The sequence below is a fragment of the Drosophila sulfurigaster genome, chromosome 3 (genome assembly GCF_023558435.1).
Source record: "Drosophila sulfurigaster albostrigata strain 15112-1811.04 chromosome 3, ASM2355843v2, whole genome shotgun sequence".
NCBI classification, from domain to species: domain Eukaryota; kingdom Metazoa; phylum Arthropoda; class Insecta; order Diptera; family Drosophilidae; genus Drosophila; species Drosophila sulfurigaster.
In genome coordinates this window covers 8,931,583-9,044,853 of record NC_084883.1, presented here as the reverse complement: position 1 = coordinate 9,044,853, position 113,271 = coordinate 8,931,583, and the positions used below count along the sequence as shown (strand labels likewise).

The following is a 113,271-nucleotide window of genomic DNA, read 5'->3' as shown; positions in this document are numbered from 1 at the left end:
TTTTGCACTTTTTTTTGGCTGCCTGCCTCTGGAAATTGTCAGCAATTAACCCGCGGGTCAGTCAGTCTCTAGTCTCTGGAGTCTTTGGCATTGCTTGCAGTCCTGTGATTTATGCCACAAAGTGCCTTAAAGTCAAACACAATCAACTCGGTAAAATTTATGGGACAGCACTGGGCAAGTCAGTCTCAGTCCTGCAAAAGAAACACGTATTGCTATCTGTGCCGCGAGAGCACATATTCATTCATATAATGGCCATTCACATGGTCCAATGTCACATTACTCAGCCTCCGGTTCATTCTCTTTTGCCGTTTTGTTTGTTTTGACGAACAGCTCTTCTATCCCTTAAAGATGCCAAGCTTGGCATGCACAGCACTACGTGCGATAAAAGGAAAGGAACCCTAGGACTTCGTCTACCTGAATGTAAGTAAACTCATTTGCATAGGTATGTCTAAGAGAGAGAGAGAGTTAGGGAAAGAAGTAAGGAAATTTCTAATGACAAGTAGAAACCCCTAGAATCTTAACTCTTTTTTCAAATTCTCGGATTTCAGTTTCAGTAAATATCAAATTGTATTTCTTAGAGGGGTCCCAAGACAAAATGAAGGATGATAATATTTATGGAATACAATATTGTCAGACGAAGAATTCTTATGTTTTTTTTATTAATTTGTTAAAAATAATAATTGATAATGATTGATGAGAAAATGTTGAACGACTGAAATTAAAAAATCTTGTTAGATCATCGTAAAAGGGTAACCCACTTCGGTTTTATGTGATTGATTTCTTTTAATTTAAAACTTGCAACGGTAATCATTATTTACGGTCACGGATTATAAAGAGGAACTACAATACTTGTATTTACAAAATAAAATATTGATAAACAATGAATATTCTAAATTAATGTATTTTTCGCTAAAGAATATAATTCGTATATGAACCTTGTTAGCCAGCATAAACAATGCATGCTGTCGTCGTACCGCTTCTCTTATCTCTGGGTGCATGGACATTAATGCTCAGCATGACACCCATGACAATAAATGCGCAGTTCCTTTCATCGTATCTCCATGTTTCTGCTACTTGTGTCAGTGATGAACGCAAAGAACGAACGGTGTGTCTCTTTTTTAATTTTAATCAGGTACTCACTTTTATAGGTTTGAGGTATGTCGCGTTCTAGGACCTGTTTTTATTACACATGTAAATGTTGAGTGCTATGATTGGCTGCTAACTGCTTTTTAGACGCCTTGGTTTTTAACATTTACAAGCATAACTTGTTCTTCATTGTTTTCACTGAATTAATGTGATTTTAATCTAGTTTTATTTGTGATTAAAGCTTAACGATTAATGAAAACAGGGAATAAACCCGATTCGAAATTCTGCGAAATGAAGTTTCATTTGAAAGTTGGCGTGAACTAATGTTTATGGATGAAATTTATAGTTGACAAAGCTAAGAACGTAAAAATAATACAATATGCTGTTAACGAGTTTTAAATTTACTTTATGGACTTTAAAGCATTTTTTTTTTATATATTCCTAATGTTGATTTGCATTTATTACTGAAGTTAATTTTGCAATTCAAAATGAGATCTAAGTTATGTTGTCGATGTCAAGTATTAAATAAATGTATTTCAATTTAATAAATAAAATTCAATTTAATTGAGAAAGCGGAAGAAAAAGTGAAGTACTCAATAAAAGTTATTATAAGTAATTGCTAGTAATAATATCAAATTGAAAGTGTATTTCGATGTAGTAACCGTTTTTTCCATAGTTTAAAACTTATTTCCTGCAGTAATTTCTCCAAGTGTAGGCAGTCGTGCTTGCCGTGCGAAACACAACGGAGCATGCACAGCAAAACGGGTAATAAGCAATAACAAACAACAACAACAGCGACGAGTTAACCCATTGAAGCCAACTACAACAACTGTTCCGACTACGACTGCGCTCAGCAGACAGCGACGGACGCGTCGCTGCTTTCTACGCTGACAGCAAGCGCCCAAGCTGCGACTGCGGCTCTGTTGAGTGTCGCACCTGGCGCTCAGTTGTGGGCAGCGCGGCCAGCTAACAACAACGGCAAACAAAACAGCACGCAAAGCGCGACGCGCGTTCAGCATTTTGTTTATTGTTTTTACGAGTCAGAACTTTTTTTCGTGGAGTTTTGCGAGAGAGTGAGAGCGCGAGAGAGATTGAGAGAGTTGAGAACACTGGAAGTGTTTGCGAGCGTGTGCTTGTGTGTGTGTGTAGGAGAGCGAGGGAGTGTATCTGTGAGATCAACAGCTAGCAGCAGCTAGCTGCAGCTTCTCGTTGCCTGGCTGCAACAGTTTCGATTCGTGCGCGTCGCTTGCAACATCAAATTTCGCTTGTTTTCTCGGATTTCGGATTTTGGATTTCGTTTTTCGGTTCTCGGAGTTCGGTTTCCGTTTCGATTACGATTTCGGTTTCGGTTTGTTGTGATTCATGTGTGTGGGAAAAAAATGCAACTGAAACTGTGTCTGTGCATTTGCTGTAAAACGTTTTGGCGCTTCTAATTTGCGGCAGCTGCTTTTGTTGTGCTTTTAAGAGCAGCCAACAGTGAAACAGGTGCGTCGATGCGTAAAAACAAACCTCAAAAAACACCCAACCAATATTTAATTGTAATGCACATAACAATCGAGAATAAAGTTCAATTAAAAGAAAATTCAAAGATGAGAATTAAATCATTAAAAATGCATTAGAAGTCTGATAACTCATCTCAGTCATGAAAATTCTTGGAGCCACAGTCGACAGACACCTGCAATGACTAGTGGAAATTTTTGCAGTGGATTCGTGGAAGATGCTCCGTAATGCGTTAATGCCAAGCTTCTCCTCATAGATCTGAAGCTGGAAACCGCTTCAAACTGCCTCATTGAGTTCTGCACTAAAAGCAAACCCACGCCATTCTCAAGTGTTGTGTTTTACGAGTATATCATGTGCCTTTTCGATCTTTATGACTTGACCGTAAAGCCAAAATCACAAACCAATAAATTTTTCGCTTAGTTTGGTTTCGATGGGAAATTTTGTTGATTCTCTTTAATTGCTATCAGACATTGAATTTGGCTTAAAAGAAATACCTGACTTAGACACCAACGCAGAAATTATACAAAAAAAAAATAATATTTGATTCTTTGTGTGGGTTGCATTTGCCTAGCCAACTATTGATTGAAAACCTTGTAGTGTTTAAATCTTTGCTAATCGCAGCCTCAACAAAATTCTTACCATAATTGTTCTAATTGTGAAATTGTTAACAAAGCTTAACAAGGTCATTTTTTTTAGAATTCCGATTTTCAAATAGAATTTACAATGTTATGTATATGTATTTAACGATAGATGATATTTGAAAAAGATTTTGTCAAGTTTATTTACTATATTTGTGAGATCCCACTGAATTCTATAGAGAACATAAACTTGCCAATTAGACAAGCTTCCAAAATTAGAATATTTTAGTTTGAATATATGTAAATTTTAATGTCGAAGAAATCTTGAAATATTTTCGAACATAGATAAATAAAGTTTTATGTTTAATTTGAAATTTGAATAAACATACATTTTCTTTTTAAAAAAAATATTAATTTAAAGGGATCATAAACGTTTATTATTTAAAGTATCATTTTGAATATAGTTTCGTGCATATATTTTATATAACTGTCAGTTGGTTGACTTTATGATATTCATGCTCACGTCTCGCTAGTCATGAAGTTCATAGCTTAAAGTAATTTATCTAATAGATACTTGAACTGCTCATCAAGCTGACATAAAACAAATGCTGCCTGCTCAGCATAACGAAACATGAGCAGCAAATAAACCACAACATTTATACATTGCAGTGAACTACGGCAACTCAGCAGCAGAATGTGGAGGCAAATGCAGTCAAGGCGCGCTTAATTAACATGCAACTGGCAACTGGCAACAAACAGACAAAAAACAACAGCAACAGCAACGACGACGACGACAAGCTAACGACAACAGCACGTCGAGAAGTGCAATCGAAGATATCAAAAGAAACAAAAGTTGCCGATAGGCAAAAACATCAGCAACAGCAACAGCAACAGCAACGACAACGTCGTCAAGCTGTCTAACTAAAGTTCGCCAATCAGTCAAACTAAAGATGCAATGTCCAATGTTGCAAAGACCTTGCCCTGCAGCTGTTAATTAAAGCGCACCCCAGCAACAATTGCAGCATCAGCAAACAGCAACATCGACAGTCACAGCAACAGCAACACAGCAGCAACAGCAACAGCAACTGCAACAGCAACATGTAAGTAGCTGCTTGGCATTTGACTTTCTTTCAGCAACTGTTGGTTGGTTGGTTGGTGACTTTCTAAGCCAGTTGCCAATTTGGTGCAATGGCAAGCGACGGTTTTGGCAACATGCAACAGCGACAACAGCGGGCAGCCAACTTGCAACTGGTTGTTGTTTATTGCCGCTTAGCTGTCAACAATTGTTTGCCGGGCAAGCTAAGGATGGCTTGCGACTGGGTCGCGTGTTTGACACAAATGCCGAGCATAGTTTTGAAGGCGGTTTGCACCAACTGCGCCTTATGGTCAAAACCAGCATTAAGTATCATTCACAAACACACACACACACACACACACATACAAAAGTATCGACAGCTTCCTGCGCTGATTGCATTTTAATATGCTGGCTGCCGCGTATCTCAGAGATACTTTAGCTGGCGAGGCAAATGTTGCATGTTTGCTTAAGTAGCCGACGGTATAAATCAGCAACAACAGCATCAAAATAATAAGCAAAATGCGGCACGCAAACAATTTCAAGCCAAAAGGTGCTTGACGGGGGCATGGATCGCGTGCCAATGGCAGACAAGGGGTCACAATGGGTTAACTTCGCACTTAATGTGCCCATAAAACTCATGAATTTTGCAAGCAACCCACAGCATAACAAATTCTTTGGATATCTTCTTAGAATACAAAGATTTGAATTATTTTGCGATGCTTATCGTTGCCAGAAAATGTCAGCAAATATTTCAAATTCTATAAAAATTCTTTATCTTTCGTATTATCTGGAAGTTGACTTTAAATTAACAGTAGAAGACTTGAATACCATTATATAATTTTGGGCTGGACAATAGATTAGTTTTGATGCGAAATATTTCATTATTTCCTTACATTTTTCATAAATTATTTAATATCTTAAATCTTTCACTGAATACTAATGATTTTTTTTATCTATACTATTTGCCATTTGTCGATTTGCAATGGTCAATCCATTTCGTATAGTGATTTATTTAATTTTATTTCAAAATCGAATAAAATTTGTATTTTAAAACTTGAATACCATTATAAAATTTGAGCTGGACAATAGATTATCTTTGGCATAGTATATTCATCATTACCTTACATTTTTCTTAAATTATTCAATATCTTAGATCTTTTACTGAATACTAATGATTTTTTATCTATAATATTTACTGGACTATAGATTAGATTTGATGCGAAATATTTCATTATTTTTATTTTTTATTTTTTTTTTTAAGTTATTCAATAAATAAGACCTTTCATTGTATGCTTAGTGATTCTTTATTTATATTATTTGTCAGTTGTTGATTTGCAATGGTGAATCAATTTTGCTCATTTATTTAATGTTAAATTCAAATTAAATTTGTGTTTTTTTATGTAGTTTTAAACGTATATTTTAAAACTTGAACACCATTATATAATTTGGGATGGTCAATAGATTAGTTTTGCTGCGGAATATTTATCATTCTTAACTGATTTAATAAGTAAATATTCATTATCTATAATACTTGATTTGCAATGGTTAATCAATTTGGATAATTTTGAATACTGATTTGTTTATCTTACTTTCAAATTGAAATTAATGTTAAATTTACAAAAAAATTTCATAATTGTAAATGTAGAGAAATTTAGCAAATTTTTATTTTCAGTTTCTTAAAACTATTCAACTTAAAAGCAAATCTACAGTCGATTGCGATATACTTTAGTATTTTATAGGTATATTAATTGGGTATATTGTATGCAGTAAATCACTTTTTTGTATGCTGTTGCCCACTGTCACTCACTTTTCTTCCTATTCAGTGGCGGCGGCTACTTTGATGATCTGTGGCTTTGGCTTCAGCTTCAGCTTCGGACTTTAGCAATGTGTTGGGGTATTGGTTTTTGTACTCGGTTATTTGGCAATTTGTCGATCGCACATTGCAAGTAAAAGAGCATTTTTTTCTTCTTTTTCATGAGCTTTGTTATGTGGCATAGTTTTCAAAAAGTATCTTTTATAAACGAAGTGGCTGGTGTTGCACATTGCCAGCGTGTCGCTCAGCTTTTAATAGGCTTAAAGTGGTTGAGCAATGCAGCAACAGCAGCAGCAGTTTTTCTGTCTGTTTGCTTGGCTGTTCGGATATCCATCAAACCATTCACAGGCCATTTGCCACGCCTATGAACAACTGTATTAAGAAACAACAATGAGAACAACAACAGCAACAGCAACAGCGATTGCTGACCCTCGAGCAGGAGTATTGCTTGATGTGAACTTGGCTAACAAAATAAACAAACACAAAATAATAAACAAGCAAGCCGCAGCTATAAATGTCCGACAGTGCAAAAAGGCCATAATAATAAACTTAAATAAACACACACAGACCAGAAGAAAAAAAACTACATTAAACATAATGTGAACAAATTTGTGCGCCAGTCAAGTTAATACAACAACAGCCACAGCAACAACATTTGCTGCAACAACTTTTTTAGCTGTTTTTGTGGCCACTCATTTTTTTTTTAATTTTTTGTTAGTGTCAGTCATTAGCCAAAATATGAACACCAAAGCCGAGTCATAGTACAACCACAGTAGTCCATTACAATGTTCAGAGAAAAACGTTTTTTTTTTAAATTTTCCATCATAAATTACACTTGGCGAAAAACCCAAGGATTTCCTCCAGCTAATTATGTTCTAATTGGAAAACAAAAATACTGAATTAAACAAAAAATACTACAAATTAAAAATAAATATACGTGAAATGAGTTTAAGTAATTCACAACATGGCGGCAAAATTATACATTTTGTTTTGTTTTTAAGTTATGTTAAGGTCTGTTATTTTAAACTTTACTTCAATTGGAAGTGTTAAAAAAGTTACCATATTTAACAAAAATGTTTATTTGCTATTTTTTGAAACATGTTATATTATTGTAAGACAATTTAATTATTTAATGTTGGTGATTTTTTAGGTGTTCTCAAATAAACTTCAGATTTAACTTAACATTAAAAATGATACTATATTATACCAAATAGGAGCATTGTATATAATATTATTGGATACTTTACAATTCATTTATTTTATGTTGGTGACTTTTTGGGGTTTGTAAATTAAATTTAGGATTGTATGACCTTTTAGTAATGTAAACAGAGTTAGTTATTTACGAGGGTGTTAATTATGTCTTTAAATTTGTGCTTTTCTTCTATTGAAAACATAAAAAATTGTACTATTTTATACTGTTGTTTATTTATTTATTTTTTTTTTTTGAGAAGCATGATACATAATATTATTGTACACTTTACAATTTATTAATTTGATTTTGGTAACTATTGGATTTTATCAACTTTATCAACTTCAGATTGTAAGAGTCGTAGTAATTCACTTTATGGTCAGAAATTCATTTTATTTTTTTTAGATTTTGTTAAGTAATTTTAAAATTTTTACAAAATTTCTTATTTATTATTAAGGTAGCGTGATTCAACTTAATTTATTTATTTTTATTTATTTTGTAAGGCAATTTAATTGAATGTAGACTACTATTAAATGATAATTCTTATATATTATCCCTTTTTTTTGTTTGCTATTTTCACGAGTAGTTGCCAAATGTTTTTGAATTCATGGTTATATAGGTAAATACATTAATTATCGGATGACCAAATGCTAATGCATTTTCAAATACCATTCTTCACACAGTTAAGCTTAGACGTATTTACATAAATGCACACGTTTTTCTAATCAATTATGTGAAATTTTAACCAAGCTTAAACGCATAATATCTCAGCAAACGAAATTCGTAGTCGAACAACAATAGAAACTAAGTTGCACAAGTCGTGTCAAAAAAGTGCTTTGAAAGCATTATTTTTGTTATTATTTTCTGTGTTCTCTGCCTCTCTACGAGCTTTGTTTGTCGTGTTTTGTTTTCATCTGTGTTCGTTGTAGCATTGTTTGAGCGATTTGTTTGAATTTCGCCGGCGCCGACCGGCGACGATTGAAAACTTGGGAAGATGTCTCGCCAATGCCTTCTGCCCCATTGGGTCTCGAAGTTTTTTATCTCCGTCTTTCGGGCTCTGTGTGGCATTTTATCCAGTCACGCTGCAAGATGTTCTTGGTTCTCCCTTCAGCCCCGACGATGATGTCGATGCTTGGTTTTGGGTCTGGGCTCTGTTATTATGCCAAAGCCGGTTCCATCATCAGTTTCATTGTTGAAGAATATGTTTTCCCTTGCTTTGCAGTTTGCCTCGGTAATCGGAGCTTTTGATTTATGCAGTTGCCAACCGAAACTGTTGCAGTTGTTCTTTTTAAAGAGTATTTTTCCGAGTCAATATGTTTATTATATAAACAAAGAAATTTAAAATTTAAGGTATATAAAATTTGGAATAATGAAATTTAAACAAATATGTTAGAAGATTTAAAAGTTTTTCATAGTATTTATGTTCTTTATGTTTCTTATTAAAAAGTATTTTTCAGTTCAAGTGCTTACTATATAGTTAAAGAATTAATAAATAAATACAAATTCATTTGGATTGTATAAAATTCGCAATAATTAAATTTAAACAAATATGTTAGAAGATTTAAAAGTTTTTCATAGTATTTAAGTTCTTTATGTTTCTTTTTAAAGAGTATTTTTCAGTTCAAGTCCTTATTATATAAACAAAGAATAAATACATAAATACAAAATCGATTGAATTATATAAAATTTGCAATAATTAAATTTGAACAAATAAGTTAGAAGATTTAAAAGTTCTTCTTAGAATATGAATATATATTTGTTGCAGTGTATTTTATGTAAAGTATTTGCTTATTATACAAAAAAAAAATAAATTACAAAATCGTTTGAGTTATATAAAAGTTGCGCAAATTGAATTTTAACGAATTAGATAGAGGATTTAAAAGTTCTGCATAGAATACGAACTTATTACAGTGTTTCATTTTTAATAGATTTTGACTATACAAAGAAAAAGAAAACTTAAAAATCCTTTGAGTAAAATAAACTGTAAAGTAATTACATTTTATTGAATTATTTTTATTTTTAAAGGCTTGACATAGTAAAAATGAATTCTAAGAAGTTATTCTTATCATCAGAATTATTCATATTTCAGAGCATTGCAAAGTCCCGCATATTATATAATTTCGTTTTTCCATTTAACTGGCTGATTGCATTTTGTATATTTATAAGATGCGAAATGCATTTGAGTTTAAATGGATGCAGCACTTGCTGAATTCTGATACATTGTGGGAAAGTTGCTAAGTGGCAGTTTCAGATTTTTTTGGGCAGCTGCTGATGCGAGTAAATCTGAAAAGATGGCGATTATATATTCATATCGAAACTCATTTCGTATGCAACAGTTGTTATGCGATATTTTTGGTTTTACGCTAATACGATTTCGCAGCACAATTTTTGCAAAGTACTCGGTCGGTAATTGAAGACGAGTTTTTGGATGAATGAAATGAGCAGCCTTGGAGACAACTTCCGTTGTTGCCAATTGTGTTAGCTACTTGTTGACTCATTGTCTATTGTCTGGATGTGTCGGAATGCCACTCCGGCATCAGCTTAATGTCCAATTATAATTTGTACAACGGCAAACGGCAAATGTTGCCACTTCAGCGTAGCCCATTGAAGGTTGCTTGGTTGGTTTGGCCCATTGTACGTTCGTAATCGTAATGGCATAATTATAATGCTTTGGGCCAATTGAAATTTGCAGGCGTGATCTTAAGTGTTGAACAAAAATTGTTTCATAGTTTTGCCTGTGGCTTTTTTTTTTTGGTTGTGGTCAAGTGACCGATGATTATATTTAAGTACCTGTCTGCACTTTGATGTTTATGGATGCTGTCGACCAACAATAGAGTGCCAAAAGAATCCGTTAAAGGGTTTTGAAAATGATATACGCCTATTTCAAGTGTCGATCAGTAGGATTGTTCCATATAATTTGGATTGTAAATTGTCTTGATATTTGATACACTGACATAATCCCTTTGTCCTAAGCCACTGCTTGAAACGAGTTTTCAGTTTTTTATGGGCTTACTGTGAACTGTCAACAGTATTCAAGACGATCGCAACTCATTATTTACACATCACATAGTTGCTATTTTTGGGCTATCGAATTTCAGTTTCGTGTTGAAGTTCTCTCGGGGTGCCTCGTTTGCATATGACACAAATACGATCTCAGATCCCCACAGTCAAAGCCAATTTCAAAGCGAAACTATTTCTCTTATGAGTAAAGACGACTGGCGTTAGAATTGTTTACAAGTCGTCACCAATCCGGCTTGGCCTCCAAATATTTGCATATATTTTTGTCGTTTTTAGAAGTGTTCCACCTGCTTGACAAACTTGGAACCGAGTTGTGGACAATTGCGCAGCAACAAATCATCAATTTCAAACTCGGAAATTGTTTCAAGTTATTTTTCGTGTTTTCGTTTCTGTTTATGCGCTCACGACTGGCTCATAAAAAGTGGGCAGAAAGCACAAAAAATAAATTAAAAGCCAACAAAAAGCATTTTTTTGCATTAGTCGCTGTTGTTGTTGTTGTTGCTATTGTTGTAGGCAATGTCGATGTCTGCTTTGGCCTTTCAATGAAATCTGCGACTTACTTTCTCCAGCGTGCATTTGAAATTTGAAATTCAATTACGAAACTTAATACGCCCAGGTCTTAAAAGTCGCTTCAACTTATCGCTGGCGGGTAATCAATGCAATAGCGTAAATGTTTATTAATTGGCGGCAAAACGGGCAAAGCGAAGCGTATTGTACACTCAATTGGCGTACCCAACCTCTGACATACCCAGTATTATTCACAATAGAGATGTCGAATCTTTTAAGAACTAGTTCCAACGAACGATTCACTGAACTGAACGAATGAATAGTTTACAGTTCAGATCGTTCATTTAGGTCCTTTGTTCGTTTTGTTTGAGTGCCACTCTCATTTGATTAAATTGTAGTCAGTTTCTATCAGCATGACATTTGATCACATATAATATGTTAATATACATTTTTAGTCCAAAATTAAATTCTTAAAACAATAAGTAAAATATAAAATAAATATTGAAAACAAATATTGAATTGAAATAATATGAATTTCCTTATAAGAACAACAATGGAATAGCAACGAACTAATTGAACGCAAACTAAACTCATTCACAAACTGAGATCATTCACAAAGTTCAGTAGATTTTAGTACCATTTTCGTTCGTTTAAATCATTAGTTTTTTAGATCAGTTGAATCTCTTTCTCGCGTCGTTTCATAGATCGTTCATTCTTTTAAGTCGTTCGTTTGTTTAGTACTTTTGAGTCTCATTATCACTGGATTCAATTTTAGTCAGTTTGCCTTAGCATGTTCTTTGATTACATACTATATAATATTACTTTGGTATAAATTTTAAGCTTAAAATTAATAATATTTTCAATAAAATATATAATTTTTAAAACTATATATTATAGATAATGAAAATTATCAAAATTCGAATAATAATGAACGAGAAACGAACTAAATTAATTCAAACTGAACTGATTCAAATAATACTGAAAATTACTAAAGTAATCACTTATGGAACTAAATGTACGAGCGAACTAAATGAACTTTATGAACGAATAGTTCGTTCTCTTCGTGTTGAACTACTGAGCTATTTCACAAAAATTAACTACAATAAATAAGTAGTAGAGTAGTTTTAAAGAGAGTTCTAAAAATATTGACATAAACTTCTCTAATTGATATATTGTCAGTTTTTATTGCCGAATTTCAGTTAAAGTTAAATTTTAGTAGCTTGGACGTAAACATCAAAAAACCCAAAAGTATTTATAACTACACTTTGAGTCGATCAATTATGCCCAAATGACATTTGCTGTCTGAATTATCTCAGTCAAACTTCTTCCTCTTTAATTGATTTGCTAACCACTTGCACATGCTTGTCATACCCTATAAATCAGCTGGCAATGGGTATACAGATGTGCTGAGATGTGTGTAGAGCTAAAAAGCGAAAGGAAATAGCTAACAAATGCAATTGGGATGCGGCGTCATCGCATCAACAACATTGGCAGATGCAAATTGCGCATACGCCCCAAGGCACAAAGCGTTAGCCAAATGTCGACTGAGTTTTCATATACATACGAGTGCATATATACGCGAGTAACATTCAGCTGTCGGCTTTGTTGTTGTTAGCTGTAATCAGCCACTACTTAGCAAAATGCTTGTGCAATGATGCAATGTGCGGGAACTTGTCTCCGATTTACAATCCGAGATACGTGCGATCGGACATTGAGATAGCTGACAAATTACGGCGTGAGTTGAGCTTAACAGATCTCAGCTACGCTGAGCTGGCAAAAATAGAGTCCAACGACTGTGGGTGGGCAGGTCAAGCGTTGATCATGACTGGGATGATAATAGCTCGAGTTTGTTGCTCACCTTTGCCAGCGCCAGGCTGCGTCATGTCCAGCCGCCGATTGCAATCTCGCTTGAATACTATATTTATGCCTAGGTTCACCCCTCCCCGCCTCCTCCCTGCCAGAGCAGTCAGCCAACGACTATATCATAATTTACGAGCCGAACAAACGGCGTCAGACGTCAGGCTTCAGTGTATTCTGTTTTCGATTATGCGCCTCGTGGCATTTGGCAGGCATAATGTATTTTGTTTTTCTTTTTTTTTTTTCTGTAAAGAGCGTTTTTTGTTTTTTGCCGGCCTTGATGGCAAGCGCCTTTGGCGTTTGTATCTTGTATCTTGTATCTCGCTGGCCGCCGTTTTTTTGCTGACCACATGGGGGCGGCAGCAGGAAATTTGTTAGCCTGTCATAAAGTGCGCCGAATCGCATAAATTATGTTTGCAACGGGCTACGATCGTTCGTTTATCGTTTATCGATCGTGGTGGTGGCATGCAAACTATGGAAAGAAAACCAGCGAGCGAAAGTGTCGAATGTTGTTCTAGGAAACATTTTCAACAGCCGACGCCTCGCGGCAAAAGCAATTTCTTTTAATTAATTTTCAACAACTCTGTAAACCGCTCCGACGTCGTCTACAGAGTGTAGAGTGGAGAGTGTAGAGTGTAGAGTCTAGACATAACTCGACAGCACGATATTCTTCACACGCCAACGCAGGCACCGTGTGACAGGTGCTGATTGAAATGACCCCAAAAAAACGGGACGTCACTAAAAATGGAAATGGGAATGGGAATGTCTTTCACACTTGTCTTGCCTCTTGCGACTGTTTGTAAACTATCAAAAAAGGCTGGTAAGCATTTTTTTAAAAAATACACAACTTTCTTTAGAGAACTCAATCAAATTAAATACTTAAACAGGAAAAAGCAATTATCTGCGCAGTGTCAACGATTGGATACTCTTGTAAACAGATTCATTAAACTTCACTTGACAATAAAACACAGCATGTCAATTTGTTGTCAATTAGTAAGAGCAGCACTCTAAATCCATAATATTTAGCTGATCTCTTTTGATCTTCTTGAAGACAACTTAGTCCATAAACGATTGTAGTTCACTTTATTTGTTTATTGTTTACATGTTTTTGATTTGTTTTCGTTAATGTTTGGCACTGTTTGTAATTTGTCTAAGAGAATAAGTCTTTTATGTAATCAACCATGTCGTCCTGTAAAAAACAAACACATCGAAAGCTTAAAGTTTGTTTCAAATTGCAATTAATATTCATCAGACTTACAAATTTATCGGTAATATCGTCCCACAAATTGGCGTGGGACTCAGCCACAGTGAGTGCCAAAAGTAAAGCTGCACATGTGAATATTTTGTTGTTCATCTTGGGTCTTGGTTTTTATGATTTGCTCTGATTTGAAGATGCTTCGGTTGCTGCTGGAATTCTCTGACTGTCATCTTATCTGCCGTGTGCATAATAATAAATAGCTCAACAAAAGCTGCTGCTCCGAAGATAAGACGTAATTTGTCAAAAAAATAGAATACAAAGAGGGAGAACTTATACAATTTGTAAATACTCTGTAGCATAATATACTCTTAGAAGATAAGTTTCTTAGAATTTGGAATATTAATTCGACTTGCAGGGTATTCAATAGTCGAGTTGGCCTAGATTATTCAGTGCGTTTATTAATGAAGTAAACAAAATAATATCATCAACTGCCTTGAATATGTTTATGTACATATATTTAGAGTACTTACTCATATATATATATATTTACTCAGCACAAGATTCTGTCTCGCAAAGCAGATTACCGCAGTGAGGATTATCCGACTGCAGAATACTCTTACTGATTAAGTAATTGATGATAAGCGACAGAAAGAGTCAAGGTTTATTCATAAGATTCCTAAGAAATTAATCAGTTGTTCTTAGTTCGTTTGAACTGCAGGTAAACCAAAGTTGTTTAATTGATAGAGAGTGAGTTTATTATATGCTAAGTATTTATATAGAAGACAATCCGGAAATACTGCTAAGTGGCAGAGATCAGCTCAGAAGTTCTGTTAAAAACTCTCTTATTCACTTACTACCGACACAGTAGTTCGACACTCAGCGGGGTCTCTGAAAAAACCACTTGTAATGAACGTGAAAAAATATAAAATACAAATGACAATCGTTAAAAAAAAAACAAAAACAACTGAGCAGTTGAGTAAACGATCGACTGAGCAACTGAGCAACGCCGGCGGTCAAGCTGGCACATAAAAAATAATGATTTCCAACCAAGGCGGCAATAATTTAAACAATACAAAATTACATTAGCTACAACACATCAATAAAACATTTTCATTGATCTCAACTCGAACACTGAGATTGGACATTGTAGATTGTAAATTGTAGATTAGAGACGCCTCGGGCACCGGCTCTTGGGAGGCTATCCTAGGATAGAAATCGATTGGGTGTGACGCATAAATAATTGCAGGCATTCATTTAAACTTTTATGTACGTATCTTTGGGCAATGAGAGATATCTACGTGTATGTGCAGAATTATTTTTTGTCTAACGCATAATTAAAAGCCGTGAAGTCCGCAGGCAAAACTTGTTTATGAAATCATTGATACCAAAAATACGATATGAGACGACGGCGAGTTCAAACCGGCTCAGTTCTCAGCTCCAATAAGTTGAGGCTAATTTGTATCTACGCCTTGGCCTCGAGGGCCGTGACAATTTATACCAAATAGAATAAATATTACTGCCAAAAGTCATGAGGCATGAAATTTTGTCGTTAGCTCATTAACAGTTTGCCGAACTGACTAAATATTATTCAATATTTTTATACGTGCTTCTTTAGAAACACATTTACATAATTTATAAACAAATACATAAATCAATCGGCTTCCCAGATAGTGCACACTTCTGTCTCTAATAATGAAATTAAAATTAATTTCATGGCTTGTCACTTGAGCTAGTTGGAGTTCAACACACGCTTGCATCATCATCATCATCATCGTCGTATGGTAATCAGCTATCAACTGGAATTCGTCTCCTACTTATAAGGCGGCAATTGTGTAAATACTATTTCCACATAATCAACTATTGATAATTACTGCTGCAGGCAAACATTTAATTTGACTTGCAATTCAATTAACTATTTCATTAACTGACTTTTTAACAACGTGCTGCTGATGGTGTCATCGAATACTGTTTTCTATTGTTGTTTGCATTAACGGGTAGATCGATAGTTAATATTTTTATTGTAGTGTTTCGAGAGAACAAAGATGCTTTGAATGTCGTTCGAATTATGAATATATTATGACTAATACTTTTTCCATGATCTTAATATAAAATTAAATTTTCAAGCATATCACGACAATTTTTTCAAATAGGATTTTTATTAATTTTTTTATATTATGCTTCTAATTTCACGGTAAGATATTCTAGAGTAAAATATCGATACAATCTCCAGTTTTATATTGGTTTCTAATCCTAAAAAGTTTAACCAATAAAATAAGAGCCTTTTCAAAATTTTGCAATTTTATATTAACAATCTCAAAATTTATTCCGTCTATTTATTATTTTTTATTTAACAAGCGTAATTTTGAATCTATATTCGCGAATTTTGGTAACTAAAGTCTTATGATTCCTAGTTGCGAGCAGATTAAAAATGTATAAGTTATATATTTTTTTATTTAAGAATTTTTTTTTGTATGGGTACAATCTGGTATCTTTTCTACTCTCTGGTATATTGGTATTTTGAATGTAGTATATCAATGTATAACAATATACCAAGTAAAGCCTTTGGTACATCTTAGTATTTATGCGGTGTACTTATTTGGCATATTTTAAAAATTATACTGCTTTTATTCAAATTGGATAGCATGTATTTCACAGTCGAGCAAACTCGATCATAGCTATTTACTTGGTCAGCATTGAGATAGTCACATCAACATTGATTTTAAATTAATTTATGCTAAGCTTAAATGTCATACAAACTTTGGAAATGTCTTCCTATTGTGAGTTTCCAAAGTGAAATTTAATTTGATAATAAAATTGTTTTGCTTTTGAACCCATTTGGGTTCTATTCCAAAGTCGAGTTACCAAGTTTTGATTGTATTATTTTCTATTATACTCTTGAAATATACTTTATGAATTCATCATTCCAACTTCTGCTGTCAGTTTAGATTCAGTACTTCAGCTTGTCAAATCCGAGAGTGTTCGAATTTGAATCCATTTTTTTTTATTAGCCGCTGTGGCTATTAATTATTTTTAGATCCACGTCGCATATAACCTATATTCATTTGTTTTTAGTGCATTCGCCCACTTGTATGTCGCGCTGAACGTATTTTGGTCTCTCGAACATCGTGTAAACCTCAATTGCGCTCTCGTTATTGTTGTTTCTGTGCATGTCGGAACAAACAGACATCGAGTGCATAGTACGGACAGACTGCATGACATGCAGTTTGACGCATTGTAATGACTTGAAGTGTTTAGGAGTTATCTTATCGCCGCATAGAGTGTGTGTTGTTGTTATTTTGGGGCAACAACAGATTTTCTGTGTGGAGCTTGTTTACAATGTGGGCAGCTGCACTCGAGTATTGAACCTTTGCGTAGCTTGTTTATGTACTATGGTCAAGTGTTGGGCGCGAGCTGTTCTCTAATGACTTTGCTAATAAAAATTCTAATGTTCGTAATTACATTTCTATATTTTTTTTGTTCATTAATTAACTATTGATCATTGCAATGCATTGCTCGTAACATCAAAGCTCACTCCGGTAGACGGCGACACCTTTTTGGCTACATCAATCATTTTTTTCAAGGGGTTGCAGCCGCTGCTGTTCCCAGCTAAATTAATCGCAGTTCTCACACACTCACACATTAGTCTATCTATATGTGTGTGCTGCACAAACAACAATCCAATAGATACTACGCTCGAGTCGAGCTGTAAGCTATCGCTTATCGGGCATGACGCTTGTTTGGGTGTTCCAACAAGTTACGATGCCGCCTAACAAACTGGCAACTGGTTTGCTGCTGTCGATTGTGTTGTGTTGGACGCTTGTATTTATTAATTATCGTATCGATAGCTCTCTCATTTCTGAGCTTTGCTTAAGGCCGAAAAAAATAAAAAATAGCTCGTGGTATTGTCTGTTTTTTTGTTCTGCCTGAGATTTCATTGGCGCTCTTTTGTGGCCGTCAGCAAACAACAAATGAAAACAAAAACAAACACACATGTATAGCGTACACCTCACACTTACACACACACACTTGCACACTCACGCACACAAATGCACATTTACAGAGCATAAAGTTCAGCGGGAACTGGTAAAGTTTTTCTCTGTTCAGTTCGATTCGAGCGATTTTCGAGCGCGGAGCGTTCACGTTTCGTTCGGTTCCGTTCCGTTCAAGCGAGTGCAGTCAGTCGGTGAATAAGTAACAAATAAATAACAAAAAGAGTATAAATTTTTAGATTGGTTTTAGCCAAGTGAAGTGCGGCTGACTCAGCCAAATGTAACAAGAAACAGAAAAAGTATTTCTCAAGCCCCAAACGAATCGATAATGGCGTGAAGTTTCGTTGCCAATCAAATATCAGAATTAATTTCGGCATAGAACTGCCATTTGGCTAAATATAGCATATGCCAATTAATTAAACACACTGCCTAGTGTCAGCTAATAAAGCCATTCGGAAATTACGTATGCAGCATGAGTGTGAGTCTCAGTGATATCGGAATCGGTAGAATCGGGGGAAATGGAAATGGAAGTGGTCTACCCGGCGATTTGCTCAGCTACGATGAGTCAAAGTTTGCCCAAAAGATAACACACCTGACACCCACGGAACAGGAAGCCGTTAAGCGATTTTGGAGGTAAAGATAAGCAAACCAAGCAGCCGATAGCTGATCTCTCAAAGAGTTGCCTCAAAGAGTGTTGAAAATGTTAATTAATTGGGCGCAGTTGAGAAGCTGATCACAGATTACACCTAGTGTAAAGTTGTGTAGGTGTTTCAGAGGTGCGAAAGCAGTGCCAAGTGTCGAGTGTCGAACAAAGAAAAGTAAAAACTTTTGCAAATAATAAATAAATAATTCATACATATCGACAAATTGTCTCAAATTAATTGGCAAAAAGCATTAATAGGCAAAAACCTGTTTGTTTATTTTTAAGTCTTAAGCCGAAAACAAAGTGATATATCGTTTGTTTCAATATATTTGAGATTTATGCAGATTGAAAGAGTTTCAAAAACTCATTAAGCAATCAAGCATAAAATTAAATGAATTTGTATGCGATTAAAAACGCTAGAAAAACCCGTGAGAGGAAAACGCCAGCAAAACGCGCCGTGTGTCCAAGTGTTTGTTTTGCTATTGACAACTGTTCAAATAGAACTTATTTATCAGATTTATAAATAAATCAATGCATTCGAGTTGCCGATGGCACTCGCAACGCAGAATGCGACAAATATGCGCGACGCAGTTTGTTGCGTGGATACCAAAAGGTGCACGCAGATACGCAGATACAAAAGTATCTCAGCTGCAGAGATACTTTAGTGTGCTTAGCTCCACACACTTGCGTTGTCACAGGAAAATTATAATAAAATATATCAAGCTGTCAGCATTTTGAGTTCTAGTCGCGGCCCCTTTTGTTGTCATTGTTGTTGCCTCCACTCCGCTCTGTTCATTTCTGTTCTGTTGTTGTCGTCGGTATTTTGAAACATCTTTGAAACTATGCGCGCCACAAAATCCACAATAATCTGTTTGCCATGCCATAAAGCACAAGGGTCCCAGGCACTGCACTGCACTCATTAGTGAACTTAGCCTCCTTGCCTGCTTCCTCTCGCCCCTTTCGTAGTGACAATGTTTTCCCGGAAAATCGTACACGCGTGGTGCATTTCTCATTTTCATTTTCATTTGTTTTACTTGCACGCAACGGAAGCTGCAATTATTTATGATTTGTTTTTTGTTTTGTTTTTCGAATTCATTTCGAATTTGATTCGGAGTCCTTAACCTGATGCAATTAGTCCCAAAAATGGCGATGATGGAGAAACTCTGCCAACGGTCCGTGCATTTTCCCATCTTATTAGATTAATTGCTTGTCATGTTTTCCACGCACAAGACACAACAACAACAACGACAACAACAGCTTACAGCAACAACATTGTGGCTGATTTAAAATAAAATAAACAAATCATATTGAAAGCTGTCTTGCAATTTGCTGCCATATTTTTCATGTTGCGTTTCTTTCGATTCCAAAATTTATGTAAAATGAAAATTTATGCGTCAACTGATTTATGCGGTTTTCCGTGTCGCATGCATGACAAACCCTCCTCTCCACCTCCTCCTCTCTTCACTGCTTGCCTTCTAATACTATTATTTTTGAACCCCTTGCACCCTCTCGAGTCGTGCCTCTCTCGAGTTGATCGTCTGCGTCTGCAGAGTTGCATCCATGTGAAACGAGCGGCGGCGTCGCTTATTTTTGGAGTGCAGACCAAATTAATATGTGTGTTTATGATTATGATACACGAATCGTTATGCTTACACATAAATATTTTCATGCATCTGCAACAACTTTGTCAAGAAATCGGTAAAGCGTGGACCAAGAAATACTACATACATACATAGATATGTATATATGTCGCATATACTATATAGTATGCTACATGCTGTATTTTATTCTAAATTTATGCACACAACATCTTTAAGATGATCGTTATTTTTGGACAAGTTGATATTATCGGCTCCTCGGCCAATTAGTATTTCGGCGCTGCCAATACTCTACCAAAAGTTCGCACAACTATTGCACACATTTTGTAACAGTCAAAAACACGGATGATTTATTTGGGAGAATGTTTCGATTAAGCTTAATATATTCTTATACCATTAACTTCAGTCAGTTAATATTAATTTTATTTTAATTTAATAGTTTTAATACTTCCATTATACATTAATGATCTAATTAAATATTGAACTATACATTAATTAATTTATTATATTTTATATTTTTCTAATATATGAGGATTGCAAAGCTTTCTGCTAAAAAGAATAATGGATTCAGTTTCTCAATACATTTTTTTTGTTACTTTTAATACATAGAAAATTTCTTTATGAGAATTCTTCGATTAAGTTTAAAATATTCTTATACCATTAGATGGTGTTAATTTAGTTTTATTTTAATATAATATATAATATTGATCCTAATCCATCATACATTTATGAGAATATATTTATTATGAAATATGGCCAAATTCTTGTATTAAATTATTATATATGTATATATTTCTTTTTATATTTGGGGATAGCATATATTATAGCTAAAAAATATAAAGGATTAAGTTATTAAATACTTATTTTTTGTTTTGGAGCTGTTCATTATCTGTTAATTTCTATTCACTACACAACACTTAAACTTTGTTATTCTTACGCAATACTCAACACTTCAATTCAGTACTCATTACGAAATACGAAATAGTCAACTCTTCACTTATTACACAGCACTTCAAATTAAATAAAATCGATAACAGAACGAACAAATTAAGGAAACGATATCAAAGCGCCACTTGCCTTGATCGTTGCTAAATGCCATACTATAAAATAGAACAAAAATAATCAAATTTGTACAAAATTTGTAAAACAGAAATAAATGAAATTATCACCCTTCTACAATATATTTTTAAGAAGTTAATTTGTTACCCTTTTATATTTTTAATTCTCTTTACATATTTGCCATTATCATAACCACTTTTCTTTCGCTTTTTTGCATTTGCAGGTCGCTTGTTTTGCGGAGTCAACGCGCCTTCATTGAGGAAAATGGTACGTACTCGTATAGCTGCCATTCGTGGGTTTTTTATTTAGCTATAAAATCGTGGCTTATGCCCACATGCCACTGAATCGGATGTGGGTCAACTCGACGCCCGCACAGACATCGCATCGAGTTGACTTTAACTCTGGCTCTTTGGTCTTGTTTGGTCTATGGCAACACCCACCTTTTAAGAAATATCTTTGACTTTGCAAATTTGTCGCAGCGGCGTCTCACAGCAATTTACGATGCTTTGCTGTTGTTGCAATTGCATTTTCAACGCACTTTCCATTGTCCAGACCCGTTGCCCACATGTGGAAAATTCAGCTGCTTTATGCAAATGCTTTTTGAGACTTGGCTGTCACTTATGTTGCGTCGTTAACGCCCCCCAAACAAAAATATAACATTTGCAATTTCAAATATTTGAACACTTGTGATTTTTAATTAAGCTTGAAAGCTAAAGCCGGTTTCTGGCTTAGACATTTGGCGCACATCGATGTAAATACTTTTTTTTTTGGGCCAATTTATAACAGCGGATATGAGTTGACACTTTTAGTTTTTGGGGCGTGGGCGTGGCCAGTTTGTTGGCGTTAATTGAAGCAATTAAGTGCGAAATGTAAATGCCAAGACTTCAACTTCAACATGCTAAGTCCAAAGATTGGACTTATTAGCCACACGCATTTTATAGTTTTAATATTATTTTTTTTTATTATGCTTTATGTGTAAAATTTATGATGACGCAAAGGTAATCATAATAAAGTTACAGTAAGAGCGAAGAGAACAGTCTTTCATTAATTGGGTAATCAAATGCGTAGAAAATGCCATAAATTGGACCACAGTGAATCGTTCCACGGGGAGCACTTTAAAGGAAATCAAAGTGAAATGTGAAGACAAGGCGAAGAAAACTCACGGAAGAGATGTGTAATTAAGCAAAAATAGCTACGTGCACTATTAAAGTCGAGACTCTATTTATTTCACTATACAATTTGGCTTTTGGGACCTGTAGTCAAACATTAGCTTAGAGAAATGTTGATGTCTTTAATTTCTTTGAAAAAAAAATAACCAAAGCGATAAAGCTTTGTTAGTCTGACTGTCTTTGTGACAAAGTTATTGTTTTCACAACATTTCAAGTAGATCTAATTTGTGTTAGACTTTAACATTTTTTTTTTTTTTTTTTTTGAGGACTTTGCTTTTATTTATTGAATCTTCTCTAGATTTTGAGACTAACAATAAGTTTACGAATCTTAACATTAAAATTTAGCTAACAGTGTGTTAAAACTGCATTCTGGTTGCGCGTCCCTCAGGTCGGTCGCTGGGTAGGTAAGTCATTACGACGAAGACGTGATTGGTTGCTCAACCTTGTTAGACCTCTCGCCAGGTGGTTAGGGTGCAACAGTAGCTTGGTAAAGTACTTTTCCTTCTGTTCTGCGATCACTTCTTTGACTGGTAGGATGTTTAAGTCGCGTTGTATGTTTTCGTTGCGAACGTACCACGGTGCCCCGGTGATGGTTCTCAAGATCTTCGACTGAGCTCGCTGGACTATGTCAATATTACTATTGCTGGCACTCCCCCATAATTGGGAGCCGTACATCCATATAGGTTTTAGTACCGAGTTATACAGCAGGACTTTATATTCAAGGCTAAGGGGAGACCGAGCGTTGATAAGCCAATGAAGGCTGCTGGCTTTTAGCTTTAGGTGTGTTCTTTTGGCTTCAATGTGCCGGCGCCATGTGAGTCTTCTGTCGAGGTGTACTCCTAGATATGTCACTTCGTTTGCTTGCGGGAGTGGAGTGTTGTTTAACGTTAGCGGCGGGCAGTTTTGTCTGTTCAGGGTGAATGTAACGTGCTTGCATTTTTGTTCGTTCACTCTAATTCGCCAATCTGATAGCCATTTTTCAACATCGACCATATGAAGAGCTAGCTGCGCAGTTGCTTGCCTCGGGCATTTTGAGCGGCTAAGAATAGCTGTATCATCAGCAAACGTAGATGTTGTTATTCGTGTGCTTGTCGGGATGTCTGCTGTGTAGAGGACGTATAGTGTTGGCCCTAGCACACTACCTTGAGGAACTCCAGCTCCAACAGTGAAAACATCAGATATAGCAGAGTTGCATCTCACAACAAATTTTCTGTCGTAAAGGTAAGACTCTAAAAGCTTATGGGTGTTGCTGGGGAGCATTGTCTTGATCTTGTACATTAGACCTTCTAGCCAGACTCTGTCAAATGCTTGAGAGACATCTAAAAATATGGCAGTACAGTACTCTCGTTTTTCGAACGCGTTCCGAATTTCTGATGTTATCCGGTTGACCTGCTCAATTGTTCCGTGCTTTTCACGAAACCCAAATTGATGTGACGGGATTCCTTCCTGGAGTCTTAGGTACGTGTTTATCCGAATCAAAACGCATTTTTCAAAGAGTTTAGATAAGCATGAAAGTAGGCTTATAGGTCTATACGACGTGGGGACTGTGTGGTCTTTTCCCGGCTTTGCTATCATTATTATAATTGACTTCTTCCATCTCATTGGATAGTAGCCAAGTTTTGCGATGGTGTTGAAAAGCTGGGTGATAGTGCAAACGGCGCAATATGGGAGCTCGATGATCATTTTGGGAGTTATGAGGTCGCATCCCGGGGATTTTTCGGATTCAGTTGATTTTTGATGATGCTAACGATTTCATTTGGGCGAAATTCGATTGGCTCACGTTGAAGCTGAGGCTCATTTGATAAAGTCGGCAGAGTAAACGCACTCGTGGCAGGATTTGGTTGGAATACATTTTTAAGGTGGTTGGCAAACGTGCTGGCTCTGTCTGCATCGCTACGCGCCCAGCCTCCTGTGGGATTTCTTATAGGCATCACGGCTTCTTTCGGTGAGCTCAGAGTAGGGTGAGCTCTCCATAGTGAGTTTTTCGTACTAGAAGTACACAATTGCTCTATGTAGTGGCGTTGGACATATGCTTCTTCTTGCTGTAGAGCTTTAGTAAGTTCACGTGAGGCATGTCTTAAACGTTGCTTAGAAGATGGCGATCTGTGGAATTGCCACTCTCGACGTAAGCGTCGCTTTTCGAGGACGAGCTGCTCGATTTGTAGATTTGTCTTCTTTCGATTGCTTTGTGTATTTATGGTTTGAGGTGTTGAAGCTTGGGCTGCAGAGACAAGTACAGACTCCAGTGAATTAACAAAGCTGTCTACGTCGGCTTCATTATTGAGATGGGGACTTAGCTCAATGTGTGAGCTTATATACTTTCTGTACTTAATCCAATTAGTTTTCTGTGAGGTCAATTTTAGTGATTGTTCCAATGTTCCTGGATGCCGGAGTAGAATAAACAGTATAGGCGAGTGGTCAGATGAAAGATCCGAAAGGCATTCGGCGCTTATCAGATTTTTGGAATGTTTTTGGTAATCGCAAAGTCTATTAAATCGGGCAGTTTCTTTGGGTCTGCCGGCCAGTATGTTGGTGTGCCAGGAGATACATAGTCGAGCTTGTTCTTGGCGTTGATAATGGCATTGTAGAGCTGCTTTCCTTTTGGAGTCACGAGACGAGATCCCCAGTGTGTGTGCTTGGCATTGTAGTCTCCTGCTGCTATGAAGTGGTCTCCTAGTGAGTTGAAAAACTGCATAAACTCATCTTCAGCTATAGTGAAGCGAGGGGGCAGTATACGGCGGCTAGTGTAAGTTCGTTGCCGGTATTTAGTTTTATATTTATAGATGTGGCCTGTAGGTAGTTTTTAGCAAATTTGTTATGATAGTAGTGCTTAATACGGCTTCTGATTAGAATTCCAGTCCCACCATGTGCTTTACCGTCTGGATGATTTGTTCCGTAGAAAGTATATCCTCGAAGATGAAAATTGTATTTGTTTGTAAGGTGTGTTTCTGAAAGCAGCATTACGTCGATTTGATTGTCGAGTAGGAATTGAGCTAACTCAAGTTTATGCTGTGAAACGCCGTTAGCGTTCCACGTAGAGATCCGTAGGGGAGTCATTATTTGGATTGTTGTGAAACCAGCATTTCAATCAATAGATTTTGGTTTCGCATTAAATCTTGCATAGTTGTGCGCATAAATGACATAAATTCTGTAAGGCTTTGTTGTAAGCTGCATATCATAGCTTCGAAGTTGCTTTTTGACTGCTCCGGCGATTGATGTTGCTGAGCCATGTTTGGTTCTTGGTATGCTGATTGCAGAAATGAACTTTTTGAGGCAGGGATAGCCGGTCCTGATTTTAAAGCGCTTGCGTATGTCACACTTTTGTCAGAGTTAATAGGTCCTAGTGAGGATCTGGCTGCAGTCGAGACTTTAACATGTCTAGAAAAAAACTAACAGTGTGTAACATTTTAAAACTAGAATTTGGTTAACTAAATTCTAGAGAACTGAAAATATGTTTTAGTTGTTTAAATATATTTTTTAATTTTTTAAATTTGGAAGGTATTCAAGCCATTTTGATGGATCCAAATATAATAATGCTGGACTTAGTGTATATTTTGCTTCCTTTACGACTATCTCAACTCAACATTTGCTTATATGTGAAAAATGTTTTAAAAATTCTCAAAAAATGAATCAATGAAAACTTTTAACATTTTATTGCCCATTTTTTGAATTGTAGTATTTTATAAGCTTAAACAAATACCGGTATACCAAATATGCTTCATGTTAGTGAAATTTCGAATACATTTTACCGAGTCCACAATATGGTTTTAACTTATGTTTCGACATGACTTGAGCACACTCAACTTTAGCTTTCTCACATATAATTTAATTTTGCATATCTTTATGTACATATCTATTATTCCAAATAATGTATAGCATAAAATGTAGAGTATTAAATTTGCAAGGCAATGATTGTACAATTTCTTTCGGTTTCATGCCGTATGTTTTTCAATTCTCGCAGTTGTCATTTTGGTCGTGTCAGGCAATTAGATTGAACAGACGCTGCACGTGTTTAGCATAATTATATTTTTGCACTTTACGGTAATTTGTTGTTGAGATTTCTGTAGATGTTGTTTTGGCTGCATTCGCTGTTGCGGCGGCTATTGCACCGTTAACTTCATTAGCTGCAGCTGCAACTACCGCCTACCCGTTGCAGCTTCAACCCAATCTCCCTCGTGTGTGCAACATTGTACACACGGATTGGACAACAAGTTTTCATTTTATAATACCCACTAGTTAAACGGTAAATGGGTATGATAATTTTGGGTGAACTGAAAATAGAAGACGGAGACATAAACTAAAGAATATTTTAATTTAAATCAGCACTATTATATTTATTTAGTCACATAAGTATTTTGTTTTCATTCAAATTGGATAGTTTATATCTCATTTTTTTGTTGACAGTTTAAGAACCTATATATAAATAGGTATAATATGCTAATAAGAAAGTTCAATCAATTTAAAAGTACATTAAAAGTCGTTCACAAACGTCTTTTTTTACATTGTTTTTTACATTAATCCGAGGGTATCAGGAAGTAGTCCAAATTCTCATACACTGAACTGACTTATTTCTCTTTTGACTCTGGCTTCAAATTCATTCACAAGCCGGCTTCATTTCGTATGCTGGGCAGCTTCTTCGTCTTCGTTTTCGACTTGGTCTTGGTCGCGTCTCGGCCAAGCCGCCCACACTGAAAATTTAGTCATTACTAGCGGACGCTGATCATGATGAAGTTGTTGGTAATAATGAGGATACGATGTGGTTGGTTTTTTCAGGGGGTATGCCATGAATACTTTACGCTGTTAACCATTAAGACCGCAACATCGATTCCCAAGTCTGACTCAGTGAAAGAGTCAGTTCAGCAGTCTGGACTATACTCGTAATTTAGGTTTACTTGTAGCTCGCTTTGCTGCCTGTCCACTGGGCTAATTTCTTAATTTTTATGTGCGCTGTGTGCGCGATTTATGTCAGTGTGCAAATAAATAGGCACCTTTTATGGTGCCTTCGGGATTGGGTAAATTAAGTTGTACAGTTTTGGGCCAACATCTGTGATGTTTCAATGCGAGTCGTGGGCAACGGAATGGGTTAAAAGCTAATGATTATTCATTGCGGTAAGATGACTAAATTGATACATATTGGAATTGATATTTGCGGGCTACGAAAATAAAAGATTTAAAAAAAAACTACTCTTGAAAATGTTTTCGCGTCATTGAGTGGACATTGCTTTCTCCGACGGATAAAAATAGCTTGAGGATTGGTGTCCATTACAATTAACGTAGAGTAATTTTAAGGGTTTCAAGTAATTCTTTTCAGCATATATTTCGAATAATAACTTATTGGTTACAAATGTGCAAACATTGTCATGTTTTGCTTAGAAATACGTAAGAAAGCTACAGTCGGCCATACTCTCTGGCCATACAAAAAAATACAAAGAATTGCTTATTTTTCTAAAAATATACAGAAAAAATTCTAAAATATAATAAAAGTCTGTACTAAATATATTGATACTATTACATTCAACATATATTTAATAGTTAAAAATATACCAAATTATCAACCAAAGCATTTCAAAAGAATATACCAACAAATATGACTGAAGGCTAAAAAAAATACCGATATACTATTACATTCAAAATATATTGTAGAGTACAAAATATACCATTCAAATAATATACAGAGAAAATACTGAAATGTACATGTATCATACAGTTCAAATTATACCGAATTGCTAATCAAAGTATGTTATATCCACATAATATTCCAACAAAATACTACAATAAAATACTACTACTACAAACCAAAGCATCTAAGACTACAGTTTTTGTCATATAAAGTATTTTTCAATTATTGATAGTTAGGTGAAATACATGAAGTAAGATTAGAACTTTGATTCGGCCTAATAAAGCACATGTCTAATTAATTTAATTGTGTAACTGTTGAGATTACATTAATTTTACCCAAGTTTATTAGGCACTTATCATTTCCTGTGCCTCTTGTTACATGCCTACACTCTTGTATGTTCTTGCAAGCACTATAGTGCACTTAACTCTTACTATTACCTTAAATAAAGCTGCAGATTGACTTCAGTCAAAAGCATTAGAAATTGCAGCAACAAGCATTTAGACAAGACACAGACAAGCACTTAGCCTGACACTCACTTGGCTACCAATTAGGCGACATTAGACAGACCGCATTCTTAGACGCCCACAAAGCAACGCCCATAACACATGCCAAACTGAATAAACAGCTGTGATTATGCGTGTGCGTGTGTGAGTATGTGAGAGTGTTTGTGGGTGGGTGTTTTGGTGTCCAACATTACAGTGTGGATAATTAAGCCGGCAAGCAACGTCATTAAGAGCACGCCCCCGTAATCGGCCATGGTCATGACTGCTGTTAATTACAACGACAACAGTCTGCTGACTAGCTCATCAATATGCGGTTAATCGGCCTGGCTAACATTGCGGTGCTTGACACACAACACGTATACGCCGCATAGTGCAGCCAACACTTTCACAAGCACACGCCCACAAGCAACACGTTTGCTTTTTATGAATGAATCGAATCGTGCATTGAAAGTGAAACCGTGAAGTGGTTTTATTTAAACAAACTTCACATGTAGATGGCGCTACACATGAGACCAAGCAGAAAAGCTTCCTCCATTTCACGCTGCATTCGTATCTGGGCGTTGTTTTAACCGCTTTTCTAACGATAAGAGCCCTAAATGCTGCGTATCTTATCGCCCATTTAGCGGCTTGATGATGAGCTCAACAACAATTTCGATTCTTTTGCCATCGTCCAGTTGGGCTGAGGACGCGCCCGTCAAATGGTCGGCTGAAGAGAAAAACGCGTAGCTTGCACATTACAAACGCGTATTTCTCATTATCGATTAAAGTTTTTTAATGGGCCAATGCCAAACGCATGCTAGAAAATGCTTTGGAATTTGTTGTGGTTGGTGGTGCTCTGGCTATGGTATGAAACGAGGCGGCAACCACGTACTCTGCATAGAATTTGCAGCACAAGTGAGTGAAAGTCGCTTATTTTTATGCTTTGTAGATACAAATATTCATACAAAGTGCTTTCAATGATATTCTGCTGATTGTGGTTTGAGGAACTCATTTGTATTATCAAAATATTAAATTATATTTTGGATAGTTTGATTGAAATGCTGCCAAAGATAGCTGTGACTAATTAGATATAAAATTTACTGACTAAAGGTCGCATGTACTTAAATATCATGGTAACAAGTGTTATGAGACAAAGTAGATTCAAATTAGAACTCGTGTTCTAAATAAATCATATAAAATTATGAATTAGGAATTTGTAAAAAAGTCATAGTTAATTTAAATTACAACTTTCTTTTTCGTATAAAGTTTCTTAATAAATAATACTGCAAGGTAATGTTCTATAAAATTCAGAGTTGAGTTTTTCCAAAAACAATTTGCAATTGAAAATATCTAAATATTATTTATCTTTTTCATAAGAAGACCCAGTTTCTCAGTTGAAAATATCTAAATAATATTTATCTTTTTCATACGAAGACCCAGTTTCTATATAAATAATGCTTCAAATGAAAATTATATAAAATCTTTCTAAAATAAAAGCAACAAAGTTTCCGAGTGAATCGGATGCCGGGTGCCTTATCTAAATTAAGCCAAATTAGTTATTATATGACGCAATTAAATATATAAATATGGCCAGCAAATCACACACAATTATCTCACGGATACGTTCTGAGAAATGCGCTTAGCTTGTCGTTGGTGCTGCTGCTGCTGCTCAAATTACCAAAAGCCGAAACATGTTTTGGCCAACGCAGGTGTGGCACCGACTGCCAAATGCTGCTTGCCACGCACAAAAACTAAGCCAGACGTTGCCACAACAAAGCAGAAAAGAGAGAAATATGCTGGTTGGCTTTATTGTTTGGGTCTGGCCAATACCAAGAAGCGAAAGCAGATGAACTCAAGACGACGTGACCTTGATAGTGACATTTAGATATACGACTTGTCTGCAGTCGAGATACATTTAACATGCTCATCCGGTCTCCCTTCTCTCTCTCTTTTTTTCCCTCTGTAGCTCGTCAAATGCCGGGCAATAACAATGGCACCCCAAGCTCATCATCGTTGACCGGCTCGGTGCGCAGCTGCAACTGCTGTCCTTATGGCTACCACATCGATCTGGATTTCGTGCGCTACTGCGAGGCCTTGGCCAATGCCAAGCCCAGCGAGAAGGAATTGCAGCGTCGCGATCGCCGACGATCACGCAAATCGATGGAGTTTATGCTGGGCTTTGAGAGTCTCTTCGGTGGCGATTGGCAGGCGGAGAATCGAGTGCAGCCCAATTTAGCCGAGGTAAGTCATAATATTCCGCTTTGATCTGAGTGTGTGTGTGTGTGTGGAAAGATGAAAGTGTAGCTCACTTCACGCTCGATTAACCTGTCACCTGTTTACATCTCCCTGGCAGGCGGCACATGAAAGCGAACCGGATTCGCCACACCAACTCCCGGCGGTCGGGCAATCGCCCAGCTATCGGCCACGCTCGTCGTCGGTGCCACGCTTCACCTATGGCGGCCTCGCTCCACGTGCCGAGTCACCCTATGGCACAGCCTCCTCCACTTGCTCTTCGCTGCGTGGCGGCATCGAGAGCGACGCTGGCGTCTATCAGCCGCACAAGTATACCAACGGATTCAGCCATGCCCGTCCAGCCAACAGTCCGCCGGAGACACGCGCCTTTCTCCACGAAGCACTGGATGAGGTCTGCAGCGACTTTGAACGAACACTGGAACGTGCTTCGTCCAAGCGACGCAAGGCTGGCGCCTACAGCTACAGCAATGGCAGCTCACTCTCCATGGATCGCAACAACAACAGCCTAAGCTTGAGCTTGAGCCTCAGCAATGGCCACGGTTCGCCGAGGGAGTCGAAGGGAAACAGCACTTGGGATCGCTACTTTGATGTGCCAGGTGAGTGAGAAACTGTCCGATGTACCAGAAATAGATAAGGAAATACACTTGCCTATGTTTGCCTCGTTGCTGTATGATTCACTGTCTGCAGACGACTTCACTTCACTTTTCTGCCAGATACTTTTGCTTTCAGTTTTCAGTCTTTTTTTCGCTTTTTGTTGCTTAGCAATTAGCGACGCCGCAGCACATGTGACACTTTTACGCACGAAAGTGTGAAAAATTTTGCACAACTGTTGGAAGTTGTTGAATGCTGAATGCTGCACAGTGGAGCCAATTGAATAAGAATCTATTAGAATCACATAAAGCAAAGGAAGTGTAATGTTTACTTAGTAATTCGGCCCACTGTAAAACTGACAACATTACGCATGAAGCTGTCAACTTGGCACACAAGTTGTTAGATCAAAGAAACATTTAAATGCGGCTCTAAAAACTCACAGTTTACGGTCACAGTTGCTCGTAATTCAATTTTCCGCCTGAACTAAAGAAAATAAAATAAAAACTCGAATTGCAGGGCAATCAAAACACATTAAGCTGGACAGAAAACCATAGATACAGATACAAAGCTGCAGATGCAGATACTTCGGGATACTTCACGCCGATACACGCAGATACAATCTTTTGCTTTTGCTGTTGCTGTTGCTTGGCATTTCAAACTCAATTGGAGTTTAGAGGCGGCGTGGCAGCAACTTCAAGGCAATTTCAGGCATTTTTATCTTAAATCAATTTTGAAATGCGCATTTGGCGCTCAATTTGCATGCAAATACAGCTCATGTTGTCGTTTTTTATTCGCTCTTTTGCTGTGGGGCTGCTGGCCCGTTTTTCTTGTATTTGTTTATGCCATAAATTTGCCATAAAGTGTGCAAAAAGCAATGCAAGAAATCCATGCAAATAAACAAATCAAATTGTCGCTGTTCTTTTTTTGGTATTTCGCCTGCGGACAATTCAGCTGGGCAGGAGGGAGCATAGAATTGGCATTGATTAATGATTACTGTGAATACATACATACATACATTTATGAGAGCCCGTACTTTTGTGTCTATTTGAACTCGTAATGGATGGCTTTAAAATTGCCTTTAATCAAATTGAATATTGCCAACAGAAATGTGCGCCAAAACAACACAAAAGTCTTTTCTCAATTGACGCTGACAGATGAAAAGAGCCCAGAAATCTATCTAACAATAGACAAATGCCAAATGCGTGTGCACAGATAATAAGTATTTGAACAACCTTGAGGCCTAAAAGCAACTCTTGGATCTAGACTGGCGCCAACAGAAGACACTTACAAATTTGCTTAGATAATTATAATCTTACAACTAGTTTGAATAGAATTCTCGTTTAAAACGCAGTAATAACAGTTTTTATGCACTTAAATTTAATATCGAGTACAAGCTCATTTTAAGCTAGTTAGCAATTAATTCGAATTTGATCGATTAGCAACAGTTATGTGATTGATCGAATGTACTTAAATGTTGCCTAATAGAAACAAGTTTCGTCATCGTCGTCGTCGTCGACAATTGCATAGGAAGTTGCTTTAACACACGAATTTTCAAATCGAAATTACTCTGCAAATAGCTAATGAAATACTGCTGATATTTGCTTGTAAAGTGATTGAACAAATTTTGGTGAAGATCCACCTTGAAATACATTTTGAACGCCGGCCTCGCACTTGTGGCTGCAGCTAAAAATATTACAGAATCGGTTTGGGTTCGCTTTGGGTTTTCTTTCTTTGGCGTCATCATAACAATCAACAATACTCGTATCATTTAATAATGTGCATTTAGCTTATCTACGAAACTGTTGTCTAGTTTTTCTGTTGCTTTTCGTTTACATTCTGTTGTTGTTGTTTAGATTGTTTAATTAGTATTTACTGAGCGAACGACGACCTTATCGCTGGGGCTCTCTCTCAGCTCTCGAGCTCCCAATATTGCTGCTATATATTTGCTGCTGTTTTTTTTTATTTTTATTTTTTGTTGTGTTTTCAGCGTTGTTTTTGTTGTTGCTTCTTGTTAGTAATACATAACATTTGTGTGTTGTGCTGTGCTGGTTTTGCACAAGAGCTGTTAAATAATAACAAAATAGCTGCTGCTAAATGATTTCAGTTTTTTGTTGGTGGCCGCTACTCGAAAATCTCAACGCAGTTTGTCGGCGACTTTCGAACGAAAAGCATAAAATGTGTCGAGCAGCGAAATAAAAGCAATTAAATTAGCGAAATGCTTAAAATTAAAATAAGTAAACGAGAATGATGACGAATTGCAAATCGACTAAAATAATAATTAAATGAATAATAAAAACAACTATCGAAATGCTCGCTGAAAGTAACGACAAGCAAACGAAATTAAATCGAAATAAAATTTGATTAAATGCCAAGGAAACGCGATCGAGATCATCAAAATAATTCGTCATAAAAAATCGATCAGAATTATATAAAATTTAATTAATACTAAAAAAGAACACGCGCACATAATAAAAAAGAAAAAGTTAAAAAAACGCACGTGTTTTCTCAAATTAGAAATTGAAAATCAAATAGGAAAATAATTTAAACGAAATTCAAATTTGTTGACAGCGAAACATAAAAAAGAAATACATCTATACTATATAGAAAAAGAATAAATATACCGAATCTATGAATAATATTATATATGCGTTCTCAATGCCAGTCTTTACGGCCTTAAAGAGAATCAAACAAGAGTTCATGCTGAGTGAGTTTGTGCCCGAGTAATTTTGTGCAGCACTGTAAATGATAACGCGTGACGCTGACGTGACGTTTTTTTTATTGTGATTGTCTAACAAATCAAATCAATTAAATATTGTTTATTACTCACATAGAAAATGCCTTAATTAACACAACAATAAAAGGCAAAAATATCATTATTATTAATATTTTTTTCTGGCTTTACTAAAGTGCAATGTCTACCGCCTTGAACGCTGATTACGCTATTGCTAATAACAATAATGATGCTGAATTGTGCAATTATCTAACTAAAAATCAATAACAAAATCGTTTGCAACCATGTTTGCCACATCCAACGATACTTTGCCGCTGCGACGCCACAAGGAGTCGACCACATCGAGGAAGATCAAAATGAAAGCGGAATCGCGGCAAAGTCCACCAAAAAGCTGGTGGCATGATTGTAGGTTCATCATCAGCTAAAGCACCAGCTAGCTAGCTACTAACTGTATTCAATTTTCATTTTGCTAATTTTCTAGCTCATAAAAACTGATTAATTATAGTTGAGACTTTTGTGCCGGTCAATGCTACCAAACACGCGACTTTGCTATTCGTGCTCTTCTGCTTTTCAGCTTTTCTGCTTCTGCTCTTTTTTGCCTGCTTTGCCTTGACCATCTTTTCAACAGCTCAGCCAACTTGGCACCGCCGCAAGCACACACACAACAAAAGAAATACAAAATAGAAATCTTTTGCTTTTTTCATTTGCCGTTTCTTTTAGTTTTTATTTAATTTCGTTCGTCGACAGTTCAGTGCACAGTTGGTTTACATAGAAATTAAGTAATAACAGCAAATGGAGCAGCATCAGAGACAAAGTGTAAAGAAACAAAATAATGCTACAAAAAACAACAAAATAATCTTGGCAGCCGGCATAGGCGATGAGTAACAACACTCAGTGCACACTGCTTGCGATAATTGTGCGTATACGTGATTTTATTAGCGCAACGTTTAATATCAACTGTAAAAGCAGATCGTGCGTATACGTGATTAAATAACAAATGCAAAGAGAGTAGTTGACCTTTTAATGTGTAACATATGTCAAACATTTGTAATACGTATTACACTATATTTTGCAATTATAAAAACTGTGTTTTTATGGCATTTCAAGATATCTAAAATTGAATTAGAAAACTAGAGAACTTCAAAGAAAAGAAAAGACATTAAATGTGTGACACTTATATGTATTTATGAACTTTTAAATTGCTTTATATTTGTCATTCAAAGAAGATAACCTTTTAATGTTCATATTAAGCATTTTTCAAATGTCTTCCTTTTATCATATGAATAGAAAACTAGATAATTTCTACAAAATTTAAAGAGAAATTATAAGTTCTGTATGTTTTATATATATTGTATTGTCAACGCTGTAGTAAATTCGATGATTTAATTAAAATGAGTAGTTGACCTTCAAGAGTAACTTTTTTCAAATGTTTGTAATGCGCATTATTATATTATTTGCTTTTTTAATCTATGGAATATTTAGTAGTATATCTTTATACCAGTTATAGCTTGATAGGTATACTTTCGTATTTTTGTGGTTCTTACTTGATTTAATTAAATTTTGTTTTTTAATATATTGCATTTTCAAGTCTTTTAAACTTGATAATTTCTTATAATGAAATTAGCTTGCATTTGTGATAAGCATTCTTTTAACTATAAAGCTTGCATTTTTCTTTATTGTATTCTTAAGGCAAATAGTCGAAATTTGTCTTACGCATTAATATTTTTTAATATTAAATTTATATTGTTTAAAAATTAGAGAATTTCTAGCAAATTTTAGGAAATCTTATTTATTGAAAGATTAACTGCTGTCTTTTAATATTTTTTTTTATTGTTTTATCCAATTATTTGTTCGTTTCTATATAATGTATTTCAAGACCTTTAATATAGAAATTAGATATTTTCTAGTTGACATTTGTGATAGGTATTATTTTTTTAATTTTCCTGTATTTTTCTCTATTGTATTTTCAAGGTGTCTATTATAGGATTAGAAAACTAGATAATTTATAACGCCATTGAACATGTGCTGCACTTTTGTGCTATTCATGGTCAGATAGATAGCTGTTACAATGTGCGCTCTTCAGTTGATATCATGTGGGTAATGCCGTTGCCCCAACGCGCACATATAAATAAATTCGTATAAATAAATGAGTGCTATATATTATGAGTATGTAATGTAGGCAAAATCAATATTGAATAATAATAACAGCGTCGTCGCCAGTCGACGTCGCCGGCTTATCTACAGTCGACGCCATGCAGAGGGCACAACAAAAGGACGGAGGCAATTCTATTTTGTTATTTTTTTTTTGTTGTGTAGTATTTCAGTTTTGCCTTTGTCGTATTTTCATTTTTTCTACGCTTCACAGTTTTTGTTTGGCTCGCAAATTATGCGCAGTGTGACACAGTTTTCGGCTAATAGTTAGATAGCGTATCGTATATATACTACTATCATATTTTTTATCACCAACAAAAGAAATCAAATCAAAATGCTTCGAGCTGTTGGAGCTTCAGTAGGCAAATGCACGAGCTTATGGCAAGTCTGCAAATAAAAATAGTTTTGAGCAAGGCAATTGACAGAGCAAGTAACCAAGTGAAGACCCTCAAATAAATTCATATTTTCTATATTAATTTGTATTATTTTCCATTTATTTTTTAGACTCCTGCATGGCGGGCAATCGCTCGCCGCGGTCGAGCACGCCGCGTCTCTTTCAGCGCTCCAATACGCTTCCGTTGCAGCAGCGTCCGAGTCCCGCCGAGGTGCAGTACGAGAGCTATGTGCAGGCCACGGTGGCAGCCAATGCCAAGTCGCCAGTGGAACAGCTGGAGCAGCATCAGGCGAAGGCCACGCCACCTCCGCCACCTCCACGACGCCATCACTTGACCGCAACTCCCAAGGCGGAGCAGGCGAATGGAAGTCCGCTGCAGTCGCCAGTCAGCTCCGAGGCGGGACAGACGACGGCGGATGCACAAGCTCTGTGCCAGATACGCGAGCAGATGGCTCTGAGCCTCAAGCGGCTTAAGGACTTGGAGGAGCAGGTCAAGATCATACCCGACATGGAGGTGAGTCTGTCTATTCAAAGTGTATTAAGATCTGGGTAAACTTTTGTTCTCAATTTTAGCTGGAACTCAATTCGTTGCGTGCGGAGAAGCAGCGCTTGCTGCGTCGCAACGAGGATTTGCTGCGAGGACAACGACAGACGCCTTCGCCACCGAGTCCGGGTATCAAGAATGCCTCTCCGGTGCAGTTTACGCCGCAACGGATCAGTCCCGTCTCCCTGGAGAGTCTGGGCGCACGCATGCGCAGCAATTCCGTCTCGCCCAGCATTATACGACGCGATGTTGCCACACAGGCGGCCAGCAAGGTGATTGCCACACGAGATGTTGCAGTTGGCGTGCAGTTGGCCACTCGCCATGTGGGCACCCAGCAAGCGGAAGCCATCTACTCCCAGCTGGAGCTAAAGCAAAAGATTGAGCGAGCTCTCGGGGACGCCCAGCAGCAGCGACTGCGTCAGCTGATCTCGGTGGGCACACAGATGTATGTGCCACAGCGGGATCAGAGGGACACGGGCGTGCAGACAGTGCCACAGCGTGCGGTGCTCAAGCACAATGTGGGAATTTCAGCCAAGCCGCAGACACGGGAGAACTTCACCAGTTGCAAGCCGGATGTGCGCAGCGTAGGCAGTTCCGAGCATCGGATCAACGATGTGCTCTGCGAGAAGTGTGCGGTGGTCAAGCGCAGCGTTGGCAGCGGCACCGACGAGCCCATGGAGAAGCCAAAGCCAGTGCCACAGTTGCCAGGACGCAGCAATACCTTCAGTCTGGGCGAGCACGAGCAGCTCGCTATTCAGCGCAAGGCTGTTGGCTGCCAGACAGCGATGGCCACAGTGCACACAGCTGCCAGTCAAACGATAACCACAACAGTGCGCTCTACGGGAGCCCAGGTGACTCCGGAGCATCAGCAGGTTGCCACGCAGTGTGGCGTGGACACAAGCAGCCGGCAAACGGACACCAAGGGACTGCAGCGTCTGACGCGAAGCACGATTAAGGCGGAGCAGTTGATGGCGCCGTTGTCACGTCCACAAACGCGCCACACGGGCAGCAATACTGAACCGGAACCGGCACCAGAAGTGGTGGCTAAGCCAAAGCAGCGTACGGCGCATTCGGCTTGCAACACGGAGCAGGTGCATAAACGCGACGTCGGCTGTGGCGACATTGTCAAGCCACACATCTCTATCGCCTGTGCGGCCAACTACTGTGATTCCTGTAAAGAGGCCATCCAGGTGCTGGCCAGGGACTTCTCAAAGGCCGACATCCCAGTGGAGCCAGCAGCTGTCAAAGCTACGCCCACAATTCGTCGCTCCAGTTCAGCGGATTCGCGCATACCACGCCCCAAACATCTCACTAGTCCCAGTCCCGTGCGAAAGCAGTTCCAGCGCCAAAACACTTACACGGTGCCAACGACTCCAGCGACCCCGAAGAGTCCGAAGGCAGAACGAAAGACTCGTCTGAGGTGAGTTTATATGTATACCCGCTAGCCATAGGATGGAACGCTGTACATTTGTGTTGATAGGAAATATATGTTGAAGGTAGATGAAGCTAAGTCCGTCTGTCTTTCCATATGAATACCTAGATCTCAGAGACTATACGAGATGCGAAATCGAAGCACTTTTTATATCAACATACGAGATATACATTTCAGTATATGTCAGTATTTTCGGATATACTTATTTAGTATAGTTAGATGATAATACCTAACTGTTTTGCTTTTATTGAAAACGATATATAATACTAAATATAAATTGTAGGGGTTATATTTAAAGTGTTCAAAAGTTTGTTGAGTGACAATTTTAAATTTAATAGGATAGATGTAAATGTAACATAGATGTCTGAAAATTAGATATAAATACTTATGTATATATGAGCTTGCATAGATTTTGAAGTATCACTAATGCTTAGATAATCGAATTGAACATTCTTAACTTCAGTTTTGTTATTAGACAAATTTTAAAAAATAATATTATAATGCGGGGATAGATATTGTCATAAATTGATGAAGAATTCGCAAAGTTAGATAGGTTAGGTAGGACCGGCTGCCCCTGTACGGGGCAAAGCATAGACCAGTGGAGGTCCGTAGCTGTACCGGCAAAGTTAGATAAAATAAAGATTTTTTATTTTATAAAGATTTCAATAATATTTATGAAAATTATTTGCTAGTTTGCTGAATTCTCTCATTACATTCATTAATTTTATGCGCTCATATTCGTTTATTTTATATATAAAACATGAAAAGATAATTGGGTTTTAAAAAATATAAAATATATAGAACTTTCAAAGATAATAAGTTGGATAGTTAAATGCGAATATCTCTAAATTGTAATCAAGCATAAGTTCATTCGAATTTCTATAAACGCGTAACCACTGTGCCGTCGAGCATAACAAAGCGCGAAAGCTTTCAAGCGTATGCTTTTTAGCCAAGACACAAACCAGCCGCTGGGCCATGACATTTGCGTGCCATGCGCAAAGTGGCTGCCCTCGGTTACAAGTCCGAATCGGAGTGTGAGTCCGAATGCCGACCCAGTCACATTGACCTTCAGCTTCAGCTTCATCGTTAGCCACAGTTTTCGTTTTAGCTTTGGCGCGTTTGCAGCTGCTCTCGCTTCCTTTGTCGCCTTTTGTTGTTTTTTGTTTGTTGTTTGTTATTTGGATTTTCGTTTTCCCCCCAAAATGGTCTTTTCGATGTTTTCCGGCCTGAGCAGCTTCACCTGCTATCCTCTCGTGATCAGCGGCTGCTCCGCGCTGCTCTTAACGTGGGTTCAATGGGAATAATAACTTTTTCCCCATTTACTAAACAAATCAATGCTTGTATTTCTTACAGCTCACTGCAGGAAAAGCCGCCAGTTTTGGTGCTCGATGCCACAACCGAATCACAGAGCTTCATCAAACAACCGTCCAGCAAACCAATTGCAACGTCCCAAGATTTGGATTTTACCCAGCTTGGCGACGATGAGTTGATTGTGCGTGAAGAGAAACGTGTGAGCATCAGCTGGTCACGTGATGCTTCGCCAGCGCCGCTGATGAGCTCCTCGGCCACGACAACGGCCAGCACGAAGTCCGCCTCGCCAGAACAAGCGCTGACCGCGTCCAGTGACTCCAATGTAGAGCGTGAAATCTCACAAGGGGCACGCAAAAAGTCAAGCACTCCTCTCAAGTCTAGTCAAAGCGAGGGGTCCCAGGTGACTGTCATCGAGAGGCGGCCGCAGAAGGAGCCAGTTGAGGCCGTCAAGGCAGAGGAGGAGGAGGCTAAGGAGGAGGTGAAACTGAAGGACGAGCGACCTCCAACAAAGGCTCAGCTACATCAGCTGGCCCAGGCACCCTCAGAGCCCAGACAAAAGTGAGTAATGGCCTTCTGTAATTGTTTGCAAATATTTGCTTTATAAATTATGTTGTGTTGTGTGTGCTAGGACGGAACTGCACAAGGAGATGAAGGATGCCCTAAAAGTCATCAACGATTCGCTGCTCAAGAAGCTGGGCTCTAAGCCCTTCTCCTCGTTCAGTCTGAAGGCATCGAAGGCAACCATTGGAGAGCATTGGTTCCGCATTTCTAGCACTGGCAATTCAAATCCACACGAGGTTGAGGATTATCTGGACCACTTTGAATCGTTGTCGGTGCCACTGCTGGAATACTGTGTGAATCTCTCCGATAGCAATGTGAGTTAGCGTCACAGATAACAAAATGTCAGTGTATATTAATGTTTTCATTAATCATTTATAGGGCAACACGGCCATGCATTATGCGGTGTCTCATGGCAACTTTGACGTCGTATCCATACTGCTGGATTCCAAGGTTTGCAACGTAAACCAAATGAATAACGCTGGATACTCGTGCGTCATGCTCGTATCGTTGGCCAAGCTGAAGCAAGCGGCTCATCGAACGGTCGTCGAGCGACTGTTCCAGATGGCCGATGTCAACATACGAGCCAAGAAGGTAGGTACGAGTCAGCTAGCTGACTTCAGCATTGGATAATTACCTAATTTCCCTACTAACCATTCCTTTTTAATCCTTTTGCAGCACTGCCAAACCGCACTGATGCTCGCTGTGTCGCATGGTAATGGGGACATGGTCTCCATGCTGCTCGATGCCGGTGCAGATATCAATATTCAGGATGAGGATGGCAGCACGGCGTTGATGTGTGCGGCGGAACATGGACGCGTGGATATTGTGAAGCATTTGTTATCGCAACAGGATTGCGATTCCCTCATCCAGGATGTGGTTAGTATAATGAGTCACTTTGCCTACCCAACATGATAATTAATTCTCGTACTTTACAGGATGGCAGCACAGCCTTTAAGATTGCATGGCAGGCAGGACATCGGGACGTGGGTCTGATGCTCTACGTGCATGAACAAATGCTCCGGAGCAAGCTGCCCAATCGTGGTGATCCCATACGCAAATCTCTCCCGCTGCCGCTGCGCCCCAAGCCAGCAAAGTGAAGCGAAGCGAAGCCATTTTTTGTATTAGCGGCCAAAATGTCGAACAAAACATTAGTCTTTAAGCAATTTGAAATTAGCATTTCGTAGCGCAGCGTAGTTGAGCACATAGCAAAAGCATTCCATATCCGAACGTTTTGTTAATACGATACAATACTTAATTTAGTTGGTGATTAATCCCAGACACACACACATAAAAGGCGCTCAAAAGCAACCAGATATTTCAACTTGTATACTTATTTGTAAATTTGTTTTTTTCTATTTATTCTACATTTAATGTCTAAGGCTAAAAAGCTCACAATTTATCATTTAAGTTTAAAGTTTAGGTTTGTCAACATGCAAATATTAATTCTTAATACAATTAATATATTCATTTGTCCATCTAAGTGTGTACAAATTAAAATACTAATCAAAATACTATTAAACTAGCCTGGGCTACATGAAGTAGCAGCCATAAATAACATATATTGTTTAGGGAACGAGTAGTAGAACCATATCAGCAAAACGACAATGCAAATACGACATAATTAACCACTAATTAAATACAAACAATTGTAAAGCAAATAATAATAGTAATAAATGAGTAATTCAATTATTTTTGCAGAGCTACTTACAATACAAATGGTCGATAAATATTTAAATAATGGATTTATAGCTCCATGAAGAACACAATTGGAGCGCAGAAGTATATACAGTTTTTGTATGTGTAATTGTAATTAATGAAACATTATACATATATGTATTAATTATACTATAAACTATTTTAAAGAATTTTAAATAAATACAATTTATGTTAAAGCGTTTAAATACAATTGTAAATTAATCTATTTCATATTATTATCATGGTAAATATTTAAATGTTGTTATTACATTTATTTGACTTTCACGTTGATTTTAATAACTTTTTAAATTGTGGATTCGTTTTTATGATTACCAGTTTTATAACTTCAATTCATTTTTAGATTTTGTTATATTTGTACTATTGATTTAAATTTGCTTCTTTATTGCTTTTAAATTTATTGCATAGATTTCAAATTAAGTTTCTCTTCTCTTTCTGTTTTTTAATATCTTTAAATTATTTTATATATTGTTAGGGCCTGTAATACCACTTTGTTCACATTTTAAATTCATTATTCGTACACTGTAACACAACCGATGTTAAAGAGCTCGCTCCTCCAGTCCAGGCTCGACCACGCCCAGAGGTGTCAACTGCAGCGCAATTCCATCGTCAATGTTGACCAGAGGTCGCTTCGAGTTTAAGGTGAACTCAAACTCTAGGATAAGCAGCGAGAGTGCCAAGCGTAGCTGAAGCTGCGCAAATTGCAGTCCAATGCAATTTCGGGCTCCGGCTCCAAAGCCAAACCAAGTGCTCTGCACCTGTAACGAGTCTCGGGGACTGCCCCAACGGTCGGGATTGAAGCGCTCTGGCTCCGGATAATACTCGGGATCGTTGTGTATGGCATGGGTGGGAATAATCAGAAAGAGTTCCTTGAACAGCGTATACTTCAGATGATCTGGCACCGCATAGTCCTCGAGGACACGTCGTTGTATGTACGGTGTAATGGGATGCATACGCAGGGTTTCGTTTATGACATGACCCATTAGTGTCAGGGATTGAATGCACTCGTAACTGAGATTGTTATTATGCTTTGTCATCACCTCCTTGAGTTCCTGCCTCACCTGCGACTGCACTTCGGTGTTGACGGCCAACTCGTAGAGCGCATAGGACAATGTGTTGGCTGTCTGCTCATATCCTGCCTTCAGGAAGACAAATGCATGGGCGGCGAGCTCATGCTGCAGATGGGCATTTAACTCCTTGTCTGCCTCGTATTCGTGTGTGGTTAATTCGAGAGCTTTGATGTCCAGCAACAGCTGTAAATAGTCCTGACAGCGCACTCCGGACGCTTCACGTTGTGCCACAATGTCCTCGAGCAACGTGAGGAAATAAACTTCCGCCTCTTTCGGTGTGAGGCGTAAGCGCAATCGGCGACAGAAATTGGGAAACCGAATCATAATTAGATTGAGCAAATAGCCATGCTTGCGTGTGCTCAACACCAGTTCAGTCATCTCCTCAAATTTCTCCAGTGGATACTTTTTTCTGTGTTCGGCATTCAGACCAAAGACACAGCTGGCCAAGGCTGCGATAACATAGCGTCGCATTAACTTCTGTATATGCAGCGTGGAGTGTTGTTGCTTCATCAGCGTGGTACTGACCACCAAGAGCAGCTGCTCGGCCTCCTCGTATAGACTGCCATAGAGCCAGGCCATGCGATCGCGCTCAAAGCTAGGATCCAGCTTTTGTCGCATCTCCTTCCAGCTGTTGCCACGCAAGCCATACAGATCACCCGACAATGGATCCGTTTTCTGATTGCAGTAAATGCCGCGATCATTGAAATTCCAGAAATCCTTAACCATAATCTGACGAATTAGCTCCCGATCAAGGATCAATGCTCGGGGCTGCAACAAGGCGTAGAAGCCACAGAAGGGACCGCTGCCCTTGAACTTGTTGTAGATGGCCGTGTAATGGGCCGATTTCATGGCATCGGTGCTTAAGCTCTGCGTGACTAGTTGCTTCATGATGGGCCACAATTTTTTGGGGCGCTCATGCGGTATGCCGAGATAGCGCCAATAGTCACGCTGATAACGGACTGCCACAATCAAAAGTAGCAGAAAGCAGAGCACGATAATGCCCAGAATCATGAAAATTATCCACATATTTTGCATTTTGATGGCAGTTACAAAATCGGGCTATAATTATGGAAGCGAATGCGAAAACAACCGACACATGTGTATACTAAGTATGTAAGCGGGTTATTCACAATTTTTTCGGCCAGTGAGTGATTCTTTATGCCCGGAAATTATTCGTAGTCACTCACTCGCACTCACACTCATACACTTGCACTCGTATTCGTATTCGTATTTGTAGTCGCACTCGTTAGCAGTGATCTAATGTCGAACCGCGGTCGCGTTCTCAGCGACAAGTTGAATCTGTTACGTTCATTACCAACCCGTGTTGTTCGACTGACTGCAATTGAGAAATACATATTTACGACACGCTCCAAACAGTCGTGTTGCCGCGTCTCGTCGCGTCTCCTCGCGTCTCATTGGGAGCTTTTCATATATTGCTGGCTGGAGTGCGCTACACTAAAGTTATTGCTGCTTATGGATTGAGTTGGCTTCAACTGCTAACCGGCTTAAGTGTGGGCGTTCGTCTGAGGCCAGGTTGAATAGTCATAAGTAGTTGAATATCCGTCTGAGTCGCATGTGTAGGATGAATCAACAATGTGAATGCGAATACGAATGCTTGCGAGTATAATCAAAAATAATCCAATTGGAGCGTCTCATTTAAGTTAAACTCATTGTAGGGTATTTTGCTAAGCTTACATAGCCGACCTTCTTATAGTATATAACAAACTCATACAATTTAAAGTTCATTTTCGTTTGTTATCAGCTTTTATTTTCATTAGTTTTTTTTTGGTGTAGATAAAAAAGCAGTTGAAATTCCTATTTTACTCTCGTTGAGGTGGGGTTATCTCAATATGGGCCATAAAGAAGTTGCACTGTGCAAAAAAAATTAGTGTGCTCTGTGACTAAATGAACACACACATTTTTAACGTTTATCGAAGTTCGCTAACATATTATTTAATTGTGCACCTTTAATGTATTAAAACCTAAAATATTTCAAAAATTCCCAATGACAATCCAATTCAACTTATTCTCCTAAGTCCATTTAATCTCGATTAATTTGATAAAATAGTCGGAGCTTTTTCTTTCCATGCATTTGTTTTGTAAAGCCGCTGATTTTCACGTCTAATTAGCGGTCTAATGCTACAACAACAATAACGACGTCAACAATACAAAACTCACACACAAAAACGTAAAAAACCAAACAAAACACAGTCACATAAATAAACAAAATAAAAGCTGTTAAACTTTTTCTGTACTAAGTGCTTATATTGTTGTTATTGTTACAGCCAATATCCGTGCTCGAAATCTAATCAACTGCCATATAATGATATCAATAAGAAAGCTTTAGTTGGGTATGCTCGACTCTGCGAAACGTATTAATCACAGTTTTTTATTGTTGTTGATTCACTTAAGTCATAAAATTGCAATTTTATTTAAATATTTAACATCTTCTACGTCTACATTAAAAAATTAATTTATAATTTATAAACATTTTTAATACTTAAAATTTTATTTTTATTTTTTGTTACCCTGTGTTGCAAACTTGCAACTCATTAAATGAAATGGTAATTTAAATTGGTGGATAAAAGGTAAAATGTTGACCTTCCACCATATAACACTAAGCTACATAAACAAGTTTAACTTTGACCAATGTGTATATAGATAAGTTATAATTTAAATACTAATAATTCTAACTTTCTTAGAATATATATTTTGTTTGAAAGTGTAAATTTTATATTGCGCTCAGCTGATCAGCTGTTTATAAAAAACATGTTTGTCATAGTGACTTTGTTTGTGCCTGCTCATGTTTAAAAGAATGAATATTTGGCAGAAAGCTTTCAGTATATTCGTGAATTTCTCCACTTGCACATGAAACCCGTAGACCAGTGAAAGACAAAGATGGATATTGGAATTATACTTCTGAGTGCAGTCCTCGGACTGATTGCTTATGTGTTCTATTTAATGCGTATAAATTTGAAGCATTGGCAGAATCTGGGAATACCATGTGAGGAGCCTCATCTGCTGATGGGAAATTTGGAAGGCGCTCGGGTGAAACGTTCATTTCCAGAGGTCTGGCTGCGCTATTATGCCAAGTTCAAGGGAACGGGACCTTTTGCTGGCTTCTACTGGTTCCGAACTCCAGCTGCATTCGTGTTGGAACCCTTTTTGGCGAAGCATATTTTAATCAAGGATTTCAATAAGTTCACCGATCGAGGATTCTTCCATAACCCCGAGGACGATCCATTGTCGGGGCAGCTTTTTCTTTTGGATGGCCACAAGTGGAAATCCATGAGAAATAAACTCTCATCAACATTTACGTCTGGTAAAATGAAATTCATGTTTCCCACAGTCGTGAAAGTCGGCGAAGAATTCGTTAAAGTCTTTAACGATACGGTTACAAAGAATTCAGTAATTGAAGTGAGGGATCTCTTGGCTCGGTTCACAACGGATGTGATTGGAACTTGTGCTTTCGGTATTGAGTGCAGTAGTCTTAAGAACCCAGATACAGAGTTTCGATTGATGGGACGTCGAGTCATAACCGAGCAGCGTCATGGCTTGCTGGGAATTATAATTAGAAATTGCTTTCCAAAATTCGCACAACGCATACGCATGAAAATGACTCCAGCAGATATCGAGGAATTCTTTATGCGTATCGTAAAAGAAAATGTTTCGTACAGAGAGGAAAATAATATAAGGCGCAATGATTTCATGGATCAGCTGATTGACTTGAAAAATAATCACTTGTTGAAATCTGAGACGGGCGAGAGCATGAATTTGACCATAGAAGAGGTTGCTGCGCAAGCATTTGTCTTCTTTACCGCTGGATTTGAAACCTCTTCAACGACAATGGGATTCGCGTTATATGAACTAGCTCAGCGGCAGGACATTCAGGATCGAGTGAGGGAAGAGATTAATGAAGTTCTAGCCAATCATAATGGAGAGTTAACCTACGAGGCTCTAAAGGAGATGACCTATCTAAATCAGATTATTTCGGGTAATGACGAGTCAATGTAATCTAAGGCGTAAAACTATATACATAATATTATTGTTCCAATTTTAGAAACTCTTCGTCTGTGGACTGTTTTGCCTGTGTTGAATCGCGAATGCCTGGAAGACTTTGTTGTACCAGGCTATCCGAATTATGTTATCAAAAAGGGGATGGCAGTTATAATTCCCGCTGGTGCGATGCATCGTGACGAGGCGCTGTATCCCAATCCTAACGAATTTAATCCGGACAACTTCGAGCCTGAGCGAGTGAAGAACCGTGACTCTGTGGAGTGGCTGCCTTTTGGTGATGGACCCCGGAACTGTATTGGAATGCGATTTGGAGAAATGCAGGCTCGCATTGGTCTAGTGAAGATTCTAACGAAGTTCAGATTCTTGGTATGTGACCAAACGCCTATCCCCATTAAATATGATATTAAGAGTTTTCTGGTGTCAAGTGCTTCGGGTATCCATCTAAAGGTGGAGAAAGTGTGAAAGGCTGCAAACTCTATTGTAATTATATATAGAAATAAAAATATCATAAAAATTTATTTTTCGAAGTATTTTAGAATTTCTTTTGCATTCAATGTAATGACCTTAACCCTACGAAAGTGAATTGGCCTAGGTCGGGACCGAGTACTCTCTCTCTTTTCCTGAACTGAGGATGACTCATAACAATGTTGCTTTCGAGCATGACAAAACTAAATGCTTAATATTTTCGCTCACACAAATTTCTGGCTGATAAAAATTTTGTTATATAGCCCAGTCGGCTTATTGCAAAAAAAACAGGGTGATTGAACTGACATTGAATGTATGCATAAAATTCTCCAATTTTGAATACAACAAGTAAGAAAGCTACAGTCGAGTGTACTCGACTGTGAGATACCCGCTACCCATTTTGAATAAAAGAAATATATTTTGCGGTATTATTCTCAAAATATACCAAATATACTGCAAATATACTAAAAATATACCAAATGGTATATGTGGTATATCGATATAGTACCGCATTCAAAATATACCATAGACGGCTCAATATACCAGATTGTCAGCAAAAGCAACTAAGACCCCTAGTAAGTAGGCGTTTTTGCCCAAACAAAAGTATTTGTTTAATAACTTCAACAATTTTTATCTGATCGCAACCAAATTTTCAGGAATCATAACTACTATAGTTATTATTATATTTACCGCAACTCTAGCTTTAAAATTACGCTTGTTATTGATTTGCGGGGGCGGAGGTGGGCGTGGCAAGAATTTGAAACAAACTTGATCTGCGTGCAAACATAACAAATGCTGTCGAAAAAATTATAGCTCTATCTCTCGTAGTCTCTGAGATCTAGGTGTTCATACGGACAGACGGACAGACACACAGATACACAGACGGACAGACGGACATGGCTCTAGCCATGACGATCTAGTCTCGGCTGTTGACGCTGATCAAGAATATATATACTTTATAGGGTCGGAGATGCCTCCTTCTACATGTTACATACATTTTCTGTCTGCATAAAGTTATAATACCCTTCTACCCTATGGGTAGCGGGTATAAAAAGTAAGAAAGTTACATTCGAGTGTGCATCCGCGTTTAATACATCTAATGTAAAAGCGGAACAGTGCGGCAATATCGTTAAAATATACCAAATTAATATACCAAAATGAATATGTAGTATATCGACATATGTACTACTATACTCAAAGTTATAATGAGCTATAATACGCGTTTACCTTATGAGTGGCGGGTATACAAATAAAATCGAATTTTTTATAAAAATGTTTATAATTTCGAAATTTTCGTCCATTTTACAATATTATTTTCTTTAATTCACCCTGTCGCATACTTTGTGCTTATCATAAGTGCTCCAATTGCTAATCGTATAGCTGATATAAACATAGTTTGTTATTCTGCCGACAAGCAAGAACGAGCAATCTGCCTATAAAACAGGTAGAATTTGGTGGAAATTCACAGTAGCTTGCCGAGCTCGGAGATTTACAGTCAGAGCTCAGTGTTTCTTTTGGAGTGAACATGGGAGTGGGGTTGGTGCTACTTACAGCTCTGCTGGGGCTGCTTGGGTACGTCTTTCACTGCATGCGAAACAGGATGCAGTACTGGCAGAAGCTGGGGATACCGTGCGAAGAGCCTCATATTCTATTGGGCAACATGAAAGAAGCTCGTACCACACTTTCCGCCCACGAAGTTTTCTTGAAGTATTACAATAAATTCCGAGGCATGGGACCATTTGTTGGTTTCTATTTTTTCCATCGCCCGGCAGTTCTGGTTATGGATCTATTTTTAGTGAAGCAAATATTGATTAAGGAATTCAACATCTTCACGGATCGCGGCTTCTTTAGCAACCCTGAGGAAGATCCCCTTTCTGGTCGTTTGGCGCTACTCGACGGACACAAGTGGAGGAGCATGAGGCATAAACTAACATCGACATTTACCTCTGGCAAAATTAAGTTGATGTTTCCCACAGTTGTCAAAGTGAGTCATGAATTTGTCGATGTTTTCGGTGAAATGACGGCAAAGTCATCGATTGTGGAGGTCAAGGAGTTGCTAGCACGGTTTACCACAGATGTTATTGGAACTTGTGCCTTTGGCATTGACTGCAACAGTCTCAAAGATCCCGAGGCTGAGTTTAGGGTTATGGGACGGCGTGCGTTAAGTGAAATGCGACATGGTCGCCTTGGAATGGCATTCTTAACTAGTTATCCTGATTTGGCTCGACGATTGCACATGAAGATGACACCAGATCACATTGAAAACTTCTTTTTGCGCATTGTGAAGGAGACGGTTAAATTTAGGGAGGAGAATGGAATACGGCGCAATGATTTTATGGATCAGTTGATTGACTTGAAGAACAACAATCTATTAAAGTCAGAGACTGGAGAGAGTATGAATTTAACCATTGAAGAAGTGACTGCTCAGGCATATCTGTTCTTTAATGCTGGCTTCGAAACCTCTTCCACCACAATGGGATTTGCCCTGTACGAGTTGGCTCAACATTCCGATATACAACAGCGAATGAGAGATGAGGTGAACAAGGTGTTGTCAGCAAATAATGGAGAGCTAACTTATGAAGCGCTAAAGGATATGGTTTACGTAAATCAAGTCATATCAGGTATATACTTGTTATTTGAAATGTCTCTGCTTGTTATTCATTTCGAATATTTTATCACAGAAATTCTTCGTCTTTACACTGTACTTCCAATACTGAGTCGTCAGGCTCTTGAGGACTACGTTGTGCCCGGCTATCCGAAATATGTCATCAAGAAGGGCATGCCTGTGATAATTCCCGCTGGTGCCATGCATCGGGATGAGAAATTGTATCCTAATCCAAATCAATTCAATCCAGACAACTTCGAACCAGAGCGAGTGAAGAACCGTGATTCTGTGGAGTGGTTGCCATTTGGTGATGGACCTCGCAACTGCATTGGAATGCGATTTGGAGAAATGCAGGCTCGCATTGGTCTAGCCATGCTTGTCAAGAATTTTAAATTCAGCGTGTGTGCTAAGACTCCTATACCGATGAAGTACAATAAGTCGAGCTTCTTGTTAAACAGTGAATCTGGTATCTTCTTGCACGTGGAGCGCATTTAATGGATGTCTTGTCTTCAAGACTATACTCAATAGCTAAAGTTATTGTTTTATTTAGTTCTTGACAGTCGTTGTTGCAATGGTTTTGTATTTCTTTAACAAGCTTTTTATCTTATTCTGGTTCAGAAATTTGTTAAATGCAAACTGGATCAATAAAAATTATTATCACATTCTCCAACTTATTTAACTCTGATATACTTTCGCTTAAAAATCTTTTATAGGTATGATATGCAATTACCACAATAAAGCTAATAGCAAACCACAAAAAATGGTTGATTACTGACATTTTAAGAATTTTATCAATCTGGTTAAGGGCTAATTATATCGTTATACTTAAGTAATTCTTAATTCTGCAATATTAAAGCAACGATCAAAGCTTATTGAAGACAAACATACTATTATATTGATTATGCATTTTAAAATTTACTTGAATGTTTTAAGAAATTGACAACGAAAAAGTAGTAAAAAGTATTAAGTTGAGTACATGAATTTTTTCAATTAAAAATACATTAATATTTAGACAAAACTATTATGTTGTTAAAACTATTGAAAATCTGCAACTATAATAATATAAAATGATAGTTACTTTTAAAAGATACAAATTCTTTTGTTTTAGATCTTGAATATTTCCAGAATGCACACGAAAGATACGGGCAGAAACGGATTTTTTTTTTTAAGTTTGATATAACTAAAAGTATTTACGCACATAATATGTACATTTGTATTTCTATAACTTATTATGTTGAAGCTTGAACAGTTTTATATGAATTAAAAAAAGAAAGAAGTGCAGATATATGTATGTATGTAGCACTACACATTCTTAAATTATCTGGTTTCATAAATGAATTTTACTAATTAATCTTTTTGTTTTCAAAACTTAATTCTATACGAGTGTTTTTTTCATCTAATAAATTTGTGTTACGAAAATTAAATAAACAACAAAGCTTTAAAAGCGCCATAAAGCTGAATTAGCGGCATCTATTGCTCATAGCAACAGTCAAGTTAGAAATTGCATCAGATAGATAGATTTCGTTGAGTTTTTATACCCGCTACCCATAGGGTAGAAGGGTATTATAACTTTGTGCCGGCAGGAAATGTATGTAACAGGTAGAAGGAGGCATCTCCGACCCTATAAAGTATATATATTCTTGATCAGCGTCAACAGCCGAGACGATCTAGCCATGTCCGTCTGTCCTTCCGTCCGTATGAAACACTGGATCTCAGAGACTATAAGAGATAGAGCTATCATTTTTTTTCGACAGCATTTGTTATGTTTGCACGCAGATCAAGTTTGTTTCAAATTTTTGCCACGCCCATTTCCGCCCCCGAAAATCTAAAAAATCGAGTAACAAGCGTAGAGTTACGAATTTTGGTATATACAATAATTACTGTAGTAGTTATGATTCCTGAAAATTTGGTTGCGATCAGATAAAAATTGTGGAAGTTATTAAAGAAATACTTTTGTATGGGCAAAAACGCCTACTTACTAGGGGTCTGAGTTGCTTTGGCTGACAATCTGGTATATTGCGCCGTCGATGGTATATTTTGAATGGTGTACTATATCGATATACCAAACATACCATTTGGTATAATTTTAGTATTTTTTAATATTTTCGGTATATTTTGAAAATGATACCACAATATTTTGCCTTTATTAAAAATGGGTAGCGGGTATCTCACATTCGAGCACACTCGACTGTAACTTTCTTACTTGTTTTTTTTTCATAAAGTTCTGGTATGCGCCAGCTGACGTTTAGTGGGTATAATTTTTATTCACTTAATTTATTTAATTTAATTTAGTTATTGTCTGACAAAAGTGTATGATACTAAGAAGTAGAATTAATCAATATTTCATTAACAACTTAAGATAATTAAATTAGAAAACTATGTTGTGAAAAAAAATGCATAGACTTTACCGTTTCAATTGTGTGTTGATATATTAGGCAGTGAATGAATACTAATTTTGTCGGACAGTGTAATTTTTATAATCCTCTCAGCTGATCAGCTGTTTATAAAAACAAGTAAGAAAGCTACAGTCGAGTGTACTCGACTGTGAGATACCCGCTACCCATTTTAAATAAAAGCAATATATTTTGCGGTATATTTCTCAAAATATACCAAATGTACTACAAAAATACTAAAAATATACCAAATGGTATATGTGGTATATCGATATAGTACCGCATTCAAAATATACCATAGACGGCACAATATACCAGATTGTCAGACAAAGTAACTAAGGCCCTTAGTAATAAGTAGGCCATACAAAAGTATTTCCTTAATAACTTCGACAATTTTTATCTGATTGCGACCAAATTTTCAGGAATCATAACTACTATAGTAATTATTGTATATACCTATTACTGTATATCTAGCTTTAAAATTACGCTTGTTATTTGATTTTTTTGATTTGCGTGGGCGGAAGTGGGCGTGGCAAAAATTTGAAACAAACACGATCTGCGTGCAAACATAACAAATGTTGTCGAAAAAATTAGAGCTTTATCTCTTATAGTCTCTGCGATCTAGGTGTTCATACGGTCGGACGGACAGACACACAGACGGACAGACGGACATGGCTAGATCATCTCGACTGTTGACGCTGATCAAGAATATATATACTTTATAGGGTCGAAGATGCCTCCTTCTACCTGTTACATACATTTCCTGCCGGCACAAAGTTATAATACCCTTCTACCCTATGGGTAGCGGGTATAATAAAAAACATGTTTGTCATAGTGACTTTGTTTGTACTTGCGCATGTTTAAAAGAATAAACATTTGGCACAAAGCTTTCAGTACATTCGTTAATTTCTCCACTTGCGCATGAAACCCGTAGACCAGTAAAAGACAAAGATGGATATTGGAATTATACTTCTGAGTGCAGTCCTCGGACTGATTGCTTATGTGATTTATTTAATGCGTAGCAGTTTGAAGCATTGGCAGAATCTGGGAATACCATGTGAGGAGCCTCATCTGCTGATGGGAAACTTGGAAGGCGCTCGGGTGAAACGTTCATTTCCAGAGGTCTGGCTGCGTTATTATGCCAAGTTCAAGGGAACGGGACCTTTTGCTGGCTTCTACTGGTTCCGAACTCCAGCTGCATTCGTGTTGGAACCCTTTTTGGCGAAGCATATTTTAATCAAGGATTTCAATAAGTTCACCGATCGAGGATTCTTCCATAACCCCGAGGACGATCCATTGTCGGGGCAGCTTTTCCTTTTGGATGGCCACAAGTGGAAATCCATGAGAAATAAACTCTCATCTACGTTTACGTCTGGTAAAATGAAATTCATGTTTCCCACAGTCGTGAAAGTCGGTGAAGAATTCGTTAAAGTCTTTAACGATACGGTTACAAAGAATTCTGTAATTGAAGTGAGAGATCTCTTGGCTCGGTTCACAACGGATGTGATTGGAACTTGTGCTTTCGGTATTGAGTGCAGTAGTCTCAAGAACCCAGATACAGAGTTTCGATTGATGGGACGTCGAGTCATAACCGAGCAGCGTCATGGCTTGCTGGGAATTATAATAAGGAATTGCTTTCCAAAATTCGCACAACGCATACGCATGAAAATGACTCCAGCAGATATCGAGGAATTCTTTATGCGTATCGTAAAAGAAAATGTTTCGTACAGAGAGGAAAATAATATAAGGCGCAATGATTTCATGGATCAGCTGATTGACTTGAAAAATAATCACTTGTTGAAATCTGAGACGGGCGAGAGCATGAATTTGACCATAGAAGAGGTTGCTGCGCAAGCATTTGTCTTCTTTACCGCTGGATTTGAAACCTCTTCAACGACAATGGGATTCGCGTTATATGAACTAGCTCAGCGGCAGGACATTCAGGATCGAGTGAGGGAAGAGATTAATGAAGTTCTAGCCAATCATAATGGAGAGTTAACCTACGAGGCTCTAAAGGAGATGACCTATCTAAATCAGATTATTTCGGGTAATGACGAGTTAATGTAATCTAAGACGTAAAACTGAATATAATACATATTATTATTGTGCCATCTTTAGAAACTCTTCGTCTGTGGACTGTTTTGCCTGTGTTGAATCGCGAATGCCTGGAAGACTTTGTTGTACCAGGCTATCCGAATTATGTTATCAAAAAGGGGATGGCAGTTATAATTCCCGCTGGAGCGATGCATCGTGACGAGGCGCTCTATCCCAATCCGAACGATTTTAATCCGGACAACTTCGAGCCTGAGCGAGTGAAGAACCGTGACTCTGTGGAGTGGCTGCCTTTTGGTGATGGACCTCGTAACTGCATTGGAATGCGATTTGGAGAAATGCAGGCTCGCATTGGTCTAGTGAAGATCCTAACGAAGTTCAGATTCTTGGTATGTGGGCAAACGCCTATCCCCATTAAATATGATATTAAGAGTTTTCTGGTGTCAAGTGCTTCGGGTATCCATCTAAAGGTGGAGAAAGTGTGAAAGACTACAAACTCTATTGTAATTATGTATAGAAATAAAAATTACGTAAAAATTTATTTTTCGAAGTATTTTAGAATTTTTTCGCATTCAATGTAATGAATACCCAACCTAGACCGTAGAAAAGTGAATTGGGCTAGGTCGGGACCGAGTACTCTCCCTTCCCTGAACTGAGGATGACTCATAATTTTGTTGCTTTCGAGCATGACAAAACTAAATGCTTGTTTTTTGTCCAGTAATGTTTTTCGCTCACACCTGTTACTGCTTTCACACAAATTTCTGGCTGATAACAATTTTGTTATATAGCCCAGTCGACTGATTGCAAAATAAACAGGGTGATTGAACTGACATTGAATGTATGCGTAAATTTCACTAATTTAGTATATAAAAAGTAAGAAAGTTACAATCGAGTGTGCATCCGCATTTAATACATGTAATGTAAAAGCAGAACAGTGCGGCATTACCGTTAAAATATACCAAATTAACATACCAAAATGAATAGTATTAGTATATCGATATATGTACTACTACACTCCATATTATAATGCGTTATAATACGCTTCTAACTTATGAGTGGCGGGTATACAAATAAAATCGAATTTTTTATAAAAACGTTCGAAATTTTCGGTCATTTTAAAACATTGTTTTATGTAATTCACCCTGTCGCATACTTTATGTTTGCCAGGCATTGCCAAAATTAGCTTTCTTATCATAAGTGCTCCGATTGCTAATCGTAGAGCTGATATAAACAATGTTTGTCATTCTGGCGACAAGCAAGAACGAGCAATCTGCCTTTAAAACAGCTACAATTTTATAGAAATTCTCAGTAGCTTGCGGAGCTCGGAGATTTACAGTAAGAGCTCAGTGTTTCTTTTGGAGTGACCATGGGAGTAGGGTTGGTGCTACTCACAGCCCTGCTGGGGCTGCTTGGGTACGTCTTTCACCGCATGCGGAACAGGATGCAGTACTGGCAGAAGCTGGGGATACCGTGCGATGAGCCTCATCTTCTATTGGGCAACATGAAAGAAGCTCGTACTACACTTGCCGTCAACGAAGTTTTCTTGAAGTATTACAACAAATTCCGGGGTATGGGACCATTTGTTGGCTTCTATTTTTTCAATCGTCCGGCAGTGTTGATAATGGAGCCATTTTTAGTGAAGCAAATATTGATTAAAGAATTCAACAACTTCACGGATCGCGGCTTCTTTAACAACCCTGAGGATGATCCCCTTTCTGGTCGTTTGGTGCTACTCGACGGACACAAGTGGAGGAGCATGAGGCATAAGCTATCATCGACATTTACCTCTGGCAAAATTAAGTTTATGTTTCCCACAGTTGTCAAAGTGAGTCATGAATTTGTCGATGTTTTCGGTGATATGACGGCAAAGTCATCGATTGTGGAGGTCAAGGAGTTGCTAGCACGATTTACCACAGATGTTATTGGAACTTGTGCCTTTGGCATTGACTGCAGCAGTCTCAAAGATCCCGAGGCTGAGTTTAGGGTTATGGGACGGCGTGCGTTGAGTGAAATGCGACATGGTCGCCTTGGAATGGCATTCCTATCAAGTTTTCCTGATTTGGCTCGACGATTGCACATGAAGATGACACCAGATCACATTGAAAAGTTCTTTTTGCGCATAGTAAAGGAGACGGTTACCTTTAGAGAGGAGAACGGCATACGGCGCAATGATTTTATGGATCAGTTGATTGATTTAAAGAATAACAATCTATTAAAGTCAGAGACTGGAGAGAGTATGAATTTAACCATTGAAGAAGTGACTGCTCAGGCATATCTCTTCTTTAATGCTGGCTTCGAAACCTCTTCCACTACAATGGGATTTGCCCTGTACGAGTTGGCTCAACATTCCGATATACAACAGCGAATGAGGGATGAGGTGAACAAAGTGTTGTCAGCGAATAATGGAGAGCTAACTTATGAAGGACTAAAGGATATGGTTTATGTTAATCAGGTCATATCAGGTATATACTTGTAATTTAAAATGTCTCTTCTTGATATTCATTTCGAATATTTTATCATAGAAACTCTTCGTCTTTACACTGTGCTGCCAATACTTAATCGTCAGGCTCTTGAGGACTACGTTGTGCCCGGCTATCCGAAATATGTCATCAAGAAGGGCATGCCGGTGTTAATTCCCGCTGGTGCCATGCATCGGGATGAGAAGTTGTATCCCAATCCGAATACATTTAATCCAGACAACTTCGAACCTGAGCGAGTGAAGAACCGTGATTCTGTGGAGTGGTTGCCATTTGGTGATGGACCCCGGAACTGCATTGGAATGCGATTTGGAGAAATGCAGGCTCGCATTGGTCTAGCTATGCTTGTCAAGAATTTTAAATTCAGCGTGTGTGCTAAGACTCCTATACCGATGAAGTACAATAAGTCGAGCTTCTTGTTAAACAGTGAATCTGGTATCTTCTTGCACGTGGAGCGCATTTAATGGATGTCTTGTCTTCAAGACTATACTCAATAGCTAAAGTAATTGTTTTATTTAGTTCTTGACAGTCGTTGTTGCAATGGTTTTGTATTTCTTTAACGAGATTTTTATCTTATTCTGGTTCAGAAATTTGTTAAATGCAAACAGGATCAATAAAAATTCTTATCACATTCTCCAGCCAAATTAATTCTGTTATACTTTCGCTTAAAAATCTTGTATAGGTATGATATGCAATTACCACAATAAAGCTAATAGCGAACCACAAAAAATGGTTGATTACTGACATTTTAAGAATTTCATCAATATGGGTTAGGGCTAATTTTATCGTTAGACTCAAGTAATTTTTAACTCTACAATATTAAAGCAACGATCAAAGCTTATCGAAGACAAACATTCTATTGTATTGATTATGCATTTTAAAATTTACTTAAATGTTTTAAGAATTTGTAATAAAAAGAATTAAGTTAAGTACATGAACTTTTTCAATTAAAAGTACATTTATATTTTGCCAAAAATATTATGTTGTTATTGAAAATCTGTAACTATAATAATATAAAATAATAGTTACTTGTAAAAGATACAAATTCTTTGAATCTTGAAAAAGGGTGTTTGCCAATATTTCATGTATGCACACGAAAGATGCGGGCAGAAACGGAAATTTTTTTTTAAAGTTTGTTATAACTAAATTTATTTACGCACATAATATGTACATTTTTATAACCGCTACCTATAGGGTAGAAGGGTATTATAATTTTGTGCCGGCAGGAAATGTATGTAACAGGTAGAAGGAGGCATCTCCGACCCTATAAAGTATATATATTCTTGATCAGCGTCAACTGCCGAGACGATCTAGCCATGTCCGTCTGTCCGTCTGTCCGTCTGTGTGTCTGTCCGTATGAACACCTAAATCTCAGAGACTATAAGAGATAGAGCAATAATTTTTTTCGACAGCATTTGTTATGTTTGCACGCAGATCAAGTTTGTTTCAAATTTTTGCCACGCCCCCTTCCGACCCCGCAATTTAAAAAAAAACGAATAGCAAGGGTTATTTTAAAGCTAGAGCTGCGAGCTTTTGGTATATACAATAACAACTATATAACATAAGTTGTGATTCCTGAAAATTCGAAAGGTATTAAATAAATACTTTAGTATGGGCAAAAACGCCTTCTTACAGGGGGTCTGAGTTGCTTTATCCGACAATCTGGTATATTGTGCCGTCTATGGTATATTTTGAATGTGGTACCATATCGATATACCAAATATACCACTCGGTATATTTTTTAGTATTTTTACAGTATTTTTGGTATATATTTAAAAATAATACCGCAATATTTTGCTTTTATTCAAAATGGGTAGCAGGTATCTCACAGTCGAGCACACTCGACTGTAACTTTCTTACTTCTTTTATGTATAACTTGTTATGTTCAAGCTTGAACAGTTTTATATGAATAAAAAAGCGAAAGAAATGCAGATATATGTATGTATGTAGTACTACACATTCTTAAATTATCTGGTTTCATATATGAATTTTATTAATAAATCTTTTTTTTTTAAAACTTAATTCAGCACGAGTGTTTTTTTTCTCTTATAAATTTGCGTTACGAAAATTAAATAAACAGCAAAGCTTCTAAAGCGCCATGAAGCTGAATTAGCGCCATCTATTGTTCATAGCAACAATCAAGTTAGAAATTGCATCAGATAGATAGATTTCGTTTAGTTTGTTATTTTTATTTATTATAATGTGAATATTGGACAAAGGGTGTCACATTAGTCAATAACTGTTCAAATTACGTTTGCTATATTTATACTACTTAAACTTGTAGATTTGCTTCTAAGTAATCGGCATGTTGCGATGTAGAAATTACTATCAGAGTGACATTGCAAGCTTTAACTGCCTTTAAAATAACTGCGCTCATCGGAGAGGCTCTCAGTAGTCAACAGCGGTTCATTGACATCGCACACGGGTTGTGCTGCGTTTTCTTTGCTTGAATTTGTTTGATATATATTATAATAATAGAACTAGTTGTCGAAGACCCAATATTATGGGAATCGGAATTTTGTTAATCACAGTGTTGATAGCCCTGCTTGGCTATCTTTTTATAAGACTTCGACGCAGCCAGCAGTACTGGCAAAACCTGGGCATACCATGTGAATCACCACATCCAATATTGGGTAACTTGAAAGGCGTCCACACTACGCGCTCGTTCACTGAGATCTGGCTGGAATATTATTCTAAATTTCGAGGAACAGGACCTTTTGCTGGCTTTTATTGGTTCCTGCGTCCAGCAGTTTTCATATTGGAGCCGTTCTTGGTGAAACACATTCTTATTAAGGATTTCAATAAGTTCACGGATCGAGGATTCTTTCACAACCCCGAGGATGATCCATTGTCTGGGCAGCTCTTTCTTCTGGATGGCCACAAATGGAAGTCGATGAGAAATAAACTTTCGTCCACATTTACTTCCGGAAAAATTAAACACATGTTTCCCTTGGTCGTGAAAGTTAGTGATGAATTCATTGATGTTTTCGGCGATATGGTTACGAAATCCGAGGTTGTTGAAGTAAGGGAACTTTTGGCACGATTCACTACAGATGTTATTGGAACTTGTGCCTTTGGCATTGAGTGCAGCAGTCTCAAGGATCCTGAAGCGGAGTTTCGCGTTATGGGCAGAAAGTCTTTAACAGATTTACGCCATAATATATTGGGCATCATGATGTTAAACAGTTTCCCCAAATTTTCGAGACGTATACATATGAAAATGACTCCCGAACACATTGAGAAATTTTTCTTGCGGATTGTGAAAGAAACAATCGCAATTAGGGAGCAAAACAATATTAGACGCAATGATTTCATGGATCAATTGATTGACCTGAAGAACAATCGCTTAATGAAATCAGAGACTGGGGAGAGTATGAGTTTGACAGTAGAAGAAATTACAGCGCAGGCTTTTGTATTCTTCAGTGCTGGATTTGAAACGTCATCGACTACGATGGGATTTGCATTATACGAACTGGCTCAGCGTCAGGACATCCAGGATAGATTACGTAAGGAGTGCATCGAGGTACTGGCAAAACATGACGGAGAGTTGACCTATGAGAGTCTGAAGGAAATGGGATACCTCTGTCAGGTTATATCAGGTAAGTTCTACTTGATTGACAAGAAATCGGTTATTTATTATCAGAATGGCGTTCTTTCGCTTTAGAAACTCTTCGTCTGTGGACTGTGCTTCCTATACTTAACCGCGAATGCCTTGAGGATTTTGTTGTGCCCGGCTATCCGAATTATGTCATAAAGAAGGGCATGCCGGTATTAATTCCCGCTGGTGCCATGCATCGCGATGAGAAGTTGTATCCTAACCCGAATGAATTCAATCCAGACAACTTCGAACCAGAGCGCGTTAAGAACCGTGACTCTGTGGAGTGGTTGCCATTTGGGGATGGACCCCGCAACTGCATTGGAATGCGATTTGGAGAAATGCAGGCTCGCATTGGTCTTTCCAAGCTCATAACGAAGTTTAAATTCTCTGTGTGTGATCAGACAACTATACCCATTAAATATGATGTAAAGAGCTTCCTAATTTCAAGTGCTTCGGGCATCTATTTGAAAGTGGAGAGAATTTAATAAATGTGTTTACGAAGTGTATAAATGTGAATGTAATAGCTTTGTGCTGCACACGCAATTATGTTTGGCCTAATGCTATTCAAGCGATGCTTGGGTTATGGATCATTGGTCAACTGTTCAACAATAAAATGTATATAGATAAAGTTGTACTTAAAATATTATAGTATATGACACTGCTTAAAGAATTTTAATTTGTTTATGCTTTGAATACATATGTATATGTCGAAAGCTCACTCACGCTCTTTGCAAATGATAATTGAGCACAGAGAGAGCAGAATTAAAGCTTTATAAATCTCTCTCTCTCTCTCGCTCTCTTTCTCTCTCTCGCATATATGTAGAGCGATAATTGATACATTGCTACGTCTAACCAGTTGACTACATTGTCAACTGGTTTGACATTGTTGTTTGTATTCTTTTTATGGCTGTGTGCTTGAAGAACATTTGAGCTATAGCATATATTGATAAATACACCCTTTTAATAAATAGTATTATGAATTGGCACTGAAAGTCGAAGTATTTCAACTCAATTGCACTTTTCTCACTGCAGCAAATGTTCACTTTGTCTAGACATTTTTTACAATTTGAAATAGATATTTTATTGCAGTGCTTCCACCCGCAGCTTGAACCCGCCCTTTGTGTGCAGTAGAAATGAATGATTCTCGAATTGCATTCGCTGTGGCGTTTCGTCAGCGAAACTGAAGCGAAAATTACGCAACAATGCGATGAGACCCACAGCGACTTTGATGCGGCCAAATCGCATCCCAATACAAATGCGAGGTCCTTGACCAAATGGAATAAAGGCACAGCTGGGACGCTGTTGGATGGCCTCGTCACTGAAACGTTCTGGCTGAAACTTCTCTGGCTCCGGATAGTACTCGGGATCGTGATGTATGGAATAGACGGGAATGATGAGCTGTGCCCCAGCTGGCAGATAATGATGCTGATGACCAGGCACTTCATATCGAGCATTGGTGCGGCGTAAATGCTCCGTGGCAACGGGATACATACGAAGCGTCTCTGCAAAGTATTTTTTTTTTAAATATTTGCAATTCGTAAAGAGTTTTTAATGCTTACCAGAAATGACCTGTTCAAGATACTTCATTTTCTGCAATGCTTCGTAGGTGAGCTCACCGTGTTCGCCATGCTGAGCAATTGCCTCCTCAATCTCCTCACGCAGCTGGCTTTGTATATGCTCGTCGCGTGCTAGCTCATATAGAGCCAAGCTTAAAGCTGTGGCTGTTGTCTCAAATCCAGCCACAAGAAACACGTACATCTGCGCGGCAATCTCATTGAGAGTCAATCCCTCCTCCGTGTTTCCCGCCTCGTACTTTTGTTTCATTTCCAGCATAATTCCCACGAAATCATTGCACTTAATGTTGTGTTCTTCCCTGTACTTGATGGTGTCCTTCACCAGGCCCATGTAAAAGGCCTCCACATCAGCAGGCGTGCGCTTGAGATGCAGCTTTAGACTGAGCTTGGGGAAGAACAAGCAAAAAATGTAATCATAGCGCTTCTTCAGCATGGCATTGAGACCCATTTGCACAAAGGGTGCCTTCGGATCCCGCAGCCCGTTGCACTCTAGTCCAAATATCGCAGTTCCTATCGTATCCGATGTATAGCAGGCCAGCAGCTTGGTAACCTCTAAGGAAGCAGCTGCTCCACCACAGCGCTCCCTTAGCACTTTGACTAGTTCCTGAGCCGTTCGGGTGACTGCTGGAAACATTAGTTTCATTTTGGCTCCACTGAAAATGGGAGTCATTCGTGGTCTCAGGCTGTGCCACTTGGGACCATCAACAGCGAAGAGGTGGGCGGACAAAGGATCATCCTGCTCATTGTAGAAAAGTCCTCGACTGTCGAAATTCGTAAAGTCTTTAATGAGTACACGTTTCAATAGCTCCATATCCGTTATGATGTAAATGGGTGTCATGAGGAAGTATGCTCCCACATAAGGTCCCAAGTGCTTATACTTCAGATATAGCCTTTGCATTATCTGCGAGGTATGTTGGGTTACTCGCCAGCCCCACATGTTGCCCACTATTGGCAGGGGCGGCTCGTGGGCAATGCCACGACGCTTCAGATAGGAGAAACGCCACTTCATCCATATGTAGAAACTGATACAGACACCCGCGGCTAGGTAAATCGAGACGAACATTTTACTTCAACAAATTAACCGAAACTGTTTGGCAGTTGTCTTAGCGCAAACACATTTATAGTCCATCGTGTAGTCCGTTGACCAGGTCAGGACATCAATTAAAATATGGTTTTTTTGGTATTTTTTTATAATAAACAAGTTAGAAAGCTGCACATTTTAGCTATAGTAGACCCTTCACTTTTATTTTTTATTAGGAGAACCATAAACAAATTGTAACTTGCGTTCAAATAAATGATGTAAAGATTAAGATATTCTTACTCACACAAATGGTCGACATGTAAATAAACTCAAGTTGAAAAAAACAAAAAAGTATCTAAGGTACAAGTAGTAGAATCTATGATGTAGGCTTTACTATTAAGGAGTTTCGCAAATATTATGGAATTGGTAGGAGATACTACAAAGATTTAATATATCTTTTATCTTTGACATAAGTAGCTCCTCAGTTCAGAGTGTTGATATATACGGACCAACAGATTTAGAATACATACAATCATGTGCTCGGAGATGTAACAGACTCGTTTTTATATGTTTAAATTAAAGGGTCTAAAAAAATTCAGCGCGTGTATTTAGACGTCTCACTTATGGTACCTTAGACTAATAACGACTATTAAAATGTACCTAATATGCATTGAGAGCACTAATTATGAGCTTGTGGGTCAACATAATTGTTTGGAACTTATGGAAATTATTAAAGTTAAACGACAATACTTTGAACCTTCCCGCGACAACTATCTTACTGCTTTAGTTTTATTAAATGATAGGTGTTTTAAATATATGACCCTTCCTATAATGTTTAAAATATCAAATATATGTATACAAAATATAATTATATAAATTGTTATATATTTATAAAGTATTGCAGTTGTAATTTGAATACAACTGCATCTCAAATTCTATAAATGCTTGCTATTACTAATTAATTCCAATGCGAATAGGCATTGTTAATTATTTTTTATTTTTTCGCACATTTCAAATATGAACTCAAATAATGTTTAATGTTATGTTGTTTTGTTTATTCGTTCACGCTTAATAATTTATACAAATTTTCAAGTTAATCTTAAGGATTAACCTATAGGCAAGTAGACAAGTTTCGTCTTACAAAATGTAATAGAGTCAACTAGTTAGTTTAATTCTCTAGCTTATGCAGCTTATATAGGTTCGCATACGAACATAGAGTTCAATGGTCTCGGGGGTTGATTTTGATCAAGGGTCGTACATTATTAGTCTTTCAAATAATTTCTATTCTGTGGAGAAAATACTTGAGCAGACTCAATAAATCAATAAATATATTATTCACATTAATATATAGTGTTTTATAGCGTCATTAGTAGTAAAACAAAAAAAAACCATATTTTCCAGCAAAGATAAATAAAGGTTTATTTCAGTTTTAGTTTTTTATAATAACTTTTTTGGGTCAAGATTAACAATATTTTTGGTTTTAATTTGTGAGTGTAATAATAATATTATTCCGTTAAAAATCTAAAGTTTTAACTTATACGATTATTAATTTAAATGAAAGGCATAAAACTTTAAATACTAAAAGATAAAAACATATAGTGCAATCAAGTTTCTAAAAAAATGTTGTTTTATAAATGTAGATGTCAATTATATCTTTTCGACCTTAAGATGAATGCCATTTTCAGCAGACAACAATATGTTTTTTTTAACAAATTTAATAGGTACTTGTGTACTTGGTGAAACAGAAAACTTAAAGTCCTTAATTAGATGGCCGAGACCTACGCAGGTCTGCATAAGACCAAAGCGCGAGCCAATACAGTTCCGAGGACCATCTCCAAAGGGCAGCCAAGTGCAAGATGGCCGCGCCTGGATCGCAGATTCCGTGAAGCGTTCTGGCTTGAACTTCTCTGGTTCCGGATAGATGTCGGGATCATAGTGAATGCCCAGGGCAGGAATAACCACAACACTGTCTTTTTCAATGTAATATTTGGGATCATCAGGCGAATAGTCCGAGTTTGCCTTCCTCGTTAGATGAGCCAACACGGGATACTTGCGGAGGGTTTCTGTACAAGAGTGATTATTAATACTAATAATAATTTAAATAATTAGTTGAACTACTTACCCATGACAACCTGCTCTAAGAGTTCCATTTCTTTGATATTATCATAGTTAAATTCATTGTTGTGTTTAGCCAGCACTTCTTTGATTTGCGCTCTAAGCTGGTCCTGTATATCCTGATGTTGTGCTAGTTCGTAGAGGGCAAAGCCCATAGTTGTGGAGCTCGTTTCAAAGCCGGCGACAAAGAATATGAAAGCCTGGGCAGCTAATTCTTCAAACGACAGACCATCCTCAGTATTTCCCTCCTGATGCTTCTGATACATTTCGATGAGCATGTCCATGAAATCATTGCGTTTCTCCTTCGACTTCAAGCGATAGTCAATTGTTTCTCTGACAATGCGAGTATAGAAATCGTTAACGTCTTCGGGTGTGACCTTCAGATGGAGGCGACGCGCCAGTTTCGGAAATCCGAATATAATGAAATCCAAGAGACCATAATAGCGAGTCTCAGTCACCGCACGTTTGCCCATCTCTACGAAATCTGCATTCGCACCACGTTGGCTATTGCAATTGAGACCAAAGGCACAAGTTCCAATTACATCGGCAGTGTAGCGACCGACCAAATCGGTGATTTCCAGCTCCTTGGCCGATGGCAACTTCTCGTTGAATACCTTGGACATTTCCTCTGCCACTTTCAACACAATAGGCAACATGTGCTTCATCTTTCCCGACGTGAAGGTGGGCGAAAGCTTGTGCCGTAGATGACGCCATTTTTGACCTTCAATGGTGACTAAAGTTGCCGACAGGGGATCGTCTTCTTCATTGTAGAATATACCGCGATTCTCAAAGTTATTAAAGTCTTTGATTAACACGCGTTTGGCGAGCTCCAGATCGGTGACGACAACAGTCTTCGTAAAAAAGAAATAGAGGCCAGCGAATGGACTGCCGCTATTCTTGTACTTCAAATAATAATCTTTGAAGATCACACTAATCTGTCGTTTCGATGGCCAGTCTCCCATGTTACCCTTAAGAAACGTTGGCTCATCGTGCGGGATTCCACGACGACCCCAGTAAGTGTACCGATTACGGGCTGCGTAATATAGCAGCCCAAGAATAATACCAATTAACGCTATAATCAACATTTCACGCCCCGTTGCAGACTGAGTTTATTTCAGACTCAGCACTCGATATTTATACTCCGAAGCTTTCATGAAAGCTTTTATTTATTAGAGGTACAATCAATAAGATAGTAATGAATATCGAATATGGGGAGTGCTCACAAATATTTGTAACTTGTATTCTAATAGTACATTTTCAATTCCAATATTGTTTAAATAGAAAAAAAAATTTGCTACAGTCGAGTGTGCTCGACTGTGAGTTATCCGATATAGTTCCACACTAAAAATATACCATATGTTAAATGGCACAATATACCAGATTGTCAGCCAAAGCAACTAAGTAGGCGTTTTTGCCCATACAAAAGTATTTCTTGAATAACTTCGATATCTGATCGCAATTAAATTTTCAAGAATCACAATTAGTACAGTTGTTATTGTATTACCAAAACTCGTAGTTCCAGTTCTAAAATTATGCTTGTTATTCGATTTTTGTTGATTTGCGGGGGCGGGAGTGGGCGTGGCAAAAATTTGAAACAAACTTGATCTGCGTGCAAACATAACAAATGCTGTCGAATAAAAATTATAGCTCTATCTATTATAAACTCTGAGATTCAGTGTTTCATACGGAGAGACGGACAGACGGACATGGCTAGATCATCTCGGCTGTTGACGCTAATCAAGAATATATATACTTTATATGGTCGGAGATGCCTCCTTCTGGTACATACATTTTCTGCCGGCACAAACTTATAATACCCTTCTACCCTATGGGTAGCGGGTATAACTATTTTGAATTTTAACTCTCAGGCTTACATTATCTTATCTGAGGAAAGTTTAAATTAGTCAAAGCTTTTGCAATATAGCACCCAAAATGTGAAATGTTTCCTCATATCAAATACTCTGAGTCTTTTATTTATGTTGATACGGGTAAGAATACTTAGCTACGATGATGGAACGAATATATATATATGCGGATAATCGGAAATGTTGAAAAAAAATTTGTTTTTAACATGAATATAAAATTAACAATTGAACTTAAGTAAACAAAAATCTCACGTATACTTTACAGATTGATGATTTCATTCATTTTGTTTATTGAACACAGCACTAACTGGCTAATACGGATAAGTAATTCATTTTCTTGAGTTTTTCTTACATATGTATTTTCTCCTATTTTCTAATCTCTTCAACTTTCAGATAGATTCCAGTGGCCGGCGCGAGCAATATGTTGTGCTTGACAAACTCCATTTTGGACTCTGTGCGTGGACAGACACTGAACTCAAAGCGTCGCAGCAATTGAACCAAGGCAATGATCGTCTGCATCTTGCCAAATCGCATACCAATACAATTGCGGGGACCATCTCCAAAGGGCAACCACGAGGCAGTGGGACGTTGTCGCATATTTTCGATGGTAAAACGCTCGGGGATAAACTTTTCCGGTTCTGGATACAGATCTGGATCGTGGTGTATGGCATACACGGGGATAAGTACCATCTGACCAGGTTCAATACAGAAATGTCGAATTCCCATCGCTGGATAGCAATTGCGTGAAACGCGGGAAATGTGAGGCAAGACGGGATACTTGCGTAAGGTCTCTAAAAGAGTGATAGATTCGGACTTTTGACTTACTACATCTTGTAGTCAGAAATTACCTGCTATGACCAGCTCCTGCACGACTTCGTAAGTGAATTCTCTGCCTTTTGTCTCAATTTCAGTTTTATTTTTTTTTAAATAACATTTTTGGGTCAAGAGTGACTAAAAATAATTGCTTTTAAAAAAATTCTAAAATCTTACTTTATACGATTATTAAATAAAACGAATGAATAATAGTTGAAATACTAAAATGTGAAAGCATAACATATATTGTAGTTGAGTTTGTTTTTTTACAAATGCGGATGTTAATTATATCTTTTCGACCTTAAGATGAATGCCATTTTCAGCAGACAACAATACGTTTTTCTTTACAAATTTAATAGGTACTTGTGTGGTTGGTGAAACAGAAAACTTAAAGTCCTTAATCAGATGGCCCAGACCTACACAAGTCTGCATTAGGCCAAAGCGCGAGCCAATACAGTTCCGAGGACCATCGCCAAAGGGCAGCCAAGTACAAGATGGCCGCGCCTGGATCGCAGATTCCGTGAAGCGTTCTGGCTTGAACTTCTCTGGTTCTGGATAGATGTCTGGATCATAGTGAATGCCCAGTGCAGGAATAACCACAAGACTATCTTTTTCAATGTAATATTTGGGATCATCAAGCGAATAATTCGAGGTTGCCTTTCTCGTTAGATTAGCCAACACGGGGTACTTGCGAAGGGTCTCTGTACATAGAGTGATTATTAATATTAATAAAAATTTAATAAATTAGTTGAACTACTTACCCATAACGACCTGCTCTAAGAGTTCCATTTCTTTAATATTATCATAGCTGAATTCATTATTGTGTTTAGCCAGCACTTCTTTGATTTGCGCTCTAAGCTTGTCCTGTATATCCTGATGTTGTGCTAGTTCGTAGAGAGCAAAGCCCATAGTTGTGGAGCTCGTTTCAAATCCGGCGACGAAGAATATGAAAGCCTGGGCAGCTAATTCTTCAAACGACAGACCATCCTCAGTATTTCCCTCCTGATGCTTCTGATACATTTCGATGAGCATGTCCATGAAATCATTGCGTTTCTCCTTCGTCTTCAGGCGATAGTCGATTGTTTCTCTGACAATTCGAGTATAGAAATCGCTAACCTCTTCGGTTGTGATTTTCAGATGGAGGCGACGCGACAGTTTCGGAAATCCGAATATAAAGAAATCCAAGAGACCATAATAGCGACGCTCAGTCACCGCACGTTTGCCTATGTCTACGAAATCGGCATTTGCACCGCGTTGGCTATTGCAATTGAGACCAAAGGCACAAGTGCCAATTACATCGGCAGTGTAGCGACCGACCAAATCGGTGATTTCCAACTCCTTGGCTGATGGCAACTTCTCGTTGAATACCTTGGACATTTCTTCGGCCACTCTCAATACAATGGGCAACATGTGCTTCATCTTGCCCGATGTGAAGGTGGGCGAAAGCTTGTGCCGTAGATGACGCCATTTTTGACCTTCAATACTAAACAAAGTTGCCGACAGGGGATCGTCTTCTTCATTGTAGAATATACCGCGATCCTCGAAGTTATTAAAGTCTTTGATTAACACGCGTTTGGTCAGCTCCAGATCGGTGACGACAATAGTCTTCGTAAAAAAGAAATAGAGGCCAGCGAATGGACTGCCGCTATTCTTGTACTTCAAATAATAATCTTTGAAAATCACACTAAGCTGACGTTTCGATGACCAATCTCCCATGTTTCCCTTGGGAAATGTGGGCTCATCGTGCGGAATTCCACGACGAACCCAGTAAGTATACCGATTACGAACTGCATAATATAGCAGCCCGAGAATAATACCAATTAACGCTGTAATCAACATTTCACGCCCCGTTGCAGACTGAGTTTATTTCAGGCTCAGCACTCGATATTTATAGTCCATAGCTCTTACTCTCTTGAAAGCTTTTATTTATAAGAGCGGTAATCAATAAGATAGTAATGAATATCGAATATGGGGGAGTGCTCACAAATATTTGTAACTTGCATTCTAATAATATATATAATTTCAATATTTTTTTAATTGTTTAAATTTAAAATATACCATAGACGGCACAATATACCAAATTGTCAGCCAAAGCAACTAAGACCTCTAGTAAGTGGGCGTTTTTGTCCATACCAAAGTATTTATTGAATAACTTCGATTAATTTTATCTGATCGCAATTAAATTTTCAAGAATCACAATTAATATAGTTATTATTGTATATACCAAAATTCGCAGCTCTAGCTCTAAAATTACGCTTGTTATTCGATTTTTGCTGATTTGCGCGAACGGAAGTGAGCGTGGCAAAAATTTGAAACAAACTTGATCTGCGTGCAAACATAACAAATGCTGTCGAAAAAAAAATATAGTTCTATATCTTATAGTCTCTGAGATCCAATATTTCTTTCGGAGAGACGGACAGACGGACATGGCTAGATCGTCGCGGCTGTTGACGCTGATCAACAATATATTTACATTTTGGGGTCGGAAATGACTCCTTCTGTTATATACATTTCCTACAGGCACAAAATTATAATACCCTTCTACTCTATGGGTAGCGTGTATAACAATTCTGAACCTTAACTCTTGGGTTTACAGTATCTTATCTGAGGAAAGTTTAAATTAGTCTAAGCTTTCGCAATGTAGCACTCAAAATGTGAAATGCTTCCCCATATCAAATACTCCGAGTATTTTCTTTACTTTGATACATGTAAGAATACTTAGAGACGATGATGGGTTTTTCTTACATATGTCTTAAATATTTGTACTCCTATTTTCAACTCTCAGATACACAAACTTTGTTTTAGATTCTGTGCGTGGGCATACACTGAACTAAAAATGTCGTAGCAATTAAACCAAGGCAATGATCGTCTGCATCTTGCCAAATCGCATTCCAATACAATTGCGGGGACCATCTCCAAAGGGCAACCACGAGGCAGTGGGACGTTATCGCATATTTTTGATGATAAAACGCTCGGGGATAAACTTTTCCGGTTCTGGATACAGATCTGGATCGTGGTGTATGGCATACACGGGGATAAGTACCATCTGACCAGTTTCAATATAGAAATGTCGATTTCCCATCGCTGGATAGCAATTGCGTGAAACGCGGGAAATGTGTGGCAAGACGGAATACTTGCGTAAGGTCTCTGAAAGAGTGATAGATTCGGTCTTTTGACTTATCACATCTTGTGGTCAGAAATTACCTGCTATGACCAGCTCCTGCACGACTTCGTAAGTGAATTCTCTGCCTTTTGTCTCAATTTCAGTTTTATTTTTTTTTAAATAACATTTTTGGGTCAAGAGTGACTAACAATATTTTCTTTTAAAAAAATTCTAAAATCTTACTTTAAACGATTATTAAATAAAACGAATGAATAATAGTTGAAATACTAAAATGTTAAAACATAACATATATTGTAGTTGAGTTTGTTTTTTTTTACAAATGCGGATGTTAATTAAATCTTTTCGACCTTAAGATGAATGCCATTCTCAGCACATAACAATATGTTTTTCTTCACAAATGTAATGGGTATTTGAGTGGTTGGTGAAACAGAAAACTTAAAGTCCTTAATCAGATGGCCCAGACCTACACAAGTCTGCATTAGGCCAAAGCGCGAGCCAATACAGTTCCGAGGACCATCGCCAAAGGGCAGCCAAGTGCAAGATGGCCGCGCCTGGATCGCAGATTCCGTGAAGCGTTCTGGCTTGAACTCCTCTGGTTCTGGATAGATGTCTGGATCATAGTGAATGCCCAGTGCAGGAATAACCACAACACTGTCTTTTTCAATGTAATATTTGGGATCATCAGGCGAATAGTCCGAGTTTGCCTTCCTCGTTAAATGAGCCAACACGGGATACTTGCGGAGGGTTTCTGTACATAGAGTGATTATTAATATTAATAAAAATTTAATAAATTAGTTGAACTACTTACCCATAACGACCTGCTCTAAGAGTTCCATTTCTTTAATATTATCATAGCTGAATTCATTATTGTGTTTAGCCAGCACTTCTTTGATTTGCGCTCTAAGCTTGTCCTGTATATCCTGATGTTGTGCTAGTTCGTAGAGGGCAAAGCCCATAGTTGTGGAGCTCGTTTCAAATCCGGCGACGAAGAATATGAAAGCCTGGGCAGCTAATTCTTCAAACGACAGACCATCCTCAGTATTTCCCTCCTGATGCTTCTGATACATTTCGATGAGCATGTCCATGAAATCATTGCGTTTCTCCTTCGTCTTCAGGCGATAGTCGATTGTTTCTCTGACAATGCGAGTATAGAAATCGTCAACCTCTTCGGTTGTGATTTTCAGATGGAGGCGTCGCGACAATTTCGGAAACCCGAATATAAAGAAATCCAACAGACCATAATAGCGACGCTCAGTCACCGCACGTTTGCCTATGTCTACGAAATCGGCATTCGCACCACGTTGGCTATTGCAATTGAGACCAAAGGCACAAGTGCCAATTACATCGGCAGTGTAGCGACCGACCAAATCGGTGATTTCCAACTCCTTGGCTGATGGCAACTTCTCGTTGAATACCTTGGACATTTCTTCGGCCACTCTCAATACAATGGGCAACATGTGCTTCATCTTGCCCGATGTGAAGGTGGGCGAAAGCTTGTGCCGTAGATGACGCCATTTTTGACCTTCAATACTAAACAAAGTTGCCGACAGGGGATCGTCTTCTTCATTATAGAATATACCGCGATTCTCAAAGTTATTAAAGTCTTTGATTAACACGCGTTTGGCCAGTTCCAGATCGGTGACGACAATAGTCTTCGTAAAAAAGAAATAGAGGCCAGCAAATGGACTGCCGCTATTCTTGTACTTCAAATAATAATCTTTGAAAATCACACCAATCTGACGTTTCGATGGCCAGTCTCCCATGTTACCCTTGAGAAACGTTGGCTCATCGTGCGGGATTCCACGACGACCCCAGTAAGTGTACCGATTACGGGCTGCGTAATATAGCAGCCCGAGAATAATACCAATTAACGCTATGATCAACATTTCACGCCCTGTTGAAGACTGAGTTTATTTCAGGCTCAGCACTTGATATTTATACTCCAAAGCTCTCTCGCTCTCTTGAAAGCTTTTATTTGTGAGAGCGGCAATCAATAAGATAGTTATGTATATCTTATATGGGGGAGTGCTCACAAATATTTGTAGCTTGTATTCTAATATAACATGTAATTTAAACATTGTTTTAATTGAAACATTTTCAATTAAAACTGTTCTGAACCTTCACTCTTGGACTAACATTATCTTATCTCGAACACAATTTAGATTAGACTAAGCTGTCGTAATATTGCACTCAAAACGTGAAATGCTTCCCCATATCAAATACTCCCAGTATTTTCACTTTGACTCAGGTTATACAGTTCTTTATTTTGATACGGATAAGAATACTTAGGTATGATGATGGCACGATGGAGCGAAATTTTTAAATATTTAAAATATGCAGATAATTGGAAATTATGATAAAATTAGCAATCAACTTAAAGAAACAAATATCTCACTAATACTTCACAGATTGATGATATCATTCATTTTGTTTATTGAACACAATTATGAAAGCAGTAGCTGGCAGAGGTCGTAGCAAATACGGATAAGTACATTCATTTTTGTTGAGTTTTTCTTAAATATTTGTTATTTTCTAATCTCTTCAACTTTTAGATAGATTCCAGTGGCCGGCGCGAGCAATATGTTGTGCTTGACAAACTCTATTTTTGACTCTGTGCGTGGACAGACACTGAACTCAAAGCGTCGCAGCAATTGAACCAAGGCAATGATCGTCTGCATCTTGCCAAATCGCATACCAATACAATTGCGGGGACCATCTCCAAAGGGCAACCACGAGGCAGTGGGACGTTGTCGCATATTTTCGATGGTAAAACGCTCGGGGATAAACTTTTCCGGTTCTGGATACAGATCTGGATCGTGGTGTATGGCATACACGGGGATAAGTACCATCTGACCAGGTTCAATATAGAAATGTCGATTTCCCATCGCCGGATAGCAATTTCGTGAAATGCGGGAAATGTGTGGCAAGACGGGATACTTGCGTAAGGTCTCTGAAAGACTGATAGATTCGGTCTCATGACTTACAAAATCTTGAGGTCAGAACTCACCTGCTATGACCAGCTCCATGTAGCGCAGCTCCTGCACGACTTCGTAAGTGAATACTCCGCCTTTTGCCTCAATAGTTTCTTCGATTTCTTGGCGCAGCTTCTGTTGGATTTGTGGTTGCTTTGCTAGTTCGAAGAGCGCGAATCCCAGAGTGGATGCCGAAGTATCGAAGCCGGCGGCAAAGAAGATAAACGCTTGAGCGGTCATCTCCTCCAGCGTGAGCTCACCTCGGTGCTTCATCTCAATGAGCAGATTCATGAAATCGGGGCGAATAATGGTTTTCACCTCACGCTCCTTGACAGTATCCCGCACAATGCGCATGTAAAAGTTGGTGATATCCTTGTGGATTTGACAGAGCCGCAGACGTCGTGCCAAGTTGGGAAAACTCTCAATGAAGCCATCAATTAGTTTATTGTGTCGCCGATCCGTGAACGCTCGTCGTCCCATTACAGCAAACTCGGCATGGGGATTGCGCAGTCCATTGCAATCGATGCCAAAGACACAGCGACCAATCACATCCGTCGTGTATCTGCCCATCAGATCACTAATCTCCAGAATACCACAGATGGCATTCTCTGCTTGCTCGGCACAGACTTGAGCCAGTTCCTCGCCGACGGCGCACACGGTGGGAAACATATACTTCATCTTGCCGGAGCTGAAAGTCGGAGACATCTTCTGACGCAGAGGCCGCCACTTGGGACCATCGATGCGAAAGAGATGCCCGGTGAGTGGATCATCGCGTTCATTGTGATACATGCCACGGTCTTCAAAGTTGGCAAAGTCTCGGATCAACACTTGTTTGGCCATCTCCACATCGAGCACCAACACCACAGGGCGCATCATCATGTAGAAGCCCACGAAGGGTGCTCCAGTGATCTTGAAGCGTTCATACAATGGCGTCAGAATATCTTTGAAATGTCGCGTCTTGCGGAATCCTTTCATGTTGCCCATCGGGAAACTTGGTCGCTCGTGGCTGATGCATCGACGTGACCAATAGCTAAGCCTGGTTCGCACATACCAGAAACCGATGGCAAGCGAAATTAATAGCAGCGCAATCACATCAAGCATTTCTCGCGTTTCATTTGCAACTGTTCAGTCTCTTCAGTCGAGCCTATGAAGCTCTTCTTAATCAGCTGCGGTACAAAGTGCACTTTCTGAATTCGCAATGCAACAAGAGGAAGGTTGTCGACTTTCAGATACTCATTAATTGGAAATAATAATAATCATTGTTTAAACTTATGAAAATTAAATTAAATTACGTTATACCTTTCCTTAAATTATAGGGTAGAATGAACAAAATGTAATATTAATTAAGTATGTACAAATATACTCATTATGAATTTGTGAATTTTGTAGAATCATGTACATATTTGACTAAAATAATATTATATTATTATCATTTAAACAGCATCTCAATTTATCTTTCTTGAATTATTAATTTACAGAGTAAAGTTAGTTTTTGTCATGTTGTTGTTAATGTGATTTTTTTTGTAGTTCGTTAAATAATATGTGCGTTTTTGGATCACTTTTCTTCTAAAGGTGGGATACAAAGTTTATCATATAATGATTATTAATTAATTAATATAATGAAAATTAATGTTTACTATATACTTGAAGCTTTAAACTGAGTACTTACTGTCTTAAACATCAGTTCATTCTACCTTGTTTTGAAATGTTGATTTACAGGGTAGCATGAACAACCAGTGCAGATAACCTCGCCAATACATATGCACATTGTTGTCTTTACTAGCCCCCTAGAAGATCAACAAGTGACATTGAAATTCACATATAGATTCAAGTTTGTTTGACATACAAAGAGAGAAATAATTTGAGAGGGAGAGTGAGATTGGGAGAGAACAGAAGAGAGAATAAAATACGCTTTGAACCTGAAGAACGTCAAATATAACTGTATCGCGTTAGAAGTTGACGCTGATAAAGAAGTGAAGACTTTTAAAGTGCGATTGCAATATTAATGCAAAGTTTCCTTTTGCAATGCGATGATTATCATTGACATTTACATAATTTTTAACTAGTCTAAATGTGAAATAAATATTCAACAACAATAATTATTTACAAATATCACATTTATTTTCAAATTACAAAGAAGGGTATACAACATTTACATATACGTTCACAATATTATTATTGTTGATCAACGCTAACAAACAGAATGAGAACACAGAGAATGACATAGACAGAGAGAATCTGAGAATAATTTCAGATATAAACAGACGGCGATAATAACAATTTGAGCTTTCAATTTATAAGCTTATTTCAAGCTTTTTTACTTGTGATGTTGATTTTTTTGAGTGCGTAGTTTTGAGTAGGTTAGGCATGAACAGTTTTTATTGCTGCTATTAAATTGTTTATCTTTAACCAGCGAACCCGACCTATAGTAACAATTCAGTAAAACACACTCGCTAATTACGATTAGATGCCATCAGAGACGCTTCATTTTTAGGTGAATGCCTGACTCGGTAGCAATGAGAAAATTGCGTTTAAAGAATTGTAGTGGAATTTGAGTTTGTGGGGTGACGTCAAAATGATAATGACGCAGCAACATTACAATGCCAATTTTAACTTGTAGCAAGCCAAATCTTTCGCCAATGCAAATGCGGGGTCCATGTCCGAAGGGTAAATAAGCGAATGGATGACGTGTTTTGATAGCATCGGGGTCAAAACGCTTTGGATCGAAACGTTCGGGATCGGGATAAAGTTTTGGATCGTGGTGGATGCTGTGCACTGGTATCATTATTCTCGTTTCTGGTTCTAGAATAAGATCGCTATCCGGTACTTTGTAGCTGCTGGTCGTGCGTCGTAGAATGTGTGGCAAAATGGGATATTTGCGCAATGTTTCGTCGACCACCTGACTGAGGTAAGTCATCTCCTGCAAGCATTCGTAGCTAAGTTGTTGATTGTATCGCTCCAATGTGGCGTTAATCTCCAGACGCAGTTGCTGCTGGATTTCGGGATTAAGTGCCAACTCGTACAGGCAAAAGGACATCGTGGTCGAGGAGGTATCGAATCCAGCCAGGAAAAATACCATTGCCTGGGCCGCAATTTGCTCAAAACTAAGCCCAGCCTCACTGGCTAGCTCCATGAGCAGTTGGATAAGATCATTGCGTTTAATGTGCTCGCGCTTCCGATACTCTAGGGTCTGACGCACGGTTTCTATGAAGAAGCTGCTTACCTCGGGCCGAAAGAGACGCAGACGCAAGCGACGAGCCAGACTCGGCTGAGCAAACATAAACGCCTGGACAAAGGTGTTGTGATGTGGTTTCTCAGTCACCAAACGACCCATTTGGCGGAACTCTGAATTGGGATTTGAGAGACTGTTGCATTCCAGTCCAAAGGCGCAGCTGCCGATGACATCGGTAGTGAATCTAGCACAAAGATCCTTTGCCTCGAATTCACCCAGCGACTGCTCTGCTGTGCGTGACAGTTGTTCGCCCACTTTTACGATTGTGGGAAACATGAATTTCATTTTACCCGAACTAAATACCGGTGTGAGGTGTTGTCGTAGCCAACGCCACTGTTCCCCATCCAAAAATAGCAGATTTCCAGTTAGAGGATCATCGCGCACATTGTGAAAAAGTCCACGATCCGCAAAAGACTTAAAGTCTGTGATCATGATCCTCCGAATCAGATCCAGATCCATCACAAAGAGCGCCTTGCTAAAGAATGTAAAATAGCCACAGAAACGTTCCTGAGTACTGAACTGGCGATAGATGCGTTGATTGATATCCGTCCAGTGCAGAGTTCGTGCGAAGCCTCGCATATTACCAAAGCCAAAGATGGGCTTTTCACCTGCTACCCCGCGCCGGCGCCAATAGCCATAGAACTGATGCAGCCAGACATAGACAAGGCCAATAAAGATAACTAGTAATATTAGTAGCGTCAACATGGTGATTTCAGCTGGTTGTTCACATTGAAACTGACAACCGTTTTTTTTTTTTACGTAAACATTTAGAACAGTGAAAGCTTTCTGTATGCATTTGTCTCACATGCTCTCGCCTTTTTTTGCTCTCGCTCTCTTATTACTTTTCCCAACCCCCCCACCCTTTCCAAATACATATGTACTACGAGGTAAACCGGTGGTAAAATTATTAATGCATTAACAATTCCATTTATGTAATTATATTTGTATGTGTGTACAAATATAGGAATATCTGATAGCAACAGCAATTTAATACCGTGTTGTATACTCATTGTATTTAATTGCTTTACAATTTCGAAGTATTTTCACAGTCTCAGGTCATTTACAAATCATTGATTAGATATTTACTAACGACATATTTTAAATCAAACTTGTGTAAGTCATAATCGCTAATTTTATTTTATATTGTGAAGTGCATCTTTATTTTGTCTACGTAAATTATTAAGAATATAATTACCGATATGTGTAAATTATCCATGCTTTTGTCTGGCTAGAAACTGATTTCCATGGCCAGCACTTAATACACAGTATTTTCTAGTCAAACAATCAGAGCTTTGACAGCTCAATTGTATTTTTAGTTGAAATTTGTTTACTCATTTGCATTTTCTCAAACCGCCAAGGTATTCTCAGCAATTATAATGACTTGTTTCCAATACTAAATTTTCGATTTAATTAAATTTAATTTGGAATATAAATTTTTGGAACGACTTTCTTTTCAATAATATTACTGTTTTTTTTTTTGGCAATTTGTTGAAGAATATTTTCTAGTAGTAAAGCTAACTCAATTATGAAGCATATTATTTTATAGTGTTTTTGTTATTGTGGTCCGATTAAGATTAAAACAAATTTATTACATGTTTGATATGAGAGCTAAATTCATTTTAGACATTTGTTTATTATTATGCTATTTACGTTCTATTATCATGCACCTTTTTATACGTCACTGATAATAAAAGTGTTCCTAAATATAGAATTGAACTTTAAAGAAACCATGATGAAATTGTATTAACATAAATAATCATAGGTGGAATTCCCACTTAGTTTACCATTTGTTTGCTAATTAGTGTTCGCCAAACAAAACGAAAATGTCAGAATGACATTGCAAATTTGTCTTGCTAGAATTACACATTGATGTAGCGCGTATTATTAAATGAGTAATGCACTGGGATATCTGCCGTTAATAACTACATCTTTAATATTTTTAATTTTTCTACAAATATAATATCAAAATAACACAAAGGACAATTTTAGGAGATATACAATGCATGAGAAGAGAGTTTATTTTCTTCAAATTTGTTCCACCTTTAGATGAACGCCATGTTTACTACTTAATGTGAAGCTGCGAGTTTCAAGGATCAACGGTATTTCGGTGCGATCAGATACGCCAAACTTAAAGTGACGCAATAGCGAGATCAGACCAATCTTGGCCTGCATTTTGCCAAATCGTTCACCAATGCAGTTGCGAGGTCCATCTCCAAATGGCAAGTAGGCATATGGATGACGCGCCTTGATAGCTTCTGGTTCGAAACGCGAAGGATCAAAACGATCGGGATCGGGATAATATTCGGGATCACGATGAATGTTGTGCACAGGAATTAGGAGTGTTGTTCCTTTCTCGATGATTTTATCAGTGCCAGGCACCTTATAGTCCTCACCTGCCACACGTAAAAGATGAGGCAGGATCGAGTGTTTTCGTAGGGTTTCTAAAGTAATAAATAAGATTACAATTTTAATTGAATATATGTGCTTATAACTCTTACCTAAAAGTACTTGTTCCAAATAAGTCATTTGGTTCATGGCTTCGTAAGTAAGTTCTCCGTTGGACACATCTTTCAGAACATTTTCAATCTCATCGCGTAAACGCTGTTGAATATCTTGTTGTAGAGCCAATTCATAAAGGCAGAAGGCCATGGTGCTGGAGGATGTTTCGAATCCGGCAATAAAGAAAACAAAACACTGTGCTGCCATCTGCTCCAGCGATAATCCTTTTGAGAGATCAATTCCATTTCCTCGACGAGCTTCTTCCTGATTTTCTGCACGCAATTGGATAAGCTGATCGAGGAAATCGTTCCGCTTAATATTATTTTTAAGTCGATAATCAACTGTCGATCGAACAGCGTTTATGAAAAAATTGTGGAGATCATCGGGCAAAGCCTTTAATCTCATTTTTTTAGCGAGATTTCCATTTGTGAATATGAAGCTTTGAACCAACTGATTATGACGCGGCTTTTCGAACAACATACGACCTTTAGAGCGGAATTCAGCATTGGGATCTGCCAAACTGTTGCATTCTAAGCCAAATGCACAAGTACCAATAACATCTGTGGTGAACCGGGCACAAAGTTCCTTAATTTCCACATCTCCTCCATCTGTTTTTGCTGCACTTGCATATTTACCCATTGTGCTGGTCAAATGCTCACTGACCTGAACGACACTACCAAACATGTGCTTCATCTTGCCGGAGGTGAAAACAGGCGTCAACTTGTGCCTCATGGCTTTCCATTCTTCGCCCTCGAGAGTGAACAAATGTCCGGTTAGAGGCTCGTCACGAACGTTGTTGAAAACTCCACGATCCTGGAAGTTCTTAAAATCCTTAATGAGAACTTGTTTGACAAGATCAAGATCGATTATGAAAGCGACTCGTTTGAAAAACATGAACATTCCCGCGAACGGCGCAGTGCCTTTGAATTTTTTATAAAGTCTGCCATTAATATCACGAAAGTGATATTTCCTGCCAAGGCCTTTCATATTCCCAATAAACGGAAGAGGGCGCTCAAATGGCACTCCACGATGATTCCAATAGTTGAAAGAATTCTGGTAGAACTTGTACAATAAGGCTATTGCCACACCCAGCAGGGCAAGCGTTAACAAAACCATTTCGAAAAATTAACAAAACACAGTTCTCGCTGCTTTATGTCGTAATCCACCAAATTGGTACTGAGCGTATAGATGAACTTCATTCGCTTATATTCAGAACTGTTGAAAAAGCTTTTAAAGAGAGCGGAAGCTTTTTAAGACGATTGCGTGAGAAAAGTTGTTTTTGCTCGCTCACTGTGATAGTGTAATATCTAAATTAAAGTAGTCGAATAATATAGTCCCTTTATTTTATTTAAAATAATTAATTATTATAAATTAATATTAACTAAAATTATATTATTAAGATTTTAACTGAAAAATAAAATATTTAGTTCATAGAAAGGTGTTCATAGAAAGGTGCTAAAACGTAGATTAGTATATCATCATTGTTGATTGCAAGCAAGACTGATGACTCAGATACTGTACTGAATCTGCTTATGAAATTGTTTGTGAATGTTCTGTAATTTTTAACATATAAATCGATAACGTCATGCTCGATAATTTTGTGACCAGGGGTAGAATGATATCCAGGCAAAAGATGGCATCTCTGATCCCATGAAGTACATATGTATATACAAGTATATATTCTTGATGAGCAACACGCGGTACGATATAGCCAAGCCCGTTGTCCGTATGAACAATTATATTTCAGAGATTGATATGAAGCTCAAATGTTTTTTTAACACATGTGGTGTTGATCAGATCGATTATTGCAGTTATGCAAAAATATAGAAGAAATTTAAGAAATAATTTGCTAGACAACTGGGAGAATTAGAAGTCGAGTGTGCTAAACTGAGAGATACCCACTAAAAATTTTCATGTTATGTTTGTTATGTTGAACGCAGATGAAGTTTGTTTTAAATTAATTTACGCCCACTTTCGTCCCGCGAAATCGTCAAAAATCGAATAACAAGCGTAGTTTTTAAACTAGAGTAGTGAATTTCGGTACATACAATAATAACTATGATCTTTATGATTCCAAGTTGGCTTACGATCAGATTAAAAATGTAGACGTTATTTAAGAAATTATTTTGTAAAGGAAAAACTACTACTTACTAGACTTAGTAGCTTTGTCTGATAATATCGTATATTTTGTACTCTTTTGTATATTTTAGTATTTTTGGGTATTTTAATACCGCACTGTTTTGATATTGTTCAACATGGGTAGCGGGTAGCTTTCAAACTTGTTTTAATATACAATTTTTTCTCTATTAACTTTAACAATATTAATCCGATCGCAATCAAATTTTAATGATATATACTCTAATTAAGAATGTGTGCATTACAAAATGCGACTCTAGCTTAAAAATTACGCATGCTATTCAATTTTGTTTTCGATTTGCGAAGACGGAAGTGGGCGTGGAAAAAACTAAAACAAAGAAAACGGAGAAGCCTGCTTCTGCCTGTCTTATACATTTTATGCAGGCACAAGTTAAAATACCTTTGAAGTTCTGGAGTTGGCTTATATGTCAAACCAACAAATTGGAACTGAGAATTTGGTTGAACTTCATTCGCTTATATGGAAAATTGTTCAAGAAGCTTTCGATGAGAGCGGGAGCTTTTTAAGACGATTGCAGGAGAAAAGTTTGTTTCTAAGCAGCCCCAACATTCTGATTAGTAATTGTTAACATAGTTATATACATCAAAACCGAAAACATGTTGCTTACATTATTATCGAGTAAACACTCGATATTTTGTACTCATTACCTTTAGGATTGAATGCTATTGTAACTTTGTGCAATCAGAACAATCTGAAATATGTTATATTCTATTGTATATTTAAAAAGGAATTGTATATTTTTTTAGACCAAAACTAGTATACATTTTGGCATATTTTAGTATTTCTGGAGATTCCAATAATTAGTATAAATTTGCAGCATTTGATGAATTTAATGAAATTGAGAATTTAATTTAGGTTTGAAGAACTTTGCTTTAATTGTTCGGCTATCATTTACTTAAATATCATTAGCGCAAACGATAGTTGATCAAACCTATATCATACCTATCGTTTACTCTTTAAAAATAAGTTGGCACTTCCAAAAGCTCTAATCTATTTACAAGCACACATGTAGAACTTCCTTTTGCGGTCTCTCTGTTAAGCAACCAATTTTGGGTTAACCCTTTTTATGCGGCGCACTGTTTCCTGTTTTCCGAAAAATTGTTGCCAAAAATTAACACATTGATTTTCTCTAATAACAATTAAGAAGTGCAAGAATACTAAATTGTTTTCTTTTACATTCAGCGAGAAACTGCGTGTTAAATTTATATTAAAAAAAAATTTTAATTTTTTTTTTAAATATAAATATCTCTTTAAAAAAAAAGGGAAAAGCTGATATTGTTGTACCTATTACCATATCTAATCTTATGTGGAATTGTTACAAAATTCGGTTGATTAATATTGTTCGCCAAACAGAATTAAAGTGTAAGAATGAAGTTGCAATTAAATGTTATCTACATAGATTTACACTTTGAAATTAATAGTGTTGCGAGTTCAACAAAATAAAAAAAGTAAAGCTTTGGAATTTCTGCAGTTTACTAATTTTTTAATATTTTAAATTTGTGTAAAACAAAATTATGGATTATATTACACGAATAACACAAAAGGAATTTAATAAAATATAAAGCTTGTTTTTTTTTCTTCAAATTTTTTTCACCTTAAGATGAATGCCATTTTTTACTATTCATTGTGAAGTTTCGGGTTGAAAGGATTAAAGGTATTTCGGTGCGATCAGATACGCCAAACTTGAAGTTACGCAATAGCGAGATCAGACCAATCTTGGCCTGCATTTTGCCAAATCGTTCTCCAATGCAGTTGCGAGGTCCTTCTCCAAATGGCAAGTAGGCATATGGATGACGCGCCTTAATAGCTTCTGGTTCGAAGCGCGAAGGATCAAAACGATCGGGATCGGGATAAATTTCGGGATCGTGTTGAATATTGTGCACAGGTATTAAGAGTGTTGTTCCTTTCTCGATGATCTTATCAGTGCCAGGTACCTTATAGTCTACGCTTGCCACGCGCTGAATGTGAGGTATAATTGGGTGTTTTCGCAGCGTTTCTGAAGTCGAAATTTAGTCAAATATTAGATAATTAAATCAGTAGATATGCTTATATCTTTTACCTGAAAGTACTTGCTCCAAATAAGTCATTTGGTTCATGGCTTCGTAAGTAAGTTCTCCATTGGACACCTCATTGCATACACTTTCAATCTCATCGCGTAAACGCTGTTGAACATCTTGCTGAAGAGCCAATTCATAAAGGCAGAAGCCCATGGTGCTGGAGGATGTTTCGAATCCGGCAACGAAGAAAACAAAAGATTGTGCTGCCATTTGTTCAATGGTAAGTCCTTTTGAGAGATCAATTCCATTGCCTCGACGAGCTTCCTCCTGATTTTCTGCACGCAATTGGATCAACTGATCAAGGAAATCATTTCGTTTAATGTTATTTTTCAGTCGATAATCAACTGTCGATCGAACAGCATTTAGGAAAAATTCGTGCAATTCATCGGGCATAGCCTTTAACCTCATTTTCTTAGCGAGATTTCCATTTGTGAATATGAAGGCTTGAATTAACTGGTTATGGCGCGGTTTCTCACCCAACATTCGACTTTTGGAGCGGAATTCTGCATTGGGATCCGCCAAACTATTGCATTCTAAGCCAAATGCACAAGTACCAATAACATCTGTTGTGAAGCGGGCACACAGTTCCTTGATCTCCACGTCGCCTCCATCTGTAACTGCGGCACTTGCATATTTACCCATTGTGCTGGTCAAATGTTCACTGACCTGAACGACAGTGCCAAACATGTGCTTCATCTTGCCGGACGTGAAAACCGGTGTCAACTTGTGTCTCATAGCTTTCCATTCTTCGCCCTCGAGACTGAACAAATGTCCGGTTAGGGGCTCGTCACGAACGTTGTTGAAAGATCCACGATCCTGGAAGTTCTTGAAGTCCTTAATGAGAACTTGTTTGACAAGATCGAGATCGATTATGAAAGCAATTCTCTTGAAAAATAAGTACATTCCCGCAAATGGTGCAGTGCCTTTGAATTTTTTATAAAGTCTGCCATTGATATCACGAAAGTGATATTTACTCCCAACGCCTTTCATATTGCCAATAATCGGAAGAGGACGTTCAGAAGGCACTCCTCGATTCTTCCAGTAGTTAAAAGTATTCTGATAGAAGTTGTACAATAAGGCTAATGCCAAACCCAGCAGGGCAAACGTTAGGAAGCCCATTTCAAAAAATAACAGAACACAGTTCAAGTTTTCTTAAAATTCGTAAAATCCGTACTGAGCATTTAACTGAATTTACTTGGCTTATATACAGAACTGTTGAAAAAGCTTTAAAAGAGAACGGAAGCTTTTTCAGTCGATAACGTTAACAAATTTTGTTTTTGCTCGCTCACTGTGATGGTACAATAACTAAATGAGAGTAGACGAATTAAGTAGCCCCTACATTTCCTTTGGTAATTGTTCGCATATTTGTGTACAAGACCGGCATCTTGTTTCTTACGTGAAGGGAAATGTGTATAACAGGCAGAAGGAGGTATCGCCCACCTTATAAAGTATATATGTACATATATTCTTAGTCGGTGTCAATGGCCTAGACGATATAGCCACATCTAGATCTCAGAGACTATAATAGGTAGAGATATAAATGTTTTCGACAGAACTTGTTATGTTTGCAGGGAGATCAAGTTTGTTTTAAATTTTTGCTCTGCTCTGCGTACATACAAAAAAAACTATAGTCTTTATGATTCCTGAAAATTTGGTGGCAATCAGATAAAATTGTAAAAGTTATTAAAAAAAATACCTATGGAAATAAACATACATATTTAATACGGGTCTTAGTTGCTTTGGCTGAATTTTTTGAATTTGAATTTAGTACTGTATCAATATACCTAAAATAGCCTTTGGTATATTATTTAGTGTTTTGCGATAGATTAGTTTGGTAAATTTTAAAATACTCGTATATTTTGTTGTTATTCAATATTAATAGCGGGTATCTCCACTGTAGCTTTTTTACTTGTTTCCGTACTTTTGGAGCTTCAAATGAAAATTATGAATTTGCAGCCTTTAATCTTTTGCGATAATTTTATGAAACTTAGAATTTAATTTACTTTAGTAAAACTACATTTTAATTGTTCGGTTTTTATTTACTCAAATATTATCAGGGCAAACGATATTTGATCAACATCTTATCTATCGTTTGTTTGTTTAATATAAGTTGCCACTTCCACTGATTTGACATTAAATAGGCGCAATCTATTTCCGAACTTCCATAAGTGATTGTTTCTGTTAAGAAACCTTTTTTGGGCTGACCCCTTTTTGGGCGTCGAACTGTTAATAATCAAGAGATTGATTTGAATAATTAATAATAATTTATTAAATATACCATAAAGTATAAAATATATCATATTGTCAACCAATGCAAAATGTTTAAAGTCTCTGAGATCTAGGTCTTCACACGGACAAAAGGACAGACAGATGGACATGTTTTTTTGACGCTGATGAAGAATTTATATGCTTTATGGGGTCGGAGATCCCAATTCAGACTGCTCAATATGTGCATTTACTGTAGCTAATACCTTTCTACTCTATAATATATATGTAATTTCAGGAAATTTTCAGGAAATGTAGCGGGAATTCACCTGAAGACTGACACTTATCAAAGACATGCAAACTTTTGGGGGTTGTATTTACCTTAATTTCAGAAGTTATAAGAATTTGCTAATGACAAACAAGAATCAATTTCACAAATTTCAATTCAATTTCAAATTTCTATCAAAATAGAAATATCTATATACAAATATTAAAAAGTTGCGAGTCTAGTGTGTATTTATTGTTGTGCATGTTACCATAAATAAACCTACATATGTGGAATTCCCATAAAATTCATTTGATAAATGTTGTTTACTAAACAAAATGATACTGTAAGAATGAAGTTGCAAAGATATGTTATCTTCATAGAATTACACTTTAAAAATAAATGAGCAATGCACTGGGATATCTGTGGTTAACTATATTTATAAATTTAAAAATTTTTACAAATCATCTTATTAAAATCAACAACAAGGAATTAAACAAAATATACAATAAACATATAGAATATAAGATTCTTTTCCTTCCTTCAAATTTTTTCCACCTTAAGATGAATGCCATGTTCAGTATTTCTTAAGAAGTTGCCTTTTGAAAAGATTAATGGTATTTCGGTGCGATCAGATACGCCAAACTTAAAGTTACGCAATAGCGAGACCAGACCAATCTTGGCCTGCATTTTGCCAAATCGGTCACCAATGCAGTTGCGAGGACCATCTCCAAATGGCAAGTAGGCATATGGATGACGTGCCTTGATAGCTTCTGGTTCAAATCGCGAAGGATCAAAACGATCGGGGTCGGGAAAATATTCGGGATCGTGTTGAATATTGTGCACAGGTATTATGAGTGTTGTTCCTTTCTCGATAATCTTATCAGTGCCAGGTACCTTATAGTCCTCGGCCGCAATACGCTGAAGATGAGGCAGAAGCGAATGTTTTCGTAGTGTTTCTAAAAAAGTCAAAATAAAATTACACAATGATTTAAATAAATATCCTTTCAAAACAACTCTTACCTGAAAGTACTTTCTCCAAATATGGCATTTGGTTCATGGCTTCGTAAGTAAGTTCTCCATTGGACACCTCTTCGCACACACTTTCAATCTCATCGCGTAAATGCTGTTGAACATCTTGCTGTAGAGCCAATTCATAAAGGCAGAAGCCCATGGTGCTGGAGGATGTTTCGAATCCGGCAATAAAGAAAACAAAAGCCTGTGCTGCCATTTGTTCAATGGTCAGTCCTTTTGAGAGATCAATGCCATTGCCTCGACGAGCTTCCTCCTGATTTTCTGCACGCAATTGGATTAACTGATCAAGGAAATCATTCCGTTTAATGTTATTCTTAAGTCGATAATCAACTGTTGATCGAACAGCATTTATAAAGAATGCGTGCAGATCTTCTGGCATGAACTTTATCTTAAACATTTTAAGGAGGTTTTTATTAATAGCTGCAATGACTTGAAGCAGCTGGACATTTCGCCTCCTTTCAAATATCATGCGACCCTTGGCGCGAAATTCAGCATTGGGATCCGCCAAGCTGTTGCATTCTAAGCCAAAGGCACAAGTACCAATAACGTCTGTTGTGAACCGGGCACACAGTTCCTTGATCTCCACATCTCCTCCATCTGTGGCCGCAGCACTTGCATATTTACCCATTGTGCTGATCAAATGTTCACTGACCTGAACGACACTGCCGAACATGTGCTTCATCTTGCCAGAGCTGAAGACTGGAGTCAACTTGTGTCTCATGGCTTTCCATTCTTCGCCCTCGAGAGTGAACAAATGTCCAGTTAAAGGCTCGTTTTCAACGTTATTGAACACTCCACGATCCTGGAAGTTCTTGAAGTCCTTAATGAGAACTTGTTTGACAAGATCAAGATCGATTATGAAAGCGATTCGTGTGAAAAACATGAACATGCCCGCGAATGGCGTAGTTCCTTTGTACTTATTGTATATCCTGGCATTAACGTCACGAAAATGGTATTTACTTCCAAGGCCTTTCGTGTTCCCAAAAATCGGAATAGGGCGTTCAGAAGGCACTCCACGACTCTTCCAGTAATTAAAAGTATTGTGATAGTAGTTGTACAATAAGGCTATTACCAAGCCCAGTAGGGCAAACGTTAAGAAGCCCATTTCAAAAAATAACAGAACACAGTTCAAGTTTCCTTATAATTCGTCAAATCGGTACTGAGCATTTAACTGAACTTCATTGGCTTATATGGAGAACAGTTCAAAAAGCTTTCAAAGAGAACGGAAGCTTTTCAAGACGATTGCGTTAGAGAATTTTGATTTAGCTCGCTCACTATGATGGTACAATCAGTATCTGAATTAGAATAGTTGAATCATGAAACCCCTACGTTTGTGTTCTTTACTTTATGAATTTTTTGTATATAAAAACATTTTCATATAAATTCAAATTATCTTGGATTTATGAATATTGCATTTAAAAATAAATAAAATATTTAGCCGATCTACTGAGCATAAAAATCTTTTTAGTATATCAACAATGTGATGACTGCCAACAATTGGCTGATAACTCGGGTATTGTATTGAATTGGCTTATGAAATTGTTGGTGTGTGTTTGGTAATTGTTAACATATTTGTGTACAACAAAGTCGATAACATTTTGCTTTTGTTATCATCTCGAAAATGACTCTATATTTTATACCCACTACCCATAGAATTGAAGGTTAATATGTATATTCTGTACATTTATATTCTTGATCAGCGGTCGCTGGCGCGCAGATCAGAACCATGGCTGCAGTAAAAAATAAAGATGTCCTTCAAGAAATTATTTGTAAGACAAAATTAACATAAATCGGCTACGGGGAGTTATTTGCTTTACACATAGACTGGGATACTATGTTCTCCATGGTATATTTTCAATGACATCGAATATTTTTATACCTACCTTTTATTTTAGTATTTTTGGACATATAAGTTCGGTATATTTGTACGATAATACCAGTTTTATTTGTAAGAATATGGCTTTAAATTACAAAATTGAGTTTCGCAAAAATCGAAAGTAAAAATACTAAGTACTATATGCTGAAATGTATATTTGATATATCCAGTAATATTACATATAAAATATATCAACGATTGCAAAATACACCAGATTTTTAAGGAAATCTATATATACTCGAAAGTTGCAACCATTTTTAGGCACATAAAATTATTTGCCAGATCACAACCAAATTGTCCGAGAAAACAGTACTTATAATAAAATTACCTTAAATCAAAAATAGCTTTCAAATATTTCTAGTTATTTGTTTTTTTGTATTCACAGGAAAAAAATTAAATTCAATATTTATTCTCGTCACAAAAAATGAATAAAATGAATGAATAAATAAAAATAAATAAATAAAACATAACAAAAATCAAACTTAAAGTAGTTAGTAAGCTCAATGGTTTAGTCACCGTAATCACTAACCTGGTGCTCCATTTTAGCTACCCCAACCATTATAATGCCAAACATAATCAAACACTTTAGTTACGTTCATAAAATTCAATATCTCTGTCCAATACTCACTATCAACTTGATAGTAACGCGACGTAGTACTGATAATTTTTTGGAACAGTCATTATTAGAGTAGAAATAATGCATTTTCTTGAAAGGGGTAATTCTTTAGACATAATCTTATCGAAATAATGAATACTGAAATGCCGAAAAAGAACTACTCTTTCTTAAAGGTTTGAGTTATAATCATATGTATAACGGATATATTTAAAAACATTTGTTTCCAATAAATATATAAATGCAGACTAAATTTATTTTAATTTGTTGTACACACTAAAACTTTATAATAGGATTTTTATCAGAAACTACTCTATCAAATGGATTTGATTTTTGTGTTTTTCAAATTTCTGAATTTTGGAATTATTTCAATATTAGGGTTTAAATTAGCAGTGTGTTAAATGGATTTGATTTTTGTGTTTTTCAAATTTCTGAATTTTGGAATTATTTCAATATTAGGTTTTAAATTAGCAGTGTGTTAAAGCTACGGCTGATAGCAAATAATCTAATCTGTCTGAAATGGGAGAGCGCAAAAACATTTCTTATCTCTCACATTTCTATCGTTGCATTCAAGTTGTTTTGTCATTATGAGAAATACTATATTTTCAAATTTCTCAATAAAAGCTAATCGCACACTTCGAGTTCTTCAGTTTGTTTTCGGCGGTTGTCAAAGCGGCTAAAAGTTTACCAATTTCCTGACCATGGCGTTTCTAACAATTGCTCTTTTGTGTATTGCATTAACATTGGTCTACAATTATTATGTGAATACCTACACCTACTGGAAACGGCGGGGAGTTCCCTATGAGACACCTCTGCCTCTTCTGGGCAATATGAAGGGAGTTGGAACCGAAATCCATTTCAGGGACCTCTATCTGAGATATTACAATCTCTTCAAGGGAAAGGCTCCATTTGCGGGCATGTTCATGTTCATCAAACGAATTGCCTTTATTATCGATTTGGATCTTGCGAAACAGGTGCTTATCAAGGACTTCAAGAACTTCCCGGATCGTGGAGCTTTCAACAATGTTCGCGACGATCCACTAACTGGAAATTTGTTTTCTCTCGACGGCGAGGAATGGAAAGCCATGAGACACAAGTTGACTCCTGTCTTCACTTCCGGCAAGATGAAGCACATGTTCAGTGTTGTGGTTGACGTTGGCCATCGACTAACCTCAACGATGGGTAAATATGCCAGTGACGCCGCTGCAGATGATGGCGATGTGGAGATCAAGGAATTGTGTGCTCGATATACAACCGACGTGATTGGGTCCTGTGCCTTTGGACTTGAGTGCAACAGTTTGGCCGATGCAAATGCTGAATTTCGTTACCAGGGTCGCATGATATTTGAGAAATCGCGATATCCAAAAATTATGCAAGCTTTTATCGTCACCAATGCCAATTTGGCAAGAAAGTTACGCTTCAAGGGCTTGCCCGATGATATTTCCAAGTTTTTCATGGATGCCGTCTCAAGCACAGTCGCTCATCGACTTAAGAATAACATTAAACGGAATGATTTCCTTGATCAGTTAATCCAATTGCGTGCAGAAAATCAGGAGGAAGCTCGTCGAGGCAATGGAATTGATCTCTCAAAAGGACTGACTATTGAGCAAATGGCAGCACAGGCTTTTGTTTTCTTCGTTGCCGGTTTTGAAACATCTTCTAGCACTATGGCTTTTTGTCTTTATGAATTGGCTATTCAGCAAGACGTTCAGCAGCGTTTACGCAATGAGATTGAAAGAGTGCTGGCGGAGTTGTCCAATGGAGAGATTACCTACGAAGCCATTAACAAAATCACATACTTGGATCAAGTGATATCAGGTAATTTTAACCTTTTGTATGGTATTGAATGATTCTTACTTTGGTTTTCCTTACAGAGACACTGAGAAAACATTCAATTGTGGCGCACTTAATGCGAGTGGCACAAGAGGATTACAAAGTTCCTGATACCCAACTAGTTATCGAAAAGGGCACAACACTTCTCATACCGATCTATGCTATTCATCGGGACCCAGAGATTTATCCTGATCCCGAACGTTTTGATCCTTCGCGTTTTGAACCTGAAGCAATCGAGGCGCGTCATCCATATGCCTACATGCCATTTGGAGAAGGACCTCGCAACTGTATAGGAGAACGTTTTGGCAAAATGCAGGCCAAGATTGGTCTGGTCTCGCTGTTGAGGCATTTCAAATTCAGTGCATCCAAGTACACAGAAGTGCCATTGGTTCTCGATCCAAGCAGCCTCCCGCTCTCTAGCAAAAATGGCATTCACCTCAAAGTAGAAAGACTTTAAAATGTAATTCAATGCATTTTCATGTCTAGCTTTACACAGACAACTGTTAGTTTGTTGGCATTTACCAAAAGTTAAATATGTAATTGTTTAACTTTTCATCGTGACGGCCATTTGATAAGACTAAGTGTTATCGAAGCTTTAGAGTCGAAAACTAAATGCTTCGATACCAATGGTTTAATATGAGTTGTAACAATATCAAAAATAATAATGAAAATCTTACGTAAATCTTATCTTAATTTAAAATTGTTATAAAAATGTAATCACAGTAAATAGTTCTTAAATGTAAGTACCTATGTACAAATTGAGTACAATTTATATTGCAAAAGGTCAACCAAGCTAAGGAACATTATTCGTTAGTAGTTGCTCGAGTTTTCATAACTTAATCAATAAGAATTAATATACTTTCATATGTAAATATTCGTTTCAACTACGAAAAATGTCTAATGAAATTATTCATTCTTTTATATAATACTGCGTTTGCAGCGCTTCAAAAAGTGCTTATTTTGTAGACAAACAAGAATAAACCGATTGTCAAGATTTGAATGAGATAAACCTTTATTTGCTTTCTGTTTAAGTAGTCAACATCTTCGCATCTCGAATTCGAATAGTTTTCATTGTTGAAAGTTAATATGCTTATGTAAGTATTTGCTTCAGCCCGCTATCTATTCCACAAAAACATTTGGTTGTGAGTAAAGAAGAAATAATTTTATATGGCAAAAACTGGTAGCAGCTGATAGATCTTTATAGTTTTGATTGAAAAACTCATAAATGGGTAATTCTCTGGTAAACGTCGCGTGCGACCATCTTTACAGTGACAAAAAAAAAACATAAACTAAAACAATTTTAAAAATAAGTGAAGGGTATTTCTAAAGCTTTGGATTAGCACTATTTTTAGAGCTATGATTGATTTTGGGAACTTACGAGTATATTCTGTTTTACGATAAAATATATAAATTTGTTCATTTTTTGGTTTTGCGTACGGATTTGTTGAATTTTGCAATTATCAGAAAAGAAAACAAAACAAAGCAGAAAAAAAATTCCAAAACCATTCTTAGCTCTAATTAAAGTACTAATCTAGAGCTATAAAAATAACCTTTTCTTATTTTTAAAATTGTTTCAGGTTTTGTTTTTTTTTTGTCACTGTAAAGATGGTCGCAAGCGACAGCCCTCAGAGAATTACCCATATGTAGCAGTATATCTAAATACCAAGTATTCCTTTTGGTTTATTTTTCGGTATTTTAATTTGGTATATTTTACCTATTGTACCATTATTTTTTGTTTTTTTTTTAGGAAAATGGTATTGAGCACACGCGACTGTAGCTTTCCTACTTGTTTTATTTTTGTGTTTAACAATGACCCATTGAAAAAACTAATCAATTGCTTACTTGATAACATTATTCTATAAGTGTGCTCAATAAGCTAATCGATTACAAAATGTGATAAGTCCAAAAGGAAGTAGATACTGTTAATTAGTGCGGAAGCATTTAATTACTTCGTTCTTCAGTTGAAAAATATATAATTGATAGTTATCGCAGTGATATTGAATGTTAAATCCTTAAAATGTGATGGGATTATTTCCATTTTTCTGCAGGCTAAATTCCATCAAAGGTAATGAATTGTAACATTCAATCAACGCACTTCTCATCTTGTGCTTTCGTTTCCTGCAGTGACAATGCCTGGAAAGAAAAGAGACTGTTGGCAATTTTTCAATTAAAGTCAGCTTTATTTGTTTTTCTAATTGGAATGCCAACAGATCTACTCTTCATGCAAAGCTCTCATTGTCACTGTGGTATTGCGCTTTTGCTATTTTGTTGTTGTCGCTACACGTTGATTGTGTTGCCTTTTGGCATTTGCTTTAATTAAATTCGTCCAGTGGTAAATCAAATCATGCGTAAAGTCAATGAAACTAACATAAAATTTAGACCCCCGTCAGGGTCAATTGACAAGAGGTTTCCAGGCTCCGGTTGTCTGTGAGCTTTATTACAAAATCGCGCGCAAATTTATGCGAAAGCGATTAGAGGCACATTAAGCGTTGATTTTGATGGGCAGCACCGCCGGATGCTTTAAGCGAGGTCCTGCTGCTATCCCATCCTGAATGCTCGTTCTTTTGCACGTGCACGGGGATTGTGCCAATAATACAACAGCGTCGCGCCTAAGAGCGCGCTACAGACGACGTGTTGACGCTGTGCTATGTGCTAACATTCTGTATAAACAGTATGTGTGTGTGTGTGTGTGTGTGTGTAAGTGTGTCTGTGACGGTGCTTAAAGGATTTTGGCATAATGCCTACTGCCTGTTTTATGCCGCTAATGCGCCATAGCCATTTTCGAACAGACATAAAAATTGTAATGCCGCGTTTTAGGCGCATAAAGTTCACAGCAGGGCAATCGATAGAAAAAGAGAGTTAAACAAAAATGCTTAACTGGGTTTTAGGTCAAAGCTTAGGCTTTGTTCATTGTTTCGAGTAGCTGCTTTAAGGATAAACCTCAAATTTGCCAATTCATTAAAACGTAAGGCGGGTAAGAACGAGTTGGCATTTTGTATTGTATTTATGCATTGAAAATTTAATAACACTCTTTCAAATATATTTTATTTCCCTTTGCAGCAAAACTTTCTTACCAAAAAGATAAGCAAATTTACTGGTCAGAATTCAATTCGAGTAAACCAATTAACTGGATTATGTTAGATAATAAGAACTTTCGGCTCCTTGTGGACTTCCTTGCTAAACTTAAGCTTTAACTCTAGTCCTATTTATGAGACTATCTGCGAGATATGTAATTTATTTGGCACTGCTTGCCAATTTCGTATAATTTTTGGTTGCCTGTTTTCTCGCAGCTATTCTGTGGACAATAAATGTATAAAGCTCATGGAATTCGATGAGAAAATTACAAACAAAGCCAATGGGACGCCACAAGAAATTGATTGCTTCGCTGTCTATCAGTTCGCGACAGTGTGGGAGGGCGGAAGAAATACTGTGGATTGGGGTTTAGGTCAGCTGTTCGACTGGCATCAAAGAAATGGTCAAATTGTAGCCTAAAGCAATCCGCTGAAAACTTTGTTCTTTGCTTTTAGCCCAGCACAGCTGCCAGTTGTACAATTGAAATTGTTGCGAGTGCTGACCTAGAGATGAAGAAATGATTCCGTCATAAGATGAAAATATATTTTTATATAATATATTTTTTCTACTATAAAATGTACAATTCAATACTTGCAACTTACAATAGAGTTAATGCAGAAATGGATATTATTGAATTAATATTTATCAGTTAAATCTGTTCATGGATAACCTTTATAACCAAAATAAAATAAACAAATGTGGGAATCCCAAATATTATTATAAAATAAAATAATAATTTTCAAATTCATTTTACTGCTTTGAATACATTTTTTACGCTTGTTTAACTGTGATTATGTCTTGTTTTACAAAAAGTTATGATTTGAGTACATTTTAATTGTGCTTGCCTTCAAAAATGTATTAAAAGACTGCACAAATATTTCAAAAATTTGGTTCATCACTAATGCGACTTATCGAAATGTTCGAGTAAATCTCTTCGAACTTTCAGTGCTGTTAGTTTTTGACTTTGTTGCATGTGCTGCAATTGTTTGGCAGTTCTGCTACGTGAAACTTTTCTCCTCTTTCGTTCATTTTCGTCAGTCCAGTCACGAAAATACACCAACTAGTGTATTCTCACCCTTCAGGGCGCATCGGAAGTGGAATTGTTTGGCAGCAAACAAATTAAATAATTAGCAAGAAGATATACTAAATGAATGAGTGTAGCGAGTTTCCAACTAAAGCGCTGTAAGTAAAGCGTTTGTTCTTTCGGACTGGTTCCATTAAGTTGCTAAATTACAGCAATCTCGCATTTTAAAGTCTCGTGTTTCGGTTCAATTTGCTGCCAACAACGAAGTTGCAACATGGAAGATGACTATCAGTCTGAAACTCAAGTAGAAAGAGTGTAAGTGCGTGATGGACTAAAGAATACCCTGGCTAAAATTATAATGATTACTTGAACCTGATATTGACAGAATAATTTGATATAAAACATTAAATTTAATCATATTGATTATTGATGCAATAATCTGCTGTATCAAATTACAATTACAATTACCCTTACCAATGTCCATTGATAATTTCTTACTACTCCAGGGTATAGCAATTTCATCTACTGAAGCCGCAGCTTCCGTGGCTGTTGATGACTCGAAAATAGCCACAGAGGACTCGGACTTGGCCATTGATTTTCGGTCAATTGGCGTCGTTGTCTTGTCCGAAAACAGCTGCCATGATGTTGCGTTAAATTATATTGAATGATTGCGTGTCCAGCTCCAGTTTGCCATATTTCACTTCTCACAATATCTTCTTCTTTTTTTTAGATTACTTTAGCATCGATGATGGCATCATCATCATCAGCAGCAATGCAAAAACTGTAGGAGCAACACCATAGCGCCTCACCATAAGCACAAGCAGGCCGCCTATTATGTTATTTACATTTATTATTGATTCAAAACAAATTGCTTAACATTGACTAATGAGCGTATATTGTGGCCGAAAGGTCAAAGTGTCGATTTTAGCAACACTCCGGAGCAACGGAGCCTTGTAAAGAGCACGTAATTATGAGGAAAATTTGTGTGGCGACCATCGCGAAAAGGTATTTTAATTTGGTCAATGTTCCTGCTTGGATGTCTCTGAAGAATTCAGAATCGAAGTCGCTTCCTAAATGGAGGAAGAGTACAATTCAGTCGGCGACTATATCGAAAGTGGTGTTTAGGTGTGCCGAAATGGACCTCAGATTTATGTGCTGTGTATAGATAAATCATGCTTAGGTAACAATTCATTTTGCTTAGCTAAGAGTCGCTTCAAGTCCCCGTACGAAATTACCATAGCATATTTTGTTGTGCAGCCGGTGTCCGCTGAAAAGGTGTTGAGTTTTATGACCTTTGGAATGGCCGTTTCAGTTGGTGCTTTGCCTTAATAAATGGCCACAACTAAAGCTACATAAATTGCTAATTATTTAAGTTAGCAAGGTGTCCAATGCTAGCGGATGCCTGCATTTGATGCCAAGTGCGCTGACAAAGCAATTTGCAAATTTAGCAGGCGCCTTTTTTATTTCACTTCCTTAGTATTTTCCGCTGAAAAATGTTTATGGAAAAAAATAGGAGACGTATAAAATGCAAAACCGCAGAAAGATAAAGTTATTTTCTTTATTGCTATGGGTAACCAATCGAGTAAAACTAAGTGGATGTCAGAAAACAATGAAAGCAAGAATAAAAACAAGTGCTAGCGACGAAACGTATTCGACTTTAAGATACCCGCCATTCATGTTATATCTATCAGTGCATCTTAAAATATAATCAAAATGCCGGACTTAACTGTCAGATAATGTGTATCTAAAACCCCCTTTTAACCAAATAAATATACCAAACACACCATTTTCTATGTTTAATATGAAAATGAATTAGTATTTTCAGTAGTAACTTTTCATACGAAAAATCAATCTTTTATATATAAAGGCCTTTTAAATTTGTTGGTTGCGGTATAAACGAAAAGAGGATATAATATATTGACATTTTCTAGAAGCTCTTTAATTTGTTGGGCTCTCTATTTATGGCTTTCGACAATTTCTACTTTCAGGCTTGATTTAATTCCATAATTTCATTTTTCATAATGAAAAATGTTTTCATTTTTGTACGCACTTGTCTGGTCTGAGCAATTGATAAAATGTTATTAATATTTTATTTCAGAAATTGAACTTGATTTGATGCAAGGATTTAAAATAAATAAAAATCGTGTTTTTGATTGGTTGCAAAAAAATAAATAAACATCATTGGTTAAAGTTAATACCATCAGGGAGTAATGTGGGCGCATGCATTTATTCAGATTTCGCTGGACGCATGCATAAATTCTGGCTTTTTGATCCAGGCAATCCGAGGATATATGTTGTGGACACCATCAATTTTCCGAATCGTTTGCTGCCCACGCTTTGGGCTGTCAAATGGTCGAATATAATGCGCACATGGGCAGTTCGCTTGTCCAGTTGTCGCATTTCAGGCATATTGATCGATCATGTAATCAAATCATTGCCTGATTTATAAAGGAAAGAATCCAAGTCGCAAGTTGGCGCATATCAACGGCAATTTTATGCAAGCGTGGGAGAAAAAGACACGTCGCTTGACAAATCCTTTTGCCTTTGCTTTCGCCAGCGGCTTATTGCTGTGACTTTTGCCTTTGTCAGCTGTCGTCGTTGCTCATTGATTAATGGCATTATGAGTTGGCACTTAACTGAGCTTGGCTCACATGGCGTATGAGCATTTCAACGCTTTATATGCAGTAGCTGCCAGCCATGAAGCCTGAAGCCTGAAGCCCGAAGCCTGGAAGTACCGACAATGACTGCGCTGCCATTGTCAACGAGGTTGTCAGCGCAAGTGGCGCACATGTTACTGCCACTCACGTAGCTGCTGCTGTTGCTACTGCTGCGAGCACAGAAAGAGAGAGAGAGATGATGCTGATGCACTCCAATTTGCCAACCAGGTCATCATTCTGGCACCAGTCGGAAACTATTAGTCGCTTAACACCTTGATGTCGCCATCAAAACTCGTCTCGTTTGATCCGGACTCTTCGAGCGCTGATTTTCTTGTGTGTGTCAGTAGTATTTCTGCTTCGTTGCACTCGATTGAGTCGCAAAGTGTGTGGCTAAATGACAGCAAATGCGTGTCTGTATTTCCTCATTACCAAATCTTGCTTGAGGCAATCTGAAATTCTATTCGTTCTCGTTTTATTATATTCAGAAAACTCAGGCACGTCGTTGTTTCAGTTGTTAAAAGTGCTCTTTTTATACCCGCTACTCACAGAGAAGAAGGGTATTCAAACTTTGTGCTGGTGGAAAAGTAAATAACAGGCAAAAGAAAGCATATCAGGGCCTATGAATATATATAGCCCGTCCGTCCGTCAGTCTGCAGAATAACAAGAGTAATTTTGAAGCTAGAGTACATAAAATAATAACTAAAGTATTCTTGAAGATTTTGTGCGACCAGATTTTTAGAAGTTACTTAAGGAATATTTTTTTAATGGGGAAAAACTCCTACTTACTACGCGTCTTAGTTGATTTGGTATATTTTGCACTTTATGGTTTATTTTGAATGAAGTACTATAGGAATATAACAAATACAGCACTTGGTGTTTTTTAGTATTTCTGCGGTATATTAATTTGGTATATTTTAACATTATACCGCACTATTTTGCTTTTATTCACAATGGGTAGCGGGTATCTCACAGCCAATACACTCTGTAGCTTTCTGACTTGTTTTATTTTACAATGCGTTTGCAGTAGAAATCTGGCAGCTCCAAACTGAATTACAGCTATGCAAAAAGTTACAGCAGTGCTAAATTTTTAGTATGCATGCATATTTCATGGATTAGTCTACGAAAAGTGGGCTAGTATCCCCATAAGAAATAAAACAAAATATGACTAGGTTGTTAAACTTAAACTTAAAGTCATGCGATGGGGCAATAACTGACCTTTACATCAACTCTGACATTTGAATCAAATTCATAGATTGCTCCATTTAAACGAGAGAGTTTGCCCCAAAATCATGTCTGCATCCAAATCGAATGACATTAACCTTTTGGTAGCATTTCGCCTGAAGCTCACTTCAATTTGGATTATTTGCTGAGTTCATTTTTTTTTTTTGTATTTTCATTTTCCTCTGCAGTTGATAAGCCAAATTAAATTGTCGTTTTACTGCAATTATCATATAATTCTTGTGTCGTCTACATAAGTGGTTGAAGAGTTTTACCAAAACAAAAAAAAAAAAAGGGAAAAAAAAGTTATCTGTGCGTCATTGACATTGGAACTGAAATTGTAATTGAAATTGAAATAGAAATTGACATGGTCCTCGCCTCGGTTCGCTTTACTTTGCTTGGGTTTGATTTTATTGAGAGGATGGTTGGATAACACGTTCATTGACACTGGGATTCATTTTGTGCGGCTCCCGTTATAACTGAATTATCTCGAGTTATGTCGCTGTCTGTCTAGTTGAACCGTCGAGTCGATGACATTTCTCGTCGACTCTAATGGCATAACTTAAGAGGCTTAAGACAATGCGTATGCTCGGCCAGATTCACATTGCAGGCCGCCAGCTGTTGTCCTCTTATTATATGTACTCGTAATATATATAATTTCGCTTGTTGTGCTTTTGTTGTAATTTATGTGTGTGTGCGTGTTTGGTTGTCTTTTTTTTTTCGTCGGTTGTGTCAAAGTCGTTTGGCGTAATGACAAACGCAGCCAGCCAACAATTGTAAAGTACATGACACGGGTCGTATACATTATATTTTGTGGGCCAACTTTTCGCGCACAAATTGTAGATAGATTTCGTACGAGGGGCGGAAGTGTCGTTCACATCCACACACGCATTCCAACAGAGTGGCCAATTTCCTTGAGGGCATCTCTTCTGTGTGCCATGTGTCTGGTTTGGGTAACTGGGTAGTTGAGTTATATGTGCAACTTAATTTGCTGCTGCCACACCTGTGGCTTCCAAAGGCAGCCAGCGACGCGATATCCTTGGCCCTCTTTGACGTGAATTTATGAGAAGTATATACGCATGTGGTATGTACATATGTATGTATGTACGTTTGAGCATGACATACAACTGCTGCAACATTTAATATAAAATATATTCAGTTTTATAAATATACATGTGCACATGTATTTAGTTGACATCTGAAGTGATACACGAGCTAAGAGCAGCATAATTTACACAACATTTAAGAGAAGCAGCCGACTTTAACAGCATTCTGTAATGCTAACAGTATGTCAGTGGGTTACAGCTGTTAACAGTCCGAATGCAGCATCAATGGCATTGGGTCAAGAGCGGCTGCTGTTAAGGTGAATGCTAACAGAGCTATCAATGTTATACCCACGTGTTGCGTGGCACTCGCTTAACAGTGTTCTGTTAAAATATCCCTATTCAAACAAAAAGCGGCTTTTACATGAAGTTTGCTTAGTATGCAACGCATCGGCGTGATCGTATGACGTGTGGTTTGTTTGTCGACTCGTTTGCTGAATGCAGCTTCCATGCCCCGAAACCAAAAACAGCGTAACCCGAAAAAAGTTGTCGCTACAAAAGCGACGTCGAGTCGACGGAATAATTCATTGAGAATTGTGAGTGTTGGCATTGCACTCTTGTGTGTTTTGTTTGTGTTTCAACATGCTTTGTGCGCGCCCCTTTGTGTGCAATGATATTTGTGTTTCTGTTCTCTGGGCTAACCGAGAGTTTCGACTTTAAGGTGCCTACGAATTTATGCAGTCAGCCAACTACTAAAAGTTTATAATTAAAAAATACTAAATTACAAAAGGAGTTCAGTTAAATATTTTACACTTTCATGTGTCAACGAATTTGTACTGCGAAAAGAGAAAAAATTTTATAAAATTTCAATAATTTATTTAAAGAGACAGTTATTTTGTATTTAGCAGGTGAGTTCGTTTGTTTATTTTAATTACAATTTAATTGCTTAGTTTCTTGTTTACCAACTATTATTATTTTGATTCTCACTTTAAGCACTTGCTTGCACAATGTTAAATTCCCGTCGCCAAAATCTGGTTGTCCCAGAGCCAAATAACACTTTCTTGACTTGTTGCTACAATTGTTTGGATCACAAAACAATTTGCACTATCCGAAAATATAGGAGTCGAAACAAAGGCCCAAACATGGATTTATGACCTACACGTGTGCGGCTGACACACACACTCACACATACACACAGATACAGACACATCGAACGCTTTCTGTGTATGTGCTGCAAGGACGCAGTTATACATATATATAGAAGATGTATACGCTGGACACTTCAGGGCTAGAGTTTATGTCCGCTAGCCAAAATTTATTGTTATTGATTTAGCACATACAGATTACTGTGGACACTCAGACAAGTTGAGGCACTCGAGATTATTATGCGACCCTTCATAAATAAATGGCCATATAACTTTTTGTCCGGAATGCTGGAGTTTTTGTGGCCGCTCAAATGACTTTCATCAAAATGGACACAATCAATGTTTATAGTTCAACAAAAGGATATAATAAAAACGGAACCCAAGCATTTTTTTTATTGTAAAAATTCCAAATGCAGATATTCAATTTTTTACAAATAAAGTGTCTCTGTAGATTGTAAACAAATTAATGCTTAAAAAGAGATCAGCTATTTAATTAATATCTGTATTTGTCATACATTGAATATAAACTAGTTTTTAACTCACAAACTTTTTGGTGCTGTCAATTGGCGAAAATACTGAAATTCAATTCATTTTCGGATAGCTATCTAATCATTGATATTGTCTGCATAACAGCGTTATTGGTTGAGAAATTGTTGTTGCACCTTCCTGATTAATAACGCTATCCAAGGGGACTGAAAATGCAATTTGCATAGTTGCAGCTTGTAGTCAGGCATAAGGAGAAATTAATATGCATTGTATGTTCAACGACAGCAAATTGGTTTCTCATCAAATTTCGTAAGGTGCTTTCCACCTCTCTAGCTCTCTCTCTCTCTTCTCAGCAATTTTCTTTTGCATTTACGAGCAAAAAAGTGATGACAACTATTTTTAGTTAATTCTTATATGTATATGATGTAAGTTATTTAGTATACCGGTTACCCATTAGGCAGAAGTGCTGTATTAATATACTTGGTATATTTTCAGTATTTTTGAGGTATATTAATTCGGAATGTTTTAGAATTAATACAGCATTGCATTGCTTTCAGAATTTAAGAGTTAGAAATAAATATTAATTAGTCGACTTCGATGTGTTGCAAAATTCATATTCGACAATTATCTGATATCTGATTAGATTTTTGCCAGGTTTCCTCAATTCACACAACATTTTAAAGGCCTCTTCTTTTGTAACTTCATTTCGAACAGATCAATTTTGAACTAAAGGCATAGTTAAAAGTTAACGATGGGATGCGCCTTTGGGAAAATAGAGAAAAGTGTTAACTAGATATAGAGAAAAATGTCTTAAATAAAGAAAAAAAAATAAATTGTGTATGGAACGCAGTCTTAAATTTAACGTAATGTCACATCTATTCTATTTATTCCTCTGTAATCGGTATCGGCAGAGTATAGCAATAAGTAAAGCTCTTATTGTTTCCATTGATTGAAGTGTATTTAGTTATACTCAGAAATATGTAAGCCTAATTTGTATTCAGCTTGTTTGATTAAACATCTTTTCTATTTGCACCTAATTATGATCTCTACTCAGAGGTACTAATAATAAGAGAAATTGTTGACTAACTGGTTGTAAAACAATGCAGTCAGTATTCTGTGGGTGGTAATTTCAACCAGTGTCGACAATTGTGTCCATTGACAATAGGTTTGTTGAATTAGCGAATCGCTCTCATGTTGTGTGCATAGTATTCCTATTACTATGCATCAGGTGATTAGAAATTGAAAAGAGCATCGAATGCTGCTTTGTTAAGGGAATTGTGAGTATATATTATAAATTCGAGAGGACAAAATAAACTTTTATTTGGAAATGCATTCAATAAGAATGTCGTTGGACTTTAAAGCCAAAGTCCTGTAAATATTTTCAATGCAATTCCGCTTCAACAGGTCTCACAAAAATTTAAACTCTATGCATTAGTGAAAGCGCAGACTTATTATGAATGCTGTTCCGAGTCAAAAAACTTTTTCCAGTGCACATTATTTGTATCCAAACAGGATAGCAGCAATGCAGCTCAGCTGCTTCCGCAGTAGTTGCTTCATCTTGTGCGGGAGTGAGTCTCTGAATGTTTATCTGACAAACTTGCAGCTGCTGCTCATGAAAATTACAAATTGAACACACAAACACAACAACGCCCCGGAAGACTGAAAACAGAAAACAAAAACTGTTCTTGGGCAACTGCAATTTTCTTGGTCTTATTTTTCTTTTTTCTTTTTTGAGTGTGGGTTATGGTGTAACTTTTACGGAGTGTCGTGAGTGTCAAGTCAACACTTTATCAAAAACAGAAGCCAATCAAATGAGACAATGTGCAAATCATTTTGCACGTCCAAACCGAATAGTGATAAATGCAAATTGCCTCACCTCAACTAGAGTATATTTTCTAAGGATGTGTATGCATATGGTTTGTTCTTGAGACTAGCTGAAAAAGTAACATTCAATATGGTATAATATACTTCTTTTCACTAAGAAGACGTCAGTAGATTTTTATGTCAAAATAATAGTTCACTGTTCAATTTTTAAAAAAGTATTTTTTTTGCTGTAATTACACAACATTAGTTTTAGAACTTATTTAGTAGATATCGTTTTTCTGTGATATGCTATCATCATCATCATATGCTATCAATGGCTTCATGTAAATTAATCGATATAAATTTCGATGATTTTAAACCGTTAACTTCAATTCTTTCGCAACATGGTTGAAAATTTCTAGAATGCACGTTGATTCTTCCATATTCAAATATCCTGATGTTGTCGTTTTTAATAAATTTTAAATCATATTCAGAACATTTTTGGCCTAATTCGGTGTGCTTCATAATCTGCGCGTTTTGTTCGACTCAGCTGTGTATCAACCACTAGAATATTGTATGCAGAACGTGTGGGAGGAGGCAGATGAACAGGTCGCCATACAGAGCACGGAAGCAGGAAAGCAGTAAAGAGCCTCTAAGAATTTCATAAGCATTAAATGTGCAGGCAGCGCCAATAGCAACGGCGCACACGTCGCCAATTATGCCCTGAATTTGGGCCTGCTTCAGAGAATGGTGCTCTGAATGAAACTGCGACTGGAATTTGGGATGGGAGAAGGGAAAAGGGAAAAGGGCGTGGCGAGGCGTGGTGGGCAGGCGGAAACGTGGCTCAAGTGGTTTTAAGCCATAAGCACTTTGTGTTGTTTTTTCCTTTGCCAGAGCACAGGCTTCGCTTGCATTTTTATAAACATATCAATGTAGGAGTGGAAGAGGACAACAGCATGGCGCGTGCTTGTCTCAGTGACATCTACAGTAGCGGTCGCAGTCGCAGTCGCAGTCCTTTCCCCTCGTAAGGCCAGCTGAGAGGGGTCTTTGGTGACTCCCTTTGAGTTTCAGTCGCATGAATGTGTGGCGCCTTCATTTAAAATTCAATAGCGTATGCGAGTTTCGTGATTTCAGTTCGCGTTGTCATGTCGAGTCCTCCGCCACACAGTATCCACACAATTCCAATCATTGAGTCGCGTTGCTTTACGTTCCGTTCCGTTCTGTTCGCTTTGCTTTGCTCTGCTTTAGCGCATAAAATAAAGACGCCTTCAGTAAAGCACGCCAAATATTTGCATTTCTTGTATGTATGTACTCGTACATTGCGACGGCACCGCCAGCGACCAAATCTAAAAGGATCTCCAGCAGAACTGAAAGTCCCAACAGCATCACGACATGCTTACAATTAGCGTCCTATGCCGCAGTCATTCACTGTTTGGTTTTTAGCGAAAAAGGGGACAAAAAAAAACTTTCCCTACACAATGGCGGTAGTTTCGTGAAAAACTCTCTAAAAATTGACAAAACCCAAGCGTTTTTGCTGAGATAAAGCTGACACCTAACGAAATTGGTTGAAGCGCAGCAGTGCGGGCAAGGCGACACTGCAATTTTGTCAACTTGGCTCCTAAAATACCCTGCCATATAGAATATCAGTTAATGCATCTTCAAGATTGATTGATTTTAATCTGCATATATTTAGCGTACAATTTTTCATACAGAAAAGTCGTGATGTGGATCTTGACTTAGTCTAACACATGCTTTGCCTTTTGCACATTGTATTTTAAATTTAAATTGCGAATTTTATAATTTGAAATGCATATTTAAAATGCAAATCTCAAAATGCGTAGTTAAATTGCAAAATTTACGTTTTCATGAATGTTTATTTCAAATGTCAAATTCTGGCAACTAATTAATTGTACTAATGTCGGTCAACGGTGGAATTTGATTTAATGTGTAATGATGCCAATAAATATGTACATATATAAAATTTACGGATAATGAAGTTTTAAATGTTTATTATTTAATTTCAATAAGAATTTTTCCAAGAAAAAAAATTAAACGAATCTAAAAAAAAAAAACTCAAATAAGAGAAAATTGTACTATTAATATAACAAGTAAGAAAGCTACACTCGAGTGTCCTCGACTGTGAGATACTAGCTTCCCATTTTCGATGCAAGCCAAATAGTGCGGAGTTAATTTTAAAATAAACCTAATTAATATGCCGCAATAGTTTTACCAAATGATATATTTGGTATATTTATATACTACTACATTCAAAATGTGTCATAGAGTGCAATATATACCAGTTGTTTTTGCCCATACAAAAGTATTATTTGAATAACTTCTACAATTTTTATACGGTTGAAACCAAATCAGGAATCATAAATACAATGGTTATAATTGTCAGTACTTTTGGTACTTTGTCATTATACCCGCTACCCATAGGGTAGAAGGGTATTATAACTTTGTGCCGGCAGGAAATGTATGTAACAGGTAGAAGGAGGCATCTCCGACCCTATAAAGTATATATATTCTTGATCAGCGTCAACAGCCGAGACGTCTGTCCGTCTGTGTGTCTGTCCGTCTGTCCGTATGAACACCTAGATTTCAGAGACTATAAGAGATAGAGCTATAATTTTTTTTCGACAGCATTTGTTATGTTTGCATGCAGATCAAGTTTGTTTCAAATTTTTGCCACGCCCCCTTCCGCCCCCGCAAATCAAAAAAATCGAATTACAAGCGTAATTTTAAAGCTAGAGTTACGAATTTTGGTATATACAATAATAACTATAGTAGTTATGATTACTGAAAATTTTGAATGCGGTACTATATCAATATACCACATATATCATTTGGTATATTTTTTTTATAGTATTTTTGCAGTATATTTGGTATATTTTGAGAATAATACCGGAAAATATATTGCTTTTATTCAAAATGGGTAGCGCATATCGCACAGTCGAGAACAGTCGAGTGTAGCTTTCTTACTAGTTGGTATCCACAATAAAAAAAAAAACATATACCAAAACATTTGTTTAAATTTTGAGTTAAAATGAATCTTATTGCTCTTAATTAGCACTTTAACAGATTATGAAATTATTTTTCTGTTTTAATATATTTGCAAAAATTAACGAGTTCATACGCAAACCTAAAAAATTAATGCATTTGTAGGAGTCTGTTCTATCGAAGTCTGTTTATTCATTATCACGAAGCGAGATTCGATCCTTTCACTGTCTATAATGAATATCTCAGTTTGTTCCAACTTTCCATTTATATTTAATACTTCAAGAAAAAAAAAAAACTGCCAAATAATCTCAAATTCATATAATCTTCCATAACGTAACTTTACTTTAACATATCTAAGGTTATATTTTCTTATAGACCATTTCTTTCATTTACATATTCAAGCAAAAGACATTTTTAAATTGTACAATAGTCAGTTCGAATCATCAATTCTTTATCCAAAATACATAACTAAACTTTTATCAGCCAACATTTCAATCTAAAGCCAATCAAATTAAATTGTCCATCGCAAAAAAACATTGACTCACTCATTTTATTGAGTTGCCTGTTCATCCATCGCCCAACACTTGGCTTCACGAATTCATCAACCACATTGCTCGTACATCGCATAACTCTTGGCTTCACGAATTCATCAACCACATTTCTTGTCTATCGCCAATACTTGGCTTCGCGAATTCATCAACCACATTGCTCGTACATCGCCCAACACTTGGTTTCGTAAATTCAACAACCACATTGCTCGTACATCACCCAACACTTGGCATCATGAATTCAACAACCACATTGCTCGTCCATCGCCCAACACTTGGCATCATGAATTCATCAACCACTTTGCTCGTCCATCGTCCAACACTTGGCATCATGAATTCATCAACCACATTGCTCGTACATCGCATAACTCTTGGCTTCACGAATTCATCAACCACATTGCGCGTACATCGCCCAATACTTGGCATCAGGAATTCATCAACCACATTGCTCGTCCATCGCCCAAAACTTGGCTTCACGAAATCAACAATCACATTGCTAAAGCAACTCTCGTCCATCGCCAATCACATGACTTTCCGAATTCTCTTCTGTTTCAACAGGCTTTTCCAGCAAATTTCAAATTTCGACAAATTTATATTTACTAGTTAATGCCAATACTTGGCATGAGGAATTCATCAACCACATTGCTCGTACATCGCCCAAAACTTGGCTTCACGAAATCAACAATCACATTGTTAAAGCAACTCTCGTCCATCGCCAATCACATGACTTCACGAATTCTCTTCTGTTTCAACAGGCTTTTCCAACAAATATCAAATTTCGACAAATTTATATTTAAATTTAGTTCAAAAATCAATCTTAACTCTAAGTAAAGCCCTAGTACCATAAGAATAACCTTTATTTATTTTTAAAAACTTTTCAGTTTAGATTTTTTACTTTAAATAGTGTCGCATTCTACAAATTCCGCTAGAGAATTACCCATATCTATTATTAAAATACATATATTGTAAATTAGCCCAGAAGAGCCTGAAATAGTTTCTTCTTTATCTTCCGTCAAACTATCGAAGCTGTAAACAAACAACTTTTTGCATAATTCGCTGGCATCTCGACTGTGTTTGCTCACTTTTAAATCTGTTTCGACGACCAAACACTTTGAACGCCTCGATTGACTGCAAAGTGGGCGGCAAAAAGGCAAGTGCAACCTTTGAGTGTTAACCGTGATTGTGACTGGTCACAGCTACGCTTTGTCTACGTTCGTTGCACGACGAACTCTTGAGACTTGGACAGTTGCTTAGGCTGTGAGAGTGTTTTCAATGGTCGAGCTGTCAGTTGTTGGACTTGCAACTTACTGTTGCATTATGCCAAGCCGTTACGTCTTTAAGTTGTTGTTTCTTCTCCTTCGACGTGTTTGTCCGCTCTTGGCATTATTTTGATTTTCCGAGTTTCTTGGGCAAGTCTTAAAGTGTCGGAGAAAGTGTGAAGCTCGTTTTTGCATGCGTGTGCGTTGCTATTTGCTGTACGGTGGTGAAACTTTTATGGCAATCCATAAAACCTAATGCTCTTATTATGCTGTGATTTTGTATATATACACGTGAAAGGAACTAGCGACCAGCAAGGGTAAAAAAATATAAAGCTTTCCTTTTTATCTTTGCTCTGTATTTGTGTCAATTTACCTTCATTAAATTTCCGAGTAATTAATTCGATTAAAATGTAATTAAATGCCCCCGCTGTGCAAATAGCCATGGCAATTTTCTAAAAGTTAATTGAATTAACTAGCGCGGACCTCAGCCATTAGCAATGCATAATAAGCGCTTTAAAAATGTGTGTGCAGTTGCAACTATAACACTAATTAATAATTGCAAATATACACGCGAAAATTTAAATAGTGGAAATACGGGATATAATTACGCATACGCAGTGTTAAACGTTTTAAAGTGGAATCGCCGGAAATTTATGCGTCGCGTAATACAACTTTAATCCTCACACGAAGGCCAATCAAAAGGGTGTAAAAAATGGCAAAGCACGCACCCCCAACCCCGACGATGTCAAGCATCGAAACACACAAACAACGCACGCCCCAAAGTATGCAATAAATTTGGCACATTTTACGACTGCGCATCGATTTGCAGCAAGCGGCACTCCAGAGCTAAGCACAGCAGCACAGCACAGCACAGCACAGCACAGCACAGGTACAATTGTGGGGTGAAATCGAAAGGCTTACACAAAAGAAGTTGGATTTTATTGCAGCGCTGCTGACTGAGCGATGAATAAAATAGCCCAAAAAGCAACGAGACAGATATGTATGAAAGAAGCGCATCGAAGGACTCGAGCCAAGAGGAGGAAGAGAAAGTAAAGACATACGCAATGGGGGAAACATCAGAATGCTATTCTGGCAGCTGATGGCAAAGTAAATGGAAATATCTGACTGAAATGTTCAGCTACTTGGGCGTTAAATGTAGCACATAATAAGATTTTGACTTTAGCAATGTCGAATGCCAGCAAACCAAGCAAATGCTGGCAAAAACAGCTGGAAGAGGCACCTCAAGCATGGTGGGAAACTGTGGCAGAAACAACAAACCAAAGCAAACACCCAACTCCAACACACATATCCCACATGGTCACGGTTTGGTTTCGCCTCAACTTCCAGTTTCGTTTGCTTTGCCTTTTAGCGCAATGCAATAAAACAGCATAAAAATGTTGAGCATGTGGCGCTTATTTATAGTGTAAGCATACACATAGAGCAGAACAGAACAGAGCAGAGGCTGAGAACAGAGCAACCATTTTCGCCAACTCCCCTCGAGGCCAGTGTCTTAGCCCAAGGGGGATGAACTTATGAAACATTATAAATTAAAAACCACACTTCAGCGAAACACTTGAGATAATAACTCAAACTGGGAATTGGTGAAAAGAGGTGCTCATATTTTTAATCACAGATCGATAGCTTTTAACTTAAGCATTTAATACACTTCTCATCCGCTACGCCCCTGGCTGACCATCTATTCACTTTTATACATTTTATATGGTTCGTTTTTTTATACATACATGTATGTATCTTCCACATACGAAACATTTAAGTGGCGCCAAGGCCTAAGCAGCACCAACACAATAGCCCAAAATGAGCACTATCAGATGGCTATAGCTCTGCGTTTTCTTATTTCTTTTGTATAGTTTTTGTTTTCCATTACCGCAGCAAATACACAATGCGGCAAGCAGTAGTAAAATAATGGCCAAATCTCCACAACGAGTATTATTGTTGAATTGAATTTTTACAGCGTTTCATTTTGTGTTTGCTTTTTGGCTCTTCACTTTTGTTTTTGGCTTTAAAGGCCAAAACGTAAAGCCAAAAGAACCCAGAAGCCAGAGCCACAGCCAAGCTGGTTGTGTCAGATACAAGTGAGTGGATGCCACAAGCTTACAAAATTAATTAACAGATCCTTGTTTTGCAGCACACACTTTCTCAGCTTGACCTAAATCAGCTTTTTGCCGCTTTCTTTTGCCATTTGCTTGATTTGCCTTTAGTTAATTAATCAGCAGTCGAGTATGAAGTCAAAATGACTCCAGCAATCCACAATGTCGCCATCGCCATCGCCATCGCCATCGTCGACGCCGTTGTCGTTGTCGTCAACAACATCTCTGAACAGGGAAACAGACAGCAGCTTGACATCATTTTCCAATTACGAATATTCCGCCTGTTTTGGTCCTTTGTGTAATCAGCCATGAAATTATTTTGCAGCTAACAATTCAGCGCCAGTTACCACGTTACCACGTTACCAGTTGCCAGTCGTTAGTTGCCAACGTGGAAACGCCAAATAAACTACTCTAAATTATTAGCGTCATGAGCGAATCTTCAACTCAATGCCTGCACTGGGCCGTTAGAAGTTGCTTTAAATTAGCTGAAAACAAATTAAATCGCAACTAGCGAATGGAAATAGTCTCCACGGAAGTGGAAGTAGCAGTATAATTAAACTACAAATTAAAAATAGCTTTGTATGCAGAGCCATTATTTTGTAATATTTCCTATAGAAATGTAAGCGCATCAAAAGATTGCTATTGTTGCACTTTGTTTGACATTGTTTTCAATTCAATTAATAACTAGAGCTGCTTGACGTTTATGAGAGTCCTAAGCTGACTTTGTTGTTACAACTAAATAATGAGTTTGTTCCAAGGTTTTTCAAATTGATAAATGTATATTATAGTGGGATTATAGTAGTAAGACTTTAAAACTCACAATTAAATCAAAAATGGTTGTTCAAAGATTACAAAATGCAATTTAGATGTTAACATAATAGCTTTACATACTTCAGAGAGTTCTGTTAATTAATTAATGTTGCCAATTCGTTAATATTCAAAATTTTATTATTGCAACACAACTAGACAGGTTTTTAATGAAAATTGGTTTAAATTATTGTCGAAATAGCGATGTGAAACTTCTCAGCCACTTTTCGAACTTTTAATATAAAATATAAGTTACATTGTAATAGGAGACCATTCTAAAAAAATTTGTCGAAGAGTAAATAATAATCAAAGTGAGATTATATTTTCTTTTCTAAAGTAAAGTTGTTACAAGCGTTACAATAAAATACATTTAATCTCTCGAAAATTTTATATAATTTTATAGTTTGATGATTATGCATGATTATCTAATTTGTGATAATTATATTATTTGTTTAATTTAATTAAGTTACCAGAATCTACAGACTATATTTCAAATGCACAAATTACTAAAATATGTATATCAAACATACCTTTAATAAAAATCGGTTTCACCTTAAAAGATTGTTTAACTTGGTGACTTGATACATAATTTATTTATTTAATTCTGTTTCTGAGTAATGTTAAGTATCTGGATGCATTTTGTTCCATGAATTTTGCATATGAATATTTAATCAGCTGCATTACAGAAATTATTTATACTCAATGTTTTACCTTCCATTTGCATGAAATTCTACTTAGATGACACAGACGAGATTCACGAACGGATGCAAAATTACCTTGGAGAGAGGCAACTGAGCTTAAAAACAGTAAATTTTATAAACTAACAAGCCACTCGAGAGAAAATGTCATGGGCTGGCAGCGCATTTGATAGGACCGATGGGGCAGCAGTAGCAGCAGAAACAGTTTCGCTGCTGCTCAAATAACAACTCCAGGAAAAGTTAGTATTTTTCCAGCAAATACGAAAAAGCGAGTGGCGAAAAGTAACAAACGACAACAACTTTTGTGGAAGGACAGACGGCGCACACAATGTGGGCAAGGGTTGACTTTAGTCAGGTGATAGAAGAGAGAAGAAGGTGAATGAAGAGGGAAAGGATAGAGAACAAAATAG

The 113,271-nt window shown here is 37.3% G+C and overlaps 17 protein-coding genes and 1 long non-coding RNA gene across 25 annotated transcripts; 7 read left to right on the top strand and 11 right to left on the bottom strand.

Moving 5' to 3' along the window:
• The first annotated feature begins 2,059 nt into the window (after positions 1–2,059).
• Positions 2,060–42,038, top strand: LOC133840576 (KN motif and ankyrin repeat domain-containing protein 1). 7 transcript variants are annotated; one of them, XM_062272476.1, is made up of 12 exons: positions 2,060–2,571; positions 3,834–4,264; positions 21,334–21,377; positions 30,348–30,622; positions 30,735–31,230; positions 36,612–37,015; positions 37,075–38,465; positions 39,831–40,346; positions 40,417–40,663; positions 40,728–40,940; positions 41,025–41,225; positions 41,285–42,038. In XM_062272476.1, coding segments are annotated over exons 2-12 (3,951 nt in total). In that variant the 5' UTR covers positions 2,060–2,571; positions 3,834–4,262; the 3' UTR covers positions 41,447–42,038. The 7 variants fall into 7 exon arrangements, with proteins under 7 accessions (XP_062128460.1, XP_062128458.1, XP_062128459.1 ...); XM_062272474.1 differs by lacking the exons at positions 2,060–2,571; positions 3,834–4,264 and adding an exon at positions 18,195–18,443; XM_062272475.1 differs by lacking the exons at positions 2,060–2,571; positions 3,834–4,264; positions 21,334–21,377 and adding an exon at positions 29,191–29,296.
• On the bottom strand, positions 13,690–17,852 carry LOC133840580 (uncharacterized). Of its 2 annotated transcripts, XR_009894198.1 has the most exons (3): positions 17,838–17,852; positions 13,882–14,095; positions 13,690–13,812 (listed from the first exon to the last, which is right to left on the bottom strand). It is a non-coding gene; the product is annotated as an uncharacterized LOC133840580 (long non-coding RNA). The 2 variants fall into 2 exon arrangements; XR_009894197.1 differs by lacking the exon at positions 17,838–17,852 and having other exon boundaries at positions 13,882–16,016.
• Positions 42,039–42,053: 15 nt separating the features above from the next.
• On the bottom strand, positions 42,054–44,459 carry LOC133840578 (probable cytochrome P450 317a1). Its single transcript, XM_062272482.1, has one exon. The coding sequence runs from the start codon at positions 44,165–44,167 to the stop codon at positions 42,602–42,604; it is 1,566 nt and encodes a 521-aa protein (XP_062128466.1). The 5' UTR covers positions 44,168–44,459; the 3' UTR covers positions 42,054–42,601.
• A 1,509-nt stretch (positions 44,460–45,968) lies between these two features.
• Positions 45,969–47,647, top strand: LOC133840579 (probable cytochrome P450 6a21). The gene is made up of 2 exons (XM_062272483.1): positions 45,969–47,126; positions 47,193–47,647. The coding sequence occupies exons 1-2, from the start codon at positions 46,031–46,033 to the stop codon at positions 47,609–47,611; spliced, it is 1,515 nt and encodes a 504-aa protein (XP_062128467.1). The 5' UTR covers positions 45,969–46,030; the 3' UTR covers positions 47,612–47,647.
• Positions 47,648–49,075: 1,428 nt separating this feature from the next.
• On the top strand, positions 49,076–50,891 carry LOC133846486 (probable cytochrome P450 6a21). Its single transcript, XM_062281489.1, has 2 exons — positions 49,076–50,235; positions 50,296–50,891. The coding sequence occupies exons 1-2, from the start codon at positions 49,140–49,142 to the stop codon at positions 50,712–50,714; spliced, it is 1,515 nt and encodes a 504-aa protein (XP_062137473.1). The 5' UTR covers positions 49,076–49,139; the 3' UTR covers positions 50,715–50,891.
• Positions 50,892–53,509: 2,618 nt separating this feature from the next.
• LOC133846485 (probable cytochrome P450 6a21) lies at positions 53,510–55,205 on the top strand. Its single transcript, XM_062281488.1, has 2 exons — positions 53,510–54,659; positions 54,731–55,205. The coding sequence occupies exons 1-2, from the start codon at positions 53,564–53,566 to the stop codon at positions 55,147–55,149; spliced, it is 1,515 nt and encodes a 504-aa protein (XP_062137472.1). The 5' UTR covers positions 53,510–53,563; the 3' UTR covers positions 55,150–55,205.
• Positions 55,206–56,005: 800 nt separating this feature from the next.
• Positions 56,006–57,792, top strand: LOC133846491 (probable cytochrome P450 6a21). Its single transcript, XM_062281494.1, has 2 exons — positions 56,006–57,126; positions 57,187–57,792. Exons 1-2 carry the CDS (start codon positions 56,031–56,033, stop codon positions 57,603–57,605), a joined length of 1,515 nt encoding a protein of 504 aa, XP_062137478.1. The 5' UTR covers positions 56,006–56,030; the 3' UTR covers positions 57,606–57,792.
• Positions 57,793–59,524: 1,732 nt separating this feature from the next.
• On the top strand, positions 59,525–61,357 carry LOC133846484 (probable cytochrome P450 6a21). Its single transcript, XM_062281487.1, has 2 exons — positions 59,525–60,740; positions 60,806–61,357. Exons 1-2 carry the CDS (start codon positions 59,645–59,647, stop codon positions 61,222–61,224), a joined length of 1,515 nt encoding a protein of 504 aa, XP_062137471.1. The 5' UTR covers positions 59,525–59,644; the 3' UTR covers positions 61,225–61,357.
• A 127-nt stretch (positions 61,358–61,484) lies between these two features.
• LOC133846488 (probable cytochrome P450 6a23) lies at positions 61,485–63,395 on the bottom strand. The gene is made up of 2 exons (XM_062281490.1): positions 62,299–63,395; positions 61,485–62,241 (listed from the first exon to the last, which is right to left on the bottom strand). Exons 1-2 carry the CDS (start codon positions 63,374–63,376, stop codon positions 61,820–61,822), a joined length of 1,500 nt encoding a protein of 499 aa, XP_062137474.1. The 5' UTR covers positions 63,377–63,395; the 3' UTR covers positions 61,485–61,819.
• Positions 63,396–64,913: 1,518 nt separating this feature from the next.
• LOC133846489 (probable cytochrome P450 6a23) lies at positions 64,914–66,558 on the bottom strand. Its single transcript, XM_062281491.1, has 2 exons — positions 65,457–66,558; positions 64,914–65,397 (listed from the first exon to the last, which is right to left on the bottom strand). The coding sequence occupies exons 1-2, from the start codon at positions 66,532–66,534 to the stop codon at positions 64,982–64,984; spliced, it is 1,494 nt and encodes a 497-aa protein (XP_062137475.1). The 5' UTR covers positions 66,535–66,558; the 3' UTR covers positions 64,914–64,981.
• Positions 66,559–67,653: 1,095 nt separating this feature from the next.
• On the bottom strand, positions 67,654–68,370 carry LOC133845483 (cytochrome P450 6a22-like). Its single transcript, XM_062279951.1, has 3 exons — positions 68,350–68,370; positions 68,163–68,265; positions 67,654–68,105 (listed from the first exon to the last, which is right to left on the bottom strand). The coding sequence occupies exons 1-3, from the start codon at positions 68,368–68,370 to the stop codon at positions 67,681–67,683; spliced, it is 549 nt and encodes a 182-aa protein (XP_062135935.1). The 3' UTR covers positions 67,654–67,680.
• Position 68,371: 1 nt separating this feature from the next.
• Positions 68,372–70,003, bottom strand: LOC133846490 (probable cytochrome P450 6a23). Its single transcript, XM_062281492.1, has 2 exons — positions 68,889–70,003; positions 68,372–68,828 (listed from the first exon to the last, which is right to left on the bottom strand). The coding sequence occupies exons 1-2, from the start codon at positions 69,964–69,966 to the stop codon at positions 68,413–68,415; spliced, it is 1,494 nt and encodes a 497-aa protein (XP_062137476.1). The 5' UTR covers positions 69,967–70,003; the 3' UTR covers positions 68,372–68,412.
• A 915-nt stretch (positions 70,004–70,918) lies between these two features.
• LOC133846493 (cytochrome P450 6a22-like) lies at positions 70,919–71,342 on the bottom strand. The gene is given in 1 exon segment (XM_062281496.1): positions 70,919–71,342. A coding segment is annotated over 1 exon segment (234 nt). The 5' UTR covers positions 71,210–71,342; the 3' UTR covers positions 70,919–70,975.
• Positions 71,343–71,553: 211 nt separating this feature from the next.
• LOC133845481 (uncharacterized) lies at positions 71,554–75,364 on the bottom strand. Its single transcript, XM_062279950.1, has 4 exons — positions 74,259–75,364; positions 73,780–74,201; positions 72,060–73,161; positions 71,554–71,999 (listed from the first exon to the last, which is right to left on the bottom strand). The coding sequence occupies exons 1-4, from the start codon at positions 75,322–75,324 to the stop codon at positions 71,584–71,586; spliced, it is 3,006 nt and encodes a 1,001-aa protein (XP_062135934.1). The 5' UTR covers positions 75,325–75,364; the 3' UTR covers positions 71,554–71,583.
• A 957-nt stretch (positions 75,365–76,321) lies between these two features.
• Positions 76,322–81,133, bottom strand: LOC133845480 (uncharacterized). The gene is made up of 3 exons (XM_062279949.1): positions 79,954–81,133; positions 79,486–79,896; positions 76,322–78,255 (listed from the first exon to the last, which is right to left on the bottom strand). Exons 1-3 carry the CDS (start codon positions 81,068–81,070, stop codon positions 76,697–76,699), a joined length of 3,087 nt encoding a protein of 1,028 aa, XP_062135933.1. The 5' UTR covers positions 81,071–81,133; the 3' UTR covers positions 76,322–76,696.
• A 2,453-nt stretch (positions 81,134–83,586) lies between these two features.
• LOC133846482 (probable cytochrome P450 6a14) lies at positions 83,587–85,329 on the bottom strand. The gene is given in 3 exon segments (XM_062281484.1): positions 83,587–83,724; positions 83,726–84,105; positions 84,169–85,329. Coding segments are annotated over 3 exon segments (1,533 nt in total). The 5' UTR covers positions 85,286–85,329; the 3' UTR covers positions 83,587–83,688.
• A 1,729-nt stretch (positions 85,330–87,058) lies between these two features.
• Positions 87,059–88,808, bottom strand: LOC133846481 (probable cytochrome P450 6a14). The gene is made up of 2 exons (XM_062281483.1): positions 87,660–88,808; positions 87,059–87,595 (listed from the first exon to the last, which is right to left on the bottom strand). Exons 1-2 carry the CDS (start codon positions 88,774–88,776, stop codon positions 87,180–87,182), a joined length of 1,533 nt encoding a protein of 510 aa, XP_062137467.1. The 5' UTR covers positions 88,777–88,808; the 3' UTR covers positions 87,059–87,179.
• Positions 88,809–90,824: 2,016 nt separating this feature from the next.
• LOC133846483 (probable cytochrome P450 6a14) lies at positions 90,825–93,009 on the top strand. Its single transcript, XM_062281486.1, has 2 exons — positions 90,825–91,978; positions 92,035–93,009. The coding sequence occupies exons 1-2, from the start codon at positions 90,862–90,864 to the stop codon at positions 92,448–92,450; spliced, it is 1,533 nt and encodes a 510-aa protein (XP_062137470.1). The 5' UTR covers positions 90,825–90,861; the 3' UTR covers positions 92,451–93,009.
• Positions 93,010–113,271: the final 20,262 nt, after the last annotated feature.

What these genes read in the sequence shown, in the direction of transcription:
- LOC133846484 (XM_062281487.1), top strand. Translation starts at nt 59,645, where the DNA reads ATGGGAATCGGAATTTTGTTAATCACAGTGTTGATAGCCCTGCTTGGC. An exon ending in CCTCTGTCAGGTTATATCAG is followed by an intron (nt 60,741 to 60,805) that starts GTAAGTTCTACT and finishes CTTTCGCTTTAG; the next exon opens with AAACTCTTCGTCTGTGGACT.
- LOC133846490 (XM_062281492.1), bottom strand. Translation starts at nt 69,966, where the DNA reads ATGTTGATTACAGCGTTAATTGGTATTATTCTCGGGCTGCTATATTAT. An exon ending in CTTAGAGCAGGTCGTTATGG is followed by an intron (nt 68,829 to 68,888) that starts GTAAGTAGTTCA and finishes CTCTATGTACAG; the next exon opens with AGACCCTTCGCAAGTACCCC.
- LOC133846491 (XM_062281494.1), top strand. Translation starts at nt 56,031, where the DNA reads ATGGGAGTAGGGTTGGTGCTACTCACAGCCCTGCTGGGGCTGCTTGGG. An exon ending in TGTTAATCAGGTCATATCAG is followed by an intron (nt 57,127 to 57,186) that starts GTATATACTTGT and finishes ATTTTATCATAG; the next exon opens with AAACTCTTCGTCTTTACACT.
- LOC133845481 (XM_062279950.1), bottom strand. Translation starts at nt 75,324, where the DNA reads ATGCTTGATGTGATTGCGCTGCTATTAATTTCGCTTGCCATCGGTTTC. An exon ending in CATGGAGCTGGTCATAGCAG is followed by an intron (nt 74,202 to 74,258) that starts GTGAGTTCTGAC and finishes TCAGTCTTTCAG; the next exon opens with AGACCTTACGCAAGTATCCC. An exon ending in AAGTTGAAGAGATTAGAAAA is followed by an intron (nt 73,162 to 73,779) that starts TAACAAATATTT and finishes AGCCTGAAATAA; the next exon opens with ACTCAGTCTTCAACAGGGCG.
- LOC133840576 (XM_062272474.1), top strand. Translation starts at nt 18,283, where the DNA reads ATGAGTGTGAGTCTCAGTGATATCGGAATCGGTAGAATCGGGGGAAAT. An exon ending in TGCAGCCCAATTTAGCCGAG is followed by an intron (nt 30,623 to 30,734) that starts GTAAGTCATAAT and finishes TCTCCCTGGCAG; the next exon opens with GCGGCACATGAAAGCGAACC. An exon ending in TGAATCTCTCCGATAGCAAT is followed by an intron (nt 40,664 to 40,727) that starts GTGAGTTAGCGT and finishes AATCATTTATAG; the next exon opens with GGCAACACGGCCATGCATTA.
- LOC133846483 (XM_062281486.1), top strand. Translation starts at nt 90,862, where the DNA reads ATGGCGTTTCTAACAATTGCTCTTTTGTGTATTGCATTAACATTGGTC. An exon ending in CTTGGATCAAGTGATATCAG is followed by an intron (nt 91,979 to 92,034) that starts GTAATTTTAACC and finishes TTTTCCTTACAG; the next exon opens with AGACACTGAGAAAACATTCA.
- LOC133846489 (XM_062281491.1), bottom strand. Translation starts at nt 66,534, where the DNA reads ATGTTGATTATAGCGTTAATTGGTATTATTCTTGGGCTGCTATATTAC. An exon ending in CTTAGAGCAGGTTGTCATGG is followed by an intron (nt 65,398 to 65,456) that starts GTAAGTAGTTCA and finishes ACTCTTGTACAG; the next exon opens with AAACCCTCCGCAAGTATCCC.
- LOC133845483 (XM_062279951.1), bottom strand. Translation starts at nt 68,370, where the DNA reads ATGTTATGCTTTCACATTTTA. An exon ending in TGTTATGCTTTCACATTTTA is followed by an intron (nt 68,266 to 68,349) that starts GTATTTCAACTA and finishes AATTATTTTTAG; the next exon opens with TCACTCTTGACCCAAAAATG. An exon ending in GCAGGAGCTGGTCATAGCAG is followed by an intron (nt 68,106 to 68,162) that starts GTAATTTCTGAC and finishes TCACTCTTTTAG; the next exon opens with AGACCTTACGCAAGTATCCC.
- LOC133840578 (XM_062272482.1), bottom strand. Translation starts at nt 44,167, where the DNA reads ATGCAAAATATGTGGATAATTTTCATGATTCTGGGCATTATCGTGCTC.
- LOC133840579 (XM_062272483.1), top strand. Translation starts at nt 46,031, where the DNA reads ATGGATATTGGAATTATACTTCTGAGTGCAGTCCTCGGACTGATTGCT. An exon ending in TCTAAATCAGATTATTTCGG is followed by an intron (nt 47,127 to 47,192) that starts GTAATGACGAGT and finishes TTCCAATTTTAG; the next exon opens with AAACTCTTCGTCTGTGGACT.
- LOC133846485 (XM_062281488.1), top strand. Translation starts at nt 53,564, where the DNA reads ATGGATATTGGAATTATACTTCTGAGTGCAGTCCTCGGACTGATTGCT. An exon ending in TCTAAATCAGATTATTTCGG is followed by an intron (nt 54,660 to 54,730) that starts GTAATGACGAGT and finishes TGCCATCTTTAG; the next exon opens with AAACTCTTCGTCTGTGGACT.
- LOC133846486 (XM_062281489.1), top strand. Translation starts at nt 49,140, where the DNA reads ATGGGAGTGGGGTTGGTGCTACTTACAGCTCTGCTGGGGCTGCTTGGG. An exon ending in CGTAAATCAAGTCATATCAG is followed by an intron (nt 50,236 to 50,295) that starts GTATATACTTGT and finishes ATTTTATCACAG; the next exon opens with AAATTCTTCGTCTTTACACT.
- LOC133846481 (XM_062281483.1), bottom strand. Translation starts at nt 88,776, where the DNA reads ATGGGCTTCTTAACGTTTGCCCTACTGGGCTTGGTAATAGCCTTATTG. An exon ending in TTTGGAGAAAGTACTTTCAG is followed by an intron (nt 87,596 to 87,659) that starts GTAAGAGTTGTT and finishes TGACTTTTTTAG; the next exon opens with AAACACTACGAAAACATTCG.
- LOC133846488 (XM_062281490.1), bottom strand. Translation starts at nt 63,376, where the DNA reads ATGTTCGTCTCGATTTACCTAGCCGCGGGTGTCTGTATCAGTTTCTAC. An exon ending in TCTTGAACAGGTCATTTCTG is followed by an intron (nt 62,242 to 62,298) that starts GTAAGCATTAAA and finishes AATACTTTGCAG; the next exon opens with AGACGCTTCGTATGTATCCC.
- LOC133845480 (XM_062279949.1), bottom strand. Translation starts at nt 81,070, where the DNA reads ATGGTTTTGTTAACGCTTGCCCTGCTGGGTGTGGCAATAGCCTTATTG. An exon ending in TTTGGAACAAGTACTTTTAG is followed by an intron (nt 79,897 to 79,953) that starts GTAAGAGTTATA and finishes TTATTACTTTAG; the next exon opens with AAACCCTACGAAAACACTCG. An exon ending in TCATCTAAAGGTGGAACAAA is followed by an intron (nt 78,256 to 79,485) that starts TTTGAAGAAAAT and finishes AGAGCATGTGAG; the next exon opens with ACAAATGCATACAGAAAGCT.